The 144179-nt window shown below is 39.5% G+C and overlaps 6 protein-coding genes across 6 annotated transcripts; 3 read left to right on the plus strand and 3 right to left on the minus strand.

Annotated features, from left to right (window-relative positions):
* Positions 1 to 30895: 30895 nt before the first annotated feature.
* sema4ba (sema domain, immunoglobulin domain (Ig), transmembrane domain (TM) and short cytoplasmic domain, (semaphorin) 4Ba) lies at positions 30896 to 52288 on the plus strand. The gene is made up of 14 exons (XM_068603546.1): positions 30896 to 31134; positions 41507 to 41667; positions 41851 to 41913; positions 42577 to 42675; positions 43128 to 43239; positions 43725 to 43841; positions 44111 to 44268; positions 46780 to 46961; positions 47146 to 47296; positions 47614 to 47824; positions 47941 to 48056; positions 48460 to 48617; positions 48735 to 48826; positions 49013 to 52288. Exons 1-14 carry the CDS (start codon positions 31017 to 31019, stop codon positions 49783 to 49785), a joined length of 2511 nt encoding a protein of 836 aa, XP_068459647.1. The 5' UTR covers positions 30896 to 31016; the 3' UTR covers positions 49786 to 52288.
* A 558-nt stretch (positions 52289 to 52846) lies between these two features.
* On the plus strand, positions 52847 to 62404 carry rasef2 (RAS and EF-hand domain containing 2). The gene is made up of 17 exons (XM_068603490.1): positions 52847 to 53200; positions 55966 to 56118; positions 57763 to 57853; positions 58168 to 58263; positions 58838 to 58915; positions 58998 to 59113; positions 59205 to 59273; positions 59651 to 59732; positions 59871 to 59941; positions 60037 to 60226; positions 60321 to 60422; positions 61025 to 61169; positions 61255 to 61336; positions 61470 to 61584; positions 61692 to 61805; positions 61919 to 61995; positions 62069 to 62404. Exons 1-17 carry the CDS (start codon positions 52890 to 52892, stop codon positions 62169 to 62171), a joined length of 1995 nt encoding a protein of 664 aa, XP_068459591.1. The 5' UTR covers positions 52847 to 52889; the 3' UTR covers positions 62172 to 62404.
* A 398-nt stretch (positions 62405 to 62802) lies between these two features.
* On the minus strand, positions 62803 to 83468 carry fkbp16 (FKBP prolyl isomerase 16). The gene is given in 8 exon segments (XM_068603645.1): positions 62803 to 63117; positions 63198 to 63335; positions 63885 to 63962; positions 64196 to 64377; positions 65772 to 65986; positions 81330 to 81418; positions 82570 to 82739; positions 83009 to 83468. Coding segments are annotated over 8 exon segments (1419 nt in total). The 3' UTR covers positions 62803 to 63030.
* Positions 83469 to 85967: 2499 nt separating this feature from the next.
* Positions 85968 to 109851, plus strand: LOC137804191 (novel protein similar to elongation factor RNA polymerase II (ell)). Its single transcript, XM_068603276.1, has 12 exons — positions 85968 to 86105; positions 88975 to 89022; positions 99865 to 99992; positions 100492 to 100646; positions 103019 to 103260; positions 103894 to 104018; positions 105545 to 105659; positions 106406 to 106862; positions 107325 to 107388; positions 107816 to 107987; positions 108093 to 108137; positions 108464 to 109851. The coding sequence occupies exons 1-12, from the start codon at positions 85968 to 85970 to the stop codon at positions 108572 to 108574; spliced, it is 1800 nt and encodes a 599-aa protein (XP_068459377.1). The 3' UTR covers positions 108575 to 109851.
* A 2254-nt stretch (positions 109852 to 112105) lies between these two features.
* Positions 112106 to 118267, minus strand: pex11a (peroxisomal biogenesis factor 11 alpha). The gene is made up of 3 exons (XM_068603378.1): positions 117985 to 118267; positions 117735 to 117850; positions 112106 to 113780 (listed from the first exon to the last, which is right to left on the minus strand). The coding sequence occupies exons 1-3, from the start codon at positions 118038 to 118040 to the stop codon at positions 113212 to 113214; spliced, it is 741 nt and encodes a 246-aa protein (XP_068459479.1). The 5' UTR covers positions 118041 to 118267; the 3' UTR covers positions 112106 to 113211.
* Positions 118268 to 132223: 13956 nt separating this feature from the next.
* On the minus strand, positions 132224 to 141259 carry gnrhr4 (gonadotropin releasing hormone receptor 4). The gene is made up of 3 exons (XM_068602546.1): positions 140744 to 141259; positions 132969 to 133173; positions 132224 to 132871 (listed from the first exon to the last, which is right to left on the minus strand). Exons 1-3 carry the CDS (start codon positions 141257 to 141259, stop codon positions 132408 to 132410), a joined length of 1185 nt encoding a protein of 394 aa, XP_068458647.1. The 3' UTR covers positions 132224 to 132407.
* Between the last annotated feature and the right edge of the window lie 2920 nt (positions 141260 to 144179).

Below are 144179 nucleotides of genomic sequence, written 5' to 3' on the forward strand. Positions count from 1 at the left end.
CTTATTTAATTAAAATGGATCGCTGGGGGTTAATATTTATATGAAGAACTTAGACAGGTCAGTTAATAATTTAGTTGTATTATGAACTATTGTAAAAATCTATACAGATCTGATGTGGATATAATATTAAATGCATGAACCTGAGTATACGATAAGATGAGATACAACTTATTGCCATATTTAAGCATGCACAAATTTAAGTAACAGTACAAATTGTTATTACGCCCTCAGCTGATCAGCTAACTGCACTAGAGGTGCACTATAAAATGTCACTCTGCATGTCAGAGTACTTTCAGATGTTTATAATAAAACTCAGCTTTTAAGTCTTAGACGCACAGCGACTCATATTTCAGCATCATGGTCCACGTAAATGATTATTGTTACTGTTCAAATAGACAGTAAACATATAGGAGTCTTCCTGGGTGTTGATCAAAGGTGTGCCCTCTGTGATCTTCAACTTGAAATTGAGACGTCTGATTTGCTTTTTTATTAGATTTACACCCTGTTGTTAGAAGTGCAGCAGACAGGCGCTTGCAGCAAATAAACAGTCTTGCAATGTGCTTACAGTTCACCACTCCTGATATACCTGCTTTTTAAGTAGAGCGCTCAAAGTACATTTTATCAAATGGTTGGCTGAGACAGAGACGAACACAGAATAATGTGTAGTTTGTGACGGAGCCACTAACCGACAAGAGCAGTGAAGGGTAGGCTCTAAATGTGACTATTTAATTTTGAGGAATATTTAATCTCATCAGATGCCTTTAAATGTCATTGGCTCCTAGTTCAAATAAACATTACAATTGGTCAAGTGTGACGAGAGGCCTAATCAGATTCCAAAGAACAATGTGATATTAATTATATATTATTGTGTTTTCTAAATGCCAGGACAAATATAATAGATAGACTTTGGCTGTGTATTGAATATAGATAGTTTACATTAGTATAGAATAGTAGGATGGTTTACTGCTTGTTTATTTGTTTGGTATTTTTGACATTTGACATCTGTTTCAATACAAGCTGGTCCAATTAGGATATACTTTGAAGGAGCAGCATTCTAGTGAAAGATACTGGAACTTGTACTCCACTCAGTCACATGACTTTTGTTTAAATGTCTGCATCTTTTTCCACATCCATAGACCCCAGTGATCCGTTTGATGTTGCCGCTTCACCTTGCCGAGGGGGGCTTGAGCTTTCTTTAGATCAATCTAACAATGCCTATTGTAATACGCCTGCTTTGTCAACTCAGTGTGGTGACAAGAAGAGTGTTTCTTGGGGGTACGAGAGTGGGACGTGAATACGGAGGCGAACATAATCGTTGTGTTGCTGTGGTAACGTAGAACATGATACTGCAGTGAGAGTCGGTGTGCAAGGTGACTGGTTTGGCCACGCTGTAACAGAAGAGCCCAAAGTGGTTACCTGGAGCCTCTTAGATCAGCAGCAGATTGGACGGATCTCAAAATCATGTCACATCAGGGTTCTCCAGAACAGTGTCACAGCTGTTTGCAGTTCTGTTAATCCATATATGGGTAGCAGGAAATACTCCACATTGTACAGTCACTACCATTTACAAAACAAACCCTTTCTACTCATTGATGTGAATGATTTTAAAAGCACAGTTTCCATCTTTAAATGACCGTCACCCCAAGTTCAAGAGCCCTTTAAACGTGTGTCATTCCTTCTCTCAGCCCTCCATCCTCAGAAATAATACACCTGTTTTAACAGCTGACCAACGGAAACCATATAAGGAAATGATAAAACGGGTGACACCCATCATTAACTCCAGCCCTCTCGCTGGGTAAGAGAAGAATATTCATGTTTAAAGATTACTGTCTTCAGTTAGCCTTTCTCCAGCACATAGTCAAATGCCAAAGAGCTGCATGATGGGATTTTACGAATGTTCCACATTGCAAGAGCTTTATCTGAGCAGCCGTGCCAGAGCCCCCTGAAACACTGGAGGAGGGTGCCAGGGGCGGAGCTTTGTTATCTTTTACCCGTAAGCGCTATATGCCAGGGATTAAGATCACTATTCCAAGACAAAGTAATAAGATGCTGGTCTTCATCTATTTTACCGACAGCGGCATCTGCACAGAGTATTTATTTATAAACGAGGAGGTCAGAAATAAACTTCCGTTGAGTATGTAGTGGCTACTGTAAATGATCCCCTATGATGTAAAAGGCTTTCTAGTACGGCCAATTCCCACGAAGAATCCAACCTCCACTTGACCCACTTGTCCCTTTTGTAAAACTTTTGTACGCTGTGAAGCGTAGTGATGTGCACATGGATGTGGTCAGACTCGACTAGAAAGACAAGATGTTTACATTATAAAAAGCTTGTTTATTCACAAAGGCCACTGGAGTAGCTCATTATTTTTTTAAACAAATGGTTGAGATATCTTCTGTCATATACATATATGATTTGACATATAAGTCTTGTTTTTCTCTTTGGTTGACAGAAGCCAGAGTTGAATGATGTCTGAAATCCCCTGGTATGACAAATAACACGTATACCCAATGTTTTGAGTAATGCTATTTGTCTTAATTTGTATATTTCTTTTTTGGTCTTTACATAAAATGTTGATTATGAACCAACACATAATGTAAACCAAAAGTCTCAGTTGTTTTTTAAAATGATGTGGGCTCAGTTGTTTGTATGTCATTTCAAAACCATTTTAACCTAAACCATTATCTTTTTCTTTCCAAAACCTAAAGTAATTCTGCTGCCTGACACCGACATTGTTCCCACTTCCTTTCACCACATCACATGCCACCACTACGTCATGCGGTGTTCAGAGGTCGCAGTCATGTCACACATCTCTGTGGCATTGAGCAGTCTTGATGTTGCTACAAAATGGCACTTCTACATCCTTTGCGTGTGACACAGAGCTATATGAAGGTTTATCATGATGGTTGATTATCCCTGCTGCTGTTCAGCAGCTACAAAGGACAACAGCCAATCACCTTAGACCTTTGATTTTCAGAAGAAGTCTCGAGAGCTCGCGTCGGGGAGAAGGGAACGAGGATGCCGGAGCTAAGTGTGATCAATCAACACCATGTATTACAGTTGACCAACTCTTCCTGCATGTGTGAAATGTGCATAATTCATTGACACTCAACCCTTCAGGGAATATTTTTTTAATTGGATTATGAAAATAGATTGCTTCTGCGGGTCAGGTTATATAGATTTTAATATTTATAAGTTGTACACGAAATCATGATTTTATGTTTTTTTTTGTTATGTTTTTCTCATTCATTATGAAAATAGGAATTAGTGCTATGAGCAGTGTTAAAAAAAGTCTGTGAGATTAAAATTTCAATCAGCATTTACATTGCTAGTAGAAGCTAGATGGAATATACCAATCATAAATATATCCTAAATATATTAAATGTATCTGCCATGTGAGTATTACATATGTGCTTTTGTATTTGATACTCATGTGGTTTGTCTAAATGTAACATCCGGTTGTAAAAACTCATCTTCAACAATTTGTATTCGAAACAGGAGAAATGACTTTTTGTGTTCTTTCAGAGCACGATGGTCTCATGTCAAGGTCACTTCCATGTCTCTCAATAGGCTACTTTCATTGTATTTTTTTCTCCCTTTTTCCATGAAGAGCTTGAATCTATTTGAAACAGTGAGACAGAGCAGCTTTTTGGGAAAGTAGAATGATAGTCTGTGTGCTGCAGCAATAATATTTCAATGCTGTTGTCCCCTGCGGTCATAAAGGGTTCAGCCAATTTGTGTTAGCAAAGGTCAGATCCATCTGGAGTGGTGTTTACATTCTGGGGTACCCTCCTTCCTCAGGCGTCATCCAGTGAATAGTGTCACACACACTGGAAATCACACAGCCTTGTCCGAGTACAGTCTGCATTCCAGCCAACCTACAATACTTGGTATGTGAGGAATTTTGTACGCTCCATTTTACAATGAGAGAGACGAACAAAAGAGCAGTTGGATTGATTTTTCTGTTTCACTGACACCCTTATTATGGTCTTTGCTGCACATACAGGGCTCCTTTATTTTCTCCTGCTGTTTGGGTGTATTGTGACTGAGATGATATTGTTACTGTTTTTGTGAAGGTCACATCTGCAACTCGTAATGGTGGATCTCTGTGTAGAGTGGTATGATCTTTGAACGAGTAAAACAACACTTGTTTTACTATTTATATTCAATATTTATTTTTCCGGTCAAACACATCAAATGTACACATTTTCCTTTGCATGGGGAACATGATGTACATGCAGTACAGATTGAAGATGGCGGATGTGAGTTGTCCATGGACACAAGGGTCATGTTAGCTGGCCATCAGGCCTTAAATTAAAGGTCTCTGTGGTCTATCATTGCTGCCATTTACGGCAAAACAAGCTGTGACAACCATCGCTGTTCAAACTCAAGCTAACCCTTCACTTTGTTTTCTTGTTATATTTATACATATAGAGCATGTCAATGATAAATAAATACAGCGAAAATACTTTAAAGATGCTGATGTCACCATCTAAGTAGCTCCCAGAATTGTAGTATTTCCTCCTGATCTGTCAGCTTTAATCTGAGGTAAAAGAACATTCAGTTCTAAATGTAAACAATCAAAAGCCTTTATTTGAGTGACTTTATCGTTAAAGCATGACTAGTGTAAGTACCAGACCTGCACTTCAGAGTCTGTTTACCTGTCGTCGCTTTTAAACTGGACCTACAGTGGAACTGATACTTTGGAAGATGTACAGTACAATACAGATGAGTTACATTTTCTTCATCATTTAATGGGATGTTTGCTTGGACACATTAGTTGCTGGCTATAAACAACATATTTTCATCTTTGTGTAACTTGTATATCCAATTGTGTGTGTAAATTGTTTTGGTTGACACACTGTTTCAGAGAACGCAACTGTAGTCAATTTACACAATGCATTATAGTCTGTTTACTTCATCTATCACGTGCTGTGCCACTGAATACCCAATACATTGCAGATGGAATAATAATAATGATTAATCGTAATAGTGAAATCAACTAGTAGTTACATTTGGGTTTGAACCTTACAAAAATATGTATGCTTGGTAAATTTGTCTTTCTTATGTTTGCTGCGCCAGGTTGCATACATTGGTTCATCAGAGTCTGGCTGCAAACGGTGATGACAGGGATTGATGTGATTGGCTCAGAATCAAACATACAGTAAATGCACAATGTATAAAATCTCAAGGCTGCGGAGATATGAATCAATACTCCATTATTTGGCCCTCTGAGTGGCTCCTTTCAAAATCCACAGTGATTTGATTCAGTGTTGATTAGAGCAGAAACAATAAAGCGAAAAAGATTGACATGAAATTCAAATGGACAATCATCTTGATAGTTAATTAATTGTTCAAGTATTTTAAAGCTACTTGTGTTTCATTTTGTTTTGCTGCTTTTCTTGTTTTCTATTATAGAATGCTACTGAACTATTACAAAAGTAATTTGAAAGCTGGTAAATTCAAATATATTGACTAAATAATCTGCTAAATAACCAATAATGAAAATACTCATCAGTTGCAGCTCTACAGTTAATATCAAGATAATGTAGAATAATTTAAAAAATATATACATGTAATACAACAACATCGTAGTAGGGAAAGTCCAAAAACACACTTCACATAACAACTGGTTGTCGCTGGCAGAGCAAATTGAAGGTGCAGTTTAGTTCTGGGGGAACATAATTTGTAGGAGACAAGGTTGGGCAGAGAGAATATTGTATTATCTTTAGTTTAAATGTGTTTCAGCTTGGTTCACTAATGTGTGACCCTTTGACAACATGTACATACTTGTGGGTATATGTTTGTACTTGTTAGGAAGTATACAGATCTTGTAGTTTTAACTAACCATTGTTGTGAGTATTGTTGTCCATGGCGGTGGTCTGTGGTGCAATAGGTTGTTATACAGCTGAGGAACAACTGGGAAAAGGCGACCAATACATCCGTCCCATTATGGTTGGACTCCTAGATGTGCTCCGAGCATTGGCATATTCACTCAGCAGTTATGACAAGTTGTTGTGACCGCCAAGTTTAAATATAATCATTGTACTAACAACTTTACCCTATTCACTGACAACTACTGCATGAAATCTCAGATGACCTTTTGCAGAGGTTGAATGGCAGCATGCTTTTTGAGCACTGGGAAGCCAGCACTTGTCACGCAATCGAATTACCACAAAGAAAAGACATTGTGTGGGCTCTCATGCACGACACACACACACACACACACACACACACACACACACACACACACACACACACACACACACACACTCACACAAAAAAAACCTGTGCCCCAAAGGGATTAGGCACATTATAGTGCATCATATTATATCCATTCTGACAACAAACCCCAGTGATCATACACAATTAAGAGCAGTTGATCTAATTATTTCATAGGTCTGCCTCTAACCACTGAGGGCATTTTACAGTTACCAGATCATAAATATTAAATTTGGACTTGTGCATGCACTGAAAAGAGCTCAGCGGTGACAGAGAGAGTGCGGCTACAAGGAGCACCTCCCTTTTCTCCGTCCACTCGTCTCCCACCCTTCCACAGAGGCAGCCTATGATGTAATGTTCCTGCTGCTGATAGAGCAACCCCCTCTCTTGCTTTTTTTTTTATATTTCATTCCCCTCCCCTTCCGATTTGCTGCTGCTGCTGCTGCTCTTGCTGGTGGTGATAGTGGTTGTGGATGCGTGCGTGCGGTGCCGGTTCAGCTGCATCCCTGGGCATCTCTCGGGATCCCTGCAGAGCTTCTTTTCCTCTGTCACCACTCGACAGAAAGCCGCTCCTACAGAGCCCTGCAAGACCTTGTCCTCTGCTGATTAAAGGTAATCTTTCTGGGTCATGACAAAAGAAATGCATTGTAAAAAATAAAGCAAAATGGGAGGAGAGAGAGTGAATTAGGGAGTGATAGGCAGGAGGTTGACTGAGTGTCCAGTTTGCTGCTGAGTAAATTGGTCTGGTTTGCAGAAAGCTTCTTGTCGCCACGGTACTGGATGCCATGGCAATTGCTCCCTCTGTGTGTGTGCATGTACTGTAGTATGATGTTGGTTTCCATGGTAAAGATGAAACGGATCCCATGCCGGCTCAGAGGTAATTCAGCATGTGTCGTGGAAAGCTACAATTACCTTTTGGTGTGAAGTGGTTTCTCATCTCCTGTGCAGCTTTTATTAGAGATGACGGAAAGCTTTTTTTTGTTGCTAATCTTTTGAATTCTCACAGCACGGTTGTACTTTTTGGTAAAAAAAAAACAAAACATTTTTTACTTCCTCAGAACATATGTCTGACTTGTCTGCTCGACAAAAACTGGGCGTGTACGATGACATTCATGTGGCAAGATGAATGATGCGGTGTGTGTTATCTGCATGCAGATTTTTGAGTGCTACAGAAATTTAACCGAGATTGAGAGTGTGTTACGTAGATGCTTAGTCAAACACTTTTCCTTCTTCGTCATTGTCTTTTTTAAATGGGATGTGTAGTTCTAGCACAGGGCAACAGAGGGGTGGTTGTAAATATACAGTAAGTGATTTTTTTTCAGGAGTTATTTAACCTTAACTCTTGCACCATATGAGATGCTAACTTAATATTTCATGTCTCGTCTGCCCCACATGTAGATGGCCTTATAACTAATTTATCCTCAGGATTTTCCCTGTGTTTGAGTCATCACTCATTCCCACTTCCTTTTGTCTCATGCTATCCATTCATCTCATTAGCCCGTGTCCCTCATTACATTAGGAGTGTAACATTTCTCTTTTGTCGTAATCAGCTAGATGAACTACATCTCTAAATCACCATCTCATTAGCCCTTTGGGATCACGATATATTCTGGAGCGGATCCCAGCTTCAAGAGTAACCATGTGGTACTTTTAGGGTCATTTTATGATTTCCCCATAGGGAAGGGGTCATGTTTACTGTAAAGGTAATTGGTCTTTGAGAATCAGCAGACACATCATATTATCCCTGAGGTCATTACTCTTCTGCGTTTGCTGAAAATATGTCACGGCATGTGTAATTAATTGACAGTTAAAATGGAAAGCAAATATCCATTTGTAATGTTCACTGAAAGACAAGGTAACGTTACTAAAACCAGTGAACTGTTACTAAGTAGTGAAACTGCCAATTGGCTGTGATAGCGTTTGTCTTTAAGCTCTTATTGTCTCTGTAATCAATGATGTGAATGTGTTGTGGTTGTGTTAGGTAAAGTGTAAAAGTGGGGAATTTGTTCTTTGATCAGCTTTGTTCTCTTGAAGTCCTAGTGGCTCTACAACGTCCACTAGTAGTGAAGTCCATGTTGTATTATTTATCAATATATGTTGTTTGGGCTTGCAGTTAACGATTATTTTCTTTACATGTTTGTTATTTTTTTCTTTAGCACCTTAGATAACTAAAAGAATGCCCATTGCCATGTACCATTTGGAGAGGCCAAGGCGAATGTCATAAATGCCTCATTTTGACTGAACAAAATGTAAAAATATTTACTCCAATTTTACTTTACATAAAAGATTTTAAAAAGTTGAACATTTTCAAGTTTCAGAAGCTCAAACCAGAGTGTTTTTTTACATGCAAAATAATGATTATAAAAAATAGATGTTAATAGAATTAATGCCCACAAATTAGATGATTAACACCTGATTCTTGCAGCTTTAATACATTTAATTAAGAAATAGTTTTCTGTCCAATGAATACCACATTTCTTTTTATTTATTTTTTTACTGGTTTTAGTTTTAGAAACAACTTCTTGTGGTAAAAAAAACCCATTAAACTTAATGGAAGATCTAAAAAAAAAAAACAACGTTGCCATTTTGGAGACATTAGCCTATGACATGAGCTTTGAGAATGTCATATTGACTTTGTTTGACTGGCAAATCCAATTTTTTGCCAGTGGACCACAAAGAATTGCCTGATTAATTCCCCACTCTGTCGCACAGAGGATGACATGGTAGTTACTGTCTGTGGTGGGGTGTGTATGTGTGGGGAACGGGGACTTGAGGTAGGAAGCGCTGGAAAGTTGAGCTGCTGCCATGGACATGGAGGGCCTCCCGAGGAGCATCCGAGCTGTTCTTCTTGCACTGTCTGTTGAATTTCAAGCCGACCTACTTGCTTTGGAGCTGTGCCATTGGCTCTGGTTTGATACATTGTTAATCCAATAAATAGCTTTGGCAGTCAAAGCCAGTTCAAACATATTTCTTTTCAAAAAGATAAACACAGATTATAAAAAGTATTGAGGGGAAAAACTGCCACACCTGAAAGCACCAGAAAGAGAGCATGGTGTGATACGTCACATTTACAGTATGATGATGTTGTAGACATGTGACTGGAAATATTGGGAATTGCAGCAACAGTTGCAGACTCGTGAGTAATAGATAGCAAGGTGACATAGAGAAAATGAGCATGTATGCAACAGTGTAATGAAAGGACCAGGGGTGAGTCATGTAGATGGCTGGAAAGCTCTCTCACACACACATACACACACCCAGGGATTGTTCATTTGGCATCACCTCCCTGCCAGAGGGCACTCATCCCACAAACCCTCTCTGGCTGGAGAGCTACCATGTCAGAAGTGGTGGAGTAATGCCTTTGCTCATGTCATGCCGTGCCCTCACAACTTCTTTTTTGCCCCCAAACAAAGCAAAGGATGAAAAACCTCAACATCTCATATATCAACGCTAGGCTATTTGAGAAGGCCGTGATTGATCATATGCTTGGTGTGTTACACACCGTCCAACATGCTGAACCAGTCACATTCAATGTCTCAATGAGTCACTCACCTCAATTGTGGGTCACACTGCCACCTCAGCTGGTACTTTTCCAGACAGCTGGTTCACCTTTATTACAGATAAGACAAATTAGATATATATATATATCCTATTTACTTTCAACTTCTGGGTCAGTCATTGCAAACTTATGCTGTGCAACTAAACCTTTTTCAAACCCACAATAGTAGTTTTAACAAACATGTCAGGCTGAATGTTGGTTAGAAATTTGTATAAAATGTCACAAGAGACATTTGATGGCACATTTATGAAAAAAACAAACATTTTGGGCTTTAATCCAAAAAAGACGTGTGTGCTCGAGATGAACAAAGTGTGCCAAATAGTATACCAGTTATCAAAATCTAAAAGCACACCTTAAAAGGCTGTTTTGAAGCATTTCCCTCTATCGTCAGAAACATTAGTGTCGTGTTTTGCAGTGGCCTGGTTTTACATCAAGGCTAAGGCTGAGAAATCAGGCCAAAGGACAAATGTAAGTGGTGTGAGGACAAGTTGTGACTTTAGTAGCAGTTTTGCTTTATAACTCAGAGTTAGTTTGTTTACTGGGATGTTTCCATCACCCTGCTGTTACAATGAAACTACTGACAACCGTAAGAGGCACAGCAGTGTTTTTGCTAAAAGATGATTAGCTTTCACTTCTTGTTCACAGTAGTTTTACAGGTGAAAACATTCTAAAATATCAGTGTTGTTCCTACTAAAACATGTATACATGAAAAAAGATGAAAACACGTGGTTGTCACAAAGCCATAGGTAGCCTAACCGTGGAACTCAAATGTGCAATACCTTGATAATGTATAACTGCTAAGACAAAGAAAATGAAAAGGTAGGAAGTAAACAATATTTTTGTCATTGGCCACATTTCTCTGTTACATAAATCACAAAAATGACAATGTTTGAACATATTGAATGGTGCTGTGTTCAGGAACACACTACTGCTGTAAAACGAAGATCTGTCTTGATGACACAGCCAAACAGAACCCAGAAGTGATAACACGAAGCTTGGAGTTCGATGTCGGGGTTGCTCAGTTGTCTCCAGTGCTTGCTTCTGTCAGCCTTAGTGACTCTAAGTAGCCTAGTGCTGCTATCTGGTGTGTTTCCATTAAGCTAATATGTGGAACACGAGGGCTTATCGCAGAGCTGTAATTCCTAGACTGTTATTCATTTATATAGAATGACCTGTCAGCACTTCTGCCAGTTGCGTGTAAAACATCTTAAGGAGAATGATCAAACTTGTATTTTCATGTGGTCTAAATGTTTCTGCGTTCATCAGGGTGATGTCTGGGGTTCTTTTTTTATAGTTCATGGATCATCATATGATTTATAGATCACCAGACATACAACATTGTCATACATTTTACAGATTCTTTAGACTTTCAACCTTTTTTTCAACAGTATAAATGTCAGTTTACTCAAATGTCTTGTGTCTCTTCACATGAAATTTTCTAAAACTTAATTTTTAACCAGACATTTCTGCTGTTTTCTAATTGTAACTTGTGGGCTACACTCTGTGTAGAAGTCAGGGAGAATGGAGGCAATGAAAAGGGACATTTTGAGAACAGCAACATTAGCAAGATCAAAAGCAATGAGATGGACAGTGTGTCTGACTGGACTGAGCCATGTGTTCCTTTATATTCTTGGATTGTTTACAAAAGGTTGTCTGCATGGCGGGGGCAGGTGGTCAACAAGAGGCGTGTTACCAGTCCAATAGGGAAGGGGATATCCTACTGACAAACGCTGTAAATAAGACATCCACTAAGTGTCTTTTCTGTGGCAAAGTACGTCTCAGGTGACCACAAGGAATCTTGACTCTGCTCAGATACACAGAGCCGACGTTCAGAATCCCAACACCTCAAGCTTGGCATCGCGTCTCCCTCTTTAGCAGTTGCCTAAAGTGTATAATTAGCTTCTGCTATTTTAGAAACCGGCGTCCCCGTCTCAACACCCCGCTGTCTTATACCTCTCTCTACTTACCATGGAAATATTTTTGGAGACGGCATGTGAAGTTTTTTTGGTAACGCTTCACTTTTATTAGACCTTTTTTAACACTTTGATGTACATTCAATAGAACATCCTCAAGCATGCATGTCCGCTTTTTTCTCTGTGATGCCATTCACATGCATATTCAAGTTTTAATAACAAGTTTAAGATCGATAGAAGTAGAAAATAAATCCAAGCTTTTTGGTAAATAAAACATAAAGAGCAGTATGTGGTTCATGGGAGCTGAATGTCCCCTTTACCATTAATGAGACTGTTTCATCTCTTCTGTTTACTTTCAATGTCATGGCCTAAAAAAAATGTCTTGCCAATGTTGCAAGGGTTATTTTACAGCGAGTTTGTGGCCTATCTTTACACACAGGCTCTTATTTTCCACTCGGTTAGCCTTTCATGTAGCCTGTAGTACATTGGCTCTTTGTTGGATTTGTCATTGATAAAACACTAAAGCATTTGTTGTATTTTATGCCAGAAGGCTATTGCAACACTGGGGATATATGATTAACTTGAAAATTAATGGAATATTCCTAATGGACGAGTATATCTTCACTCCTAAAACTGAAGGCACAGAAAGTACCGAAAATAAAATCGTTCACAGATCCACCCTGACAGGCACGTAATGGATGTCTCATTTGATTCACCAGAAAGGGCCAATATAGTGATGGTTAAAGCCGTTAATATAAAGTAATGTAGCCAACAACGTGCAGTAGGTATTGCAGTAGGCTTTTTATTGTATAATGAACAATGAAATAATTAATGAATAAACATTGTGTAATTTAAACAGTGACATTTCTTATTTTAGGGTAGAAATGGGTACAAAAAGAAAGTATTTTTTTTTGTGTGTGTTATTCTGAGAGTTACAGTCCACGTCTGAGCATAGTTGTCTTGATCTTGGGTGACTGTATGTTAAATAAGTAAATGGTTGATGGCCTTTGATAGCAGATTTTTATGATACAATTACTTTAAACACATTCTCACTGATAATAAATGCACAGAAAGTGGTTAATTAACTGATTTTGGGCAGTCCGATTTTGTTTTTTCTGGTTGATTGAAGTTACTGGTAATTACAATCATTAAAGTCAATCTTTATATGGATGCAAGCAGCTGGCTGAGAGGCAAACATCTGCAGTCCATAGCAAAGGAAACAACTCATGAGAGTTTAAAAAAGAAAAAGAAAAGGCTATACGTTCAGTGTGAGTAGGACTTTGTCTCATTTAGTTTCTGCTCACCCCCTCGCCATGGTACGTTACCGGAATATTGTTTCTTATGCAACCTCAAAATGTTGCTTTTGCATCAGGTGGCAATGATTTCCCAAGACAGTCAGCAGTCTTGTGACTAGACATTCCCAAGATACATCTGAGAGTTTTGTTTATCCAACCAAGATTTTGTAATATATAAAAGTATTGCATTCTTTTCATATGTAGTATGTGTTTAATTTAGTCAATCATTGCAATACAATAAATATAGCCACAATATAATATACAAAACAGAAAGACTGAAAAAGTATTTTTAAAATGTTTTACATATATAAAGTACATGAATATTTCTATTCTAAAATCTTATCAATAAAATCAGATAATTATTTAGATATACAATCTTTTTGAAAACCAAAAATGAGTTGACCATTCTCATATTCATGTTAGCGTTGTTTCATAATACTTCTTTTATCCCTTTTTTTTTTTTTAGCTTTTTGTTAATCCCCCCCAAAAAAGGATTAAAAGACTCTTTCTCTGTATTGCTCCTTTTGCCATGAGCCTGCTGCAATACTGTGTACTGGCACCGTGTAACATATTCTCAAAAATGTAATAATAGTTCCACTACTTCTTAAAAAATATGAGTAACATTTTTAACTTGCACAATGCTGGTTAAAATTAAAAAAGAGTCACGTTCATCCTGTTGAAGAGTATGTCACTTCTCCACCATCCCTCCCTCTCCCTCTGACAGGGCGGTGGGAGGAGCTCCGCTGTGCGCGCGGCCAGAGGCAGGCTGTAGTACGAGCCCGTGTCAGTGAGCGTGTGGACCTGCGGACTCAGAGCTGTCACCCAGCAGAGCTTTAAACTCTGCTGTTTCTGTGGATTTTCTTCTGACACTTTCCAGAGGAGGAATCAGTCTGTCTGTCACCTGGAGGAAACCTTTTTTAGATCTGAAAGAAGTTTTTGTTTCTCGGCTGAGTGGGATAGAGTGTAAGTACTGCTGTTACAGTGACTCCCCCTGTGTTCATTAACTGTGTGGTGCCGTGGCTCCATGAATCATTGATGTGAGCGCGCTGCAGTTTTGGTTACTTATTGAAAACATGTCAGGATAACCTGTCATATTCCTGTTAGAGAACGATTTAAAAACCTTTTATCACAAAGTCTGCGTGGGGTTTGTTGTTAGTTTCTCTCTTTAAAGGGAAAAGTGGGTGAGAGCAGACACAAAACAGTCCTCCGCCGTCTCCAGTCGGTCTTTATCGCAAGGTGATAGCAGGGCGAAGGGGTCATTAAAAACCCAGTCTGAGCCCAAGCGTGTGCGTGCGTGCACGTGTGTGTGTGTGTGTGTGTGTGTGTGTGTGTGTGTGTGTGTGTGTACGTGTGTGTGTGTGTGTGCGCGCGCGCGCGTGTGTGTTGTGCATGTATTCGTGGGTGATAATAGATGCGTAGGAGCAACCCTTGCATTTAGAGATGTTGGTCTTGGACTTGTTCTCTTTGGAAACACAGCTATTCATCTGGGTGTGTTCGTATTTTAAGGCTTGCTGGCTGCAGTGTGAGGATCTCAGCTAATGCAGAGGAAAACAGAGGATGGTTCTGAGCCGTTAAGCTGAGGCACCACTCATGAGGAGTGAGCCTGTGACCGGCAGTGGGGCCTCTTTCCACAGATAGAAGTTAGTGAATGTGGCAGCCAGTGCACACACATGCTTTCCCAGCCTGGAAACTGTGTGTGAATCCAGAAGAGTATGGAAAAGCTGATGGGCGAGAACAAGAGCATAATTATCCACACAAAGTCTTAATTGTCTCGGTGCGTGTGGTTGTGATAGCTGAGAGCCAGCACGTTTAAATTGTTGAGGAGTTTTTTGTAGGGGTTCATGATGTGACGCTGGCAGCCACAAGACAGAGGCATCAGGTGTTGTTATGTGAAACTCAAATCTCTCACCCACGCGCTGCTGGCAGCACAATCGATTGCCAAATTGTTAGACGCGTGGGAGGTAGTTAATGGTTAGAAAAGCATAAATGGAAAAGTTTGTCAAAAGTCAATGAGGTCAATTTAAGATTATTTATTTTTTATTCGTCTCAATACTTTTGAGTCTGTTCTGCAAAGTGCCTTTTACCAGAAAAGCTCTCCAGCTCCATCACCGCTGTCATTATAGTTCGACAAAGCAACTGTGCTTAGGTTATAAGTGTTTGCTTTTATTGATAGTTATCAATCCTAGTCATATTTTTAAACATACAGTATCAAAAAGTTTGCATGGAATAATATTTTAATTTGTTTGGTATCTACATTTAAGAGGAAAACATTTACATTTTCCTCTTCCTAATCCACAAACTATAAGAATATGCAATTTATGTATATATTTTTAAAATGTATCTTAAATTTGTTTCACAGGCTGGCTCTTATAGGAATAAAAAAAAGTGCTTTACAAAAAAAAGTTGTATTATTGCACCTTTTTATTAATACATCAACTTTCCATCTCAACAAATGCTAAAACCCTTTTGCAGGATTTTTTAATGCACACAATGAAAATGTGTATAAAACAAGAAAATGAAAACACAACGTGAGACACAGATCCATAAATAATAAACAAACAAATAATAAATAGGTGACTTTATGAATTTTTGAGTGGTTGATATTTTTCCACAAGTAGGTGGAATATAATCAGCCGTGCTAACTCATTTGTGACAGAGGGAGTTTTTGTTTTAAGGCTGGGTATATGGAGATTTATCTGTCTGCTGTTGGAGAAAAGCCTGTCTGTGCTGACCTTGTCCTGCTGTTTTCTTTTGGTTTGATCCACAAAGAAAACAGCTGGCAGTTGCATTCTGGATACCAGCGGCCTTGACAATGAAGTGCCTGTATGATGCTGTCAGAAAAGCTTTGGCTCGTTGGTAAAGCATGGTGCCTGTAATATCAATACTTCAAATCCAGACTTTTTCAAAAAAATGTATCTCACAACATAGTGATAGTCCCTTGCAGAGAAATGCTGAGTATATCAGTGTTGCAGAGTTTAACGGGAACGCTGAAAAATTCCTTTGCAGCGTCAACACTTATCTGATGCAGTGATGTTCTGCATCAAGTCTGCTGAAATGAATACAAGCAAAAGGATAAACTGATGCTTCTGTGGTGTAAAGCTGCTCAAAGCAGTGAGCAACCTGTTGCAGATTACTAAATCTGTTCAGAGGAGAAAAGACAAAAAAGAAATAAATCAGACTGCATCTCATTGTTTTATCACAACGGAATCCCCAACGCTGGCCCCATATGCACATGTTTCCATTTTGTCAGCAAATATCCCAAGGGCATTTCCTCAGCATTAGGCTACTCTGATCCTTCTCCTTCATCTGTTCGGATTGACACGCTCCTTGTCATTGTGTCTATGAGAGGGATTTTCTTTTATGGGCTGTTTGGCCCTCCATGTGGTTTAGTGTCACAATTGTTAGTTTAGATTTCACGACAAAGACACAGCTTCAAACAATATCATTTTAACAGTATGCGTGTAATAACAGGCCAGAATGTATGTGACAAGCACTCTAATACTGTTATTTCTTTCAAGAAATTCAAGGCATGTTTTTAAACTTGAGCCAAAATATTGCACGCTTTCTTGCAAGACTAGAGCTATACTCACTGCGGTAACACAACATAGGCCACATAAAAACAGATAGTCCTAAAGCATAGTGTCGTGTTGTCCCGAATTACTCTGAAGAACAGATACAGATACTGTATACAGGGTTGTAGAAACCTGTAAACCAAATTATGTTGCCCTCAAATTAGTCTATCATATGAAAAAAAGAAAGCTCTTTAAAAAAAATGTTGCTTAAAGGATGAACATGTTACCTTAAAGCCATCTGTTTAATTGAAATTTCAGACACTGACCAAGTATTGTCTTGGAGCTTTTGACCATAAATGCTGATCTCCTTCAGCAGTTTGCCCATGCAGTTGTCATCTAATTGTAGATGTTAAATGTTTTAAAAATATCTAAGCCGTACAAGATATTTTATCCCACATTTGTCTAAAGATTGATTTTAGAAAGAGCTGCTGACAAAATGATCCCGCGAGTCAATTTAGTAGTTGTTCTGAACCTTTCAATGATATTGCATTATCTTCAGATCTTGTGATTTTATCTGACTTTGTGTCTCATTGTGCTGGCTAAAATGAGTGACAAAGGGTTAAGAGCTGAGGCAGAGGAGGAGTGGGTTGTGGAGTAGCAGGCCACTTGTAACCTAAAGGTTAAATACAGGCCTTCAGGGAGTCCTATTACTGTGTACTCACTGATGGGAACTCTGCAAACATGCATTCTGGAAGCACAGCGGGCTCCTCTGTTTATTCCCAGTCCAGCACTGTGCCACGATGTGGGAAATTACTGTGGAAATGGAATGAGGTCAGAACTCTGTATTTGCACCAGTGTCTCACAGTCCGTCAGACCAAAGTGCACTAAAACACGTCACATACGAGTGAAGCGCTCCCGGGTCTCGCAGCGTTCCTTATTTTAACTGTACACAAGCCTGTGCACAAGCTTTGGGAAACCATCCGCTTACATCTATGTCAGCGTTTTTTGTGTGTGAGCGTCGCAAAATGTGTCTTTTCAGGGTGTGTTTCCATCACCCTCTGCCTCACACCTGTTGATCTTGCATGTTATATGTTCAATAATGAAAGTCTATTTTGAGACTCGTAGCTATGCGTGCATCTGCACCCCTGACACTGTTCTTAATTAGGATGACTATGAAGTGCCACACACAGCTAATGTGCATCAGGTTGTTGTTGGCGGTCGTATATGTTTGTGTGCTTCCTGACATAAGTACGAGAACAGGCCTGATTAATGGGATCAGCCACCAAGCGAGCCTTGTTTAGCAGCCTGTCCCTCCCCCACCACTGGGATTTGATATCTCTGAGCATTCCAGGTTGTGCCCTTTACTCCGCTAATGCTGCTGCTGACCCTTTCAGAAATTCCGGCCATTACTCTCCGATCAGATGTCTAATTGCCTCACTGTAAACAACCGTACTTTATTTTTATATTAATGTACAGCATCTTTATTTACTGAGAACTGGGTTGCGGTGATATATTTGACACACATTATTGAAATACTGGGTTGCACTCTTCTGACTGACAGACAAACTTGTTCTTCTGTAACCTTGGACACAAATAGTGATGGGTGAGTCACGTGCTTCTCAGTCAGACATCCTTGCTGAAAGTTATGAAAGAAAAATATGCAAAGGAATACGACAGGTGGGAGGAGTGATGCGGGTATTTACTTATGTCATGCTCTGCTAAGATCCATAAATGATGCAGGGGGGGAGTGTGCACCTTGTATCCTTTAAGAACGCTCCTCCCTTTATGCCTTTAATGGTCTGGAAGTATGTAATGTAACTTGCTCTGCAGTGTTTTCTGCTTTTAGTCCTCCATCGTTGTTGTATCCCTGAGTTGGAACGCTAAACACTTCATCGCCTCAAAGGCTTTGACAGTTCTGACTTTTTCATGGCAAAGCAGGGAAAATCTGACTTTAGTTTCCGCCAGATGTTTAGTTTCTCTGTGACACTTAGGGGTAGGGATGAGGATTTTAAGTTATTTCCATATTCGACTACTCTCATTAAATTATTATAGAGGACAAAAAAGCTACCATGTGGAGATCATCGGAAGAGTCTGCAGAGCAATGGTCTTCAGCTCATATTTCTGAATGAAATGGCAAATGACGGTTACAGAGAGAGCTCCATGAGTCTATAGTATGGACTGTATGTAAGAAGTGGACGTTGTCAATGTGACGTCACACATTTGTTCGTCGACTGCCATTTTGAAGCCTCAAGTTGCATTTTGGCCTTTGCCATCTTGGCTTTTTGCAACCAGAAATGACAAAAGAGGGTGGAGATAAGTACAATGAAACCCTGAATAAGACATCTTTAAGCCAACCAAAAAGGTTTCAATCACTTCCACAGACTGATAACACACTGTGAAATGGTTAAAGTTGAAAACACAGACTCCAAGACAGCAATAGGCCATTGTATCGATTTGTCATCCGTAGGTAGCTACGCCCTAAAGCATATTCTGCTATATCATCTATTTTACCCCAAATTGGACCATAATTCAGAAAATGAACATCATGCTCTATTGAAGACTTGAAACGAAAGATTGAGACCATAAACTTTCCTGACATCATACTCGCAATTACTCTGTACGTTAAACAAGTAGTGACGTTCAAATCAAGTACTCAGTTACTCAGGCTCGTCCCTACCTAAGAGGTCATCATAATGTCAGTTTCCTTCACTTTTCATGTGTACAAATAAGTGTAACATCACAAATGTGGCGCGAAAGAGTGCACCTTGATCACTATTTGTTAGATATTGTTTTCTTTTTTAAATCTTGTGCAGATGGATCCTTGACACTGTAACATAATCTCTTCCCCTCAGCATTGAGTCCAATAGATGGAAATAAAGATAGAGGAAGGGGGTTAAATGTAACAGAGGCCACAGGACAGTAGCAGCAGACTAAAAGCTTCCTGTGGCAGCACAGAGTGTAAGCCAGACCTGGCAGACAGGCTGGCAGGGCAGATGTTTTAGGTGAGAGGCACAGTAGATAGCACCGTTTGAATAATTCATCAGATGGGATTGAAGATGTGATATATTAAGACACAGCACACAAGCCATCTTATGGCCTCTTTCAGCACTTTTTGTGCAGCGTGAGTGCAGGGCTCAGATCCCCGTGCATCTCTGCTTTCTTTCTGGCACTTATCCACCAGAGTCTGGGCAGTCAAGGAGACAGTTATAGATGTGCTGGCTCTTGGTCTAGAGAGACCTCCAGACATCTGGAGGGGATGAAGCTGTTCAGCATGCAGGTGCAGTTTGAGCTCACAGGAACTAACACTGTTGGTGCTTCCCTCCCCAATATGATTTCTTCTGCGGTTAATGGGTCTTACTGATTTAGGTGACAGCATGTATGCTATCTTGTCTCTACTTTGACAGGGAGTATGTGCTGTATTTGAAATAATGATTCAGTTTCCTAACTTGACAATACTACATAAACTTTAGTTTGTGAACTAAAAACATATTGACATTTGCAGTCGGATTAGAAAAGTGTTCTCAGTCTGTATTTGTCCTCTTCTTCTTATGTTTAGTTGTGATGCAAGCAAAACCAGTTTTATTTATTCTGTCCCCGCTCATGGGTCAAGCCACTGACCTTGCATCTTATAGTTTATAAATATTGTCATGAATCACTCGCCCCATAGTAACATCAGCAAGCAGTATGAACTTCAGTGCAGCCTTTCGGATTCGTGGGAATCAAGTTTGTTCGTGAAACATAAGAAAGTTAGAAATGTACCGACGTGACTCAAATGTTTTCTTTAAACACTCAATCTTAAACTTTCTTAGCGTCCTTGGAGTACTTTCCTTAGAGTCCTTACCTCTTATAGTTGCGATAGTAGGTGAAGATGTCTGAGGAGATGTGACACGCTCTCATATCAGAGTGAGGACGTCCAGCTTTCCATTAACAGATCATTTCACCTCATCATCTTTCCATGACATCAGCTCCAGCTACACGCATCCATGTGGCCCCGGGCGCTGTATGGACTTCTGGACGTGTATCTCAAACGCACATTAGTGTATGAACTTCAAAGTTCCTTTTTAAGTCATAAACCCTTTTCTATCGTCACAATTCTAAACTAACAGTTTGACACTAATTATGTCATGAACTGTGGTGTTAGTTAGTCTTAGTTGTTGTTTTTACTTTAAACTTTCGAGGATGAACTAATTCATACCATGTGCCCAGTGATGAACAAATCATGTGATATAATATATCTGCCTGTATACCTGCAGCCAAGCACACTGAACTCTGTAATCTGATAGGTTGCTAATCCCCTTATTATGCTTGTCTGGTTTAATAGAACAGTCAGTCAGCCATTAAATCATCTCGCCCCGGGATCAATGCGGGCCCCATAATTGTGCTGTGTGCTCGGGTGTGTACAGTCTGATTAAAAGGGAAAATAGAAAAGGGCACAGTCAAAAATGTGAACTACAAACATATGAAAATTAGATTTCAACTAAGCAATGCTGCCTTGACAAATTTGCTCTTGAGTGGCTGCATTAGCATCGTCTATGGGGTGAGAGTCTTGAGTGACAAGAGCTCGCCTCCCCCGTATAGTCGACCAGATACGTTGCCCTCATAGGTCAAAGCTGGTCGTCTTGGATGTTGGATGTCAATGATTGGAATTCAACCCAAATATCTGTGTTAAAGATTCGCAAGATGGCTTGGATGACTGGGATACCAAGGCCTAAGTGACTCCTGAGGACTTGAGGAGTGAGGAATGTGCAGCAAGCTATTGATCCTAACTAAGTGAGGTCACTGCATGTGGGGGGCAGCTGCCCAACTCCCAGACCCCACATAAAGAGGACAGACAACCCCCACAAAAATATTTTAATATGGTTTATTTGTCAAATAAAGAGGTCAGATGAAGAGGATTTGACTTGCGCTTGATAGCCACTTTTATTAAATACTGAGGATTGTAGCCAGAGATGAGTAGCAGATGAACCAGTACAACAACAGGCTTTAGAAAGCTAATTGTCTGCATTTGTTGTTCATCATTTGTTTAGTTTAGCTCGTGGACTAGATTTAGCGAGTATATCAAACAGCCAGTCTTTACATGATCCAGATTTCCCCCCCAATGTTTTTTAAAGAGAATTCATGCCATCTGAATCCATTGAAATGTGTCTTATATGTTTCTGAAAACAATGCGGCTATAAAGGAAGAATATGTTCAATAGCATGTTGACAGAATTTATAGAGGCAGAAAGGCACATCAACACAATCCAAACGTCTCCTCAAAGTTTTCAGGTGTCCAGCTTAATAAGTTTGTACAAGAACAGTATTACTAGCTTGTCTTTGACAGGGATGCACAATCCTACTTTTACAGTCCCGAAACTAAACTTTGGGCTTTGAGTATCGATCTGATGCAAGTGTTTAATTAACAATCCTATGGCTCAGTGTGTGGATTCCAGTGTGGGGTCCCTCTTGAATGTGTCATGCAATATCAGGTTTGACTTAAACATTACTATCCCCACTTTGTAAAACTAAACACATAAATGCATACTTATAAATATACCTATTTGTTCTTTATTGAACTATCAGATCGATAACCGATTAGAAACTAAAGTCGGTACCAGATTTTTTTCATCAGTTGGTCCCTGTTTTGTTTGTCTCACACATGAGGACGCACATTCATGCACACTCGCATGTTGTTGACGCAATGCGTAATCCAATGACGTTGCACTATTCCACTGATCCACCTAACTTTTAATGCCTAAAATTAGCCTTGCAAGGGATTTATCGGGAAGGAACTGCATCCTTCACATGTGTTAGAACTCAATGATACGCATTATGAGTTTGGATGAGTATCATTCATTTACATAACTGTACACCTCCGCAGTGAGACTTTGACAAACAGTAAGAAACCTTGGGCAGTAAGTCACCCACTGGGTCCGTCTTGAGGGTTACTATGTGCTTCGTAGACTCAAAAAACTCTTCAGTAGTATTTAAGATGGGTCTGTGGTTTGCGCTGTTGATTGGCATGTAGAGAAGCAGAACTTCTGAGCCTTTTATCGGTCTCACACAGTGATGGATGTGTGCAGCTCTTTGCCCAATGGCCTATAGCCTGAGCTGCCTAAGCCTCTAAGCTACTGGAATGCGTACAGCTTCTTGCTGTGGACTTCAAGGGAGAACAGCCACGCCACTTTGTTTATAGCCTTTCATGGATGCCACACCAGCCTAATCAATTTCAAAGAGGATAAATATTTCAATGCATTGTTGGTGATTGAATGGTCCATACATGTAGCACATAATCGTTTCGACAAGTCAACTGGAGAACTAGATTTCCACAGTATTTGGGGTATAAAATATTCTGATCACAAGGATCGCTCAGCATTTTTTAGAAATTGGCATTTGTATTCCTGTTTTCTTTTTTTTATGAAATATTTTGCATTTATTTATCTATCAAGTGGTTAATTTCTAGTGAATGTGTCAAACACTGTCCTGATGATTTAAAAGCTATAGATGTAGGTTTGCAAAATTTAAACTAAAATGCATGTCAATTTAAGCACAGCTCTGATTTTATAATTACTTCAGTTTTAAAAGTAATTATTACACTTTAACATAAAATTGTATTTAAACAACAACCTCTGCATAGCACAGCTGTGTATCATAGTTGTATCTAATGTGAATGAAGATAGTGAAGGTAAACAAGAACAAGCGGGATAAAGTACCTCAGGTTGATGCTGTGTTATCAGCACTTGCTCTGTCCGGGTCAATATTTCACTCCAGTAAATGCAGTCAGACATTTATGGCAAACAAGTGGAGACATTTAAAATGGGTGTAAGTGTTCCAACAGGCCTGACCTACTTACAGCAGCCAGAGCTGAAACAGCTCCTCACCTGTGTCTGGCAGATGCCAGGACACCTCATAAAAACACAGGCCCTCTATCTTAACCGGTGCACTGAACACTAGTGTACTGTATTTTTATCCAATTTTATTATGTATTTCTATTTCTCTCATAAAATATTTCCTTTTACTGCACTTGACTGCATCCGATGACACTTTCTTTGGCTGGTCCAAACTGCTACACAACTTTTTGCTATCAAGTGACTACTGTGTGTGATTCCTCCATTTAGTTGCAGCTAACGCTCACAGAAAGAGGACAACCCGTCTCGCCACTCTGAAAGCATTTGTTCCATGTGTGTCATGGGAAAAATGGTTACATACTGTAATTTCATTGCAAGACATTCATATGTATATCTCATCACTGCCAGTTATAAATATAGTATTTGTTTTCAGCAGACGATTCTGACATAGGAAAACTGGTAAGTTTACTCATTGCAGCTTGTTAAAGATGATTCAAATTTTCCAGCAGAAATTGAGATTCAGAGATTTAATCTGCATCAATTTGCAGGTGATGTCAGATTCATCAGCTTGTGGCGCAACATTGAAATAAAATTTGACATGTACTTGGATGGAGATTAGCAAAATACGTATTATACGACAGACGCGTCAATACCGATACTAATACTGGTTAGATCAGGTATCAGATGCTATCATTTTAATACATAACCATTCAGTACATATACATCTATATATTTATTTCTTACAGTTTGTTTTACAAACTTAGGAAAGCAATGTTTAAGTAAAATAATGATCACAAGCTCCACAGCGCGAAGCACCCTGGTTAATTATTAAACAGGAAGCAGTATGGGGACTGAAATAGTTGGATTGTTGTCCCTAACATATATTAATGCCTAAAGATGTTCAACGAGTCTTTGAGGAAGAACCTAAAGATGAAGTCACAACCTTAATTCATCAATTTTGTTACCAGTGAAATGTTGTTTTATTTATAATTTTTAACAACAAAAGTTTCAAGCTCTGGCATTGCTTGCCTTATGTTTACCATTTTACATGTAATATTTATTACAGTACAAATATCTATTGCAGTACAAACAATAGTATAAACAAGTGTGGTGTATATGCAAAAGTGACCCGTATGGTTCTTATTTTGCCAATCCAGCAAATGTCAGGATATATTATGTTGCCAAGTAAAGAACAAAGTATGTATACGGGAGAAGTGGATCAGTTGCAGATGCAGTTGTTGAATGTCAACTTCACTTCATATGTGTACTACACATATAGATGAAAAAAAAGAGAATTAATTTTGATCGTTTCAGTAATTCACTAATGGCTTTTAAAATGTCTTGCCAACTCAGTATTAGTGTCTTGAAGGAGTATCATATGATTAAACACTTGATACTCCTAAAGAGGTAGGTGCTCCCTTTTCTCAGCAAAGGGTGTGACAACAGTAAAACAGACCGTAGAAAAGAAATAGGCCATTTCAGCAAGATCAACAGGGCAGGCTGCTTCCTAAAAGTGGATCAGTTTACACTGGATTATTGAAAACTGAAAAGACTGCAGAGAGAGAGAGAAAAGTAAGATTGTCTGCCAGTTTTTCCTCAATCCCTCAGTGTTTACCATGTTCGGGGGTTTATTAATGACAACACATGAATAGTTTTAAGCCAGGTTTATGCCCTGTCAGATGTGTTTTGACAGGGAGATTTGCCTCGAGTGCCAGGAATATAAGGGCACAAAGCCAAGAGAGGAAAATGTCTCTCACACCGTAGCAAAGATCTCATTGAATCTAACATTTTCTATGTAGAAATTCGTAACTCTCAGGTGATTTCCATATTCATAGGCACATACAAGTACCAATAAATGCATGTTGAGTTTGATGAGGTGCCTCGAAATACAAATTATTACCGTTAGAAATGAAAAAGGTTTCTTTGGCCCTTTCAGTTGCTTTGCTGTCGTTCTTTTCCCCTTTTCAGTTTTAATGCACTTGTCTGTCTGTCGCAGATCCCCCGCTGCTCTTCTTTCGCCCACTTTGGCCTTGATAGTGATAGCAGGTCCGACGACAGGCCCTGCTCTGCCGCTACTTTACATTTCATCAGCAAGCTGCTTCTGCTGGCTCCACATCTGTTATGGAAATTTACAGAGAGGGGGAATGGAATGAAATAGAATATCATTTCAATTATTTTCACTTCTGAAACCGGGTTGATTTAAGCACTTGTAGAGGTTTCAAAGACAGAGGTGATGAAATATGCTCATCCACTTTCACAGCCATATATTACTCTAATCTATCAATACATTCTTAGTGCCTGATAGCTTCAAATTTGGGATGTTTTAAGAAGTCAGCGCTTGTGATGAAATTCACAACCTCTGACCGTGTGTCACAAACCCCAAAGGAGAAGCAAGCTTGATGAATTTAACTCCCCTGAACTGTTAAGTTCAAAATGTCCCCTATCTCTGTTCAATAGTTTAATAAGATTTTAATTAGGCAATTAAAAGTCTTTGGAATAGCATATGGTCATAATTACAGCTGTATGGTTCACTCAGGGATGAATGAGCCTTTAATTATTCTTAGCTGGGTCTGGGGATTGGGCCTAAAATGGGTAGAGCAGGAAAAAAAGAGCCATTTTTATTTTTCAGACTTCACAGTCCCTCAATCAGAAATACAGACTTCAGAATTTACAATAATGTTGGAACCGGGGTTGGGTTGCAACAGCTATCTGTGAATCCATAAGTTTGTGCGTAAAGTCCTTCCTCAATTGTTCAGAGCTATCAGGTTGCACCATTCAAACCTCAGAAACGTAACAACTTATTAAAGACTTGAGTAATGTGTAAATTGGTTGCGAGGGAACCTTAGAAGCATGCCTAATCTAAAGCAATCGACTACATATGGTTTTACAAGCACAAAGAAAGCTGTGTTTCAATATTCGTCATATTCCTGCAGTGTGGAGTAGTTAATTTGGTCATTTTTAATAATGCTATTGGCATACTTCTTAAAGTATTCAATGCTTTTGTTGAAATGTAATTTGAAATCTTACCAGTTTACATCATTACAAAACAATTTTATTAGATGTCAGTTCTTATGTGGCGACTATATTTTAGATGACTTTTGCTCTTTACAGATCATATTAGCAAACTAGAGTTTATTTTAACAGTAGTTTTAGTTGATTGAGCAATGTAAAAGTTACACCTGGAGGTTTCTGGTAAACAATTAGTAACATCTTCTCTCGAGTTTAGGAATGATTAAATTAGTTTCTGTAATGTGAGAATACCTTGAAATTTATGATTTATGATTTGTCACATTGTCACTTTGACCCGATGGTGTGGCAGAAGTGCTGTAATGTCTTACTCATAGACAGATATCTTGAGATCTGGATGACTAGTTTCAAAATAACCTGAGAGGCAGTGGGACTGGTGCAGATCTGTGTCAACGCTGGACTCCCACACCGTTCACCTGGTGAATCAGCCAGCCGGTCCATATGTGCGGGCGTGTTCCTCCATTAAAACCTCTCCTGACAGATAATGTCCTCCACATCGCACATCTGCTCCTTCACACATCCGAGAGCCCTTCAGCGGCCTGGAGGTGTCAAGGGGGAACGAGGGAAAGTGCTGATCACAGGCTGAAGGCCACATCTGGGAGCACGTGTCCTGGGTTGTCTGAGAGTTGTGACGTAGGCAGTGTGTGTGTGTGTGTGTGTGTGTGTGTGTGTGTGTGTGTGTGTGTGTGTGTGTGTGTGTGTCTGTACAGGTGGCTTCTTGGGATGACAGGCATGCCACGAGGTTGAATTTATCAGTCAACACTTTTCCAGTCAACAGGCTGTGTGTGGAATCCAGGGAGCCTTGACCCCTCGTACTCTACTCGGATGGTAGATGCTAATGTTGGTGCCACCTGTTTCAGCAGAATACGCAGTGCTGCTATTTATAAGATTTACAGAGTCTTATAAATAGTGCTGTCATTGGACAGTCTCTGCCATTCAGTGATATAGTGACATTGTTACTGGATACCAGGAGCTGTATTACAGGAAATGGCTGATAAAGGGTGCTCGGAAATACCCAGTTTGATTCAATATAAAACGTATTTCCTCTTTTTTGGCACACTGTACTGTGAAAAAATAAGAAACATGTCCAATAGTTTAATTTGGTTTAGGAAATGCTCTTGAGTTATTGAGATAGTTTGACATAGTGTATTTCACTTTTCATTGAACATACTTTCAGTATCATTTTGATGAAGATTGCATATTTACATTGGAGTTTTATTCTCATTTCGAACACATGGTTTATGATTTGGTTCTTTTGTTGCATGTGACACACTCCCTTTTCCCAGCAGAGCCTCTCAATGCTTCATTGAATGTTTTCTCTCCCTCTTCAGATAATAATTTGTACTTCATGGACGGTCAAAACTATTGCTTATATGGATGATGGGCTAGTGAGCTAATGTCCTGTCAGTCAGAAAGGAAAACGTTATTTTCCATCCAAAAGTTAAACATTCAGTTTGAAACTTTAGTTTCCACTTTTCAAAGTCATATTTTTTTTACCCCTACCAACACTTACTGTCTGGATATTATCCTCCAGGTGTGTAAAGCCCTGATTTGATTGAACACATGTGGATACATTATTCAATCGTTACCCTGTACTTCACACAATACAAGCTTTGTAAGCAGGGGTGTGTGCCTGATGAACTTTCTTAGGCCCAGGTTGTGCCTCTCCAGCACATGCAGGCTGCCAAAAGCCTCTGATTGATGGAGCTTGTTGGGGTTGGTCACAGCTTGACAGGGAAACTCTGTGAACCTTTCTCAGAATGTAAAAAACTCCACCCTTCATTGCATGTTTAGAAAAAAAGATGACATATCTGTTTTGATTTGAAGTAATTTATGTAATTGTATTACCCAAATGCAAAGTCACTATTGAGCATCTATCAAAGCTTTGAATTGATTTGAAATGACTAAAACCTATGCTTTTGATTAGAGCCTCAATGTTTTATTATCTGTGATAGAAGTTTGACATTGGTAATGATTATGTCAGGCTGCTCTGATGAGGCAGATTAGGTGCTGGAGGGGATATATAAAGAAACCATGGAACGGTTTAAGAGGAGATCATAGACAGAGAGATGGGAGAGTATCATCCATAGCCAGAGCACACTAGCACATCTGTGTCGAGAGTGAAAGGGATGATTCAGTTTATGCATCATGCAGGAGAGAGCAGTGAAGTGCAGAGTTGCATATAGATTTCTGTGCGGTCAGAGGGGCCCTTGTTCTCTCAGCCGAGCTCTCTCCACGTACCTCAGATGGATTCAGTTTGATGCATGCAGGCCTCGTTTTCTGACTGTCACACAAACCCAGAATTAATGTTAGCTTCACGAGTGGTGTCTCACTTTGAATTGTTCCACACAAAGAACGCTAATGATGCATAAGGCCACCCTCCCTGTCTATTACACGTTACGGTCCACTGACATTACGTCGGCTGGCAGGGGGCATTGTCCCAAAAAACCTCCAGACAGTGGCTGAATGTTTTAAAAGCAGAAGCTTATAACCTCGTCTGCTTTGGTCGTCATGGCCATTAAGACTCACATTCCCGCTGCTGTATGTTGACATTTTTCAATGTCCACACATACTTGATTATATTTTGTTTTTATAGCTTTTACAAATTTGGACTGTGCACTCATGGAAAAAAAAAACATGATGGCACTAAATGCAGCCTATTTCAAACAAGATAACTCAAAGGAACAAGACATAATTAGCTTCATTGAGTGTTATTCATCCTTTTGGAGATTAAATTAACAGAAGGGAGTATGTCTGCCTGTGTTTCTCAAATTCAAGTATAATGTGTGTCCCGACTGCTGTAGAAGTAGCTCTCTTTCTGTCTTGTTCTCTGGCCTCTATCATGGCCTTCCTGCTCCTTCAAATGTCATCTTTCCAGCTCAGATTTGGAGATGTCTGTTTTTGCAGGAAGCGTCAGACTGCTTATTGACTAAGAGTCAGGAACCCCGTGATAGAAACCAGGAATAGCTTCTCTCACTACCTTTCGCTATTGATTGCCATACCTCACATGAAACTGAATCTCCTGTTGGTTGCATTTAATGAGGAGCTCCCTCTGGCAGCTGTTATGGAGTGATTGCCACTGTAACAGGGATGTCTGTATTGAGTTCCCCTTCACGTCTCACTTCATTCATTTAATCAGCATTATTGGTATACTCGTTGTCTTGTGGCTTTGTTCTGATGTTTTCTTAAGAATTGGTGTAGAAGCTGTGGATACAGGAGTATGCCAGTGTCAATTTACATGGCAAAACAAACCTAAAAGTTAATCTGCACTGATCTATATTGATTTGAGGAAAACTGAACAGCAGGCCTATACAAATATTCAACTAATTTCCTTTGTCTTTTTTTCTATTTGCAACTGCAAGTATTCAGCACTAAAGCCCTGCAACACCTGTGGGTGTCAAAACATCTCACAGTATCAGTGGTTATTTTGTATTTTAACTAAGACTCCACTAAGGACAACTGTGAGACAGAAACTCCTTTTTTTCCTATGACATGAGCTGTATTAGGGTGTCACACCTCTTCATTGTCATTGAGCTCAAACAAAGATTTCAAAGAAATCTCTTCCCTTTCCTGCTCAGTGCATAATACAGCAGGCACATGCAGTTTAGATAAGGAGATATGGGAGTGTAAACTTGTTTTGAAGCCAACACTATCAAATAACCTCACGTGAGCGTTGTGCTCAAACACGTTCTGCAGCAAAGCCCATTCAGATAGTATTTTCTGTTAATGATCACGATACTATCTGTTGCTCAACTGAGCAGAGCACATAACCTCATCTTGCTTTGGAGAGGTTAAAGGTCATCTTGAGCACCACAGATGTAAAGAGTTTGATTTAGTTAGTCCTTTCACACTCCAACTGTCAAATGTAATGTGGCGTCATTGTTTTTTATTTGGTTAAGAGAAAGACTCCTAGTACACTGTTGCATGGAAAGATATGTTTTTAACATAGTGCCACTATTAGCCCTTCAGCTGCTATTGTACAGGATGGTGCTTACTCTGGTATAACACTAATCGTCGTTATCAATCTACTAATATTCTTTTGATTGATTAATTAATTGTTCATTGTACATTTTGCAAATATATCAGAGAGGCCATCCTCAAATGTTTGTTTTTGCGTGTTTGAATATAATTTACTATTGAATATAATCTATTGAAGAAAAGAAGCAAAATGAGAACATTTAATCAATTCTTAAAGTAGTGGCATATGAATTTTAAACAAATTAATAAATCTCTTTCCACATCAGTAAATAAACCAACACATTTGCTTCAACAAAGCACTCATTTATATGTTGTTTCTTAATTCTTCACAGATCTCAGCTGGGACCCGGCGGTGCCGCGTACGCATGGAGGCTGATCGGTGGAGACTTTCCATCTTGTTCTGAGGCTCAGATCTTCATTCCAAACCAGCATCTTCTTCTGCAGAGTGCCCACGACTTCACCACAGTGCATAGGCCTTCCATTCAAGGAGACTTGAGCTGCGGAGAGAGAGAGAGAGAGAGAGAGAGAGAGAGAGAGAGAGAGAGAGAGAGAGAGAGAGAGAGAGAGAGGAGAGGGGGGGTGAAGGGGAAAAAATAAACACAGCTTTAAAAAGACGCTCTTCATGAATTCCCCAAAAACCTGAAAGGCAAATACTGCAAGTTGACTGGCGGTCCTGAGGAGGCATGTGGACAATGAGTATGGCTTGGCTCTGTCTGTCGGCCTACACTGTCTTTCTTGTTGGTTGCTTTCATACAGCTGTCACGGAAAGCGATGTCACTCCACGCCTCACCTTCTCCTACAGTAAGTTGTATTAACTTCTTGACTTTAGCATTACCAAGACATTGCTTTAATGTACTACTGTATGGGGTGTGTTTTTCACTATTTAGTCTCAAGCTTTTTTGGCACCATATGTAGGCCTATACATCTCTTAATCTCATTCGGCTGTTATCAGTGAAGAAAAGATGATGTGAGCCTCAGGGATGCCCGGGGCTTCAGTTGGGGCTTTGTGAGAACATTTTGCGTGAACCGCAGCACTTTGTAAAGTTTCTTTCTCTTGGTCCATGTAGTGAAGCTTCTCCAAATCAAATTTGGGAATCTGGGAACTGGCAGCTGGCATCTGTTTTTTAAACCATGTACTATTTTGTAGTTCTAGTATATAACAAAATAAACCTTTTTTAATCTCACATCCTGCATACAGCACTAATTATGTAATTCCCAGTGGTGTCCCTGTTCATTAACTCTGTTCAATGAAATGAATCAATACACTTCATATGTGTCCATTGTAAGAGCTAAAAGGATTTAGATGGGTGAAATGGTGTTTGTCTACACCATAATGATTTCAAATCCATGTAAATCCGCACTGTGAACGGCAGCTCCATCAGGGTGCTCTGTTGAGTGCCGACAGGTCAGACATAATTACAAAATGAACAGGCCTATTGTGCTGCAACTTACCGAGGGCAGTCTGACATGGAGTCTGACACACACTGAGAGTTATTGCTCTTATATAATGTGCATTACCGTGCTTTTCTTGCAGGATGTCATTCCAACCAGACATCTTAGAAACATAACAAATATAATATTTCACCCTTAAAATATATTGTTAAATTAGTCTTTTGTGCTGGGTTTCTGATTGATTTGATTGGATGTGCTCTCTTGGTAGATGGTGCCATGGCCACCAGTGCCAAGTAGGAATTGTATCATCACTGATGTAATTATTCAAATGATGTACTCGGTCACTTGAGATGACAAGTTAGATTTTTACATAAAATGATGGATTATGAGCTGAATGCAGGCTTTCAATGAGTGAACTGTGTTTAGAGACTAACGTTCAGGCATCATGAGAGTCTTGCTGCCAGGTTTGTGTTGATAGATTTCTTACTAATCTATTATAGACATGGTTTACATTTCCTGTGCGGGGCTCATTTTGAGCCAGAAAGCTTTCAAAGAGGTTATCCATCTTGCCTGCCTGAGCCTGTGCTCTCCCTCATGTAGGACCTCTCTACCAACAGGTAATCTCTCTCACCTGCCACCCTCAACAAAGCCCACAGCTCTGGCCCTGGCGGAGCGTTTCACAACAGCACGCCATCAATCACTCACTGAAAAGAAGCTTCATGTTCACACTTCTCCTTGTTCTGACGGAAAGATTTGCTTTTCGGGTGTGCAGCTGTTGTTGAACACCACCATAAAACATGCAAAACCCAGATGCCAGAAGCCTAGAAGACTAGACTATATAGATGTGTTTATGGATTCAGTATGAAGCAAAGCAGGAAGAGACTCAGTTACTTTAAATTTACGAGCTGGCCCATGCAGTAAGACCGACAAAGGATATCTAAAAGACTGATCTCCAGTTTAAATTTTTAGCTTGGTGTTTAAAATACCAATTTTTAGGGTTTTCATTTGTGACATAAAACAAAGAAGAGGCTCCATTCTGCTGATGACAGTTAACTGGGCCTGGTGGTACAAGTTGTCGTGGTGTTTTAATGTCGGTTCTGCTACACTGACATTTTCCAGCCTCGTGCAGAAAGGCTTTGTCACATTGTGTTTACAGTATCAAAGCAGAACGCAGAGCTGCAGGCCCCGGGGACCTGAACTTTATACAGCAGAGACCGTCTGGTCTGGTCATGGTTTCTGGTCCTCTCTGTCCTATCTGGATGCCAGTTAGCTTGACAGTTTGCATGCCTTAACCTCAGTAGAGTAAGCGGACTGGAGTTGCTTGGCTGCTTGCTTCTCATCCTGTAACATTTTCGTATAGCGACTTCCCCGCCTCTTCTCTCTTGCTCCCTCTGTCCCCTGGTCCCCGCCTCTGCCTTAATGAAGAGGGTAATCTACCATGAATAATGAATGGGGATTTGTATGTGTTATGGTGTGAAGGCTTTTCTGGTTCTCATTATGTGCCTATCAGGACAGATCATGGGTTCAAGTAGAGCCTACATCTGCTTTTCTCTGTGCTTTTGTTCCAGGCTTTAATGCAGACCATGAATGGCTTAGTGGGTTGGAACACTATTTAAAGGCACACCTATAAGCTGTTTATGTTGCCTGCCTTTGCCTGTTGATCTGTTTAGCCTTCTGTTAGACATCATGCGTATGGGCAGTCATACTTTTATTGTATTTAGGGGCCATGCCCACAGCCACTCTGGGAGTAAAGCATTGTTAATTATTCAAAAGCTGTCTTGTCTAGACCAGTCGAATCCACCACTTTCAAGTAATTCAAAATGACAGCAGTGTCAAGTGAGATAACAGCTTTTCAATACTGTGGTGCCTCAGAGCTGAAAAGCAGCTGTTAATTGTATGAATGCTTAAACACTCTACTAGATCACTTAAAGAATTGTTTAAGTGGAAAGTCACATCAACTGTTGCAAGGATTATTTTGTGTTGTTTTGATCAACTGAATAATATTGTAGTTTAATGGAAAATAGACAACAAATAAATACTGACGCTGTGACAGTGGCCCTTGGCATTTCAATACCAACGCAGCAGGCTTTCAACTAACTCCAATGTAAAACCATCTGTGTCATTATTTGACCCTCAAAGTAATGGACATATTATTAGGATCAAGTCAAACAAACACAAGACTTTTACTCGGAATACTAGCGTTCTGGTCCCATTTGACCCAAAAAGTTATATTTGAAGTTGGCGTTATGTCAATGTCACATGATTTCACATACGTAGCTTATTTATTTCAAACCAACTCATTACATTTTTTTCTTCCTTTCGGCTCTCTTTTGGCTTTCCTTGGTGATTATCCTGTTAATATATTTAACCTGTGTCACAGTAATGTTTTGTGATTCATTTGTATTTAAACATATAACATTAAGTACAACATATAGTGTTTTTATGATGCTGTGATATTGAATACTCAGTAATGCACTGTTAGTGTGACTATCCAGTCTTCAAGCTCAGTGATGGTTTTCAATCCATCATAAAATGACAGATCATTGATCCTGATATTGCAGATGTTTATGACACCCACCCTGTCTAATCCACCAGGGAGCAGGATATAAATCAAACCCAGTAGACCCTGAGAAAGCACTCTTAGCATATGTTAATTTTCAAGGTGTTGCGAGGACACTGTGTTGCTGCTCCTACTGTAAATACACAGCATGGAGTCGGTCAAAGTGCTGCTGTACAGTTAGAAACATGTCATGACCACATGTACAGTCTCTTTGTTCCTGATGCTCAGCCTTGTTCAGAGTAGGGGGTCATGGAGAGTTCCTGATAAACCAGCAGCTGGTTTACATTATTGTGGTTAATCCAGGGTCAGCTTGTGTTGCTCCTTGACCAACATTTTTTCATGGGAAAATATATTCTTTAGAGCTGAAGTACAGGTTTAACAGATACAATTCACTCAATAAGTTGCACCTCAAAAGCATGTTATAGCTCATCACTGCTGTGTGAATATGAAACGTGCAGACTTTGTCTCTACACTTGAGAACTTTATAGGCATTTACAGTCTGTGCAGCATTTACAATATGACTTTCCAGCCTCTGTTTCCTGAAGCTGTGTTCAAAATTGCCACTAATCTCACCATCAGCATGGTGCAGCGGAGACAAAATCCTGCTAACAAGATGCGGTCCTAAAAGTTACCAATACAAACAGCAGGCTCACAGCTTGTCTAATGAATCTCCTGGTGAATTGACCCTCTTGGCCTGTTGTCTTAATGCCTTCCAGATGCTTCAGTCTACGTCCTTCAGCTTCCCAGGGATACTCTCCCACACAATTAACCATTCAGCAGCAGCTCTTAATAGCTAGTTTAAAATTACTTGGGGATAATTTAGTTAGCACTCTATAGTGGCCTGTTTTCTGTCTTGATGTCACCAGACAATGCAACAGTAGCGGAGTTCTGGCGGTGCTGACACTGACCCAGTGGAGCACTGTTTGCACTGCGGCTTCCTGTCGCAGCGGTCATTGCTTTCTTCTCGGCAAAGGGTCGTCTTCACTTCTTTAAATTGAAGAATTGGATTCACAATGAGCGTTCATCTGTTCTGTCTTTTGCTAATTCCTTGAACAAGTACAGCCGACACATGAAGACAAAGAAAAGAGATTTGGCCCTGGTGTCGGAATGCTAGTGCCAATTAATGAAATAAGCAATCTTCCTTTTATTTAACCCTAGAACACTAAGGTCGAGTGATTTTCACCTGTGCAATTGTGGTTACGTCATTTTTATTGTGATGCTTTTGTCTAAGTTGTGTGGGTCTTTGTGTGGCTTCATGCTGCTCAAAGACGTAAGCGAAGGTAGGCGTGTCTCTCCGCTCCAATCCCTGGTTTTTCAACAGGCACGTGTTATCACGTTAGTAATGGAGGGTAAAACAAAATTGGGTGGATATTATCATTGCATGTTCAATTTTCCTTGTATTGTTGTATTTTAATATATATATATTTTTTTTTTATCAGGCACATTATATCAGGTAAAATCTACCCAACATTAGTGGTGTTCTCGGGTTAAGGAAGAATCAAATCCAACTTCCAAAAGTCAAAAGCTAAATAATGACTGTTAGATAGTATTCCTTAATAGACTGTGGATATCTTAAAATGTATGCTGTTGTGTGACAATGTTTTACTTTTCATGCCTCTTTGCCAGCATCAGCCGTGGCCAGAGGCTTTGTGATTCACGTTGTCCGTCCATTCAGTCTATTCTCGTCAACGCCACATGTCAGGAATGTCTTCAAGATACATATCAAGGCGTCATCTCTATTTTCCCAAGTATATTGGTTTAATTAAGATAATTAAGAAATGCTTCATCTTGTTAAGGTTTATGCATCAGATTATGCATAAGTTTATGTTATTGCTTGCTAGCATTCTTCTTATATTCCTCTAGAGATGAGAATGTAGGTCATGTTCATGGTCAGAAGACTGTGAATGGAGCAGCTGACGTCCTTTAAAGATGATCCATCATGAGTTTATTGCTTACGCTTGATCTCAATATAGAGAGGCGGCCATTATTTAAGGGTTATGTACTTGTAAACTATGACAAACACAAATCTATATGAAATTATAAACTATCTAGAATGTCATTCCTCAAAGTCAGGAGCTGTTTCAGATGTTTTATGTTGACAATATTTGTTGTCAAGTTTTCTTATGAACAGATTTTTATCCAGTTGTACGGAGATTTGTTGCAGAGTAATTTGCTGCTCAAACACAGTATATTGACACTGTATTTTCTTGTCATCTTGCAGAATGTAAACAAGAACGGGTGCTTTAAATGAGGTATGCAGTCGTCTGATCTCCTGAACATACAGCTGGAGGAGCCGATAAAGGCAGCTCCCTCATAAGACAGGGCACTGATTGAATCCGTCTGTTATAGTTGCCCTACAATAGAAGGCACTTAGATCTCTGTCACCAAAGGACAAATTACTCCACAGTTCCCCTCTAGAGGGGATGTTCCAAGCTATTAATTATCCTTCTACTTTTTTTGGACACAGACCCATCAGGAAATCAGTTGTAAAAATGTAGAAGGATTCCTTTAAGCCCAATATAATTAATTCCCCTGATAGATTAGCATGCCAGTCTAGGCGAGTATTTAAATCCATTTAGCAGTGTCATTTGCAGAAATTACTTTTAATTACATAATAATGGCAATAATCTCACATTGCTTCCAGCTGCTAGAGGTTGAACTTCTGAGTGCGCTGTTCATGCATTTCAATAAAGGGTCAAAGAAGTGCTGGAAAGTCTAAACCACACAAAGCTGCTCTCTCTGGATCAGAGGTCTAGTAACGGTCATACAGTGAGGTGTAAAGTCCTCCATGCTCTGCCTGCTGGTTCCCTCTTTGTGAAGTGTGAACAGAAGGTCATGGACCTGCTTAACCTTTGACCTGTGTTTCCATCATCAATCAAACAAAGACCGCAAAGTTGAGAGGAGTTAAGTTGTCTGTACTTAAGTTACATTATTTGAGAAATGTGAAAATGTAGCTTTAGTTACTTTAAAGACAAGTTAATCCAAATTACAAAAATACAGAAAGACATATACTCAGGTTTTTAATAACAAATAATGACAAAATGATAATTAACAGGCTTTGGCTTTTAAATTGTTTGATGTTGATACTGATTAATACTTAATGGCTTTTTTTTCATTTTTATAAAGACCGAATCATAACATTTTGAATTGTGGGACCTTGGAAAAATAGAGTATAGGCAATAGATTATAAAACAAAACACAGCCCTGTAGATAATTGAAAACATCCTGACCGTGACTTCCCAAACAACAATGGAGTGGTGTTCTAAAAATGAAAAAAGTCACAACTCAAAAACTCCACAGTCATATGTTCCAGATACTAAGTACAATTCACAGACCACTTGGATTTCTTCTTTTGTGAAAAATAGTTCAGGTGAAACATGTTGACAGCACTGTCAGATTGTCCAATAAAAAGCCATTGTTCCCAAATCCTGTTGAGTTTTTTCATTGTAATTTTTAAACACACCAAAGAATAGAAATCACTCACCAGTCAATCAAAAGGTTGGTAAAAAAAAAAAAAAACCTCAATAAGATATTGAACTATCAACAGCACCATTGAGCCGCTGCATTGATTCCACAAATGTATTTTTGTGATTTGATGGTGGTGGTGGAGAGCACCATCTTAAAACCTCCATCCAAAATGATCATTTGGGTTGAGATCAGGTGACCGTGGTGTTGATAGCATAGGTTTGAAATCGTTTTCACACTCATCAAAGCATACAGTGACCCTTCTAGACCTGCATCAAACCATCTTACTGAACTTGATTGAGTCAGTAATTTAATAATCACTTGAAGACTTTCCACTTCCAAGACTACTCACTCAACTAATATGCTCTTTTTTTTTATCTCTTGGTCCTTCTCTATCTGTCTTTCTCTAAACAAAAAAATGTATGTCACTTCCTGGAACTTGTGTCAGATATAACATGGACCACTTATTCTCAAAGGAAATTTGTTTTTTTCTTAAATTTTTGTTGCCTGTCCATCTGTCTTTTTGTAATTTGTGTGAACTGACCCTTTTAAAATGTTTTTAAATGGTCCCTTTAATTGTAATAATAACTCCAGCAGATTTCAAAAGTAGTTCACAGAGCGTATATCCTGTCTGGTCACTGTGAAAAAAGGCTCATGTGGTTAGTTACTAACCAAGCTTTCTAAAAAGGTTCCCTTCCAAGACAAAAGGTAAGATGTGCATGAGGTCTAACAGAGTGAAGCTGAACTACGGCGTAGCGTTACTGTACATTGTACCTCTTTAGGCGTTGACATAAAGGTGCTGCTCTTTCTGTCACCCTCTCTCTGTGGCTGCAGCAGATAATAGCTGCTCTTCCTCTCGTAAGTGCTTTTCTCTAAACGTCCTGTCTGTTTCTCCTCTTTCTGATACACCACAACATTTCTGGGGCTGCGTTGTCATGAAATGGGCCCTCGGGAATAAACCTCAGACAGTCAAACAACAATGGAGGGGATTCTTTAAGAGACTGTGGCGCATGTGGAGGGGAGAGTAGGACAAGTTCAAGAAGGGAATGCTCATTAGCTTTTGATAGTGATATTGTTTTAGTGTCTGAACAGTGTTCGACCTCGAGCAGTTATTCTGTCTGGGGTTTGTGGTGTCGGGACTGTGTTGGTGCTCATGACTACCACTCATGTCCAGAAAATATAAAAATGTCCTAAAGCCCAAACCTTTCTATTTATTAGAATGTAAACAGAGCAAAGCAGCAAATCCTCACATTTCAGAAGCTAGTGGATGTTTGACATATTTGCTTGATAACAGACTACACAGATGAATAGATCATCTCTCTTAATGGTATGTTTCAAGTCAAGAGTTCAAATCCCAATCTGTTAAAAGTAAATATTGTTAAAGCTGAACATGACAAAGGTGAGACCACTGAAGGCCTCTCCCTTCATGACGATACGATTAGGCGGTAAAATATTCATGAGAGCAGCTTTGAAGATATTGCTGCAATTTGGTCCTGTCGTTTGAAGACGGACTTGTTGTTTCTCTAAGCACACTTTTTTTATAGAGAACATGGGCAAAGAGGATGCTAAAATATACCATTTATCAATTACCTCCCCCTCAGAGAAATACAGCATTGTAAACCAATAGGTCAGTACTGAAGATGATGAATGTTTTCCTAAAATTGTGAATGGAAAGCTTTGTGTAGTTGCCAACCCTCCTGGATCTCTTTAATGATACTCAATTAGGGGCTCTATTGTTTTTCTGAGTCTGCTGCGGTCGTTAAGTATGACAGTGGTGATCTGACTCCAGAGAATAATTGTGTAGATATCCACCTCTGTTGAAATCCCTCAAAGTTTTTATTTTGGTTCAGGTTTGGCCTTTGTCTTTTGCTCTTCATAAATCACTGTTAAACTTCTCAAGACTCAGTGGGGAGAGGGAAAAAGGGGAGGGGGATGAAGTGGCACCCCATCTGCCCTGTGATGATAGTGAAGGAGTGAGAATGTTCCAAATGGGAACATGTAGTGTACAGCCTCTTGTGGTTTTACTGACAGATTTAACTACAATATGGCTATCTGTTGCTGCGGCTACGGACTGCTTTTAACACAATGTTTTCCAGGGGGAGCGGAAGTCTCAACCTCCTGTACCTACCCTCTGAGGTGAGGTTATACCAGGTCACACGTACCGCAGGGTACAAACCACATGATGTGCCTATTATACAACTTAATGGCACCTTACCCTCTCTGGACTGGATGCGTTTTATGCCAGGAAGTGCCCTAATTGTAATTATTACCACCAGCATCTGTGGTTGTAATCCAGTTTGAATCTGCTAAGCCTGTGATTCTGGAAAGTGAAAACAATAGTGACTGTAGTAAACTGACTTTTGCTTATTATAACAATGCATTATCTTTTCTTTGCATAATTCATAATTTTCTTCTAAAAATATATTTTTTTTTTTGTTTTTAATTAGTTCTATTAATATTTAATGTAATTGGTGTACACAATCTACATTTATGTGAATTGTCTCTTTTGGTGATTAATCAAGTTCAATGAATTCCTCCAGTTTGAGGTTTTGGGAGGAGGATTTTGCAGGATTTTTATTCAGCCAAGGGGAGTTATATATCACAGAAAACAACATTCCTCTGCAAACATTAAATCACATCTTTGAGAAAAACATTTTTGAGGAACTTCTTCAATAGAATAAATGGAGCGCTTTGGTCTGTTATTTTTAAAAGTCCTGTATCAGAGCTTCGTACACTTCAAGTTTCCAACAGCTCCCTGCTTCTGTTTATGCTGGCATGCAATTAAGGCAAGTTGTTCAAGCTGGGCCAGCAGTGAAGCCTCCAGGCTGCGGCAAGTCTGAGATACACATGGGCCTTTAAAGCAGTGATTAGGAGGGTTGATGATTTAACCCCTGGCCTTAGTCGGGGGGTGTTAATGTTGTTGGAGCAAATCATTTACTTACTGTAGGCGAAATATGAGATATTGTCTTTCCTGATGAGGAGCTAACAGGATTTAGACGTTGCAGTTGCACACAGAAACACAGGCACGTTGATTTATATTCATCATACATCAGTTTTCTTTTTTTTTCTCTTGGTGTATTGAATATTGCATGAGGCCCAGACCTATAGCTGAGTTGCAGAGCTCATGGTGTAGGTATGTAGCCCTACAAAGTCAAAGTCTAGGAACATTATGAGTAGTGGAGAAGAGTGAAATATCCACTGATATTCAACTAAAAAAATATGTTTCTGGAGCATCCTAGGGGCATAGAGGTCTGGGATGCTGACCACGTAGTGGCAGATCCCCAAATTAAGTCTAACTGAGGCCTTCATTGCACGCCGTCCACCTCGCTCACCTCAATTCCTCTTGAATGTCTACTGTCTGATTAAGCGAGGAATGTCCAAAGAAATGCTTCAAATGTTTTCTCAATAAGTAGATGGTATGAAGACGATCCATGGATGTGTTTAGAATTTTATGAAATCTAAATTCTCGTCAACCTATTTCATCAACATTGAAACACAGAAAATGTTTTCTGGCTGTGCAGTTGTCATGGGAAACAAGGCAACTCTGTGAGGCTCGTCAGGGATGACACATTGGGCTAATGTGTCTAATTAAAACAGGATATCTAAATCTAATGTCTAATATCTGTGGTGTACATCACATTTTATGAACTCACTCAAACCATCAAAAATGACTTAATTTGCATATTCAAGTGTCTTTTAGTATGTTCTGTCCTCAGTAGCTTCTAATGGCTCATTTGAATGTCTGTTTCTGCCCAGATGCGAAGGAGAGGACAACCAGAGGTTTCTCAGTCAGTGGAGTCTTCAACTTCACCTCTCTCCTCCTCAGTAAAGAAGACAACACGCTGTACGTTGGTGCTCGGGAGATCCTCTTTGCTCTCAACCTTGCTGACATCAGTGCCGTCAAGCTACAAAGAAATGTAAGAGCCAAGCGTCTGTAGTCTTCTGTGCTCTATACAGTTTAATTTATCAATATGAAAGTAGTTGTAGGATCCCAGAGGTCCAAAGTGGATATGATTACGTCCCAGAAGTCCAATGTGAATACAACCCACCTCACTGTATTAAACCTCCAGTATGAGTCTCATCGTGTTGCTCTTCTGCAGCTCACATGGAAAACTCCAGGGACGAAGAGAGACGAGTGCAGTTTCAAAGGCAAAGACCTGCAGGCAAGTGAACTGTTTATGTAAAAGCTCAATTAGCTCAACTTGAATGGCACCAAACTGCATTTACACAACTGCAGGTTTACCTTACTCTTTAAGTTGACCATTCTTGCAAGGCGCTTTGAAACTGACTCAGGCCAAAAAACCTGGAAATTTCCTGGCAAGTTGTAACTTTCCATTCTGCAACAAAAGATTTTTCCTTTCAAAGAAACTTTTCCTATATTGCGTTCTTTCTTTTGTCATCTTACTCCTCTCCCACTTTCATATGCAAACATACCAGGACCATGTGGATTTCTGATTACATATCTGTTAGGCGGAAGCACATTATCAGGAGGAATGTTTTTAATAACATTGAAACCGACCTAAGAATTGCCAGATGAAAGAAATGGGACGAAAATCTGAGTAAAAAGTGGATTTTATTAATACAATTTAGAGTAAAAACACTCCAGTATGACACTTTTTGGTTTTTCTAAAATGCTCTGCTGGATGTGGTAAAGTCTGCAGATTCTTTGTGCTTCCTTTACATTCGTATCTTCACTTTCTAAGTCTGTGATTAGAGGCAGGGTTAGGGTCAGCTGTGTTTATCTTTATAATTACAGCCTAATTGTATATATCCTTTAAAGTATGTTAGCAGCTGTAAAGAATGTTGTTCTGTGTTTTCAAATGCAGACGGATTGCTTCAACTACATCAAGATTTTACTCCGTATGAACAGCACTCATCTGTATGTGTGTGGAACATATGCCTTCAGCCCCACTTGTTCTTACATAGTAAGTGTTTACATGAACCAGTCACACCTGCTGTGTGCAGCCTGTGCATGTGTTGAGGATCTTATAAACTGTCATTCCTTGTTTTTTAAAGAAGTTGGCCTAGTGCATGACTTTATATGTGGTGTTTGTTTATTACATCTAGAGGAAGAGCATCTAATATTGAGTGCATGCTGCTTCCTGCCTCTCATCTCACATAGCAGTCTGGCTGAGGCCCATCCACACCTAGACACACTATACTCTATAGACATTATTTTATTATGTCGACGGATCCCAATATGTAATGCATGAAAGCAGATTATATACAAATATGTTAAAGCCTTTTAAAACTATCTACACACATACAGGGATGATCTGTGCTTCAACTTTACCCGAAGACTGACTGACCACCTTTTCACTGTCACAGCAGGTTACAGCGATGTGTGACATGCAATGTGTGTTTTTGTGCTCTCCAGAACACTGCAGACTTCTCTCTTGTCAAGGATGAGAGCGGCGAGATTGTTACAGAAGATGGACGGAGCCGCTGCCCCTTTAACCCTGAATACAAGTCCACTGCTATCATGGCTGGTAGGTACCAGAACGGCTGTCAGTAAAATCAAGCTTTGTTTAAAGTCCCAGTGAAGCGGAAGTTAGTGCTTAGTGTACTGCAAAGTATTTCCCAGGGAAAAAAAGATCATGTGAGTGGTGTGCCGGTAAAAGAGGGATATAAATACAACCATAGTTCATGTGTTGTTTTAGATGAAGAAAATATTTAGAATTTACATATAAAATATGATTTTCTTTTTTTTTTTACTTTTCTTTGCATATATGCGTAAATATGTGTACACTATGTTATATGTGTTTTCTAAAAGGGCTAACAACGAGTTTTTCATTTAATCTTGGGGTTGAATGAAGAAGCCACTGTTGGATTCAGTGACGTAAAGAGATACAGGTGGTTGATATGGAGACGACTTGGGGCATAATCTCTGGATTTCATTACTGCATATGACGCAGAAGCCCATACCCTTGTGGAAAACATTGTGATTATGCTGGTCTTTTTCATTGTGTTGCAGATGGAGAGCTGTATGCTGGTACAGTCAGTAATTTCCAAGGAAATGAACCCATCATTTATAAGAGTCTAAGCCAAGGAACTGCTCTAAAAACAGAAAACTCACTCAACTGGCTCCAAGGTACAGTGCTTTGGCCGTAATGCAATGGTTTTCATTAAATCTTTATGTTTAGGAAAAAAATGATATGTATTATTAGGTATCATATTGTATATAAGATATATGGCCTTCCAGAACAATTTGATTCAGATATACTGTATGACAATGTCAAGACTCCCTGTTTCAATTAAATTTGTTATTTAGTGTCAAAAGGAATAAAGACATCTGTCCTTGGATGCCTGAATTTCATACACTGCAGGTTGAAAGTATTGTTCATGTCGTCTTTCTTTCAGACCCAGCCTTTGTTGGCTCTGCCTACATACAGGAGAGCCTGCCCAAGGGCAACCCAGTGGGCGATGACGATAAGATTTACTTCTTCTTCAGTGAAGCAGGAAAGGAGTTTGATTTCTTTGACAACACCATTGTGTCACGCATCGCTCGTGTGTGTAAGGTGAGTGATGGCTTGTTGGCACGCAGTCCATTTAAAGGGGCATTTTTCCCCTTAAGCAAAACATCCTGACACCCCCTGACAGCACAACAGGGGGATCTATCAGACCAGGGAGGGGGTTTGTTCGTGTATTTGTGCGTTTCATGTTTTCGTGTTCCTATACAGACATAAATGTAGTCTTCTTACAGATCTTACAGCCTAAATATGATCGTTATAGTCTTTCTGTTCAGGATCTGTATTACAGAAAAACATTCCTTTTGCATGTTTCCCTCTGTTTGATTATTTCTCTCCAGAAGCTCTCCTCCCTCAATTCTTATCGTGTTTCACCAAATATTTGTGTTCAAACAGGACTCAGATGTAGCAAGCTGTAGCACCAGATCCATGCGCAGAGCTGCATTATCACCTTCAGAAATACTTAAACCCAGGGCTTTTGAACTAAAACGCAGACCTCACACAGTATGTAATCTCTTTTCGGGTCTTGGCAGTTCTATAAACATTATTAATACCACAAATCAGTTCTCCAGATCAGACTGCTGCTTGTCCCTGCAAAAATAATCACGTTTACCACAGTCCAAGGAGAACGAAATCTACAAGCTGACGTTCTGACATTAATATCAGAGAAACGTTGGTATACGAGGACATTTGTTTGCGTTTCAAACTTGTCCTGGGACATTAACTAAAATGTCAATTATCAACGAAAAATAATTAATTATTTATTTTTGGATCAAAACTTTGTACATTTATATTTTCTTAACATTTTATAGAAAGCTTCAGTTTATGTCAGATTCTGCCTACGGGGTTATATTTTCTTCATCTTAATGCAATTATCCACTTAGTTTTTCCATGCGTCCAATTAAAAATAAACTCTTTTATAAATATTGATTCATGGTTCATGTAGATGATACATATGGTTAAAATATGGGTTAAATGTAAAGTACAGATTAACTAACAGGAAATTTGTGATTTTGTGCTCAACCAAAAAAAAGTAGAAAATAACAAAGCTTTAAAATGATGTGAAAGCTCTCAAGCTAGATGGTGTTTGTTCTTCTAAATACCAAATAGTAATTTCTGTTCAAATAAATTGTTCCTTCAAATCCGAGCCCCATCTCTCTAGACCCTTATTTGAATTATGTCCCTCTCAGTAGTATTTAGTGCAAAGGTTCCACTTCATAGAGGCTAACCATGGAATTATAAAACATGTTTTACTTGAAACAAACAAAATAAAGCATGTTCTCATTTGTTGTTTTTTCCAGAAAGAAGTCATTACTGCATGCCATGTTTATGCTTTCTGAACGGCCCTTTGAACAAGGGATGCTTTCACGAGGGATTAATGAATGGGATGCATTTGCTTCAATTATTCAGAAGTCAGTTTAAGCACAGAGTGGCATTAAATTATAAAACTAGGTTCAGCCAGGCGGAGCAGAGAATATACTGCATGTTGCTCATTATCTGCCTGGGTTACTGCAATAAGTACTTGCTTCAGAAGCTCAGTACTGGTCATGTGTCGTTTCCCCTCTGATCCAGCACTCCCATTTCCTCTGATTAATGTAATACTAAAGTGGACTCGATTGAAAGTTCATCTTTAAAGGGTTTTATGTGGTTTAGATCAATTAGTATTTCTCTTTTGTCCTCTGCACATTTTTAATACTGCTTCCAGCAGTCAACTTTCAACTTGTAAGATCTAAGATTGTGAGAAAACTGGAATAATTGTTGCCGTGGACTGAATGCAAACAGACAGTATAGTTGGTGCAGGACATCGACCTTCCTTCAAATGCCAGTTCTTAAAAGTAGGCTCCTGGTTTCTGTAGGCAAAGCATCAGTAGCTATCTTTGTGAGGCCCGCAACTCTGTTTTAGTCATTGTAAAACATTTTCACATTCAGGTTCAAAGATGTAATTGCTCTCCAATTTGAGCAGATATCCTGTTGTACACTCGGTGTTGTCAAATTAGTCAGCATGTCAAGGAGGTCCCGTGCTACACATCACTTTGAAAGCGAGTGCCAAAGGCGCTGAATCACAGCAGTATTGTCAGTGAAGAAGGATTGCCAGGAAGCAAAGCCTCTTTTTCTTTTTCATTGAAAAGCGTTAGCCCCCTCAAAGCCCTGAGTGATTTTTTATTATTATTATTATGTTTAATCCAAGCCAGTTGTGATGATGTGTATTGTTTTCCTGACCTAGAAGTCTGCTGCCTCTGGGTATATCAGAGTTACGGGCACAATCGCTTCAGCTCATTATGATTTTACAATTTGAGGTTAATTCAAACAGCTTTCCCTTTGGACATATTTGGACATTTCTATGTTATGGCATTTGAGGTATGCCACACACCATATGGTGCACATTATTATTTCATGCCTTTTACAAGCCTGTCACATCCCATCATATCACACTTAAATATCCAACGGTGTTTTTTTATGGAAGCATTGTCCATCTCCTCAGACAGGTGTCAATCTTATATTATTGCGCCCTCTACTGGCCACATGTTAAACAGCTCCAAACCTTCAATATTTGTGTTGCAGGGTGACATGGGAGGTGAGAGGGTTCTACAAAAGAAATGGACGACCTTCCTGAAGGCTCAACTCTTGTGCTCTCTGCCTGATGACGGCTTCCCCTTCAACATAATCCAAGACATGTTTGTGCTGACGCCCAGCCCCGAGGACTGGAAGAATACTGTGTTTTATGGAGTCTTCACGTCTCAGTGGTGAGGAATGACCGACTTTCCATACTTTGATTAATACATCACCAAACTAATGTAGTCATACCTTCAGATATGTTGTGCAAATATGGCACATGCAAGGAATTAAGATGCCTCTTTGTCTTAAAGACATCCAAATGTAATAAATGATCAATCAGTGTTGTTGAGATGCTTGTTTGTGTCTTCTAAGGTATAAGGGTGCTTCAGGAAGCTCTGCAGTGTGTTCCTTCACTATGGACCAGGTGGATAAGGCGTTTAATGGGCGGTACCGGGAGGTCAACAGAGAGACTCAACAGTGGTACACATACAATCATCCGGTCCCAGAGCCTCGGCCTGGTGTGGTGAGTAAACGCCTGCTGCCCTCTACTGGAGAACCTGGAGACAAATACATGACATGCAGTATGTCACGTCTGCTTAACGAGTTTCACACGTTCCTGTCTGCTCACAGGCCACGTCCTCGATTTTGACTGATGATCAAGGCTCAAACTGATATCTGTCGATCTCTTGTAGTGCCCCACCTCTCTACCTAAACATCAAATTACTGTCGTTTTAATTTCCTGGCAGGCTTATCACAGTTGAAAAATCTGAGTAAAAGAAACATTGAGATGCTGTGCAGCTACAGTATGTGTTTAAATTACTTCAAATGGTGCCTTCACAGTGTATCACAAATGCTGCCAGGGAACAGGGCATCTCCTCCTCGCTGCACATGCCGGACAAGGTGCTGAATTTTGTCAAAGACCACTTCCTGATGGACAGCGTGATCCGCAGCCAGCCTCTCCTGCTAAAACGAAATGTTCGCTACACGCAGATCGCTGTCCACCGAGTCCAGGCAGCAAAAAAAGTGTATAATGTGGTCTTCATTGGCACAGGTAAAAAAAAACCTTACCCACAGTCACACAAACTATTCTGTTGTTGGATTGTTTATCATTTGTCAATATTTACAAAGAGTTTACTCCAATCTCAAGATATACTGTGTCTTCCCTAGATGATGGGAGACTTCATAAAGCAATTAATGTCAACAACAAGATGCACATCATTGAGGAGATGGTTCTCTTCCGTGATTCCCAACCAGTGCAACACATTGAGCTGGACACTGAAAAGGTATAGTGGAGAGAGATATGAGTGAGAGAAAGCAAACTTGTGTAGCAGAGCGTCCCCATGGTGTGAACTAATAACATGCTCAGTAAATGCATTTATTGGCAGTTTGCAAATTCCATGAACCATGAAGAACGACAGCCTAAAGCAGACTTTGTGTTCAATGAGCTAATTACATGCAACGTTCTCTCAGGGAATCTGCAAACAGCTGGTGTTTTGACAGCTGCAATAGTGACACTTCTTAAATCCTAGCATGCCTTTGATACTTAGATTTGTCAATTTGGGTAAAGAAATTCCTATTAAGCTGGTGTTAAGAAAAGCTAAATGTGTGGTATTTAGATCAGGACAGATTCAATTATTTATTTGGGGCACGTTTTCCTGTCCCCTGCTTTCTCATCTTCCTCTACAGGGTCAGCTTTATGTTTCCTCTTTCTCTGAACTGGCGGAGGTCCCAGTTGCTAACTGCACTAATTATCAGAGTTGCGGGGAGTGCATCCTCTCTCGGGATCCTTACTGTGCTTGGAACGGGAGGCAGTGTGTGGATATCAGACAGGCTCCACCAAGCAGGTATGCATCCCTCAGCACAATAATCTACAAACCGTTTTACAGCTACAGCTTTTGAGACAAACATGTCTATCATGTGTACTTAAAAGATGGTTTCTGATTTAAATATATGTCTTACAGTGCCTTGCAGCAGGATATAGATGAAGCTGACACATCAGCTATTTGCAACAAGACAGTGCCAAGCCCACGGTTTGCTAAACCTACACCTACACGTAAGTTAAAGCCTCTTATAGTGAGATTTACAGAGCAGCTCGGTTTTTTCCATGCTTTGCCTGTCAATTTGACTCTTGATTTCAAATGTGGTCCTTTATTATTTGGAATTATACACGAGATAAAGTGCAGAGTTTGTTTCATGTCATTACTGACTGGATCTATGTCCCTGCTTTACCTTTCCACAGGAATGTCTTCATGCCAGGTGATCCTTATCCCAGCCAACACGTTCAAAGTACTCCCTTGCAAGCTGCGCTCTAATTTGGCTGAGAGAAGGTGGGAGTTCAGTGAGAGTGCGGGTCACTTCCATTATCCCAGCCCAGAGGGGGGATTAGTAGTGGTAGCTCAAGCTGACAGGCAGGAAACCTACGAGTGCTGGTCAGTGGAGGAAGGCTTCAGACAGCTGCTTGCTAACTACTGTGTGAGGGGCGAGGCCAAGCACGAGAGCACCACCCTGAGAGGCCGCTCACGTACGCCACAGGTCTCCCAGGAGGAGTTCATCATCCTGCCAGGAGAGGCCCGCTCACCGCAGATCAACACTAAGACCTACTGGAACGAGCTGATTGTGGTGTGTTCCCTCCTGGCGTTTTCCCTGGTGGTCTTCTCTCTATTTGTGGTCTACAGGAACCGCGGCGACATGAAGTCCATGCTGAAGGAGGGAGAGTGTCCCAACATGCAGCAGAAGAAGCCCAGAATAGTGGGGAAGCCGGCTGAGAACTTGCCGCTAAACGGCAACACGGTCACAGCGTCAGCGTCGGATCACAAGGGCTACCAGACCCTTAACGACAACTACATCTGCAGCACTCCCCCACACGAGTGCTCATCGCCCGACAACAGCAGGAGTTTCTCCGAATCAGAGAAGAGGCCTCTGAACTTGAAAGAGAGTCATGTCGAGATTTCTCCCACTTGCCCACGGCCAAGAGTCAGACTGGGCTCTGAGATTAAAGACTCTATAGTGTGAGGCCTGCTTTATGTTGCGTGGAGGGACTCATTTTAAACTGGGAGCACTTGCTGAGAGAGACAAAGCTCGATGAGAGAGAAAACTGAGGATCATTCGACTCTTCACGGAGAGACATTACATTACACAGATTTTGCACTTTTTGTTCTGTCCCTGTGGTCCATGTTCATTTCATTTTATTTTCCCCTCACTCCCTGTTATTCAAGTGCATTTGAAGCACACTGACGAAGTTCCAGTTTGCCTTCAGACTTATGATGCTTTCACTACGGCTCACAGGAATGTAAAAAGCGAAGGGGCGGTGTCACGACTAAGGTTCAGTGATTTAATTTCATAGCATTGCCACTCAGTCCGTCCGTATAATCTTCTGGTAATGCTTTGAAAGGCAGAGTGATATTCAAACATGTTCCCACTAACGACTTATAGTGTTTAATGTGTTATTTGCATTATCTGTCATCCGGTAGGAGCCTACCCTTCGCTGAGGCTATGCACTATGTACTGTACTGTAGCAAGGTAAACACTCACACCAGAATATACATGAGCAATGGCAGGGGAGAAAGAAAAAAGAAAAAAATAGTCCTCTCATAGATTTTTAGATAGCCAGTTCACAGAAGCATTCACAGAAGTATACTCAATTGTTAGGCTTGAATATAACACAGCATCAGAGAATGAATTAAGAGTAGAAGAGTTGCTCTAAGAGACTGGAAAGGTTGATACAAAATAAAACACAATTATTTATAAAGCAAACAAACAAGGAGTCGCCTCAGTGGAAACATTGTAGGAATATTTATAGTCATAAATGAAGACATGTTATAATATGTTTTTAAGTATTGGTATTACCCGTGGATACAAATATTCCTCTATGGAAGCCTGACTTTTAACAAGGTTTTCTTTCACCAAATGTGATAAAGGGAAAAATCTCATTCCAGGTATTATCACGCTGTTCTTCATGAGATAGGCAGTCTATGCAAAGCAAATAATGTGAAGTGGGGTGAACACCAACGCGACGTCACCTCGAAACTAAGTTAGCACAAAGGTGTTGGCGCTGTTAATTACTTTAGGATCGCCGACACTGCAAACACACACACACACACACACACACACACACACACACACACACTCATGCTGTCATTACACTAACTCTAGGTATGCAAGAGAGCTATTTTGGTGTATTTTAGTGCAGACTATTGCCCAAATTGTTCATATTCTTTAATTTTACAAATAACTATCACTATTCTCAAAGGGAAATAATACAAACTATTTAAATAATATACACCTATTCATAATCAGATTTAAATAACACATCTGTATAGCCTCAACTTTGATATACATATTAATTGAATGTTAATGAATGGAAGAACATGGCCTCTGCTTGCTTAAATGGTTTTAAAGGCAACCATAAAAGCAATAATTTTCATTCTCATCCAGTAATAAATATTATAATTGTGTATTTTAATGATCTTAATTCGTCATTGACCTTAATTTGTGAGTCAAATGTTTGAGTAACTTGAAAGCATTTTTCTACAATATCATTTAAGTCTTACTTGAGTTGAGCTCTAATATTTTAATGCGGCCAGCAAAATTAGAATTTCACAAAAATGCAGGAAGGCGTTCTGCTTGACTCAGAATGCATAAGATTTGCACATGATGTTGAAAAGCCTTAGTATATTGCAGGTTATGGATTTGATAACAAATCTGAAACGGATAATGCCTTCTGAAACAATAATCAAGAGATGTGCCTCTTGGATGATAAACTAACCAGGTAGTAGTGCTGTAGAGTCAACGCTACACTGTAGGTGTGACAGGACTGGCCATGCGCAGACACACGAGTGAAAACATTGAATATGTGTGACTAAATACTGTCAAGTTTGTACAGTTTGTGCTCATGAGGTTTTTTATTTTATTTTATTTTCGTCACAGTGGCTTTAACTTTAGTCAGGGACTAAATTTTATTCTAAAACTGTAGCACATGAATAACCACTGGCTGATTTAAAAAAAAAATGGAGTTATTGATAAGTATTATGTTACATTTATTGTAAATGGCACAGCAAAAATACTCAAAAACTGGTCAACTATAAGGATTTATGCTTAGACTGTTATTTAAACAAACAAATGGCAGCTTTTGGTGAAGTGGCTGTCGTCAGAACAATATAACATTGCAGAACAAATACAAAGTGGCAGTGACTTAGTATTATGTGCAGGTACTGAACATGCTTTTATTGAATACAAGCCTAAACTATTAATGCCACAGTGAAAGTATCGTCTGCTGTCTCTTAATGAACCACTGTAGTCTGGCCTTTTATTTGTGACCATACAAGTCGCGCAGACTCTTGTCAACATGTAAGTAAAAAATAGTTTTTTTTAATGTAAATTTTTTTGTAAATTCAGCTGCCAATGTAAAATATATTGTGAATTGTATTTTTTTGTATCATACATCACTACTGTTTGTTTTTTCTTTTTTGTATTGTATATAAAAAGCACTTTATTTTAATTTTTCAAATAAAGATCAAATCGATCATTTTTTTCTATTTGAATGTCCCATTATTATATGAAGTAAAACATTTCCCTATAATTCATGCAGATAAATCATCTGCATAAATGTTTTTAAAAAAAAATATTTTGAAGGTTTTAATGTTATGCTTCTGCTGATTTAATAAATTAGGGTGGAGTCAGAAACAGTGCAAACCCAAGGGAACAAAGAGGAGTGTCTCTGATAAAAAAAAAAAAAACTCATGCAACACACACCTTAAAGGTAAATAGAGACTGGCAATTGCGTCTCTGTTGTATGTGTGTGTGTCTGTGTGTTGTATTCCAGCTGCACACAACGATGACATCTAACTCCTGATGAAGCCAAATAATTCTAACGCAGGTTGCTGCTGCAGTAATCTGATATAACCCAGGTAGGAAGTGGCACATTGGATCCATTGATTCGGATACCCGCCTCCACTGACATTTGGACCAATGAGTGGCTGTAAAAGCACCTCTGAGAGACTTTAACGAAGACTTTTATTTTGTCTGGCACGCAGCCGAAGTCAGGTCGTGAGGGTAGCCCGGTTGAATTTTTAACTTGACATTTTATATGCTCTGTATGTGCTTTTATTTATTCAAATATGGACCCACCGAGTCTTCGGAGGCTATTTTCTGCCTGTGATGTGAACAAGTCCGGTAAAATAGAGTACGATGACTTCACCGTGGTGTGTCGGGAGCTCAACGTGTCGGAAACCGAGGTCAAAACTCTGTTCGACAAGTTCGACGCGGACGCGGACGGATGCATCGACTACAGCAGGTTCTCCTCCAGGTTTCAGGAGGTTTCGGAAACTCTGGACTTTGCGTCTTTCGGTGCCGGCTCGTCTCGGAACCATGGCGGCCCGTGGGACGAGTTCGAAGGCCGGATAGATGCTGAGTCCGTCCTCTCTGAAAGGTAAACCCACATCCGGCTGAGCCGTAATTGACCAGAAAAGCAGTAGCCGTCGGCTGTTGCTGCTTCTGGCGCGTTTTGCTGTCGGCTAAACGTCGGCTGCTGCTGATCTGGAACCTGTTCCTGGTCCTATTTCCTTATTTTTGTTAACCTGCGAAAACACGGATTTGTTTAAAAAATGGACCTTTCTGGTGACTCATAAACCCATGCACAAAAGAAACACGTCAATGTTTAATTTGATCTGGCTGTAAGGGCTCTGCCCTGCAGCAACGCACACAATAACGTTAGTCATACTATTTGTGTAACTTTAAATTAAGACCTATCGGTAAAGGCAACAGTAGCAAACACCTATTTAACAAATCTTCAATTGTCATCATGGGATTTCATTAACAATTGTTCAAGTTATGTGATATCATTTAGACAAACATTTAGGATGAGGAGAAACAACTACAGACAAAAAGACTGCCTCTTTTATCCATAATTAACTGTGGTTGACCAAACGGTTAAGATTTGGAGAATGAAACCATCCTGTCATCAACTAGAGTTAAGATGGATAGATGATGTTTCTATTAATCCTGTATGGAAGAGTATTAATATCAAAGATAGCAATGATGACAAAGAGCGTGAAGTGCAGATTTTGGGAGAGACAGATTTGTAAATAGTTCTGTAGTTGTTTTGGCAGAGCTTACTACATTAGAAATAATAGGCTGAGCTCGTTATTTTTGTCTTGTTGCTACCTGGCTATTCAGGTCATATGATATATTTTAACTGTTATCTCTGTAAAAAAAAATTATTCGGCTGTTGCTGAGCCAAATGATGTGACGCTACTCAGGATCCACGTGAGATTCAAACACACTGCCTTTTATGTTTTATATATAATGTTGTTCGTGTTTTAGGTATACGTTTGGAGATTTGTCTCCAATGTCTTAATCCTACATCTTGCTAAAGTAGGCCTGAGCACACTGCTTCTGTTTGTTTGAGCTCATTGTAGTCTTTTGCTTGGAGTAAATATTGCAGGCTCAACATTAGTGGGTAAAAATGTTACTTTTCCAAAGTCAGTTTACAAATTGTTTTATGTCTTGCTGTTCATCAAATAACATCCTGTACTTATCTTTTGCAACTGTCAACATTGATGAGATGGAAGCGAGGTGGCTCACTCCTTAACAACTTCCATTATCAGCTCTGGAAAAAAACAATGTGCATAATTGTAGTTGGGCAAGTGAATTGCTAGATTTACTAGCCCGACGTGGCATTTACTTGTCCTGGGCAATCAAACAATTCTTACTGTAGAACCATGGTAAGTCATATTAAACAAATGTCATACAAAATCCATAGTGTAGATAATATATAATCTATATGTGTAGTCGTAGAAAATACAATAAAAAGTAGTAACGTTGTGTGCTGTAAAAAGTATAGTGTGTCACAACAAAGTCATAGTATTCACCTTATTTATTAGGATATATGAAAGATAAAAAATAATAGTACAGCATGTTGTTAAAAAAAATTCAATAGATTTTTTTTGTAAAACACACAAACATGTCGTAGTATATTAAGTCTTAAAGAATAACATTGTACAACATAATAGTCATAGTAAAGTATGTTTTCTAAAAGTCAAAGTACATTGTGTTGTAAAAATTGCCATAAAAAAGTGATCTTCATGGTATTTTTGTACAGCCGTAAAAGTAAATGAAAGCAACATGGTACTAGATGTGCTGAGCTAAAATTAGGTTACTTTTCGAGCTTGGAAAACTATAACATTGACAATAACAAAAAGGAGGACTCTTAAGGTAAGTATAGCCCTCACCCCAAAAAACCACCTGCGTCTATTGTGAACAAAAGAATATCCGTGTTTTGTTCGTGTAATTTGGCCTTAAAACTCCACCTGACCTCAGTGTCAAATCAGAGTAGATGCCACATCTAACAACTAGCTCTGAAAGAACGACAATAAAGATTTAGTTTTGTGCACTGGAAACCTCAGCGGCGGAGACTTTCAAGCTAGCCAGGTATTTGTTGATTCAGTCTCTCCAGAGTGCACCTTTTTGAATTGACGGATCGGACAAGGTACTCCTCCAATTAGGGTCCCGGCCTCTTCAGACAGCAAAGAGATGATCTATGGCTCTGCAGGGGAAGCAATCCCTTACATATTCAACAACAACGGTTTTATAACAAATGAACTGCATCTTCTTTCAGACAGAAAAACCTACGGATTCCCCATTCTCATAGCTATCAGGAGACATACTGAGTTTGTGCGTAAGATTAACCAGAGACAGTTCAATGAGAAGTCTCAATATAACAGTGAAACGGTAACTGATGAAGAGTGAATAAGTTTTTCTTCCAACAAATGGCATTAAAAAAACGTTGTATGCCAGGTTCAACATTGTTTTTTTATTATAAAAATGTAATCTTATCCATAGAGATGTACACATATCCCTATACAAATAGTTTTACTAAATGGTTATCAATATCAATCAACAATCTGTACTTCGCATCTCCAACTTTCAACAGAGGCGTTGAGCCTTACGCCTTATTGTTGAGTGAAGATTGAAAGTGGACTTTGTTGTAGGATTGGTGGGAGAAGTTTATATTGATATTTGATCATGATGTCTCACTTTGAAACTTACACCTTTAACATCAACCATTCAGGCCCCGCGGGTGTTGAATATTTTATTCTAGACCTGATATGACCTGATTGATTTTTGGATATGATGCAGAGAAAATGCTACTGACCTGCTCATTGCTGGAAGTAACTATTTGTTCTCTTCCCACAGTCTCAGGGAGCAGCTGGCTGATCTTTACCAGGCCATTCACTCTTCCTCAAACACAAATCTGCTGCAGCAGTATGAGGAAATAATCCACTCTCTGATCAGCCAAAGCCAGGACAACAGACTCGAGTGTGAACAGCTGGAGACCAGTATAAAGCGGTGAGGGTAACTGCCAGTCTTTGGACTATGTAAGGTCACTACAGTTCAGGACATATGACCTGTAAAATAGAAATGGAATGATAATTAAATCAAGGCCCCCTTTTTGGTTTATTTCAAAATAATTAAATAATCATGAGAAACACGGTGAGCGGGGACGTTATCATTTTAAAGTAAATCTTTAAAATTAAACTTGTTGGACGGATAGTTTTTTGTTTTGTTGAATGTATTTAATAATCATAACTGTCCTCACTGCAATGTTTTTGACTATAGATCACTGGTGAACTGCTGCCATCTTCTGGCTTTAAACCAAAGAAACAGTGAACAAATCCTGTCACTTGATTCCCTCGAGTCGACTGCAGCTACAGGATTAACTGTTTGACTTAAAGCTGCACTCATTGATTTTGGCCCATTAACCTAGAAGACAGAAACACATAAAAACAAGCAGACTGGTACACAACTGACATTATTGCCTTATAGTTGACATGTTGGCAAACAATTTTCATGCCATGTTTCGGGGCACCAGACACGCATAAATACAATGTTTACTCTCCTTTTATTTCTTTGTTTTGGTCTCCACCAACTAGTGAGAACAATATGTCTTCAGCTACGTCTGGTGCAGGAAGCATTGAGTGGGTTTATCAGAGTTTCTTTTTTCTTTTTTCATGGAGATTAAGATCAGATCAAAATTAAAACAGGCATATTTACAAATTCTCTGTGACTATGAGCATACAAGTGGATTATTTAAGTCGATGTAAATATCCGCTTCAAGTCTAACTGCCATTGGGCCCTTCTGCTGTTGCTGTAAATCAATATGCCACCTGTCAGCTGGCAAATACTATGAACAAAATAATGTAGGAACAGTATTCAAGAATATTGTCCTCAGGATACGCCAAGTAGTAGTAGTAGTATTAGTAGTAGTAGTAGTAGTTGTCAGGAGAGAAAAGAATATATAATGACTGTAATCACAGTGGAACTAATATTCAAGATGAACAATGATTGCATGTATTATAGGTTTTATTATTTAAGTTTGAATAACTTCCCTTACAGTAAATCTAGGGAGTGACACCTCACATAGTACCTTTTAATCGACTATTGAATGTCATTCCTTGTCATGGGAATGTACCGTGTCTAAGCTGTTTTTTTTTAGACTTTCTGTGGTTCAGTAACGACACGTCGTGAGAACGGTCGTTCCTTTTTCAAGGAAGTAAAAGAACATTAATGTGCTTCTCTGCTTTTGTTCTTTTAGTTATTTTAAGACTGGATATACAGCTAGCTATTGTACCTATATTTCCACTATGTGGAAATTAATCTTTCAAATATTGGCATAAAACTTACACCAAACTAAATGGAGCGTGTTATTATCTTTTGAGAAATCTCACAGACATTGAGCACACCTGTGGAGCCTGTTCCTCCCTCGACTCTGGTTGGTTTATGTGTTGTGTGACGAGAGCAGAGAAGTGGTAACTGCAGCACGTTTTGAAGTCAAATCCGTCAGGTAGAATTGACAAATGGATAGCGGGAGAATGGGTTCTCCTTCTTATTCTTGCTGTATTCATCTCTTGGACTACTGTTGGAGAATCTGCTTTGCTTCAGCAGCAGTGAGACGGCCAGCTCACACTTGAACATACTTTTCTGTTCAAACAGAGCTGAGGAGATGAACAACAGTCAGCTGACAGAACTGGAGGACGATCTACAGCAGCAGCTTGTCAAAACTGAGGCGAGGGTGAGAGACGAGGTAGGTCTGTTGCGTGCATTGTAGTGGACGATTGCGCCTGTGATTTACTCTAATATTTAATAATAAACCAAATGAAGGGGCTGCTGTTAAAACATCTGCATTTTAAATAGTACACTGTTTAGAAAGGAAAAATATTGTTCAAAGTGAAAATTCTACTTCACTGGTTCTTGTGAGCTACCTGCATATGTGTGGTGCAGCACATAGCAGCAGGTTACATGCCTGCTCACAAAGAGCCTCTGTATCGGCAGATGAAAGCCCCTCTTCCAGGCCTGAGCCGGTCTCCACCTCTCACTACTTTGGTTTCATGTTTGTAGGAGTGTAAAAAAATGGAAGGAGTTATGGCGGCCATGCAGAGGAAGCACAAGAACGAGGTCACAGACCTACATGCGACTGTGGACAGACTGTTGAAGGTAGGTTTTTCCATACATGCATTTACTTTGTTCTTCCATGGTTAACCCGCTTGTATGAAGATGATTTTGTTGAAAGCCACTGTAGCTGAAAAGTGTTTTCCAAATGTTGTTCCCTTTCAAAGAGCAACTTTAAATACCTGGTATTTAATACCCAGTGAATATGAGAGAGGGAGTCAGACAGAGGAATTAGGAATGCTGGTTAGATGCGTTGGAGGTTTTAGGTTCAACACTTGAATCAAGTGCTCGTAAAAATGGAACACTGTTATCTGATACATAGTGGGAGATTGTGAAGACCAATAGTGAGCAGTTTAAAGAAAGACAAACGTCTTCAATCTTCTCTTTTACAGAAACACACAACTATTGAAAACCCATTTCCACAGAGAGTGTAAACACAATTACTTAAGCTATTGATTGTGCGTCGGTAGTCTTTTATTCATTACTTAGATGAAGCAAACCTTCCCATTGTATCTACATTGTAGAGTAAATAAAACCATGTAAACACAACTGAAGGTCAAAAAATTTTCATTAAAACACATTGGTTTAAAAATGCTTGTGTAAAATGTTTATTCTCAAGAGCCAAAACAACACGGACTTCAACCATCCAAAGGAGGAGGTGGGCAGACTGAACAGGCAGCTCAGGGAGCTCTCTCAGGTACTTCATCTATTAGCTGTCTCACCGAGTCACATGTACGTTGTGTAGAATAGTTCCAGTTATTCACTTAATCTCCTCACAGGAAAATGAGGACCTGCGGACTTCTCTGCTGCAATCCCAGACAGACATCTCCGTCCTGCACTCAGAGCTGGACAAGCTGAAGAATATGTACGCAGACCAGAAAGCTCAGTATAAAAGGTGAGGCAGTGTCTTTAAGCTCAGCTCAGCTCACAGGTCTGTTCATGCAAAATATAATCCGGCGGTGCATGTGGCCTGTATTTCTTTACAGAGAAACGGATGAATTGAAGAGGATGGTTATGGAATACCAGTCATATTCCAATCATATTCAGGTTCTCCAGTAAGTCTTTCACTTGATAAATCTGTCTAATGTGCACATTTAGGAAGTGATTTATTTATTTTTCTGAGATTTCTATTGCCACCGCGATACATTGGACGTGAATAAAACTAATTGTGGGGCACAATAAATACATTAACAGATACAAAAAAATCTAAAATAACATAATGTGTGAACCACTCTATTAACATACTTTGATTACCAGAATAACAGGATTTCGTGTGTTTACTGGACAATGCAGAGTGCATGAGGTGCATAGTAGAACAAGGAAGTTCTACTAAATTGGCTTGTGAATACTTTTTGTGTAAATGTTTTCTTGCTCTGCGTTTGTCAGCAAAAAAATGCGACTCAGTCTTGTATTTCCTTAAACACGTCATTAGGCAAACAAACAAAAAGCTGTATGACAGTAACGACGGCCTCCGATCTGCGTTGGCCAGTGAAGCGGTTGCAGCAAAAAGGAGGGTGAGTCCTTTTGTTTGCTGATGACATATTTCCTCATACCTACTGGCTCTACACCAAATAGAAACTTGCAGTAAATTCCTTTTACTAGTTCAAGTGTGAAAAAAGTTTCCTTCCTGACTTTCATAATCCGCTCAACAGCTGTCACCCCAAAATGAAATCCCAGCCCGAAGGATGAAGCCTCTCCGACAGAGCACACTGAACCATGGCAGGTATATAAAAATTGTACACACTTCTGTGAATCTAAGGATTGATCTGTCTTTGAATTAAATCGTCACAGCTAAAGCAAGTGTATCGGTGCTTGCAGTCCGGAGCGGGATCCCAGCAAAACAACCTACTCTCACGTGTCCAACTGGGCTGATAAGTACCTGGACAGTGGAGTCTCGCTGCCGATGGACACAGCTGACAGCGAGGGCAGTGACTACGACAGCGAGGACAGCAGGGACTCATTGGAGACGGTGCACCACAGTTACTCGTGTGTCCCGTCTGATGTGGAGGTCAGAACATGCATCGGGTGTAAATAGTGGGTCACGTTAAGGCCAATATGCTGTGGAGTTGTGATAACTTTCAACTTCACCGTCTCTGTGACAGATATCGGAAATGAAATCTGAAGCCGCGTTGTCGATGGCTCCCAGCAAGGCGAGCTCTATTGCATCATCTCTACGAAGACGTCTGTCTGCATTTTCCACGAAGGTACAATGGCTTTTTAATGCAAAGCAATTTGTAGCCCTAAAGAAGAATCAGAGGAAAGGTTTAAAAAAAAAAAAAAGTTGTGGAAAGGTTTTTTTTACTCCCTCCCATGTTAATCATCTCTCAACCTTTCAGATTTATATTGCGACTAGCAAGTTGGGAACCACTGATGTAGCAGCATTATCAGTTGAACATTACATACATAATATATAACATGATAATGTATTATTTTTACCCAAATTGTGTTTAGTTGCAATTAATTTGAAAAAATAACTCAACTCAGGGTCCACATACAAGGTTTTTCTCGAGGTTTCCATCACCTCTCAAAGTTTTAGTTAGCAGTGTGTTCAGTTGTCATGAAGTGAAGTATGGAGCCTATATCATGTGATAGCCGTATGACAGAAAGATGATGAGGGAAAGTTCCGGTCGAACAATAACCTGGACCTAATGAGTTCAGGCACTACTTAGTTTAAGAGTAATCATTCACCGTCAACTAAATTTTTACTTTGAAAAAAAAAAAAAATTCTTTTTAACAAACACCACAAACTATAAAATGTTCCACACAAAAATTGGTTTGTTTGTTATGTTTTGTTGCATTTTCTTAGCCTTTAGAAGCCGACATAGAAGAAACTGTGGAACCGGCTCCAATGTACCGTCTGGTTTTAGCCGGAGACGCAGGAGCTGGAAAGTCCAGCTTCCTGCTGAGACTGACACTCAATGAGTTCAGGGGAGACATTCAGACAACGCTCGGTAAGTGCCACAGAAAACACATCACATTTCATCAAACCATGACACATTCTTGAGTTCAGACGTTTAAATCAGCTTTTTGGATCAGGAGTGGATTTCCAAATAAAGAGGATGCTTGTGGATGGAGAGAAGACGAGCCTGCAGATATGGGACACAGCTGGGCAGGAGAGGTATTGCACCTACTCTGTGTTTATGCAGGAAGTAGCGACATGAAACACATGGCGTTACCAATTAAAACTCACGACATGTCCTTTTGATAATGATAAATCACTGTATATATATTTATTTATTTTTGGCCTGTAGGTTTCGTAGTATCGCCAGGTCTTATTTCCGTAAAGCTCACGGAGTCCTGCTTCTCTACGATGTCACTTCAGAAAGCAGCTTCCTTAACGTCAGAGCATGGGTGGATCAGATTCAGGTAACTGTGGAAATGCTGATTGATAAAGATTAAATGAATGACAAAAAAACAAATACTGCACCTAAAAGCAGTTACTTACTTTACAATGTCCTTTTGTCTTCATCCAGGATTCAACGGAGGATAAAATCCCCATGTGTGTTATTGGAAACAAGGTGGACCTGCGAGAGCAGCTTCCAGAAGGGAGCTGTGTGAGCAGTTTGCACGGAGAGAAGTTGGCCAAGGTGAGTTTAACCTTTCATTCCATCTGATAGAAAAGTGTTTAGACAGACGCCCAGCCTCCCAGGTGTCTAAATAAACTGACTTAAGTCGGGTATGTCGATGCTTTGCCCTGCAGGCATACGGTGCCTTGTTCTGCGAAACGAGTGCCAAGGAGGGAACCAACGTTGTGGAGACTGTGCTTCATCTAGCGAGGTAGGAGGCCAGAGAGAGTTAGTTATTCTCCACAAACCATGGCAACACTTAGACTTGTTTTCTATTCCCGCAGAGAAGTAAAGAAAAATGTCAAACTGAGACGGCAGTCAGATTCTCAGGTCAAACTGAGTCAATCCAACTCAAAGAAGTCTCTCAACGCCTGCTGTGGACTGTAGATGGTTGATGTCGGTAGATACGATGGAGCAATGAAGGACACAAGTGATTTCTATTTCGTGACAAAGACGTCATTTACTCGCATGTTTTAATCATTGGAATATTTAACTCAAGGCATTCATATATTTTCATAAATGTTAATTGTATGATCAAAATGAAAATTTCTGTTGTTGGAAAATTGCACATTTGCAAATATAAATGTACGTTATGTAATCATGCATACTTTTCTTAGGTTTTGTATTTATTCGGTAGTCATTTTATGAAGTAAATAAATAAGGATGTTTCAAATAAGACGAAAGGTTGGATTTTGTCACCCAGAAAAATAGTATTTTTAAATTAATGTATCTTTTATCCCATTTGAGACCAAACTTGGTTCTTAAAAAAAATCAAGTAAAATTATTTTTTTTAACATTTTTATTAAGCATCAGTGTAATTAATATCACATCGCAGTTTCAATGCCTTCAATTATGGGAGCGCTGATCAAATAGTTCTACAAATTGTAATGTGAAAGTGTAATTCGTTTACTAAATTTACTTTTTACAGTTTAGTTACATTCTTTACAAAAGTTCCAGGAATCTTTTTTAAAAATCCCTTTTCCAAATAAAACAGACATAACTGGAAACTCTCTGCTGGTATTTACTTGATGTTGTACTATCTTCATTTTCATAAATATTGTACACCTTTCGGGGAACCTTTTTCTTTTCTACAATAAATCCAACTTCCGGCTGCTGTGTTGCACACCTTCTGGTGTTTTCACAGTAGAAAACTTATTACAAATGAATTAAAGAGGACTTGAGACCAAACTCTGCACATGATAATGGGGAGGAGGAAGTGTTTTCAAAGTGCTTCTTGCAGAGGACTTCAGTTTCTTGCAGTCAGGATCATTGACGTCACCAAGCTGCTCAAGGCCACAACCAGCGCTCCGAGTATAAACTTCCAGGAAATTCCCTAAAACAGAAGAAAGCGGTCAGTCGAAATCCAGTGTGTTGGTTATCAGAATAAAACAACGGAGATATTTCTGTTCTTACAGATGATTTCTTCTTTGAAGGAATAAGAAAAGGTGCGATATTCTCTCCAAGCATCTGTGCTGGTTTAGCTTTCCAGTCCTGTATATCTTTGCCTCCTGATTGCCTTTTGACGAGTTTAGATAACTCGATATGGATCGCCTAAAAACAAAGACAACATCTTAACAATCTGTGGAAAAGCTGCTCTCTGTAAATCTTGTGAAGGAGACATGAATTACAGTTTTAAAAAATGTCCACCAGGTGTGAGTAGAGTTCTGAAATGCGATGCCTTGCAAAGTAGACCTCAACATCATTTGTTGTTATGCTTTTAAATTGCACTTTAAACAGTATCCCAAATGACTTTAAAAAGTATTTTGTAAATACTTCCATTGGATTCGTAATTAGTGGAAGATTGTCATAAAATAAAAGGAGCAATGCATGCATTCTTGTCCACGATTCATAGTTTTCTGCACTTTTGTTTTTTGCTCATTTCATTTTTTGTTCATTTCATTTGAAAATTTTAGAATTAAAAAGCTTCAGGCACCATTCTTTTGTGCTGATTGATACATCCGGTGTCTGTAGTCATAATGGCAAGCTGTTTTTTGAGTGATCTTTGCTTTGTGGGGGATGGGTGGATTTCACAGGTAGATTTGTAAGAAAGGTGGGGGTTGGGGGCGGGGGGGATTGACCAGCTCAACCACATAATCTCACTTTGGTAGCCGGCTCCAGTTTCAAGGCCCTTTTTAGCACCTCCATTGCCTCTGTGTATTCACCCATATCTGACTGGAGCTGGAGGAGAATAGAAAACCGGACAGCGTGAGTAGATCCGGTGGACCCATGAATCAAAACAGGCAGAGAACAGATGGCAATAATACAGCAGCTATTAAAAAAAATCTAATCCCATTATCAAACAAATCCCCCTTTCTTCCAGGAACTCCCTCTGTCATGTACGGCTTGATAAAGATCAAATGAGATGCAGACATGTTGTCCCTCAGTAACAACATGACAGCATGGGCTCTCACCTTTCCCACCCTGAAAAGGGACTTGACGTTGTTCGGCTCGAGGGTCAGAACGTCCCGGCTGGTGTGCAGCGCCTCGTCGTAGCGCTCCAGTTTGAGCTGAGCGGTGGCCAGGTTGTTCAAACACTTCACCCGGTAGTCCCGCACCTCCTCCTCCTCAGCTTTCACAACATGGTTGCCACCATCTGTGCAAAGACAGAGACACACAACCTCTGACTTCTGCTCTGCTGTGGACATTCTCATGTGAATCTCTTAATTGGTGACACAAAAACACCTCGACAGAGATTAGTTATCTAATCTTGGAAGGGATTTAATTCTGAAGTCTTACAGAATATGGAAAATATATAGAAACTCCCATTGGGTGTCATAAGTATAGTTAACGGTCTGTTATTTCATTCAGATGGCTATTGTATCACTGTCCCTGCGGTAACAACTGTATGGTTTCATCATTAGACCCGTGCATGTCCAGCTGAATATGGTAGTGACTCTAGTAATGAGGACTAGTTCCTACAAAATCATTTTTACACTTGGCGCTGAGTATTATGGGTGATAAATGTCAACCGCTCTGAGACTACACCCGTGTGGATGAACATGTATTCTTTAAAGCAGCATTCACTGATTTTTGGCCACTTAGTGGCAACTTGTTTTGCTCTTGCATAAATTTTATATTTTTCACTTTTAATGCATTATAAAATTATATTAAAGATATTATTCATTATATAGTCATTATGTTTTAAAAGCTGTTATGTTTTTTATAAATCAAGATATATATGGTTGCTTATAACTATTTCTATACAGTGCTGAGTAGATTGTGATGAAGTCTAATGTTTATGTGAGAGCCTGTTTAGTTGCCTTTTGATTACAGGTTAATCAATTAAAGCAATTTATAATTTCCACGTGTCATGAAATGTAATTGTAAAATAAGTCTGGGCCCAAAATGACCCAAAAAGAGTTAAGATGTTGATATTTCTGCTTTATTATTGTTGTCATTATTTTTCTGGTGATCTTCTCATCCAGTAATTACGTGATCTTGATGCCCTGATAAACTCCTCTCTTCAGTGCCACGATGAGTTCACTCTCTGGTCCGCTGTCATTGATGCATTATGAAGCGATCCATGTTTTTCTGCTCATTGTGCAGTCACATTTCTCTCTTGGGTCCTCCCTGCCTCGTCAATGATTAGAACGATTAAGGGGGAGAAAATAATATGAACGTTGATTAGCTGTGATTATGCAAAAGAATTAAGCAAAAACATTTATGGTGGCGCTGGGCTCGGATAGATGTGGCTCTGCATGGTGACGGTGTGATTAGTGTGTTGGCAGACTGCAGGAGATCACTAAACTGTTATGTCATTATGGGCTCAGATTGATGTAGAAATGTTGTGTTTAAGGTCTCTATCAGATCCTACGTTTGTATATTTCTAATGGATGTGTGTATTCATCTTTATCTGTTTTCTATTTCCATTTCCCCCTTTTTTTCTGTGAAGATAATGCTCATATCTATTACTACAACACATTGCTGCTGGTACAGACGACAGTATGGAAATATTTTCTATGAATAAATTCAGGTTTTGGCGATTACCGCTGTGTGTGGTTAGCACATCCAGAGCCATAGAATAGGCTCTGACAGCCATGCTGTATTCTTCCCTCTGGAAATGAAAGTTTCCTCGCTCTCGTTTCTGGTTGCCGATGCGGATGCAGTCTGCGATGGGCAGAGTCAAAGGATCCGGCTTATCTCTGACATCCAGCAGCTGGAGCTGGTAGAGTAAAGGAGCCCAAGCTGGAATATCAGGCTCCCTGCATGTCGACAAAGACAAAAACAACAACAACAACACCTAATCAATATCACACAGGGCCAAGAGTAAAACAGTTGAGATCTTCAAAGATTAAATCAATCAGGTAATCAATCTCATAGCTGACAGCTTCAAGAAAAGCTGAAACAAACTGGTCAGCATTGTTGACCAGCTTGTTTCATAGCTTTGGGGACTTGTTTTGGAGCTTTGGGGAAGTGGCGTGTAGCTTTTTAGCTTGTGCGTGAAATTTGATAATTGTGTTCATCACAGTACTGTGCTTAATGGTGCCATATAGCTACATCTGCTGTGGTTTTATTAAACACTAAGAAATCGGATTTACAAACTGTAAATACAGTTGTGTTATTTTTAGTTGCTCCCTGTATACATTACATTTCACTGTATCCAACAGCTCACTCACACCTTTAAATCAACACCTTTAAAAGACGTCTGAGTGACTCTGGCTCATTTAAAGCACACAAGAATTTGAAATCGGTATAAACCTGTGAGCCGGCGACGGCTTCAGCTTACTCGAGAGTCACTCAGAAGGAAAGTTAATTTGGTTTTCAATCATCTGGCTCCTGTGACCACATGGCACACAATGGTCCATTATCAGTTACTCTGTGAAGGCTCTAGTTCCAAGGGGGTGTGTGTGTGTGTGTGTGAGTGTGAGTGCGTGCGTGTGCGTGTGTGTGTGTGTGCACATGCACGCGTGAGATAGAGAATTAATTCAATAGGCGTGGGTATATTTTTGCTAATTTTCAAGTGGCCTACATTATTGATTGTAAAATGATTATGTTTTTAAATAGAAAAATACTGCATGTTTCATGTTTGAAAACTGAAAGCTGATTAGTTGTTTTTTCATTGTCATAAAACAAACAATCTGAATTATAAAACGCAAACTCCAATAATAAAGTCGATCCCGTCAGTTACATAAACTCAACCAGAATCCTGCAAAAGGAAGTTCGGCCCGCTGCAGACCCCGCCCAGTGACTGTTTGAGTGTGGCAGTACAGGGAGTTGTGTCAGGGCATGAATTATTGATACTGGTTGTGTCAATGAAACACTTTATGTCTGTCTAACAGAATTAGTTGTATCCCCAGTTACTGTGAGACTGTGGGATCAGATTACCCTTTCTCCTCTCCTCTCTGGAGACCTTGTCCACTGTCACAGGAGTGTGAAACCAGCGGCTGAGCCGAGGCCTCGGAAACCTGAGCTGGATCCCTGCGCTCAGGACCGGAGGAAATAGTGTTCAGAGACGCTCGCATTTAAGTCCATCAATAAGTAGACAGGTCTTTTAGAAGCCGGTAAGAACTATTTTCGACAGAAGCAGCGTTTAGTTCTGCCGACGTTTACCACTTCATGTTTAGGAGACGCGTTCGAGAGCAGCAGAAAAGAAGACCAGAAGAAGATCCATTTAGAACATACAGCCGACGTGGCTCGGGTCGCACAGGGTAATGTTAGTCTTTCGAAAAGGGGCCTCATGCTGCACATCTGCCGGTGAGCCTGCTCATGTCATGTGTTTTGCTGGCATACTAAGAATGTGACACCATCACCAAATGATCCACTGCACAGCATGTACAGCACATGCACATACTGTAGCTATGTGTTGTCCTTGCATGCTTTTCTCTCCCCTTATCGGAAAACATTACACCATATTATGAGGGCTGCGTGTTAAGTAACAGCGCATAACAATCAGACACAGTGGCCTGCCTACTGATAGTGCCTGGCTGCAGATTAAATGGACTTCTGAGACTTCACCTGTTGACCCATTTCTTTTTTAAGTTTCTGAATATTGCATACACAAGAAAGAGCTTTGAAACATGTTTATACTGAGCTTGATGTCTTAACCAGAGCAGATGCAATGGAATGAGAAACCTGGCTCTCTCGTATGTAAGTTCCTGGAAAAAGTTCCAATACAGTCTAAAATTGTGACAGTGTGTGCTTTGTAAATTGCAACTCAGCAGCAAAACCCTTCCTCATTATCATCATTAGATAATGACTTTTTTTTATTATTTAATGCAAAGGAAACACCCACTTCATTGCTCATGACTCACACAGATCGGGATAGATTAGATGAGAAGTGATGAGTCATTTCTTATAGATGCAGGCACAGCTGCTTCGGTGCTAACTGCTCAAACCTAATGTGTCACTTCAAAACTTCATCAATCCCAAATGATGTGTTATCCTGCAAGAGAAACACATCAGACACACACATATACACACACACACACACACACACACACACACACTGCCTGACAATTCTTCACATGCAGGACTCAACAGGTGACCTTTGCAGCATTATTTCATTAAGCTCGGTCGCTAATGCACATGCAGTGAGCAGGATAACACCACAGTATACAGAACAATGAAAAAAAAATGTGAATCACTGAGAGTTGAGCGTCCTTCACGAGCTTTAAACAAAATGGGTATGACTTGTCGAGCTGTCGAAAGCAATCTGAGAATGCGGTGCACTGACAGATCTATGAGGTTAACAGTGTCATGTGGGTCATTGGTGATTAGCAGGACTCCAGTGTGCTGCTGCGCGGAGCTCAGCCAATGAGCCCCCAGGGCCTTATTCGTGCAAACAGGAAGCAGAGGCTGGTCATTAGGGTGAGATACCTCCACAAGATCTCGGTGAAATCTACACCTGCAACTTAAATCCGGGTCCACGTTTTCCGTAACACTGAGCTGCAGAACCAGCCTCCTACCAGCCTCTCTGCTGCTCTGACAGAGACTCATTCACTCAAAACACAAAATTATGCGACGATGGCTTTATGCATCATCGGCGCTTACAACAAAATCACAATGTCAACATGTTGAAATGAATGATCAAATATATCACAGTAAGTTGTTGTTGTAGGTTGAAAGCACTGGGGGGATTTTTCCTCATTTTCCAACCAAATTACCTTGACAGTTGTCTTGTGACCCAAACCAGAGAAAAGCTTGAGGGCTGAATATACGAGACATTTGCTGTCTGTATCTGAGTCTTTGTTATTTCTGAAAGTCAACTTGTGGATCTCATTTACACTTGTGATCATTTTTGTGGATGTTTTTAGTCTATTGATCGGGCTATGGCACAGGAGGTCATGATTTTTTAATCCTGCCTATACAAACCTGCAATTTACTTCTTTGCTTCTTCAATTGTGAGAATTTGTCGTCATTGAGCACAAAACCGGACCTCTTTATACTGCTGGAAAAATGTGAGCGATGTCTGAAAACAGACAAACAGTATAATATAATAATTAATATGAATTAAGAAAAAAAAGATTATATATATATATATATACACCCTCAAACTAATCAGAGGTCAGAGGTATTTTCTTTCACATTTCACTGTGACCTACTCCCACAACTTTCAATAAACTACGGAGCTTAAACAATCTACATTCACGAGGCCCACCATGCTTATATTGTCTGACGTTTGTGTGACATGTTTTTATTTTTCGCATTATGGCTGACTGAACAGCTTCCATTAAAAGAGGGAACGTTTCCCTCATCTTCCCTTGTTTGTATAAAGGTGTTGATAAGGACAAGAAGCTTTTCCGTCCTGTGTCACGGGAAGATATGAATTCATTGCAGATGAATCTGATCCATGTGTTGTGGCTAAGCAAACTTCCTCATCAAGGTGTATGATGGTGCCGATGACTCACCCTGTTATCTGTCAAGCATGCCCCTCGCCGCTCTGAATGAAAGGAAAAACTCCCACAGAGGGAAAACTGTGGTCACTTTGACGTCACGCTTTCAATTGATGGAAAGGCCAGTGATGCGCCTCAAACTGGTTTCTATGGTTACAACCTCAGATAGTGCATTAATATACTGTGATACATTTGGTGTGCAGCTTGTATGATAATACTAAATCCAAGAGGATTTATGAGGTTGTTTATTTTTTTTACAGCAGCGAAAAACAGGTCTGCTTCTGACGTTCAGTGTTGTGTCTGTTTTGAGTCTTGCATGGCCACACAGGACCAATACAGTCGTGCAAAGGAGCTTAGCTTTAATCCAGGCATTGATGAGACGTCACAGCTGTTTTTTCTCGCTTGCTGCCATTCCAGTTAATTTGTAGCAAAACAGCCTCGTACAGTGGAATATCTAGAAACTAACAGTGTAAGACCTTTCAGCTGCCGCCTGCTGCATGTGCTCTGCTCTCATTTTTGTCTTTATTTCCTCCTCCGGCAATGAGCCAATGAAACTGTGCTCGCAGGGATCAAGGGCAGCTTCTGCCTACATCCTGGCTGCTGAGCTCCTCAAAAGTCCCCATGTAATCTACAGCAGGTTTCCTTAGCCTGTTAAAATGAATCCAATCTCAGCCCCGGCCTACCTGCGGAGTATATAGTGGCTGTTTAAATAGCAGGGATGTGCAGTTTCCAGTCCATTTCAGAGAGACTCGTTGGTCACACGACTTTAGTTAACCAGCTTTAACGTCCAGTAGTTATCTGCAATAGGCAGGGTAAAAGCCAGTACCAGTGTGTAAATAGAACTATTTGAAACATGAAGGTGTGAGCACAGAAACTATGTGCGAACACCATTAAAGGGACAAGCGTTTTGAATTGTATGTGGTACTGGTTCATCGTCAGTGTGGTACCTAATAGATGGCGTTTGTGGAAACAGACAGGAGTACCAGAACGGAAGCAAAGTAATGCATTGCTCTGGAAAAAATCAATATCACTTTAAGTGAACGCTCTATTTGAAACATTTTCTGACATGAAACTGAAGTCAAAGTGAAACTTATACTGGTTTTGTGGCTCTGAAGAGATAATAGATAAGTATCATTTTAGGTCCAGTGATAAGTTATTGCGGCTTACACAAGCATACATAGTGCTCTTCATTCAGAACAAAAGCAGCCCCGTGCTAAAACAAAACACAGTGCCGTGTTGGTGGGGGTGTCTTGCTCCAGGGATCAGTGAGATAAAGCAATATGATTCAGGAAGTCCAGTTTGAATACCAATAACATCATTAGGTACCAAAAGATTACAACGCAACACAGAGCAGCAGTTTGTCTTTTTTACGATAATTACGGGGCAAATAGTAGAGGATCTTTTCTTATGGTAAAACATTATCCACGAGGAAAACATGCTTGCATGTATTTGATTAAACAGATCAGATTTGAACTCAGATTTGGGCTCCACCAATGAATCAGAATAATCTCCGGTACGATGAATGATTGAAATGTTTATCCATCATATCAACCTTGTTTTTATCATTAATTCAAGTCTTGTCTCAAATCAAATTAAAACCTGAGAGCTAATTAATCAATTTAATTAGAAGGATATCAACTGTGCGCTCCACCTCAGTGCAGTGAATAAGTTAGTGATTGAATGATTGATGGTAGTTAAAAGTGTTTAAACAAAACAAAAGCTTTACCCTGACTCACAGGTGAGAAGGAAAAGTTTCAGTTTCTACCTTATGCAACGATCTGAAATTTCTCAGAGGTTTGGGCTCTGATCTGTAGCAGAATCAAGATGAATAATTCCTCAAAAAACAAAAGATCAAAGCTTTATGGTCTGCATTATGTTGGATGAAAGCAATCTGTCTTACATAGAAACACATCACCTGAGGTCATTATCTTGAATACCAGCCTCGCTGTTATCTGTGGAAGGTATCTTATCCTGGGATTGACTCTAACTCCATAATCAATGAATACGAACAAGCAGATGCCTCTGAGGTGTGCCCGGTGCGGTCAAGTGGCCGTTTCTCCTGCAGACGTGGGGAGGGAGGTTCAGTTTGAGTGGATTCTTAGCGAGGTAAATGTGAAGCTGTAGTGAACGGCCTTGACAGCTCGGATCTTTCTTTGCACAGACGTTATGTCTACTGATTACATAAACCGAATCTCCGCCAGTTTTAGGTTTTACTTGTGAACTTCAAAGCTTTAAGTTCCTACAAATTCTGAGCGAGGAGCCAAAAATCCTGCTCTTTGAAAGATGAAAGTCATTTCATACTATACTTCACATAAAATGTCTGTCAACTTCAGTCGACATATGAATCCCTGAACATTATGTTGTGCTTTCTGTTCAGATGAGCAATTTCATTAGCACTCAAATCACAAATGTATTTTTCCACATAAATTTGATTTTGGCATGAAACATGCATGCATTATCATCCTACAAGGTTGCTGTTTGCCTCCCTCTGATGTTACAGAGTCTTGAACATCAACGTTTGTGATCAGGAGCTGCTCATTGCTTTGTTTATGACATTTAGGTCGAGGAATAAATGTCATAACGAGATATCGATCAGAAATTAATTTCCCTTCTAAGACCAAGCTGTCACATATGCATGTGCCAAAACCAGATAACTCCCACCGAGAAAATGTCACTGTGTCTCAGATAGTGTTTTGCAAATTGAACACACAACAAATGGACAGCGCCTCCCTGACTGATGATTTAATGAGATGTAGCTTTAACGCAGCATTTGCTCCTGTACAGACACACCTGTCCTTTGTGTCTTTAATGTCGGACATATCTGAGGAGCAATTTACAAACACATACACTATGTGCACATGTTGACTTTCTGACGGTGTGTACATTGAAATAAAACACCATCATTATCATTCACTGTCACCCTTCTGTCATATCGCTGTCCATGAGAAATAGGACTGCCTCTGTGTGTCTTCGTTATCTAACCAATAAAGATCCAGCTTCCTTTCAGCAGCAGCCGGCTCTACCTCCTTGTGAAGCCTGTGAATCAATAGCAGCCCACTGAACTCCTGACTTATTAGTCAGGATGTCACGAAGGAGCAGCCGGCGTCTGCCGGTAGAGTAAAGCAAATGCAGCAGGGCCATTAGCACGATCCTTTAGTCTCTCTTTGTGATAGCTGAGCAGAGCAATGAAACCTGGAGCACCAGTCTTCTTAAAGAGCTACATTTCTTAAGAACAGGCTTGAGTTCACTTGTCCAGAGCCAGTAGCAATGGCATTGTCACTCTCATTATTGAGAGGTTTGAAATCAAAAGCAAGCAGTCAATTTGCAAGACATTTCTGTCTGTTTTTGCTCTTATTTTATTTACAAACCGATTTGTTTTCTTGTACAGATCATGCAGTCTTTTGCTAAACAGGAGCTTACATGTATTGTCCTTCCCTCCATCTGGACTGACAATATGAAACATAACCACAGTGCACCTAATCCCATTAGTGCTATCAAACAACTGGGATTGTTTCATATATAATGGAATATACTTAGTAAATCACTTCAGCTTAATTGCTGCACATCTCATTTTATTTTGCAGTAAGGACGTCAGTGGGAGTCTGCCAGCCATTAACTTTGAGAGGAATATTTTGAAAGCTCAGTGTGTGTGTGTGTGCGTGTGTGCGTGTGTGTGTGTGTGTGTGTGTGTGTGTGTGTGTGTGTGTGTGCGTGCATTTGTGTGTGTCTGCTAGACTGCTGCAGACGACTGATGACGGAGCAATGACGTCTCTGCGAGATGACTCACACGCCACGTCCCCAGTGACGGTACCTCTTCATCAGCCTAACAAAAACACAAACATATGCGCACACATGTGTGCTCACACACACACACACACACACACACACACACACACACACACACACACACAGCCACTTGCTACAGATCTCCTTCCTCTGGCTCGCAGGCAGCATCCGGCGCCTCACATCCTTCCACAGTAGCGGCATCACACTGCTCTACAGCCACATATGCTTATTTTCTCAGATACATAGTTGTCACTACTTCTGCCATATAACATGATACATTTAGCATCGGTGCAGACTTTTTTTTGCATGTGTTCACAGTGCATCACTGTCTTCCCACACTACTATCCCATCTGCTCCAATTCCATGAGAATGAAATATGAATTGGGTTCACGAGTTGCCCAGACAGTCTGCTAGCTCCTGTAACAGAAAGTTGCATTCTTTTGAAATGTGTATCCAAAATTAGAAAATCATAATAAGAAGTGACGTTTTGGAGCCACAAATGACAAGTGGGACTGGGTGGTCCTGAAAATCAAAGATTGCCAGACGCAGCTTCTGTTTTTGAGCAATGACGAGGGGGATCGAAAGCAGCTATGAATACAAAGCCATAGGTACATAAATAAAACAGGAGAGTCAAGGCCGGTCTATGCTTGAAACAAACTAACTCGTACAACATGTTGAAAGCAAAAGTGTCTGTGGCAGTTGTTGTCGTACAGAGAGAGGGGTGTGACGCAAGAGTACAAATTGGCCTCAAGGCACACTTTTGGGAAAGCGTTAGACCTGGTCATAAAACAAAATATTAAGCTTTGGGATGGTGCTAGAACAATATAATCATCCTGAGGGGGACACCAAATGTGTGCACAGAGAAACAAAGAGGTGGAGTGAAGTGGGAGATGGCTAACTAGTAAACATATATATATATATATATATATATATATATATATATATATATATATATATATATATATATATATATATATATATAAGGAAATGCATTTATAATACTTTAAAAATTGTCTCTGCAACCGTTTTAGGAAGGAAATGCATTCAACACTCGGCCTCAAGAACACATGCACTGAAAGTAAATGTAACTTTGTTTGTTTACAACGAAAATAAAGGAACTGGATACAGTAGTTGGCTTTGCAGGTGGGAAGCCAGCCAGATTCTTGTGATGAAGCTCACGTCTGGCAGGTGAAAAAGTGTCAGTGTACGGAGGACTGAGAAAATGTTTTGTTGTTTTCATTGCCATGTTAATCCCAACGGGGGATTACACTGACTGATGTCCTGCTTGCTCTCATCTGTTGCCTTATGTAGCGGTGTGTTTACATTTAACTGCGGTATATTGACACACATCATGTCTAAAGGACAAGGTCTGCAACGTAAAAAGGTAGTTTGATAAACAAAAGAGTGATAAAAATAAATGAATGAAACGTTTTAAAAAAGAAATGTAAAATTAAAATAACCACACATACAGAGTTTGAACCAGCGTGGTGGTTATGTAATGCAAAATCCACTTTACTCTACCAATAAAATGTTATATTCTCTAAAAATCAATAAAAGCGCGTTCAAGTTGAGGAGATTTACTGTCCCACTAAATACCCCCTGACCACAGAAAGCAGAAGTAGATATAACTGAGGGCAGTGCTATAATATGGCAGCGGCTGTGTCGATGAGAAAGATAAGCTAGCAGTAGGGGAAAAAGGTAAACATCCAGGGAGATAAGCTGAGGGACATGCACAGGTCAAACACCGGTCTAAGAGGCGAAATAATGTTGCGGTGGCAAAACGACCCACCATCTAGTTTTCCGAATTAAAAACAAAGATCAGATTTAATTCATACATTTCTGCAAGGCTTTAGATCAACACATCCAAAATGAATGTGGTAGTGGTTTTGGCAAACAGGAAAGCCATGAGAGCCTAAACCTGATTTGATCTGGAGCGAGTTACAGCTGTCGCTGCTTGTCGGCCTGCTCCTACAGCGTGAGGTCTGGGTGTGGTTTCTTGTCAGCCTGCTGTGTCGGGAAAGAGACACGCAGAGGCCAAAAGCTATACAAACTTGTTTAGGTCACATGACCATGCAACAAGCTCTTGCGTGAATCTGTGATTGACGACAAATAGTTACTCCGAAATAGTAAAGTTGCGTAAAGAGAGCAAACCGCAGTGTGGGGAAGAGAGTCATCGGTGTGTTTTCCACAGTTCTCAAAGGTCACATTTTTCATTTGACCCAGGTGGCGACGCAGAGTGACTCACACTACCACCAGCACAGAGGCGAGCGCCGCCTCACAGATTTTATGTGTGGACAACATGCTTACGTATCTGGAGACAGGGAAGGAAGGCAGTAGTGCATTCAAATGACAGACACCAGAACGATTCTGTGGCGAGTGAGTCACTGTACCTGTCTGCTGGCGAGTGATCCATGTAATGAAAAGCAGAACTGCCAGTTTTTACTGTATTGTGTTACATTGAGTGATAAGGGTGGAGAATGGTGTATAGGAAGAGGAAGAACACACAATAATGACAAATGGTCACCCAAACTTCTAGCAAGTAAATCACTTTGGCATTTATTACATGTTTCAATGGCAGCCACGCCTAGAAGTATCCTTAGTCATCACCCGACTTGATCCCATTGATCACATTTCCAGCTTAACACTGTCTCACAATGCCTCTTTGCGCTGTGAATCGCTCAGCCTGCGTGCCTTTCTGCCCTGACAAATGTCACTGTTGCCTTTTTCAACTGCATTCCCCGCAGGATACGGGTGTGCCTCTGAGAAGAGAGACTTCCACACTTGCCAACTTCTTCAACAGTGTCAACAAAGCTTCCCCTTGAGCACATTCACTGGAAAGCGTTCCACTAGTCAATGCATGCTATCTATTAGTTCACGGTAAATATTTAATTATTGTGTGTATAAAAAATTAACGCTTGCACACAAATCCCAACGTAACATGTTATATGTAACAATTAGTTGTAATGCAGGCTGACTGTATTTGCCCTGACAACATTCCAGTCTGGACGAAATCATCGTCAAATATAATGATTGGGGAAAACTATTAGCGTGCTGTCATGCTAATTTTAAAGAACCATACAATTGTACAAATATGTTGTACATTGTCTGCTTCCTGAAACAAAATGTTTGAGTTTGCTCCTCTGTTTGGTCATAATTAATGTATCTTAACAACCGTTGGATAGATCGCCATTAAAGTTTGTAAAGACATTCATGTTCCCCAGAGGATTAATCCTTCTGAGGGTATTTATCCCATGGCTTTTCCTCAGGCACCACAAATTACATTTCCTGTAGTTTTAACAAAAAAATGGCATCCCATCAGAATTAGCTGTACTTTGTGGTTAGTAGCAAATGTTAGACAAGGATGGTGAATATGGTGAACATCATACTCGGTACACAACTGTCAGCGTTAGCATGCTGACATCTTGCTTCTCTATGATACATTTCACATTGCCTGAATCCTGAAGGAATAGTTCAAATGTTTGAATTATGATTTGATGTTCTAGATTTTTGGATGCTATTTTTTACTGTTAATGTCAGGTCCAAATGCCTGTTTAAATCTAGAAAAGGTTTAGCAAATAATAATGGGACAATTTCCAGGATTTTATCAATCTAATTTTATTGCCAATAAACCAAACGACGAAATCAAGCACAAACATTTTAAACATCAGACCATATTTATGTGCACACTAAAATAGCCCACATGAAGATCACATGAAAAACTTTACATGGAACTTTACTGCCTACGAACAGATGATGAATATTATGCAATAACCGTCAATCAATTAACTGTTACAGTACTTTCCCATAAACTATAAAGCTTTGCGTAACTTGCTCCAACCTGCCACTGTTCTGCCAGATCAGTAAGCCCGAGTAATCAGGGCTGGAACAGCCATCAGGCCCACCTCGCCTGGGGTCAAAGAGAGGGAGATTCCTCTCTGTCTCCTCCCACACCAGGGCGTGTTTGTTCAGAACTGGCAATGATAGCCATCTGGTGTGTCTCCAATGTGTCTCTACTTTTCTATTAAATTGTGTTTGTTTAGTACGTGATTACTTGCATGTTGTGGTTCACTGAGACAATTCAGGAAGGAGACGGTGTCCTGAGAGTCAGTTTCCTGAATCTGTCGCATGGGTTTTTCTACAACCAAATATTGGACCCATTTGTCACAAGCCACATATCCTCAGATAATTCTAACAGTGTAATGGTATTTTCTAGACAGACAAATGAGGAGGAAATGTACTTTGTTTGAGACCTTTCTCGGTCTCAGTGACACAGTCACAAGATATTGCGACTTGCATTTCTGAACGCCATAGACGACTAATATTTGTAATACTAAATATGGTCTCTGTGTAAATAACTTCTGTTAGCAAAAGAAAATATAAATACTTCATACGAATGTAACCCAGTCTGCTTTCATCTACCCACACGACATTCACAACACCTCCAAACAGGGTGGCAGAGGGAGTTGGAGGCAAACACAGATCTGTTGGATCACACCATGGATGAACCAAGATAATGTATCTTTCCATATGTAATGCTACGCCGGAAAGTATTTTTGGCATCATGTGACGGACACGGAAATTGTAATTCCACGATTTGGTTAAGATAGAATTTGCCTGGAGCTCTTCCTGGGTGCTTGTTTCACAGTCACCGAGTAATTAATTATCTGTTTTACTCCATGTGGTATACACCAGGATTTAATGTATGTATATGTGACTCATAGACTATGGACTATCATTTCACAATACACATATGATGATGTCTTATTGTACAATAGTGACAGATTTATTTTTTTTACTCTGCTTTACATTTTATTTTGTTGGTCTTAGTTTCAATTTAGCAATACGCCATTTGTGGTTGATCAATAGTGGGCCTTGGATACACTTCATGTTTATTCATAGATATTACACAATCTCATTGTGACACATGAATGCAGCAGTAGAAGGATTAACTGGCTGACACTGTACATCTGGACTTGGATAAAACTATTAATTTAACTATGACACATCCCAGTGATCTAATCAACTTCAGTTCAACATATGCCACTGAGGTAGTTCTCATTTGTGCCAAGATTTAAAGTACACCAACACCTTCAGTGCCAGCAGTGGGATTTAAGCCTCTGTTTATGTTTGCTGACAGCCGGCCAAAGCGATCCCCACAGCACACCATTGCAGGTCTTTAAATGGGTTGTGTGGCCTTTCACATATGGCTGGAAACAAATTATTCACAATATGAAGTATCTGCCATTGACACTAAATGTTGATGACTTAGTGCAGAGCTGATGAGGCAGACTACTTTGAGCGTTTATGATAAGTATTCATGAGTGGGGCCCTGTCCAGAATTTAAAAGATGTTAGCCACCACTGCTCTCTAATATTGACATCCCTGCTGGGGGGAAGCAGCTTGTGCGTGCCTCAGTAGGGGAATAGCTATGACATGTGCTGCGGTTCCTCGAAAAGGCGAGTGTGATGTCTTCCGTCACCGCTCCACTTTACAAGGCTTTCATTTCACAGGAAACTCGTCAGAGATTCTTACTGTCGATTGAGTCCCGACAAGCTTTTCTGTTGTAATCAATCAGGTTAAAGCTCCAGACTTTTCCGGGGGCTTATCGTCTAGTCACATTTTTAAGGAGTTGCGGCTCAGCCCATCGCCCACACACCGAGCTACAGACCACTCCACTGTAGTGTGTTGAATCATACTGACCAGTTTTGCACACTGTTCTGATATATGACTGTGAAGTGCTCTTAGCTCCACTGTTCGCAACAGGCGACTGACAGTGTTCAATCAATGCCTATGCCAGAAAAAACAGAGAGGCTAATGAGATTTTCCCTCATTGTCTCTGATTTTACAGCACTGACATGCTGTGGCTGTCAAATCTACGCTGAAACATGATGTCTGTTTATGCTCGAGGTACATATATGTGTCTGCTTATTTGCTGAAATAATTGTTTCATAAGATATGTTTTAAATTAACTTCAAGAAGCAGGTCTGGCAGCATGCCATGATTGAAAAGGTATCTCGGTGACATTATGGGAAAAACAGGTTCTGTCCATGAGTTAGATGAAAAGATCCATAACTGTCTCATGTCTTTATGGTAAATGAACTTACAGCCAGCAGCCCGTCAACTTAGCTTAACACAAAGGACTGGAGACACAGAGAAAGAGCAAGAGAAACTTCATCCAAAGGTTACAAATTCTGCTATTAGCACCTCTGTTAAATCTATCGTAAATAGAGTAGAGTAAGTAAACACTGTTTTATGCTGAGAGCAAAGAAATAGGTCAGATAACGATATTAAAAAATAAAATAATATGTTGCATATGTTTAACAGCCCCCAACTTGTATTTGTATATATTTGTTTGTTTCATCTTGTTGAATATATTATATAGTATATTTAACAAGATGAAACAAACAGGACACAACATGTTAATTCGTAGATGTGCTTGGAGGCATTTCTTCCTGTTTCCACTCATTATGCTAAGCTAAGCTAGCATACAGACATGAACGTGGTATTGATTTTCTCATCTAGTTATCGTCAAGAAAGAAAATAAGTGTATCTCCCAAAAGATTTTCATTATAGGTTGACCTGTTTTTATCTTGGAGTTTAGTTGAGTTTGTAACATGGTGAATTATTATGATTTTTTTAAATTTTCTCAACACGCCATATCAAATTATCAACAAATGCATTTAATTTTAAGGACTGGTGAAAACAACATTCAAAGCCACTAGCAACCTCTGTAACTGAATCATGTTTAAGGAGTCGGCATGAAGCTCTGATTTTCTACCTTCTGGTACGACTAAATCTGACTCCACAGCACACAACCCTAATCAGCTGCATCAAAACAATCATTAACTAACCTCCCGTGGCCTCTGTCTTTTTCTCTGCCTCCTTCTCTAACACACAACAGAGGGCGAGAGTCTAGACAACACCTAAGAGACTCCTCGCTCTCACCTCGCACACCCCATGTCCCATCATCCCCTTAACAGGACCTCACACACAGCACACAAAGAGGACTGAAACACACAGGCACACTTTCACAACACAATGTTCAGCACATTTGCACATTATGTTGTCAACAATGTTCAAATGGACTGTTTTACTTTTAGCCTGTAAACATGGATTCAAATTATGAATTTATCTCTGAATCCTGCACCCTTTTAAGGCTTTTACAGCCTCATATTGGTGCATGTTTGTTTTTAGTCTTCTGTACTGCAACTCTTTTAATGGTACATCATGTCCTAAATACAGCTAAATGGACATTTTTATATAACTGCACGTCAGACAGCAGATTCGTTTCCCTAGCATTTTATATTTACAACGTGTTGTGCTGTCCTCGAATGAAGCACACATATCTCTAGGTTGGAACTATCTAATAATGTAAAATGTACTGTAATGGGTGTGGGCATACACATACACACTGGTATGAACATGATAAATCAGTGAACTAATTAAATCACATTCATTTGCATTTTTGAATATGTTAGTATACACAATCTCATCAAATCACAGTTGAACATTATTGTTCCCTTGTCACGTGTTCAGGTTATCTAAAGTAAACATTAAACTATCAACAATGGGTTTTCTTCAGTAACACCAATCTCCTCTGTGTTTATACTGGCTCTTTAATGGCGTAAAGGTCATAAACCTGAGCCATTGGCCGTAATATAAGTGGTGTCTTCCCATAGGTTGTGAGGTTACAAGCACGCCATTGATAGGCTGCATGTGAATGGTGTTTGGAGGTAGCCATCTGCTCTTGTTTATGGTTCATTAACCCCGCTACCCCTGGATAAGCAGGCTGCTCCCACAGCAACAGGTACAAGAAGCCAACTTGAATACAGAAGCATATAACTGACTAAGTCTGTTTTCTACTTCAACCTGCCCATAATTAATTCAACATTTCACTATTAAACAACAATAACTGGAAAATCCTTACCTTCCCAAAAGGCCATACGCATACAGTGAATCTGCCAGGAGTAATGAGATCTCACCCTTCTGCATGGACATGACACACTCCTCCAGGGCCTACAGGTGTCAAAACACAACATGCTTCTTTGAGGACTGACAGATCTTCTTACATAATTACATCAAACACATTTCAGCATAACTTTGTTATGTGCATTTCTATGTCCTAAGGACAGAAGTGTAGGTCAGTTGGTTTAGACTAGATACCTCAACAACTATTGAACCATCACAAAATGTGGTGCATATATTTGTGGTTTCCACAGGATCAATCCTCATGATGTTGGCGATCCTCTCACTTTTCAGCTATACAACCATGAGGTTGACCAAACTACCAACATTCCCAACAGCCTCAGCTGCACTTTCTGTACTAATTAGCTCATGTCAGCATGCTACCACGCTAAGTTAAGATGGTGAACATGCTAAACATTGCACCTGCTTACCATCAGCCTGTTAGCATTGTCATTGCAACGTTAGCATTTGGCTCAAAGCACTGTTGTACCCAGGCAACCTCCGGGTCTGAAAAGTGAAGTTAGTGCAGAAATGTCATTCTTTCTACTGACCATCAGGGGCAACTCCTATGGTTGCAAAAAAAACGAAGGAAGACCGTATAGAAGCCTATTAAAAAAATGACCCTACTTTCAAGTTTTCTCCAATACAACATATCCATTTGGTAAGTTATGGTTCTATGAGAGTAAAACAGATGATACAACAGGGTACGCTTCAGAGCAGCAGTCCACAAGCTAATGGATGACGTCATTCACAGCCAAGACGTCCTTTTCCGTGTACTGCTCGTTGTTAAAGTGTGATTAGCAACTTGAGTTGAGAGAGTTGAGACATGACCTGTACAACCGGATTGTTTCACATGTAGCCAGTTTAAAAGCTAATTATAGAACATAAAAAAATCGAACCATTAAACAATAGCCGATGAGTCCCAAGATCATACGCTCACTGCGTTCTGCCTCTTTTGCTTTCCAAACACATTATTAACCTGCATTCAACCAAAGGCTGCTCGAACCTGATTGGTCAATACTACTTTTGTCTTGTTCATGTTCATGTTCATGCTCTTCACAACATGGCTCTGTAAACCAGAATGCTTCAGATACCAAAATCTGTTAATAGAGATTTGTCTGCAGACTCTTATTTGGACAGTTTCTATTGGTCAACATTGAAGTGTGTTGTAAACACAATAAACTACAAACTGAGGGGTTTACCTGGTTTACATCTCCCTCTCCGATAACAAAGACAAGATTGCAGTCCTTCTCCACCACAGTGCGGTCCTCCAGGACACATTGCATCTTCACAGTAACGGCTTGGCCCCAGGTGGGGCTCAGGCAGCCCGGGGCCCCGAACTTCACCACCTTTTTTCTCAACAGCCGGTCCTCTGCGTGAGCAAAGAAGTGAAGGTCATGCAGGAGGAAGCAGGGTTAAGCTGTATGTTGGTGGTAAAAAACAACAGACCTCAGAAACAGCCACAAACATATCAAGCTTGAGTTCAGTCCCATTCGGGGCATTTTACTTCTTTTGTAGTTTTAATCCAAAATCAAATATAAAGATTAGATTCAATTAAACAAGAGGCATTAGTTACTGTGCAAGCTTACTTAAAACCAAATCTAAAGTATGTCTCTACCCAGTTCAATGATGCATCCTCACCTGTGATCTCCTGCCAATCTTCTGCCACAAACAGCTCCTCAAAGGTGGAGGAAGTCCACTCGGTCAACACATTTTCTGGAAAAAGACTCTCTGCTAAGCTGTCTCTCTCCAACACATCATCCTCTGTTGATGGCTCTTGAAATCTCACCATCTTCCAGCTGTTGGTTTTTTTCAGTTTCCTCCGTTCCTTGCATCCTGTGACTCCACTTTGCTCAGGATCAGAGGGGAGTTTTACCTCAGCGCTTTTACTCTCACCTGCACAGCTCTCCATTTCAGCCTGCTCTATCCCAATCAGCTCCTTGCCTTCCTCTGCAGGCCCATAGGGTAGCTCGGTGTGACTATCCCCGGCAGCTAGCTTGGAAACGGCCTCTCTTACCTCAGGCACTGCAGGGTGTTCATGCTCTTCACAACATGGCTCTGTCTCCATTTCACTGCAGAGAGCGATGGACACCACCTACATTAGCTTTCAAAAGAGATGATCCTCCTCGTCTGAGCCAATGCTCCACTTAGGTGAAGGTTAGTAGTTCTGTCACCTTTACTCTGTCAAAACAAAAAGAATATCTCCATGATGTAAAAATCTGTGTTGTATTTCATTAAATCCAACTCAGAAGGCATGCCTAAATCCTGCCTTAATCTACAGATTTTAAAATAAGCTTTATCTCGCCTGCAGCTTCGTAGTTTCTGCCGCTCTGTTGATCTCTTCTCACTTCTGCTTTTGTCCGTCTAAGTCTACATAGTCCTGTAATGTGGCGGTGACCAAAAATGATCAATGTAAAGAAACTGTGCAGCGCAACAAATCACTCCCAGCCGGCAGGTTTGTGCATTGGTAATCTGCAGGATTAGAAGAGAAAAACCTAATCTGCCAGAACGTCTGTAAGCTTCTTAATGACTTCACCGTCGTGCCCCACAATGCAGTTTCCATGAATGCAGTTGACCAATAAGATCTCAGGAAATATAAACTCGAACATAATTTGCTTTGAATCATGTTGTGAGAGTTTTATTTTCACTATTTAGGAAGTGCCACCACACTAACAACCTGCAGGCTGTAAAACTGGCACTAGATTATGGATTAAATACACGTTTATTTAAGGTGTAAAACTGCGGGAGGAAAAACATCTCATATTGTGTAAAGTTAATTGGGGTATGTTGAAAATTATTCTTGAAAACTGAAAACATTTCTTTGTTTTAAATCATGATGGTTGTCAAACTGATTGCTTTTGTCAGGTTTGTCAAGAAACTAAATTATGAAGTTATGTCATAAGTTAAATTATGAAGACGTTTGACCTATCCAGGAATAAATGACAGATTTAGAAAAAGGGAGATTTATGCTTGGAATTTCTAATGAGTTGTATCCCATATAGTTAAGCAAATACATTAATCTGAAATCTAAAGTCTTCTGGCCCCAAAGCCAGATGTGTTAACTAAAAACATTCATTTATTCACAGGGTGAAATGGGATTGTGACGTTGATTGAAGTGTCACAAGAATGTTATTAAGGCATTAGTAGGTATTATATATGTGTCATTTTAAGCATATTAATAACACAGAAAGTGTTACACAGTTGTTGAGCACCACTGCAAAATTATACCTCACTGCACATTTTACCAAAGGAAATTACAAAAATAACAAAACTTGACACATGCCAAGTATTTGTCTGTCATGTCACTGCAGAAGCAGTAGACTAATTGAGGCAGAAAACATCTCCCCTGCCATATTGTAAATGAACACTGCATTGCTGACTGTGAGGCTACTCTTTAATCCACAGCCACAGCATGTTGTCCATCAGGGATTAAATTAATCCCAAATCCATATTTGTCTTTCAATTTTCCTGACACAGAAAAATAATCCGCAAGTAAAGCGGATACTTTTACCATACTTTGGTACTTTCATTAAACTGTTTTTGACTTCTCCTCCCCTACAGAAAATGATTATACATTGTATGAATACTCATCTAAAACATTAAAAGGCTGCTTACACATAATAGTTCAAGCAAAAATGTCAAATATGAAGATTTGCTGTCTTTTAAAATAAATTAAAAACTCAAAATATTTAGGTTGTTTACTACTAATAAGAGAAAGAAAGACATATTGCATTGTTTCTTTTGACTCTAGGAAGTTGAGGAAGTTTTTTTTTACATCTTATAATCAATTAATGATCTCATCAATTAAAAAAGTAATCAAGAGATAAATCAATGATGAAAAAATTGCAGCCAAAATACATTTAGATGATTTAATAAGCACTTTTGATACTTAAAGTTGTCTTTTAAATACCCCGTAATGTTGTGTTACATATTATGGAGTACTTTAATTTAGTTGTTTAATTATTGGTATACTTTGAATCATCCACTACCTCCACCATTGACCTATTTTAATAATCCATAAAGTGTTTGATTGGTTTTGGTTTAATTTCATACATATACAAAGTTTCGTTGCACAAACAAAACAATGGAAATGTTGTTTTCCAAAGTAGCATCGATTTCTCTCTGATACATTTTCATGCAGGTGATTCAATACTTCCTCTCGTGTGTGCTGGGGAAACATATGGAGCGTATTCACCAAACGCTGCTCAGATTGCAACCTGGACGAGAAATAGATAAAAGACGAGATAAATACTCTGAATAAAGAAACGTTGGAGACAAATGACCAACGAGTGTGTCTCGGGAAGCGAAAGTAAAATAGTTTCGTTTACTTGTGTGCGGGCGTGTTTGTGTGACTGCGCGCGTGTGTGTGTGTGCGTGTTTGCGTGTAAGTGTACGCGCGTGTGTGTGTTTGTGTGTGAGCCGGTTTGTGCGTAAGAGAGAGAAAGCGCGCGCGCGCGTGTGTGTGTGTGTGTGTGTGTGTGTGTGTGTGTGTGTGTGTGTGTGTGTGTGTGTGTGTGTGTGTGTGTGTGAGCCCCGCCCACCGCCTGTCTCCTCCGTGACGTAGCAGGCGGTATGTCGCCAATAGTCTTCAGTTGTAGAAATGGCAGCGCTGAGACAGGAGCATCGGTATGGGCTCTCCTGTGGCCAAATCAACAAAAACACCCCAAATCAAAGTCTATATCACGTCAAACTCACTGACACTGCCATCCGGACCCTCGAGGGCTACCAGAACCTAAAGGTAGGCACAATGATCGTGTTGAACTTTGAGGCTTGCGTGTGCGTGTGCGTGTGTTTTCTCAGCTATATTTACATTTTCTTAAATCGCCTCCCAACTCGGTGAACTGTAAAATCCCAATTTTGGAAATGCAGTTTGTTCTTCCCTTTTGTCAGATTAAAAAGTGAAGTTTAAACAATCCGGCAGCTCAGATCACATCGACAAAAGCGTTGGTGACAGATACATGATGCTGGCTGTTATACAGTGGAGGACTAAGCTTTATTAATTATGACCATAACAGGCAAATTCAATGGGCTTTGATGAATGAAAGGATTTCATAAAATTCCCCTGTAAGCCCCGAGTAATATGTGTTGTGAGAAAGAAGAGGCTGAGGCTATTTTCAATTGTGCATGTCTACTTGTTTACCAAAGCGTAATCTCCCGAAAACCCCAAACGGTATTAAAGTTCCCATATGACAGATTTGCGATTATGCCCTGAGCTTTAGAAGCTCGCCGTTTTCTCTGCTTTTATAAACATACATACAATCTGAAACTCATTATTTAGAGTATGGGCGACTATTGTCAGTCATTTTATGTTTTAAAAAAAAAAGGCTGTTTTAAGCTCTGTTTTGCTCACGGGAATAAATTAATGAACAAGCTATCAAGCAAATTATTCGACTGCTCTGAATCAGGAGACTGTTTTATTGCTTTACGGTCCATTAGATTAGACCAAGATAATTTAGTCTCTCCAAATGGTCTTTCCCAGCGCAGTGCTCCGTAAGTCAGTGAAGTCCCACAGTTATTGTGACTGCAGTCAAACGTTCATTTGTTTTTAGTTTTTAGTTGTTGTTGTTTTTAAACAAATACGTGTTGCCACAAGGAAAATAAAGCCCTGGATTTGAGACTGCTGTGTAGTCAGCACTGGGCTCGGCGGCAGGGCTCGACAAGTTGTCGCTGTGCTCTTGTGTATTATTGTTTTTTGCCCTTTCCACGCCTGGAAGCCCGCCCAGCTCCGGAGCTCATTGGTCTGTGAAGAGAGTAAACTCCAGAGCTCACGCAGCCTGACAGCTTCCCCCAGGCCGAGGCAGGCAGGCAGGAGAGGTTACTGCACAACTTTTTCCAAGTGAAAGACCACCCCAGAAAATATTGTTATAGACTGCTGGACTCCCACTGAGATTTTGTCCTCAGGAACCTCTCAAGCTGAAAGAGTTTATGTGATTAGATGAGGTTTATTCATAAACTGTTCTTATACTTGAAATCAAACAGCCTTCATATCAAATTAACAGGCACGTACAATTTATCTGGCCATTATTTTTCTCATGTATTTGAACCATTTGTTTGGTCTATGAAATTAAAGACAATACAGAAAATGCCATAATCCTAATTATACTAAAGTCAAATATATTATATTGACTTTCATGTAAGACTTAGAAAACTAGCAAATGCTACTTATTGACAAATCAGAACAAGTGAAACGTTGCTCCTTTTGTGAGAAAAAAAAGGACTTTAACGATCATTTGATTGTCAATATAGTTGCAGAGACTTTCTGCTCATCGACTAATCGTTTCACAATTTCAGAAAGCTGAAATTATTCCCTTTTAAAGTTTTGTTTCGTCTCACAAACTGTCCATACGAATCAACACTGTTGCTGATTCATTTTCTCTTGATCCTGTGATTCCTTAACCTGTAGCACTATCTAATGAGACACTCTTGAGATACAGGGTTTGTCATTTCAAGTAATGGCATCCATCACTAACAACATCCATGTTGTCAGCTTGTAAACTATTCCTTTGGCGAGTGTTTATCGTTTCTATTTTGTAGAAAGGCATTTAAAAATGCCGATGATCCTTTGATAATAACTCATAGCTCTTTTGTAGATAAGATGTTAATATATTTACTGTTGCACTGTGTTTATAATAGCCTGGCAACCTCAAAACTAAATTCATATTAATACTAATTACTAATACATAATCTATAACTGATGTTATTAAAGCTATTGTGGCATTTGTATAAGGTGCCTTATTAGACAGTGGTACCAATTCATTGGTATATTGTTTTAGCGTTTCACCAAAAATATTAATGAATTGTTGTAATATTTAAAATGATCATGAAAATAAGCTTCCCACCTGGGATGAGCCCTATGGCTGTGTTGCTAATATTTATTATTCCATTCAATATTAAAGCTACGGGATGATGAAGAAAATCAGAACAATTCTCTTCAATAGAGAAGACATTTTCCCAAACCATTAATAATAAATCAAGAGCACTGTCAATCACGGGCACAGCTGTACTTCACAGATAAATGTCTCCGTCTATTAACTATGTATCATGTTGCCTCAAAGGCAGGTATATTTTATGATTTTAATATTTATTTATCAGTTGAGGGTAAAAGATTAATATGATGTTTGGAGCATAGCTACAGTTATAATCCACAGCACACAGGGCTTTTAAAAAAGTGCATCTGTTGTAGCTTTCATTTATTTAATCATTTAGGGGGTAAATCAGCTGAAACACAAACACGCTGAGTCAGTTTGACTGACACAAGCAAAGTTGTCTGTTGACTTTAGATTGATTAAACACACACAAACATTCTTCTGAATATCAGGGCTAGAAACTCCTGAACTGTAGACTTGATGATATAGAAATATGACATCAATTCATCAGGGCAAAGCCTAATGGGAAATGGCAAATATGGCAACGTTTTGGCATCTAATGATGAAAGTTTACCACGCCTTGTCTCATTAAAACCAGACTGCTGTTATCCAGACAAACCCACTGAGCAGAGCGAGAACAATGGCGATATATTTTTTACTCGTATGAGCTGTCCATAAGATTAAACATGATTCCTGAACCAGTGACCAGCTTCTTTTTCCCCTCTCTCTCTCTCTCCTCAGGCATCTCTATCAAGTCAGCCAGCGATTTGCTTCAAGGGGAGCCAGGGGGTAAGATGTTTTTCATGCTCTCCTTATTGCCAGAGAATTTGAATGCTCTAATTAGTTCTGATTTTCTGTAAAGCGGACCAGTGACAGTTCTTCTGCACATCTTATTGGTTTCTTAAGCGTTCGATAAGCGCTCGCATGCATCCACGAAGAGGGGGAAAATCCACCGACTGTCATTTCTGTTGGTGGATGTTGTTGCCTTGAAATGTTTTCTTTCTAAAAAGAAACATCCAGTGATCAAAGCAGAGGGTCGGGCTGTTTTAAATGCACCAGAAGTCCAAAGTCTGATGGAAAGATGTCACTAATTTTCTCACTTATACTTTGTTGTGTCGAATAGCCTTGGCTGCATGTGTACATCTGAGACAAAGTACATAATCTACAAAAAAAATACTTGGCAAGAGCGCATTCCTGTAAAGCGTCTGTAAAGAAGAAAGATTCCTGTGTCCGGCCAGATTATCCGGGCCACTATTACACCCTCCCTGGCCTGTTATGCTGCTACACATTTATCACAAAATGCCTGTCTAAAAGGAGTCATTCTAATCCCTGCAAGAGCCCATTGAATTGAAGAAAGTGACTTTGCGCTGTACAGAAATGCCGGCCCTGTGTGCTCACAAGGACCCTGGAAGCCCAAAGACAGGGTACGCTACACCCTCAGGCTGCTAGCCAGGTTACTGGGTCAGGCTTGCAACTGGGGAAGCTTTGTTCAGGGAGGGGGAGGAGGTACAGGGGGGTTGGCGAACCCCAGGGAGCCCCCATGTCTCCGTGCAGACATGAAATATTGGAAATGCGGGAATGATACATGAGCGTTAGAATTCTTAGCTTGGCAGGAAGCAAAATATGTCCAAAACACAAATAATGTAAACATGTAATGAAACATCTGTAGAAGGAGCAGCAGATTAACCTGTTTATGAGGGTCTTTCTGTGAAGAAATGTTAAGTGAGTGCAATTTAAGTGTTCTTTAATCACTGAATAGGATTTGGTGATTATATCTCGTTTGGCACATTACATATTCAAATTGCTTTGCGGAATTCGAGCACGAGCTCCCTCCCCCTTTGACAATAGTCCCCGAGCTGGACGATTGGGCATTAATGAGGTAGCTGCAACCATTGGTAGTGGGGGAGGCCAGATTAAGCCGTTAGTGGGGGGAGGTTGTTGGTGAACATGGCAGTCTGGCATAAAACAGACGGAGGAGATAACCAGTATGTGTGTCTCCAGGTTGGAGGTATACAGCTAGTTGACTTAGCTAGTTTTCATTTGTTGAAGCTCATCTCTTCCCCACAAGCAGCCTGAGCTTCAGGAGGTCATGTGTGGCGAATGAAGAGGTTTGTGTCAGTTGCCAGCTGTAGAGCTCCATCACAGAAGCCACGACTCAGCCTCTCTCTGATCTTTGTCCTCGCTCATGTGACATTTCCTGTAAAGGGGCACTTCCAGGGCCACAAAAACCAGAGGAATTTTTCAAATCACTGTCCTGGCATCACTCCAGGGCTCAGCGGTATCAGGGCCCAGGGCTCCTATCAAGAAATAGCACGCTGAGGTTTTTCGGCTGCTTTTCTCTCTGACCCTACGGCATTTAGCCCTACTATTGTAAGTTGTCTGCCAAGCTTGTAATCATGCGATGAAAGACACAGGCTCTCAGATGCCTCGAAAACTTGTTCAAGGCAACTGTGAAACAATATAAGAATTTTGTCTTTTGAATCGAGCTAACCTCCATTTTTTACTTGCCTGAATGAGGCATCAATAATAAATAATAATACTTAGAACTGAAAGACAGTTTTAGAGGAAAGTGAATTGAATGGGTTTGATCAATAACTAATGGCTGTAGCAGTGAAAGACAATTAAAAGAAAGCATAGTCTGTGATGCAACTATGAAGCAATTAGAAAAGTAGATAAATTGTGTAAAAGCTGTAAATTGAAAAGAAATTAGGTTTCTGGATAACTTTGAAATAGTCACCAGTGATTAAGGAATATAGTCAAACCGTGGCCAGGAATTTCACATCGCAGTGCTTATTTTCTTTCAGTGCTGTCGACGCTGCTGCTTGTTGGCATGACCTATATCTGTTTAGTAAGAAATCAAGCTTGTGTTCGTTGTTATTTATCAGAAACAAGCTGCAGGGTGCATATTGATCAGGAAATGTGTTCTATCCATTGCTACAGTGCTTTATAGACAGCTTTTTCTTGACATTTCCACTTTCTCATCACTGTATCTCACCTGTTACACTGCAACGTTGTGGCATTGTGTGGTCCTTATTTTGTACTACTGAACATAACGTTTATGAGTGCAGTGCTGTCGTAGTAAACATGGACATTACATTTGCATACTCTATGTTGGGCTGTGTCGGGTGTGAAATCAGTTTAATTTCCTCCTCAGTTCATAAATGTTGAATTGCAGTTGCCAGAGTAATTGTTTTTGTTTATGGCCTTGTCTGTATGTATGTGCACAGCTGTCACCTGAAGGCAGCGGTGTTGGGATGAGGGGAGTGTAGAGGTGCTTTAAAGACATTCTCATGATGACTGTGTGTGAAGGCTGAGCTTCCCCTGGGCTCCCTCCCGCCGGCCCTCTTGATTATTTTGCCATTTCACCCCATGTCTTGGCTAAATCCTTGGGAGACATCAGGGCCCCCTATCTCACACACGGCTGCTCCGACTCTACCCCCCGCCACCTCACCGCTTTGCTTCGCTTCCCGCTCGCACTGCAAATAAGCTATTGCAGTGTGCAAGTGTGCACACATCTTTTTTTTTTTCCTTCCCTGGAAGCTAATTAGAATAACAATAACAGGAATGTGGTTTGAGAGCCGTTCTCTCCCAGTGGCATAGCAGTAAGAGGGAGAGTTGTCCCACGTGTTTCTGAAAGGGCACACGCCGCTCTATTCATCCAGATGTGTTAAGCGAGGCAAAAGTCTCTGTGTTCTCCGCTCGTCTGAGGCCGAGTGTGTTTATGCAGAGCTATTTGGCCTTTGGATCTCTGGATCATACAGTATATTTTAGGAACAAGCCTCACGAGATCCTTTAGTTAAAGAGGAATTTTCTTTACTTAGCTTCCCTGTCATTATTGTGTTCTTTTGCTTCTAACAAGAGATTTTAAGTGACTGTAGCAAGGTTTTAGTTGAGCAGTATATCGTTGCATGAGTGCTGTCCAATATTTGAAAAAAATGGCACAAAATGTACATAAATATGTGATCAATATTTTTTTTTAAACATTAGAAACAGTGAAAAAAGTGTTCCTGTTGTAACTTGTGTTGCTTGTTTACATTCCAAGATAATCTGGAACCAATAAAAAACAAAAGAAGGAACCGTCAACCTGGGAAATTGTAAATAGCAGCGAGAATAAAATAAAATACGTACTGCTTTTTTTTTTTTTTAAAGTGACCGTTAGATTGGTTAAGTAACAGGCTCGTTATCCCACAAAGCCTTAAAAGATTCAATTTGAACAACCATAAAACATTACCATTGACATAAAATGGGAAAAGGAAATTGAGATGCTGTTTCACGAGGAAATATAACAGACGATGTTCTGTGTGCTCATTCGCCCCACAGGCTATTAGGGTATTGGCATCAGAACCAAAATCTGAGGAATGACTAAATATAATGCAAATTATGTAGTGTGTAATTGATGGCAGTGTGGTGCTCTCATTTACAAAAAATGTGGAGACCCTGCCGGATTTTGTGACATACATTTCACAGTCAGTTTTCTCGTTTGTCGTGTTCACAGAAAAGTACAAAGCTATATAATATTCACATAGGAAAATACCCAATTAATTTCAGCAAAATCATATACACAAGTCTAATTTTGCTATCAAAATAAATTCAAACCAGGAATCGCTAAGAGCTTTCAATATTTTGGATAGTTTTAGACAAGTAAGTTGCCATTTCAATGACTTCATCATGTAAAGCTGTTGATTTTTTACATCCAATAAGTCATCTAGTATTGTAAAAAGAAAACAACATTGAAAATTAGGAAGCGGTCTATACAGTGATGGAAGTCTGCGAAAGTCTGATCACAAACATGTTATTCTTAGAATAAAAAATGCAGCACAACAGGATATAAGCAATGGCAACATTGCAAGTAATCATGGGTAAAGTTTTTGTGTGCAGGAGAGAGGAAGCTTAACCCGAAGAGCTTGAAACTAACAGCAGAGCTCTTGTTAACCTAAAGACTGCTTTACCAGGCATATATAGTATTTTTATTTCTTATTTTTGTCTTGTGGTGAAAAATACAAACTGCACAAAAAGGAACGTCTTATTGTGATCTTTAAGGTTATAAGTTTACCCCATAAAGCTTGGTGCATCTTGATATCAACAGGGAACATTTCTAATGTATTCAACTTATTATATTTTTTATTAGCGATGGGAATATATTAAACTCAAAGCCAACCACCTGAAACATGAAAATTCTTTCCTTTTCTTACACCTGTATGTTGTATTTGAGCACAACGAGTGCACTATTCGACTTTCTTTTTGCAACCCAGTTTTGCACACCACATCTCGATACACATGTTGGATTTCCCCCTCTTTACTCCAAGTTTCCCTGCAAGTTTATCAGGTTTGGACATTATTTCCAAGACACATACTGTGAATTGTTAAAATATTACAGACAGCCTGCTTGTATGGAGAGAAAGGTCCAGTAATGGGAGTATAGCATAATGCTCAAGGGGTTAGTGGGACTGCTGCAGTGAAACAGGTTCATCAACAAGAGAAAAACACTACTGATTTAGTGCATTTGAGGTCTAATAACTAGCGTGTAACAGAAATGTCCTCTCTGGCAGCATCTAATGCAAATTAGGCAACGTTTAGATGGGGAGTCCATTTACAGAAAAACAGTCTGAGTGAATTCATTATTTTTGTGTGTGCAGTTTTTCTTTACATATTGTGAATAGAGGAAATAGTGGCCTCACATCAACATAGGCTTTCAAAACCTCCATCCCTAAAGAGCAAGGCACCTACAGTTAGGAGTGGTGGTGTATTGTGGGAGGGGGAGGGGAGACAGAGTGTGATTGTTGAGGTTGACAGATTAGCCCCAGCCTCTTGGAAAAAGACTGATTCTGCTTGGCATAACAGGCAGTACCTTGGGGGATGCTCGTCAGTTGCCCATCCCCATATCCCCACACTAACTCCCGTCAGTCCCCACCCCCCTTTCTTTGCTTTCCTGTCTCTACCAACCCCCCTCGATGAACAGATCCTCAAGCACAGGAACCACCACATCCATCCAAGGCTCACTGAAAGCATGCTTTAGACTGTAAGAGGAGATGTCATACATTTTGTTTTTAACAAATGAGTCACAGTGGAATTGTTGATCGTACTGTAGAAAGCTCTGGGGCAGTAAATTAGCACATATAATATGACCCCTATGTTTTCCTGAGACACTGCACTTGTCTGCATGTGACACTGTAACACAGTGTCACATGCTGACAGTTGGATGTTTTCTACTGTTAATGCCTGAACTTGTGAAGCCCATGAAATGATTCATAATCATAATGTTCCACCAACATATAAACCTTCATATAAATAAAGAGGAACGAATACACTTGTTCCAGCCAGGATCCATCCCCCTCTTCTCTGCTGAGTTGCTTGTCACATTCCTAAAGGAAGACTTTTTAGGGCCATCCCTCATGCATTGGTTCTACTGGGAGCCACCACCACCGCCACCCATCCACCCATCCCTCCCTCCATTAACACCCAAACCCCCAATCCCTCCCTTTACCCTCCAACAACACACAGCCACACGTCCCCGCTGTTCATGAATAATCCAGGCGGCCCGACAGGCCATTGCACTCAGCTTTGTGGGGGAAGAAGCTAGAACAAAAGACGGGCAGCTCACAGAGTAGCTATGGCTGAGTAGGCTCAGATGAGAAGACAATGGTAACTAGTGTCAGTACAGACAGGGGCAGGAGGCAAAGGCTTCAGAGTAAATCACATATCCAGGCGCCTGCTTCCATCTCAGTGTTGCCATGCCAAATACCAAAGCTGGGAACCTTGCCTTCTTGCTTTCGTCTGGAGTGCAAAGAAACGAAAGAGAGAGAGAAACTATCCTCTTGTCTTTCCCTGCAGATGTTTGGACTAGATCAAACACTAGATCTCTTTAGCGAAGCCTTTTCCTTCCTCGCCAGATAGCAGGGTTAAGAACTCTGTTTAACCCCATCAAAGATGAGCAGGTTAGACATCCGTGGGGAGTTTAGAGATGAAGTTTTACAAGCACATCACTGACGGTGTCCTTTGTCCTTGTTCATCTGCTGAGGCCCCTTCCACGACTTTCTGTTCCAGTCCAGTTCACACCTTACAACAGCCTGAAAGTATTTGACATCTCCAAACACACAGGGCCTGGAGTAGCAGATGTGGCTGGGCCGATGCCACAGAGGCAGTTATTGTATCAGCCCGTACGCCCCATGGGGGGCTACACTGACGAGGTGTTAAGGATTGCCGTTCTGGTGCCATTTGGTTGCTTTTACTGTAACTGTCCAACGGCTAAATTAGACTCACACAACGGGCGATGCTACTGCACACAGCTTCTCACTACTCTGTGTCTTTTTAAATGTTTTAACTGACACATGTTAATAGTACACTCTGATGACAATAACACCCCATTAAGCTTTTCTCAGATTAATTAATCATCAGATTAAAGGATTCACACAATCATAATTAGAATACTATGAGGCATAAGCAATTTAATGAATTCTTTCCCTGGTTCAGAGCTGGACAAATAACGCTGATTTAATAGTCATTTCCATAATAATTAAGAATTCCTACAGAAGGAATAGCATGTTCAAATTACACATCAGATTTGAGTAGAAATTAAAATATACATTCAAATAATTACAATGGCATATTTACAAAAAAATTAAAATAACTTTAATTCTTAGTCATTAGCAGGAGTCCACTTATTAATAATATGATTAGTCTTCTTTTGTGCCCCAGAGTATCAGAACAGTATCCCCCTCTACAGTATATGTGTGCCATACAAGTATTGATGTGGTAATTTAATACATTAATACACATTAATACACCTAAATATGTAATACAATTTTTCATCACAATGAAATGCATAAAGATTGGGTAATTTGTCTGTTACATACATGACTAACCAGTCCTTGAACTTAAAGCACTGGAAGTTTTTCTGTGAACTGTTATTATTAGTCTGAAGCTTATGTTTGGACGTATATGACTCGTATTTAAATTAAGGATTGTAAGTTCACTGTCTTTCTATTTTAGTGTGTTCATTGATGAGGGTACACAGTGATTCCAAAAAGTCTGACTGATAATAGTAAGAGTCTCTCTCTGTTAACATAGAGCCTAAACCATCACTTAGATATTTGACCTCTTCCTCTGCATGTGCACTGTGGGAGTGTGAGGCTTCCTCAGCCTAAAAAAAGACAAAACGCCAATACACGGGGACACACAGCCTCAGGGGATCAGAGCAGAGCTCCATATGGAGATGTCTATGACTCAGTGTCTCTAACTAAATCTACATTTACTACTTGATTGACAACAGTCAGGATTATAAACCTATGGGCACAAGGGGTGTCAATGAAAAGTCAGCGTTAATTTCATCAGGCTAAGTGGGATGATGATGATTGGCCGCTTTGCATGATGTGGCTGTGATGTTAAGTGTATTCTGTGGTTACTGTTCAACGCTGAAATCTCTAAATGTGTTGTTTGCACAACAAAAAAGTTGTTGAGTTGGTTCCTCTTGTTGTCATTGACTGATCAGGCAACCTGATCGTGAGTATGTTATTTCCTAAAGTGATACTGAATATCAAGTCAGCAGAGGGTCTCCATGAAAAACACACATACAGTGGGTTCAGACCAGTAAAGCAAAACAATATAACTTTTGAAAGAAGAAAAAATACATTATTCTGCTTCAAATGAAAACTTTAACAAAATGCACACTGGTGTTTTGCATTTTGGGCATTTCTGCACTGAGATGTCTACTTTGTTATTGGCCAACATTTACACCAATACCAAAATATCTGGACTCACTTTAAATGTGGCAATATACTGGTTTAGCTCTTGTGACAACTGTTAGCTTGTAACTGACAGTACCGATTTAGTTTTTTAATTTAATGATCCTTTTCTTCCTACGACTAAAACACTATTATTTATTGGCCGATGTTCAGTCAAAGTTTCCCAAAATTAGTTTAACAACAAATGTATCCATGTATGTTTACATTCAATCTTCTGCCAGAAGACAGGTAGTAATTTGAGACACTTTGTAAATAAACTACGACAATTAGTGAGTCTTAGGTGGTTGTTGGATTTTGTTTTCTGCATAGTGTAAATCGGCAGGCTATCCACTTCCCTGTTTCCAGTCTTTGTGCTAAAGTAAGCTAATTGAGGGCTGGCTGTAGCATTATATTTATTCTATATGAGATGAAAGTATTGATACATCTCAACAAGAGTTGAGTTTGAGTTTTCCAAAAACTATTCCTTGAAGTTTCAAGTTTAGAGTTGCATGTTTTGTTTTTGGCTGTAAACCTGATGATTGACAGACCGAGAGGCTCTTCTTTTGGAGTCAGAAACTGGGAACTAATGGGTTAAATGACATATGGTTATGTAGCTTGAGAAGGAAGCTGTGAATAAAACGGGGGCGACCTCTGAACAGTCTGACCTGAGTGACATTGATTAGAATTAGAATGTGAAGTGTGCACGGTGGCATGGACGGGGGTGACGGGCAAAACTAATGCATGACTGGAGGGGGCTCATACTGCTGCCATCGACTGAAAGAGGGGACGTGGTGGCACTATTGCAATGCTAAATGTGTAAATGCGCGCTCTCATCTCATCACAAGCTAGCTTTTGTTTAGCAGGACTCTCATTTCAAAACAAACACAATTGCAGTTTTTCTGCGTGTCCTTCTCTACGCCAATAACCCCATTTGAGTGACTTGTTGCTTCTAATGGTGACCAAAGCTCCTACTACTTTACTAAAGTAATAGGGCCTGAGGACATGGCTTGCCTCTTGTCTCTGCTCACATTGATGCTTTTTTGGCTGATCGTCCTTAATTAGCGTAAAACCCGAAGCAGACGACGCAGGACTCCGCTTTCCCACTTCATGAGAACGGTCAGACATATATAGGTCAGAATTAATGGTCAGCTGTGTGTCTCAAGTGTTCATGGCCTTGTGGGCTGCTTTGCGTTTTGTGTTGACATGGGTGGGCTTGTGCACATGAAGGAGAGCCCGAGGCGGATGGGGGTGGGGTGAATGGCATGCATTTGGGTTTTAGAAGAGGAGGAGGGGTGTCGAGGCGGGGAGATGTTCATTGGTTTCGTGCTGCAGAAAAAAAAAACTGCTTATGGCTTTGCTGCATGACTGGACATTTGTGACAGCTATAGTCCTGCCTGCCACATCTGCCAGGGGACACTGTGCTGTCGGCCAGCCAGTTTATAATCAATCACTTATGACTGATGACTGAACGAAAGAAGTCCTCTGACTGTGATGGTTTTTGAGACCTGCTGTTGAATAAGGTCCCGTTTGGTGTGAACTGTTGCAGCCGTCTCACATTAAGAAACACTCATCATGAGGCACATCCTCACGCTGGTAAAGAATGGGTGACAATCGTGGGGTTTCTGTTGGTTGTAGGACAGTACACTATCAACAAAAGTACTAAACTGCCTATTTTCCATCTGAAACACAGCTGCAGGGGGTCTAGAAGAGAGCTCCTGCCAAATTTGTTATAAAGGACATGTTACCTGTTGGTTAACGACTGTCTATGTTGAACTGTCCTTTTAGTGGAAGTGGGTTTTTTGGGTCATTTTATGTAAGAGGTTCCTGGCAGAGATAGACTTCACCCTGCTGGCGTGTTTGTTGCTAGGGAGCGGCGGACAGTCTGTGACAGAGGAGGTTAACGTCTGAGTGAAAAAGCTGCCTGTTATATTGTTATGTTTTGCCTTTCAGACAGCCAGAGCCCCCACCCCTCTCCCCCTCACCCCCCTCCCCCACCCCTCATGACTGGCTACAGGTCATTATCCTTGACCTGGGAGGTTCAATGTAGCCCCGGTGATTGGCTCAAGTGGAAGATTATTTAGGTCACATTTATTGAGTGAAAAATTTAAAAGAAAACCAAAAAACCGTGAGTCAAGTGAGCTCTAATCGGTTTCAGTAAAAGGAGCTGCTTCGCTGATTTACTTCATCCAGTGTTTTTCCGGTTACATCTGGGAAAAATAAAACTTATTACATAACACACCACTCAAATTAGCAATGCGAGCAGATACAGTACACTGAAGCTTGTGAGCGTGTGCTCACTCAGTCAAACCCAAAGACTGGGTCGTGACCAACAGGTGGGTAGCAGGAGACTTTATTAGGGTCGCCAAATCAATTAGCAGAATTTCTTCTATAGTCTTCTATTCATTCATTTAAATCTGCAGTACAAATTCTAGCCAGCCTGAATGTTTGCATTGTTTAGATAAGTGTGGCCTTCTACGCTCTATTTATTTTACTGATGAAAGGAAATAAAATGAATGAGAAAGACTGTAAACGCTGCCTGATTGTATTTATTGTGTCTCATTTATTAAGTATTTAACGTGTATACATTTCTAATAAAAGTTGAGATTTATCAAACGTATATTGTACAACATGGACCATATAGGATTATGCGCTAATGGCAGTAAAGATGGTCAGGAACGTTAATTTAAGCACAAATCCGCTTTTCGCACAATTTATAGATGATTATTCTGAATTGAGTCTTGATGGTTTTGTGATTTTTTTAAATGTGTGTTCCCAGGAAACAATAAATGTGGGAAATGCTGTGTGAGAGAACACTGTACAACTGTGAAAGCATAATGACCATAACTTGTTCTTTTCACTTCTTATTGTAAAGATATTTTACTCTTCTTTTTTTCTTTATTTGTCCTGACAGTACGTTAAGATCCCAGCGCCAAAACCTGAATCGCCTGATGGATTCAGAGTCTTTTCGTTCTACCTTTCCAGTGACAGCAAAGATAAGCCTCAGTCCAGCTTCGACTGCATTCACCAGTATGTCTCGGGGTAAGCAGCGCACACAACTCTTTCCACAGTCGACCACAAACGTAATTTGAAGTAAATTTGGTGTCAGAGTATGGCCGCAGGGCCTCCCCAAACAGAAACAGTGGCTTCTCTCTTCAGTGCATCAACAGACAGTTCCACTGTCGGGCTATATTAAAAAAAAGACTACAATAACACCAAAAAGCTTGTCACGTCGCAACTGACCACAAAGGTGTGAGCACTAATATTTGAGAACAGAGAGGCAGTGTCTGTGGCTGCAGTGTCAAAGGATTAGATTTGAGCCATTATAGATGATTTATAACACATGACGAGAATTTACAAGCAGGCACCAGTCACAGAACCTGTTATATGTGTGTCAAACAGCATCAGAAATTATTGAGTGACAGCAAGAATCTCCGATGCTCGTGTTTGACAAATGGCTTGTTAATTGCGCTGAGCCAGGGAATTTGCAAGCGTGGACTCTCTGAGGTTTTCTCTCTCTCCTCCTTTCTCTTTCCCACAGGGAGGGCAGGGATCAACTGGAGGGCCAGGGCAGCATTCAGGACAAGATCACAGTTTGTGCCACAGATGACTCTTACCAGACGACCCGGGAACGCATGTCTCAGGTGGAAAAGGACATCTGGAGCCGCTCAGCAATTGAAATAAAGCCGGGGCCAAGTAAGCTTTTGCTAACTCTCTACATTCTACTGTATCTTCCAGCATCCGTTTTACGAAGCAGCCTTCAAGCACATTGGGATCAAGGACAGATAACTGGAGAGTTTTCATGTTTCCAGAAAGCTTCTAAACCATTGCTTCTCAACATTTCATCCTACTGATAATTGCCATATGGTGTGGAAGTTATCACATAATTGATCAAAGCTCTGCTCTGCAATTATTCATGCGAGAGGGATGTCTCTGTCTTGTAATTTTCCTTTCATTTTGACCAGATTGCTCAGGCACTATGCCAGCTTGCCTGCCAGCACCATTAATGTGATTGAGTTTGCCAGAAGTATGCGCTAACAAGTCTCAGTCTGATGAAGTTTTGCCTAAAATGTAATTACACTGTCGGGAATTTAATTAATTTTCATTTGATGAAATACTTCAAAATATCATCTAAAGAGGAGGCCATGCTTAACCTGGAATAATCTGTGCCTAACAACCATATTTTACTTGACTTCATGTTTTTGATTCACTGCCATCGCCTTGTCGAAGTCATGGTTTTAGAGTCATTGCTATTTAACTTAACTATGGTGGCATTTTTTAAATGATCTGACCATTAGGCTTCATGACATTTAGAGGTTCTGTGCAGATTTGATTGCTTGTGTAGATCATATTTTATGCATGATAACATGCTGTGTAGACCAACGCCACAACATGATGTTTGGGGTAATTGCTGTCGGAGCCAGCTGTTGGGACCGGCGCCGACACATTACATGCCACGCTTAGCTGCTGAAATCGTCTGTCAGGAGCATTTACAAAATAAACTTAATCTGGCCCATGCATGCACTTAATGCAAATGTCAGAAAATACATTTGAGATGGTGGTTGTGCAGTTACAGTTCACTTGAACGTTTCTTTTCAAGCACATGACTCACCACAGAGAGAAATAAATGGGTGATGGATCACAGTATGTTTTGTACGCAGTATAGAGCACACAGTTGTTCTGTGGTGACTGACTTTTTGCTACAGCAATGCTATGCTTATCAGAAGAAAAAGTCCATACACTAAATCACAACTCCAGGTCGCAGAAAAATGTCCACAATTTAGATTCAGCTTAGATTTAAGTTGAGTTGCATCTGAGGAAAGGAGGCCCTGACAGCTGAAATGTATGCACAGTGGCTGAAAGACAAGATGGAAAAGTTTTTCAAAAAATACTTTTTGAAGTTATTTATTTCCTAATTTAACATTTCAAATATGTTTTCCATTTTATAGAACACTATTGCAAAAAAAGTTGCTATATTTATTATTTAGTTGCTCATAAATCTGTCCACTAAAGTGTGTCAGTTACCCGTAGTGAGACATCATTGTCATCAAGGGAAGTATCCTTTTACAGTGAATCCCTTGAGAGTCTTAAGACTTCTCAAGCTGCGTTCATGTATCACTATCAAACAATGGATGGAGGTGCAGATTGTTTGACTTGTGGCGGTACAGGTTGTTTCAGTGCACAAAGGATATTTGCATGAAATGTTCATGACCTGGTAAATGTTGAAACAAGCTCCTGCAAGTCTGTTACATTTTGCAAAGTAGATTCAAAGTGACTTTGTTTGAATCTTACAAGAAACATGGCATATTGCTAAAAATGTAATCTAAAATGGCTTTTAGAAAAAGAAAAGTTATAACAGTAAAACTGTACTGTTAAAACCTTGTATGAGACCTCGACCATGCTGTCCCTGTGAAAGTCTTCGACCTCCAAAGTATGGCTTAAGGTTGTAATGAGATTACGGTCTGCAGATATCTATAAGCACTGCCTGCACGGGTCCAACTGCATTCGTACTGCAACAGGAAGAAAGGGCCTCTCTGTGTTAGTTGCTTCAGTTTCCATACTCCTCTGTTTACTCAGCAGCAGGCTAACCTTACCGTCAACCCCGTTTCACAGTTTTCCAGTCGCAACAACACTACCTTAACACACCAACACAGAAAACTGCCTAATGTAGTATGTAACTTTTTCAAACTGGCATAAAAGTGTTGCACATACGGTATATGTTGCTTGTATGTAAAGAAGATGGCATGACAATAGAGAGATATAACAGATCAAATTATTAAAAGCTGGGTGTGATTTGTATAACTGGCCTGAAGACTGGATTAGAAATGATAGGTTGGCTATGCTATTACAGTCAATACAGTCAATAGTGTCAACGTATTTGAATCCTGTTATCAGACCAGTTACAATCTCTTTAGTCTTCACTAGTTGTGTGCATTGTAGCAACAATACAGCCATTCAAAACAGCTTTGAATTACTGCCGTGATAACTTTTTGATTAAAAAACCTGCCCATATCTACTACAAATCTCCTGGTGAAACTTTGCTATGTGTCCATTTGTTTTGATCTTAGGTAAGTGCGTGAAGGTCCAGAGGAAGCAGGGTCTGGTATCAGGCTCAGATAACAGCAACAAGCACTCCCCCAGCAATAAGAGGAGCATGGTTCCCAGCCCTGTTGCACTCCGGCCCTTGAGGGATCGCATCATTCATCTCCTGGCCTTAAAGCCCTACAGGAAACCTGAGCTGCTACTGTGGTTGGAGAGGGAGCGAGCCAGTCCAAAGGACAAGGCTGACCTGACCTCAGTACTGGATGAGGTGAGACATCTGGCACATTGTTATGTCAACACAGTCGACTAATGATGAAATATACTCAGACGTAAAGAAAAAAAAAATATTGACTGCTTTTAGCATAAATTGATATGAGGTCAAGGATTGAAACAATACATAAAAACATAATTTAGTCCCTGAATCTTACTAATGAACAGACCATAAGCTATAAAAAGTAGATGTCTGTAAGTTTATTTCAGGCACATTTCCTGTGTACACAATTTTGAAGTGTCCCACTGCAGTCGTCAAGTGCAGACTGTGCCGCCGCTGGTAGCAGTAATTAGGATTGTGCTTTAATTATCTTTGGAGGAAAAGATTGTGTTTTGCTGGTGAGGGGTGGTGTGTCTCCAGCTGGGCTCCGACTACTCTCAGAATTGAAAGGGGTTGATTTGTCTCGATTTGTATCAGCAGGATTAAGTTGTGTAAGGATAGGGTTAACCTGTTATCCGCAGAACAATAAAGACCCACTTAGTTGCAAACAGGTCTTTATTTAAATATACAGTGGAGTTACGGCAGGATAACACAGCGAGGTGTGTTTACAACATCAGCTGGCCTCTTTTCCTGTTGTACTATGTCCTCTTTCTGTTGATTTATTTAGATTGGGAACTGTCTGTTTTGTAGGTTGGTAAACTGAACCCTAAAGACCACAGCTACTCTCTAAAAGATGAGCTCTACAGACACGTCCAGAGAGAATGGCCTGGATATCTAGAGGAGGAGAAACAACTCATCCATAGACTGCTGCTCAGGTGCGTATTGAGTTAGCCACAATACACAAACATGTTTTTCATGATGCTTTATTGAGAGAGTTGGAATTACTTATTTTAAGCAATATTTCGACAGTTTTGGAAATCTATTCAGTTGGATGAGATGGTTGAGTTGTATGTATCCACTAAATACAAAGCTACGGCGAGTAGCCAATTAGTTTAGCTTAGCATATATATTGGAAACAGGAGGTAACAGCTCTCTGCCTGGGGATTCAGAACTTCTAAGCACATTATTTCTTGTTTTTGTAATCCATACTAACAGAAGTTTAGAGGTGCTGGTAAGGGATTTTGTTACCTTAGGACAGAGCCAAGTTAGCTGTTTCCAGTCTTTGTGCTAAGCTAATCACCTGCAAACCGTTGACCTAGATTTACCCTACACACATGAGAGTGGTATGCATCTTTTCATAATTTTCATCTTTGTCAAAATACGACTCAAAAGTTTTTTTTAGAGACCTGTTTGGGCAAAGGACTATGGTGTGGATGCATTTTGACAGTGCTGGCGTTAATACAGAGAAGGCCACTTAATTAATGTTGAGGTCTGCTGTGATCATGTTGAAAGGGGAACTTCTAAATCATTACTTCTCTGCACTGATGAATCTCCAAATGGACATATCAAAGCAGAGGCAAATATTCCCTGCACCACGTTGCCAAATGGCATTATCATGGAAGGTTCAGAGCAGCAAGGCGGAGCTTTTTAGGGTGAGCTTCCTCCCCTTGTACATTTCCTCTGCCTGCCAGTAAACATGTAGGCCATGTGCTTCATGAGCGTTTTGGAAAAAGTTCAAGTCTTGTTGGCTGATTTCACAACCCTCTCTGTGCAGCACCCCTGCTAAGTGCAAAAAGCTTACAACTGTAGTCATCAACTTGTTTGCCAAGTGTGATAAAACTGTGATACCCTGTAAATAGTGTAAACTCCAGATTTATTTGCTCGAGTTTATTCATTTGTAGGAGTAGATTCTTCTCTTTTAGACTCTCATACCTTCATTTCATTGACAGTAATGTTTAACTGTTCCTACCTCCACTCACGCTGACCATGAGTTAAAAGGTTGAATCCCTTTTGGGGTGTGACTTGTAGCATCTGTTTGAGGAAGGAGCTGTAGGAAGCAGATTAACAGAGAAGAGGGTTTGGTCCTACAGAGGTTAAATCTGCTGCTATTGTTCCGCTTACGGGACGTGTTTAGTCTGTGTGCTAGCCTCCTGCAGACTGCATCACCAGATACACAGAACAAAACAAACTACAGAGGCTAACTATGCAAAAAGCGTTGATACAATTTAAAGGATCATTCTTTTTAATGTCAAAAATGTTTTAGACTGTGGTAAAGCTGCCACCGCTGTTTTCTCTCTGGAATCTGTGTCATAATAAATGATAATTGCTCATCCACTTGCTCATAAATCTGCCAAAGCAAGCTTTATAACCTACTTGCAGCCTTTTTTCTGTTTAGCTTTACAGGCCATTAGCCTCGCAGTTACTGTCCAACTACAGTGCTGTGTTCTAAATCTTTCTACAGAAAACTTCAGCCACTCCACAGTAGCCAGTTGAAGAGTCCCCAGTCCAACCATTCATTCCTCAAAACTCCAGGGGACTCTCCTTCACATCTCAGTCCTGCCAAGAATCTCTCTGTGGTAATTATTCACCTTGAATTAATTATATTCTGCTGCTTCTTCGTCCTTGTATGACTGAGAATAGAGAGTGTGTTTCCTCTTTTGCAGCTGCAATACAGGAAAAAATGATAAACTGCTATTTCCTTGTCACGTTTTATTGAGCAGCTTCATACTAAACATAGCCCTCACTGTAATTAAATAAATAGTCAGACAATTTGGGAAATTTGCTTATTCACATTCTTCCCACGAATGAGATGAGAAGATTGATTCAACTCTTGTGTGTCTCATACAATAAATGAATAGCTGGAGCATGCAAAGCCAGTTTAGCATGTACAGTAATGTGAAGCACCATTTCTTGGTGGGGATCTGTTGTCAGCAAACAACGTGGACGCTATGAAGTTACCGGTCCGTCCGGCATATATTTTTCCGTAAAACAGTAGGCTAGCTATTTCAAGTATTTATGCTAAGGTAAACTAATCAGCTGTTATGGCGTCAATCTTCTCATCTAACTCTAAATATTTGTCATAACTACTCCTTTAAGTAACTATCTATTCATGCACATGATACAAGCATATTTGGCACATCTCATGTAACTTGTCCTCAAAATATGTTTCTTTTGCACTGTGTTGATTGTTGTCGTTTGTCTAATGTATGCATCACCCGCCAAGACAAATTCCTCTTATGTGTAATATACCTGGCAAATAGATGGTTCTGATTCTGAAAGTAAAAGCTAATCAGTCACGATGTTCTCCTTTTTCCCCCCGTAGAAACGACCATTGCCCTCGGATCCATCCAACTGTCAGACCCCCAAAAAACAAAGACCATTAGACCAGTGTTTGCCTCTGCATTCGCCGTCTCATGGAGAGTATGGCACCAATGGGGCTCGTAGCTCCTCTAGTCATGGAATCTCTAGAGTACAGATCAAACTGGAGTTCGACAAAACCAGCAATCATCTCCAGGGGAGTCCAAACGGTCTGTACTCGCCGCACAAACTCAGCGGGTCATCTACTATTCCCAAACTGGAGAGGATAGCGCCAGCTCCTACTGCACCAATCCCCACTCCCCCACACACTGACACGTCCATTTGCACTGACCAACAATTTACCAACGGCCAACATAAAAAGAAGAGGTCCAAAAAGCACAAAGACAAAGAACGAGAGCGCTTAAAACCAGACTGGATTGAGACAAGTCCAGACCTGAAACAGAACAGAGAAAACCTGAAAGGTAAAAGGCCATAAAACCATAAAACTGTCTGAAAGGTTTTGTCACATTTAATGTTACCTACTGTGCTGTCATGAGTCTGTTTTACATTATTTGGTTGGGCTGTAACATTATATTCTTGACTTAAGCAAAAATAAAACTTGCTGCTGCTGGAGGCCGGCAGGGAGCAATTCATGGGTTTAAATTTGAAAGATCAGTGATTGTTGTTAGGATTAGCAGCAGTCCTCACTCCCTGCTCGAGTCTGTTGATGATTTACTGTCAAACAGCTGGGTGACCTACGGTCGAGCGAGACAGCAGGCAGCATTGCCTCCTACTCTGAGGCAGCAGACGTCACTGCTTGCCTTGGATCACATCTCTTATCGAAAGAGTGATAAATGACAGCCTTGATATGATGGGCATTGGCAGATTGCTCTAACCATTTTCTTTTTTCAATGTGTGTGTTTTGTTTTTTTTCCTAACAACAGACCATGAGAGAGAGAAAACACCTGTCAATCAAACCTCAGCAGAAGAACTGCCCGACTATTTAATGTAAGATTTAAACACACTCCGCCCTGTGCTACAAATCCAAAAGGGAATTCATGATTCAGGAAGGAAATTTAAATAATTGTCACATCATGAGTGAGTCCTCTCAAGTTGTTGTTTATATAATCTGTCACTGAAAAGTTTCGGTTTAGGAGTCTAAACCGCTGTTGTAGAGAAAAGAAATCAACTTGTCCCAAAGGGATTAGGACCAGCTTCAAAACATTCACATAGAGTTAAGTAAAGTGCATGTCTAAACAAGCTGTCACAAAGCCACACTCAAGCTAACGCATGACCGTATGTCGTATGTTTGTACATCTGGTCAACACATCATGCTGGTAAATCAGTGACGTGTCAGGCCTCTGGCTCCACCGTTCTGCAGTGCCATCTAGTGGAAGAAGTTCAAAACAACTTTTTATGTTTTGTTTTTTTCCAGAAGATACAGTGCCATAACAGCACTGGAGCAGCGCCAAGAGTATAAAGATGACTTCTGCGCAGAGTATGATGAATACAGAGCTCTTCATGATCGGATTGGGGCTATCACAGAGATGTTTGTTCTGTTGGGCTCTAAGATCAACACACTCTCCCCGGGAACACAGGAGTACAAGGTGCTGTATGGACCTGAGCCTTAAACTGCTTTGTTTGTGATGAAACACCCAAAGAATAAATTGATCCAGATACATGGCATCCTAACACTGCTTATCTTTTTTCAGCTTATGGAGGTCCAAATCCTACAAAAGTACCGAAAGTATAAGAAAGTAAGAGTTGTTTAAATTTGAACTAATCACATGTAACACTGCACTAGACTGAACTATACTCTGGGCATCACGCAACATTTACCAATTAAAATAAAATATTATGAATTATCAACATTATGTTCACTATATCAATGCAATGTGCATTGTGGCTTGCCACATCATTTAGATTGTAGATTTTTGTTCTTTTATATTTTATTGTTTACTGTTTTTTTAGTATTTTAAAAACAACCCTTTCCCAAAAAGATGATAAATGATGTTTATAGAAAAATGCATGACGCTGACATGCGTTACCAAAAGCTCACTCATGCCCCTTCTTTTCTTTTCAGAAGTTTCCTGGTTATCGGGAAGAGAAGAAGCGATGCGAGTACCTCCATCAGAAACTATCGCATATCAAAGGCCTGATCACAGATTACGACCAAGCACAGGGCCTCTCCTAGTAACCGGTTTCTACCCGCAGCAGGGTGCAATACGACCGGACAAAAAGACTCCTAATGGACCCAAAGACTGTCCAGCTGGGTTCTGCAGTCGCTGAGACACTATTCACTTTACTTCTCCGTGTGTAAATGGAATCGTGGGGCAAGGTTCTTTTTCAAGAGTGGGCTGAGACCATTGACTCGTGATAAAGGATTGCCCTTTAACATTATGGTTTTAACTATGATTACCGCTGGATTCTGTTCTGCTGTAAAGTGAAAGCCAAATCCATTTTTGTAAAATGCAAAGCAGATGTGATCCTTCCTGCCTAATTGCATTTTTATTCTATCCTTTATCTTGTCTGAACTAAGAAAAAAAATGTTGATTTATATTCAAAAAAATATTAAAGTATTAAATTGATGGTACAATCAATCTTAGGGGAAACAAATGCTACTAAAGTCTTTATATTTAACATACAGAGGAATCTGTTTATTTGCTGTTTGCTGACAGAAAGTCGACATCGTCAATCACATGAATGATTCATTTGGCACAGAAATAAGATCACATTATGACAATAACAAGGCCACTCCATTAACAATGTATTTTTCGTCAGACCACATGCTTATAAAATGTCTTTGGCCATAAAATATCACAAACTGAAGTTTAAAGCATTATATGCAAAGTACTTCACCATGTAGCTTTCTGCCAGCATCCCGTGTCATTTCTAAGGAATGTTGGAATGCCACAAAACCACTCCTCCCAGTACCTGAATGCTGGTTTCAAGATGGCGCCTGTGCACATTTAGTGTTAAATCCACTCACATGTAGCCTACCACAAACTGCCTTTTCATTACCGAGTCTCTCAAGTGTTCTGGTTCCAGGTTTTGCAAGTCTCATGCGTTATTTACACTCTCGATAAATGACGACAAGCTCTATGAAACGTGACCTTCTACGCTCCATGCAGTTTAAAAAGCTTGTTAATCACACATTGATTTACTATAGTTTTGCTTTGGTCTAAGTATTGAGCTAAATTGCAATAGAGATGCCTTTCAAAGGTTGGCCAGTGTAATTTTTCGCCCCACGTGTGCAGCGTGCAGAGGATGGCACTGTGAGCCGGGGTCACTCAGTTCAAACCACTCTGATTCCCTTTGGTGCGAGGACCAGGCGGACCTATAGAGGCTGCTAGCAGGTCTCTCAGATTCATTTGAGACTTTCTGGAATAATTTGTCCTGAGACAGGTACATCTAACTAACCACCAACTGTACTTTTATTTCACCTTATAATTAGTCGAAGCCTGAAGTAGAAAAGAGAGATTTTAATGTTCTCTGTTCTCTCTCTGACATTTGCATCAATGTAGCTGCATTTACAATTGTTGTCTTAATGATGGCTTAAAATGAGAAAATGAAGCTAATATTTGCCTTAACACACATGTCAGACATTTCCAAGATTTCGCAGACCTTTTCTGTAAATGTCTTTAAGTTTGAAGGAATTTCAGTTACTGGATAGTTGTTACTGGATAGTTGTTGTTTTGTCTGTGTTTTTTTTCCATCTGTATGTCTTAATCATTTTCTATTTCTGTCAGATAATCATGAACTGTTAAGGAATATAATTCAATGTCCAATCCTATCAAGCACCACTATCAAAAGAATCATTGCAGAAATATCGACAGAATAATGTGCTCAGCAACGAAAACACTCAGCGGGCTTATTGTCAAATATTGGCAGATCTTTTGCAAGATGTTTATTTTTTATTTTTTTATTTACATTTTATGGATTACTTCTGGTATGTTTGAAGGATTTGAGACTCGCTACAGTTGCTGTGTCTTGGCACATATGAACAATTCAAGGAAAGAAATATTTATAAGCACTGACTATTGAAAATATTAGAATTGTGAGCCCAGATTTTTTAGCTTCAAATATCATCAAAGCTAATAATGCTGGATTCTTAAAGCTCCAGTACACCTACAAAAATCCTTTCTTTATTTTGGCCACTTAAACCTCTTCTCAGTACCAGAGGTCACATTATTTTGCAAATCTTTTGTCAATATGTGTTTTGATGAGCTCAGCAAATGTGGAGAGGTCTGATCAGTCATAGTGACTGAAAAGAACAGAGTTTGTTCTGGTACTGGATCTGGAAATCCATGTGGCATAGTTGAAATTATGTTAAAAAGACAAGAGCACAATGCCTGCTAAGATATAAAAAAAATATTTATTTTTGTTTCACAAAATTTTGCATTTAAAAGTGAAAGGTACTGAAACTGTTTTGATGATGGTGGGATGGAAACATCCACATACCAACATGAAGATGATGAGACCTTAAAAGTACTGACAGTTTACTGAACTAATTCAAGTTAAGGGCTTCCCATATTCCCAAAAGTAGTATTGTACAACACGCGTAATCAAACAAAATGCATCATGGGAAAAATATCTGTCTAATCAGTGTGTATAAAGACAGTGGTACCGTTCATGTTGACGCAATGTTGTTGGGGAACCAGACCCGTGGGGTTCGGGGGCTCCAAAGGGCTAACTGATGTTTTCTTTATTTTTTACTGTTGCAGGAGCGAACTACTGATGGTGCCTTTTTCATTCAAAGTGCAGACATTCTGCACGTAACTATCATTTGTATTCTGGAAACAAATTAACTTGGGCCAGCAGTATTTACCCATCTGTAGTTTCACACTGTTGCCAACGTTCAAAGTGCTTTGTTCATCGTTTTTAGATTAAGTTGATATCAGATGCCTTTAAAATGTCTCGAGTGTATTGGCACTGACATTTCCCCAGAAATGAAAATTCTGCATTTTAGAAATGCAATGTTTTCCAGGACATCAATTAAACTGCATCTAATGTAAGCTATTTGCATACTAGAATATTTGTAAAAATGACGTGGATTTTGTTTGCATTATTATTTCCAGCCCAGTAAACTATTTTCACAAATGTAATACTGGTGCATTCAACTGATTTGTTGATACTGGAAAAACAGTGTCGCCATGGAAATGTCAAATCAAATATGTTGCCTATTATTAATCACTGCAATTCATCTACCTTGGAGAACAAATGTGTTTATTTATTGCTTTGTATGCGTTTGTCTTTTTATGGGATTTATCTTTTCATAGTTCATTCTTTTCAGCAAAACTTAAAGTATGGTGAAAGGGAAATGGAATATATTTTTGCAATTTTTGATGGTGGATGCTTTGTCACAATGTCATCCTCTTGAGAAAAGCTTTCAGAAACAAAGTGTATTGTTGTCTCAGTCGAATTGAAAAATAAAGCTCTTTTGAATTCAAAGTGTCATGTTTCCACCAGAGGGCAGTGCTACTCTGTCTAAACTGTACCACAACGGCTTTCTATTGATCAGTCAAAGATTAACAAAGTTAAAGATGATTAACGTCATTGAAATACAATGACGTTAATCATTGTTTTTTAAAAAAAGACACACAATTTACTATGTCTGATATTTGTTTGTGTTTGATTAACATTTTAATCAACGGTGAAGGTGAAAACATCAAGTCATATAAACTGAATTAAAAACAAGTTTTCAAAATTCAAATGTCCTTGTTTTGTTTGTGACACAAAGAAAAACATAACAAATAAACCCGCGTTGATATATGTCTATGTATAGAAAATATATCAAGAATGTATTTGTAATCACATTATAAAGGGTGTTTTAGCTCATTAAAATATAAACACACATGTAAAGTCCAGGCCATGCTTGGATGGCAGAAGGAAGAAAAAAAACAGGTGAGATGAAAGGCCTTTTCCACACACACCATTTTAAGTTGTCACAGTAGGAAAAGCACATGTAAAATTAAAAATGATAAAAAATAAATAAATAAAGACATGGCATTTTTGATTTCAGGGTCATGGTATAATATTCTTATTCTTATGCTTATTATTATTATTATTATTATTATGTATGCTGACGCAGTCACACTGATAGAACAGAGCCATTGATTGTTTTATTAGTAACATGTGCCGTTTCCCTACAATGACAAGTCAAAAGGTCTGCTGCTGTACCTAAAAAATCTCTAAACTGCTTTTCCCCTGTGGAAAACCTTTTTGTCTGAGAAGCAGCTTCATCACTTGAATCATTGAGGTAAAACAGCATCTTATCACACAATAGAGCGCAGTGACAGACACGGTTCAGATTATTTCACTTTAAGAGATGTACAAAGGCAAATACAAAAGAAGGCTTGCATCAGTAAGGAGCCCTTATCTTATAAAGTAGTTACACAACTGCTGCTGGTGTTAAAAGTGCTGTTGGAAAAGACAGGATTGCACACACGTTTAGCCTTGGCTCGAATAAATTACAAAACATTAACAAGGCTTCTCTGTAATCTTGATGTTGTCCCTTTTAAAACAGTATTTTAAAATGTAACTGGCCAATTCAATGATAAATCATTTTGTGTCAACAGTATTATGTAATTAGTTCAATCATTTAAAAAATGTGTTACAAAACAATCAAATCCAGTTACCCCTTCAGTCTAAAACAAACGCTATTCTAAAATGAATGTTACAAAATGTTACCTAATCTCATTATTCAACAGGTTGAGTTGGGTCCATCACGTCAGCTCAGTTAACAAATGTCACTAAATTATTTTTAAAACCTGTCACAATACAACTTTTTATCTGAAGTTAGTCAGTAAGGTTTCATTTCCCGTCTTGTTGTCATGGTTTAAGTGTTAACTTGGGCTGCATGAGGGTCACAATCCCAATCAGTGAGGACAGCAAACCACAAAATCCCACCACTCCTGCATTGGACTGATATATACCCAGCCTGTCCAGGGGAATGAAGAGGTCACAAGTATTTTTCAACATGTCCAAGGCAACAGCAGGCTGTGATTTGAAGCTTTCAAACAGCAGAAAGACAAACGCATCCAGCTGAGGAACGACAGCTTCAGCTACTTCAGGACTCTCATTGAGATGCTCCTCCATTTTCTGTCTAAAGTTTTTATCTCGTGCCCTCTGTGCCATTAACTTGAGGACTAAATAAACATCTCTGGTCAGAGTCATAACTAGTGAGAGGAAGTAGCAGCGAGAGGAATTAAGGCTCCAGCGGTCTTTGTCGACATCACGGATAAGACCGACACTTCTGGCCCAAAGTACATTGTCACAGATAAAGTAGAGGGCGCGGTTGATGTTGGCCGCAGTGAGGCACAGGCACAGCACTCGGTCAGAGAGCCGCATGGTTCGCTTAGAAGCCTCAATGGAATTTACTGCGTTTCCCAGCCTGAACACTGACAAAGGAGGAAGAAAAAAGTGATATTAGAGCAGTAATCAATTCAATATGAAATGTCAGGTCAACATTTCATTGTATCAGAGCACTAAGGAGACCAGTAAACCGACCTATAAACCAAACTACAGTGTCTTTCATCTTGTTACATTTTTCCCTTTGGAGGAAAGAGCATAGTTTTGGAGACTATTCTCTGTGGACTCTGTAACAGCTACTGGTGGCACCCTGCTTGTGAGACACGTGTGAAGAAGACGTGTGGAATACACCTGTACAAAACGGGGTCAGTTTGGGGTATTACCGAACCATGCAACTAAGACTAGATGGGTCGCGACTGCACCTGATGAAGGTTGCATCTAAACCAGGCGGCAACCTCTGGTCCAATGTGGAAGAACCTTGAACTTGCATTCCCTCTACTGGCCATAAGGAGGAAGCTCCTCTTGTCCCAAAAATATTCAGATTATACAGAAGTCCATGAGAAAAAAAACACTAGTTTCAAATCTCTTCAACACAGCACAGTGTTCATTTAATAAATAATGGTTCCCTTTAAAGTAAAGTAGACCATAAAGTAGGGATGCTTTCGGGCGTGGCTACCTTGGGATTGAAAGGTTAAAAACAGCGACAGTCGCACTCTTACTGCCTATTTTAGTAATTAGATGATGGGGAAGCAACCCTCTGAATATCATCATTCAGGGTAGACACTAGATCTCTTTAAACCAGCTCTATGTCCAACCATTCATCTATTCAGGTGTCTGTGTGGTTGCTAGAGAGAAGTGTGTTTTGACATACCTATGTACCTGTAGATAGCTGAAGAAACCTGCCTGGGGAATATAATATAGTCCTCTAACTGTTCAAGAAATATAGCACCCTTCCTGGAAAAGGTCTTTCACACACTTGATCCCTATCTGATGCTATATTTGAACAGATGGATCAGTGAGGGATGGATTAAAATGTAATACGGAAGGTAGAAAGAGCTTGTTTAAGTTGGAAATGAATTCTAAACTGAGATCATATCTTTAGAGAATCATGAATATTTGAGTAATTCATCCAATAACATTTACTTTAAGGTAGTAGGGCACAAATAAATAGAGAAATAAAACTGGATTACTTGAATGCTGCTCCATAAAAGCGAAAACTGGAGATTCATCATTCGATGGTTTAGAGACTGAAGAATAGCAGCAACCTGTGGATGTCTGCTGCCCAATAATAATACAAACAATGTCTTAAAGTTAAATGGCTATAGACGTTTATCAGTAACAAACAGAAGAAACTGGCGCACCTTTCTATCCGTCTTTCACATTTTTAAACATTTCTTCTCTTCATATGGTGTATTCTTATTTCAGATAAAAGTAGGATTTAGTAAAAAATGACTGATTGCTTGAAACATAAATAAAAATCTGGATGCGATAAGTCATTTTTAAAATAAAATTCAGTCTACCAACTAATGACAATGGGAAAAGAGTTGAGCATCTCTAAATGTCTTGGTTGGCCTTTGAAATCAAAACACAGTTTGAAAGTTACGATCCAACAAAGTTATATAAAGTCACTATCCTTGTACTTGTAAGTGACCCAAACACAGTCGTGCTGAAAGCCATCTTTACAACAGAAAACAGGAAGTTAGGGAACGCCATGTGCTGTGCAGAGAGAAGAGATAATTAAGTGGTGCGCAAACTGAGTCTGGCCTGGTTTACTTTGACCCTGGGGCAAGGTCTTTCTTGCCTGAACCTGCTCGAAGGCATTGCCCCTCATTTCTATGTGGAGCTTGTCTCCAAATTATTTTTATATTAATAACCAGTGTTGGCAAAGAGATAAATTATTTATGGAATGAGTCTCACACATACAAATTAAACAATGAGTATTTAATGATAAATGTGATGAGAGGACTACCTTTCAATCTCATCACACGGACACAACAAGAACATCTGTACAAAGAACAAGCTGTATCAAAATGTTCAATGCCTCACTGCAACAGTCTGTTTGGCCCATATTTACAAGTGAATCGCAATACAAATGTTATCATTGTGTCAAAGTTCAAAAAGTTTCAGTTTGGGTTGTAAAGTAAAACGCATCTATGAGGTGTCAAGGCCATTTTATGGTAATCAATAACAGCCACAGCTGGAAGTCTGTGTGTCAGTCACCCATACAAGGTTCATCTCAGCTCAGAGAGGGAAACCCTACGGCTTTCAGCAGAGCCAAAAAACAGACATTTAGCTGGTCTAAGCCCATGACTGAGGTGTATAGATGCCAAAGAAAACGCCAAACTGCCAAAGACTACTTTACTTGTAAAACGTTCAGTGCAATTTGTATGGCACTTTTACAGAGCACGGTCAAATGGGAGCCTGACACACTTTTTGAACATCCTCAGTTATGTGTTGTGTACAGTTTGTTCATGTGGAACATATATTCGTTGCAAGGAAGGAGCAGAGACAGAAGTACAACGTGATAGACAATTTGCACATCCAAGACTGCTTCACGATCTCTCAAAGAACCACCTCTTAAATACACATCATGACCCACTGACAGAAACCCTCAAGACGTCTTCCGCAACGATCGGGAACCTTTCCCCTCGTCATCCCATTGAGTGGTTTGCAAAAAATGGTCATACGATAACAAATTAACTGCACGTTCTTTCAGACAGAAACCTACAGATTCCACATTCTCATAGCTATCAGGAGACATGCTGAGTTTGTGCGTAAGATTAAACAGAAACAGTTCAATGAGAAGTCTGATTAAAAGTGAGTATGTTTTTCGTCCAACAGAAGCCAACTAAATACTATTGATGCTGATTTGAGGGTGGGATAATGTATGCAGGTTTTCATAGCAGAAAAAGAGTAGAGGTGCTATTACAAGACCATATGAATATTTAAGGACTACTGCTTAGGCTGATATCTAACTAATTAAACTAAATAGAAGACAAGATGTGTAGAACCTGAAGTGTTTCCTGCCACTAAACAATTTCCTGAGGTAAACCCTGGTATACCAGTAAAAGGTTTGAAGGTTAGCAACAAAAGTCTTGCATTTTGCTAATTGGTTACATTTCACCACACTATTATTTATATCTTTTGTAGTTTACATTACAGTCATAGACAAGTCTATGTCTAGAACAAGCTAATTCATATTCTTCCCTTTCCTATTGAATTTAAGAAACTATATTTCCTAGAACAATGGCAGCCGTTCCAAAAGTGTTGTGAAATAGATGAGGTGATTGAATTATTTATTTATGAAAGTTAGAGAAAGTCAAACAACTTAAGCCGTTATTTGCTGTGACTCTGCACCCATCTTGTGGGCAGCTCATCTTGACCTTGTTGATCAAAAATCTTTGTATTTATAAAGAAGCCAGCAACAACATTGGGTTTTGAGCACAAAGAAAGACGGTGGATTTCAGATTATTATGCAGCAGCCCACAGTGTTATTATATATTCAATGACAGAAGGATGGAATAATGAAAAGGAGACAATCGCATTTATCAAGCCAAAAATTCTTGGCTAAATCAATTTTCTCACATGTGAGAACTTGTAGTTTTACAAGACAATATTTGTAGAAGGTATTTGAGACATTACGGTGGACCAAAGGCCATTTTTATAGTTTAGACCAAGTGATTCATCAACACATCATGGGATCAATTAAAAATTAAAGTGATTCATGTTTACATCTTCACATTGGGAAGTTACAACGATATTGTTGGTTTTAATGGAAAATGGAGAACAGCAATGTTACTTTGAACAGAGTGTTGACTCTGCTGCAGATATTACGCGGAACTGGGTGGGACTGGATGTGACATAATCCGCTTAACCTATATGGTTGGACTTGAACAAGTGGAACCACAATAACCTTTTAAAGTACAGTATAATCTGATACATCTTAATTATTGTATTTCATGTTCAGGTCCAAGGAATCACCAAACTCAACTTGCACTACCGAGAACATCCTCCCCTTCATATCCAGCTACAGATATACTCACGCTTTCGTCCAGCGCTCATGTTGGTTTCCAGACTTTTAAGTTTCTTCACAAGGTCCTTTCTCTCCGAGTTGTTTCGTAGTAAATATGCTGACAGTGCACACGCATACTGAGTTGCCCTGAAATAAAGAAAGAAGACAAAGAGTATAAGAAGAAGTAAAAAAAGTTGACGTTTATCTAAGACAGCTTTTCTGACACTAAAATGCAAAGTGGACAGTTGACGAGATGGTCACAAACACCCGAGACGACTCACCGGAATATACGGTCCCTTCCTTGGCTTTGGCTCGTGAATTTGACAAACGCGTCCATGGTCAATTCAAACAAGAACAGCTTGTTCTCGTTAGCTGACACAGAGTGGCTCTCTCGTTCAGAGACGCACCCACAGACACTTACACGTCAATGTATCGCTACTGTGGGTACAAAGTCAGCAACTTCTATTCACTTTGAATGTTGGCAATGGTGGTTTATCTGACGTTGCCAATTAAACTGAAACATATCATCGGAGTGTTGAAACTTCTTGCACGTTCACACTTAGCTAATTTCCCCCCGGGGTCGCTTCGGGCGATCAGCAACAGCATTTGTTTCACTACGGACAAGTTAGCAAACGGACCAAAAGCCGAGCGTGTTTTTGTCTCGGACCAGCGCTTTACTATTAGTTTACTTAATATGGAAACTCTATGTTTTACTAGATAATAATCGCAGGTAAAAAACAAAAGGGTTACAAACACATAAAGTAAGAGGAAATACATTAAAATAAGTATGAACAAATGTTGTAAAGACAGACAGACTACATGCACGTCGGTGGTTTAAACGACAGGGGGCAATGTGGCAGTTGTTGACAGTAGGTCAGATGCCATAAACAAAGGGAAAAAGCCTCATTGCCCAACGTTTTAATTAAACGTTATCAGGTCCGATGTCCTCCTACAGAATAAAGGAGAACATGCATGCACTGAAAGATTTTATAATTTAAAATAATGGATCGAAAATTGACTATGTCATTGATAGTTACAAAATAAATATCTTAATATTGTTTTGAATCATTCTTAAAAAGATACAATGTAACTTAATTTACTTTTAAAAAATGACAGCATAAGTTTCAGACAGTGATGGATTTTCACTATTATTTATTGCTGCATGTTAATGAATATGTAGCAGAGAAGAAGCATAACATTTTTATATTTTTATAACAGTTACAAGCACTTTTTTATGGTGAAATTATCATTTGTTAAGCCTTATCAAATAACATTTTGCTATTTCACATTTTGCATAACTTGAATGATAACTTATTATTTCAAATTTACCGATTGATTAGTTAAATGATGTTATAAATAGCTCTTATCACAAATATAATACTATCTGATTGCTTGAAGGAAGAAGTAATGAACTCTTATCCTTTTTGTAGTCACACTATTGCATGTGATTGGAGCATTTGTTATATTGAATAAGTAGCCTGATTGGAGGACATGTGAAAGGTTCTGTGAATTTCTTTTATAAAGCTTGGTGAGGTGTTAATGACTTGAGAAATATGTCAAATAGTGCTGACGTTTGTATCCATGGTCAAAGGTTTGTCCACAGTGTGTCAACTGCTAAATAATCGGTCTAAAATTACACATATTCATTCCGGTATTATGGATGTGTTTAAAAGTCAGGCTCAAATGTAATTATTCCAAATCTCGGGGGGCTCTTTGTAGATAAGGTCATTGCAATATCAGCTTGACTCATTTCCATTCCGTAAAGCCCTATTAAGTGGTCTGAGCTCGAACCAGTGACCTTGAAATTATGTTTTATGCCTGGCCCCTTTTAAAGAATGTTTTCTTATATGGAGTATATCTTCAATTATAATTTGTAATTTTACAGACAAATGTATAATCTATTTCAAGAAAACTCCAGAGTATGGCATTGGATGACATTTCAATGATGCCTGTCAATCAACACATTTGCCTAGTTTCCACAATCAAAACAACTGAAACCAGATGCAGTTGGCAGCTCGCTGTTACATTACAGTATGTAAAGTAATGCGTGCAGTTTTTCAGTAGATGAAAGTACAAGATGAGATGACTTTCCAAGTGTTTCTATTGGTTCAGTATTTCAACTGAAGAGGAATATTCATTTAGCAACAAGACTTTACAGAAAATAAATGAGCAAGTGGTTTTAAAAGTGTTCTAAAAAACATGGCATTCCCCCAAAATCATCTTATTAGATGCATAGTGTTACTTGGTAAAAAATCAAATCAAATAACAAATATTGAATCATACCAAAATAATGAATGAAGCATTCACTTATAATGATCAACTGAAAAAAAGTGATTTTCTTCGAAAGACAAATTTGTCAAGGTAAATGTTGTTATCTATGTATCACTTTGCAGGCTAATAATTGTTAATTCGATTCATTGTCGTTATGTACCTTGTCTAGAAACGATGATCTTGAAAACATCCTAACAGCCAATCCATATTTAATGTAGTGCTCTCCAAGTTACCTTCATTACAGAATGAGAAAGCTTTTTCAAGATGGCCTCGTCAGGGAGAAGATGTAATCAGCAAGACACTGAACCCCTAGTTGCTGCTCCTAAATTTCTATGGATGGGTTAAATGTAGAGACCAAATTTCATGTATGTATGTAAAAAGTATGTAATATGACAAATGTAATGGACGATTTTCTTAGTTGATCTGCTAAGGAGGAATTGAATCTCTGAATCAAAATTGTCTTTTGTCCGTTTATTCTTACAAGAAGGAAAGGTATGCCACAGCCACCCAAAGCAGTCTGCAACACAGAATTCAATGAACCAACAGTCACAGCCCTCTTTTATACATGATGAGTCACACCCTCAGACCACGTGAAACAAAGACGAACTAACTACTGGCCCATCTTCAACCCTTTGTCTCTTGGTCCTTGAGATCAAAGAAGTCACAATCTCCTTTAGACTGGGAAATCAACACCCCCATCAGTTCACAAACTCTCCGATCTGTTTACAACCCCTCTCATATAAATACACAAGGAAAACAGTCCTTTGATCCACTTTCCCCCCAAGCCCATTTGTTCAGACCATCTCTGAGGAACATTTAAATCAGTTTAGACTCTATCTTCACATAACATTGCAATACTATATTGTCCCATTACACAAAATAAAGTGTATTCTCATTATATCATTCTCATCTTTCCCAAAGCAGTTGAGGATAATATTTCATTGCAAGTTACAGAATTTAGAAAGGGCGTTTTTTTCTTGTCTGATTATAAAGGACGTTTTTTGGGGACTAGGACGTTATAAAAGGGTTTAAAATATAGATTTATGAACAAAAGTAATTGAATTTGTAACTAGTGCTAATCATAACATTTGAGTTCAGACTGTCTAAGTCTTGCTATGGCACCAAATCTTTGTCTACCGTTTAGTGTGGCTTCTTACATGAAATGATAGAATTTCTCATCATAGTTCAATGTACCTTGTTTCCTCAAAACCATTAGATGTAGTCATGTGTTTCACACTTTCTTTGCTAAAAATCATCAACTCTGGCCTATTTTACTTCCTGCATTACCAATCTGTTTCCAATAACAAGAGGAACTTCCCCTTCCTCTGCCTGAGTCTTCACCCCCTTAAATTCAATTCAATTTAGTTTATTGTATTGCCCAAAATCATAAATACAAATTTGTCTCGGCTTTACAATCTGTACACATAACAACCTTGTCCCAGGACCTCACATCACATCAGGAAAAACTCCCCTGAACAAAGATAGCAAAAACCCTTTCACAAAAAAAAGCGGAAGAAATCTGAGAGAGAGCAACAGAGGAGGATCTCAAGCAATAGATGTCATGTGTACAGAACTACAGCACATTCAATGAATATGAAATAAATTATTCATATAATGAGTTGTAGGAATGGACCACGATCCAGATAACCACGATCCATGTCAGCATAGTGAGATAGAGAGGGGCATCAGCGGGGCTGCTATGGCAGGAGGCAGGAGCAGCTCCAGACAGCCACGATCCATGGAAACTTGAAGCTAGGAAGCACAGAGGCTCCTGGGAAAAAGTAGAGTTAGTAATGTGCATTGAAGAGTCACAAATTCATCTAGTAGAAGAGAGAGAGAGAAGAGAAGAGAAGAAAAGGAGAGAGGAGCACACTGTATCCTAAAGTGTCTCCCAGCAGTCTCGGCCTATAGCAGCATATCTAGAGGCTGGACCTGGGCAGACTTGAGCCCGCCCTAACTATAAGCGCTATCAAAGAGGAAAGTCTAAAGTCTCCTTTTAAATGCGGCGACCGTGTCTGCCACTCAGACTGAAAGTGGAAGCCGCTTCCACAGAAGAGGAGCTTGATAACTGAAGGCTCTAGCCCCGATCCTACTTTTTAAGACTCTGGGAACCACAAGTAACTCTGTACTCAATGAGCGCAACTCTCTAGTGGGGTAGTATTGTACTATAAACTCCTTAAGATATGATGGTGCATGACCTGTTAAGGCTTTGAAGGTAAGCAGCAGGATTTTAAATGTGATTCTTGATCTTACAGGAAGCCAGTGGAGCGCAGCCAACACAAGAGTAATGTGATCTCTCTTCCTCGTCCTCGTTAGTACACAAGCTGCAGCATTCTGGATCAACTGGAGAGACCCAAGAGACTTACCAGAGCAGCCAGATAATAAAGAGTTACAGTAATCCAGTCTTGAAGTGACCAATGCGTAGATCAACATTCCTGCATCACTTAGTTTGAGACAAGATGTTTCTGATTTTTTTAATATTCCGTAGGTACAAAAAAGGCAGTCCTTAAGATTTGTTTTACGTGTGAGTTAAAGGACAAGTCCTGATCAAAGATAACTCTGAGATTCGTTACAATGGTGCTAGATGCCATAGCAATGCCATCCAGAGAAACTGTATCATCAGATAATTGATTTCTGAGGTGTTCTGGTCCAAGTAGAACAACTTCAGTCTTGTCCGAGTTCAACAGCAGGAAGTTGCAGGTCACCCAGGTTTTCATGTCTTTAACCCCCACCCCCTCCCCACCTCCTCTTCTTGCAGTTCAGTGACCAGACCAAAGAGCTCTCTGCAAGAATCAAATCAACCTCCGACCTATACTGCAATTTTTCCTCCCATTAATTTGCCTTGATGTCAATCTCCACCAGTTTGGGCTTAATCATCACAGCTACGTCGCCCACTTGACCACTTTCCTGACCTGCTGTCAGTAATCTGTTTTTATTTTGACTGTGTAGTGATTGAAGATTTTACCATTCATGTTAAGGACGCAGGCACTGAAGGACTGTGGTGTTCTTGATAACTATGGACATACTCAGTGTGTGAAAAAGCCCACACACAAAATGGGGCACACTTTGGTGGTAATTATCTCCAAGGGTCTGAACATTTCTAAGCTTGTGGGGGTCTGGTTTTCTTTGAAAACCCATCTGCACAGAAATGTTCAAACAGAGGTAATCACAAATTGGTACACCAACATGTGCTCACTCTTTCTCTTCCACACCTTCCCTCTCTTGGGTTTCAGATAATTAGCTTGTATAATCAAACTTACAAATGTTACTGATGGTACTTCACCCAATAAGGTGAAGGCTGTCTCTGGTAGGAAAATATCTCCATGGAGAAATGCCACACTGCTATTACAGGTTTTTTTTCAGGCGCTACTAAGCGTTTGTCCAAACAGTGGTCACATTTTCAAAACTCTAAACACAATTAGCACAGCATTGGTCTTGTGTGACCATACCATTCACACATTTTTATGTTGTTTTCAAACAATATGCTGTCAGTGAACACATTTCCACAATGCTTACATTTTTCTTAACGGACAACCTCCCTACAAAATTATGGATTGTTTTTGTATTATTTACGAATGTTAACACACAACATCCCACAATGGCAAAAACAATATTCCAAACTTTAGACACAGTCTAAAAACCTCTTCTGCAATGATATCAGATATAAATCAAAATCTCAGCTGATAATAAACAAACAATTCAATAATAATAATAAGTATTCTATTTCACATGGATTGTTTCTAATCTCACTTGACATGTCAATAAAGCCATACAGTAATGCATGTGTTGAATTTTGTGTCCCTCTAAAGAATGCAACGTCTTCCTCCCTCTTGGGGGAAAGGAAAGCGTCATACTAGTGATCAAATAATGCAACAAAACTGCATGAAATTCAAAGTAGAATTGTGGAGAACCATGAGATATTTGACAATATCAATAGCATCAGCCTCACAACCATTACACGGACATTGTCCAAACACAGAGTGTGGATGAAGCAGCTCGACACTGTTCGCTTTGAGAGGAACAGGAAGAGAGTCAAGGAGCTACAACGACAATATGTCCAGGTACAGTGTTTATTCAATTCAATGTCAAGTTCAAGCCATGGATGCTGGCTGCAGGGACATCACAGTTGATGATTGCCAAGGGTGGATCTGACATTCCAAGCGGTTTCATCCCAGGTGCATCGCCTTGGATCATATCAGATGCAATGTTGATGGAAACATGTGGCCTAACCCTGAAGATCGCAGAAATTAGATACAGGAATTTTGTGCTATTTTTAGTTCCACCCCACTCCCACCCTGTTATCTGGGCTTTTTACGGTTGTTTTTTTGTTCAGAATGCTCTTGTGTGTTTCATGGGTATTTTGTTCACTTTAAGCAATACTGTAAAACTGTTTCTGTTCTATCTTGCTGTAAACAGGATTTATACTGTACCTCCTGTAGTAAACAGTAAAGGGAAAAACAATGATTTGCGTTTTACTGGAATGCTGTTAAATGTGAACATTACATGTGGACATACAGTTTCCAACCAATAAATTTAGTGTAAAAACTGGATTGCATGTTTGCTTGTTAGCGATGGAAAAAAAACTGTAATAGAAAAAGCTCAGATTATGGAAAATAAGTGACTATAATTATGCAGATGACAGACATTTGGATAATTATATCTTTATAGCTTCCTGTCTGTATAGTAATTGACTTCAACATACTACTGCTGGTTTATAAAGCACTGAATGGTTTTGGGCCAAAATTAAATTCCGATCTTCTGCTACATTATGAATCACCCAGTCCTTTCAGGGTCACTGACACATCTACTTTTTGTCTCCAGAATCAAAACTAAACATTGAAAATCAGTGTTCACTTCTATTCACCATATCGCTGGAACAAACTCTCAGAAAACAGTAAGTTAGCTACAACTCTTACTTTTTTTAAATCAAGACTTTTCTGTTTGCTGCTTTATTAGATGATTCAGCCCGCCTGAAGGTTTACATGAGTTGTGGTTATACCTGGACCATGTTCCTGTACAACACCTACTGCTATTATTATTATTATTATTGTTATTAGAATCAGAACCATGTATTTGCGGGTATGTTTCACATATGAGGAAATTGTCTTGGCGGGTGGTACATTGCAGTTATTTATTGCCATACCATTACTGCTTACTTAACTTTTTCATCATGCTTTTATGATATAAATGATTTATGTCATATGCCATGGGTGTGTTGTAACTCTATTATGTTGTTTATTCTGCACTCATGACATTTGTTGTACTTATGTCGATCTGGGGAGAGGTATCCTCCTCTATTGCTCTCCCTAAGATCTCTTCCCTTTTTCTCCCTGTTAAAGTTTTTTGGGGGGTGAGTTTCTGCTGAGCCATTGGGAGGATGTCATATGTGTACAGATTGTAAAGCCCTCTGAGGCAAATTTTTTGAATTTGTGATTTTTGGCTTTTGCACTTTCTCTGTTAATGTTTTATGTAAAGTTCTTTGTTGCTGAAATGCATTATATAAATAAACTTGCCTTGCCTTTAGGTCATATTTAGAGAGTTGTGTTGATTGCACTCTCTATCTTTAAAATATTGTTTCAAATATGTAGCAGCTGGTGTCGACAATATTACATTATGACTCAAAGACATTGGCATATGTTTACATGTAAGTTCAAGTTTATTTTTAGAATTTAATCAATGTGCAAGAACAAAGGAAAGAATAGATATTGACAAATGTGAAAACAAATCAATAGACCAGACTATTTCAACAACAAAACAAGAACACACACACACACTCACACACACACACACACACACACACACACACACACACACACACACACACACACACACACACACACACACACACACAAACCACAATGCATTTAAAGGCAAGTCATGCAGACTGAAGGGCCAAAGGTTAAAACAAAGTGAAAACATTTTTTAAAAAAGGTTCAGTGACGAGAGCAGATCTGATATGGTGTGGGAGGCTGATCCATAAAATGGGTGCAACCTCAAACACTTAATTTCCCTCAAGCTGCTGCCTCAACCCTGAAATGGCGAAGAGGTCTTTTTCAAGTACCTGAGGCATCGAGTGTGAGTGCAGTAGTTCAGAAATGTAAGAAGGAGCTAGCACATTTGAAGCCTTCTACACAAGTATCAGAAATTTAGCAAATTATTTTATGAAGGAGAGCACGAACAGGGCTGATACACTCTGTAATCGGCCGGAAGCCTAGCAGCTTCCAATGTTTTATTCTTTAATATTTTGGGACTGATAGAGAGAGATGGATTTGTCAGTTGCTCCACTTCCTTTCTGAATGGTGCTTATCGGAGTCACTTTCATTGCTGATGCTGTGCATGCACTAATATCCCTACGTAGGTGTTGTCAGTGGTGTTGTCCTCCTCCTTATACATGCTGTGTGAGCTTAAGTGATGTAGAGTTTAACAACACATTTCACATGCATTGTTTTTTTCAAGAAGCTAAAGCCACAGATCCAGACAAAAGACATTTTTCATGAATAATGATATTGATGTCACTACACCTGGAATACTGAGATACAGTCCAGAGCAGTATCGTCAATCATATTCACTGAAAAATGCCCATATTCCACACAATATTCTATTTTTAATATAATCTTATTTAAATTTCTATATTAACATTTACATTGTACATACTCTATGCCACAGGTTGTCCGTAGGGCCGGCTCGGGTATGGCAGCGCAAAAGAGAGCTGAAAACAGGCACAATCAGACGGTATAAACAAAAGTGAAGGTTTATTTTCCATCCCACCGGCAACTCAGTTAATTTCCATGAATCCAAAATCCAAAAAGTCCATTAAAAAATATAAAGTGTCCCAGAGGAGAAAGTGGTTATTTAAACTGGGAGATGTAGTGTCGACCCCGGCGGCCATTTTATAGTGTTGGCAGTGATCATGAGTTGGAATGTAGCGCCCCTTCACTACCTGTCCCCTTGTGATGCCACAATTTATCCTTTTATTTGAAATATTTCAATATGTCTGCACGTAGGGTTGCACGGTGGAGCAGTAGCACGGTCACCTCACACAGAGCGAGAGGAACCAGGCTTCAATCCCCGATCCCGGGTGGTCTTTCTGTGTGGAGTTCGCACGTTCTCTCAGTGACAGAATGGGTTCCTTACGGGTTCTCCGGCTTCCCACTTTCCAAAGTCAAGCAGCTTAGGTTGATTGGAGACTGTGAATTGCTCGTAGGCGTGAATGTGAGTGTGAGTGGTTGTCTGTCTCTGTAAGAGCCCTGAGATGGACTGGCCACCTGTCCAGGATGAGCCCTGCCTTCGTCCTGAGACAGCTGGGATCGGCTCCAGTGCCCATACACGATAAGTGGATTGAATAATGAAATTTCTTAATGTTTTAAAAGTGACGCAATAGTTTACAATTTTCACAGCTACACATACATGAATTTTATTAAGGGAATACTTTTGATAATAATTATAATGATAATAATATTTTTTTTTACATTGAGCAAAATTGATGCATATGCAACACACGTGCTTAACATAAAAACAGATAATAATAATAATCATCATCATAATAATAATGATAATAGAATTTAAAACAAGAATAACAACAATTAATGACCAACAAAGGTGGCCTCTGCACTTTAGTTCTTATCATGTTGGCTCTATTAAAGTTATCAATAGTATCGCCTCATGAATGTGACAGAAACAGGTTGAGAAAAATGTTGGATTTTTCAGTGAGATAAAACAGAACTCCTCAGTAAAACTAACATGGACCATATTTTCGCATAGTGCTCGTTAAAAATCCTTGAATTAAAAAATAATAACATGCATACATATTGAAAATGAGGCCAGTGGTGTCTGAGATATCACCTTTGACACAAAGATGAAAAAGTCAACGTAGTACTACTCAGCTTTGATCGATTAGTGTAGAAAAAGGGAAGTGAGGTCGTAAGAAAACAGTTTAAATATTTGTTAACTATGACTATATATATATTGTTAACTATGATTTTTTTTTTGCATCAGGAAACACAACAACTTTTTGATTTTGGGGGACACAAAAGTTTAAACTTTGAAAAAAAATCTCGATATGTTTGATGAAAATGTGTCGAACAGCCTCCAGAGAAGACTGAAATAAATGTGAGAAAAATAAATGGAACACAGCAGCATCGCATCAAACATCCTCATACTCATATAATCGAACATCTGCGAAGCAAGGACATGGGATCACATGTTTCACTCTGTGCATTGATGAGTGTGGGCGACATACATAGTGGCTTGTGCTTTTCTTGACGCTGTTCTTGTGCACACAAGAGATCTCAGTCAAAAGCTATAATGAATAGATTCCAACGGCTCGATAATATGACGTAGGCAGATGACGTCAACCCTGGATTTCATTTTAACATGCTGCTCAGGATCTCTTACAGCAATTTATTGTATTAGTGAATGTGCATCTGGTTTGACTTTACAATTTGATTTTTGTATTTAGTGATTTTATTGTTCTGTTTTATCTTCATCTAGTTTCATAGCTTTATATTCCGTTTATTGAAATTACCTGAATACAAAACGGGTTATACTTTGAAGAGTGAAATATTGCCTGCTAAAGGAGTACAGTATAGTTCAGAAGAAGTAGTATTAAACTCAAATATAACTTCATATGATACATAACTTTATTAAAAAAGAAGACATGCTGTATAATACAACAATAAGTTGTAGACAGTTGACCCCCCCTTTAGCACCATTATATTTATCCATAGAGAGAGAGAATTTGAGGTCAGAAGAAAATGAGATAAAAAATTGTGAACAGTAGCTGACATCTTGCAATATGTAAGGATTCCAAATGCAGCTGAAGTTACAAATCTTCACTTTCTTTCTTGCCTTAAAGCTTTTCACAAACATCAAAAGTTAAAAACGTGTTTCTTGTCTGGTAATAACATAAGTATGCTGCATTTTGAGGGACTTAAGAATGCAATAAATGTATCATTGGATTATATAACACTATTGAAAATAATAGAAATACAGTAAATGGGAAATAATAATGGGATAATAACATTCAAATGACTTCCACTAAATCTGGCAACACCAGATGGGTTTTCAACAATTTGTCTTCAACACAGCAGGTCTTTTTTACTTTAGCGGTGAAGCTCTGAGATTACTATAATCACACGTTTTGGATGCTGCATGCTCCACATGGTGAAGGCCTCTGTTTATGCTGCGCAGAGCAACTTATTTCTGCTCTGTTATGATTTTTGAGTTTCTTGATACGCCAAACAAAGATAAACTTTTTTTTTTCAAGAATTTCATTTTAATAATATCAGTTCTGTTGTGACTGTCTGTATGTCTGCCTTATTGAGGACAGTGAACAGTAAGATTTTGCCGTGAACCTGAACCCTTCTGATAGTTATGTCTTATTGCCGGACCAGCCAGTCACTTTCTTAAGCAACAGCCTCGTGAATGGCGAGAAATCTCCTGCTAGGTTTTAGTTTCAAGTGTCAATACACAATAAGACGTCCTTGATGGTAAATCTGCAGCGATAAATGACCTCATCATTCGCTGTAGCATTGAATATGTGCTCCTGGTTGCTAAGAAATACTTCACTGATGCGCTGTCATCCACATCCTGTCAGATTTCACAGGTTCAGCAACTGTACTCTGCTCACTGCTGAGAATGAAAGCGTTAGACTGAGACATTTAATTTGAGAGGTGATTCGTTACATTAGTTATTCATGAAATTCACTATGATACACTCTGTGTAGTTGATAAGACAAATTAAGTTATATTCTTAAAAAAAATGTCTGCAGAGTCAGTCTGCCAGTAAACGTGTGTCATCATCCACTTTTTGATCAGATGAAGAAAAGATAATTGATTTTTTTTTAGTCGTTGGCGCTGGGACTCGAGGGAATGTCTGCAGCAACAAGATGAAGCCCCTTGTGGAGTCCAGACACTGATGCTGAAGCTGGTGAAGCTGATAAATTTGGTGGAGCTGGTGAAGCTGGTGAAGCTTGTGAAGCTGTTGAAGCTGGTGAAGCTGATTAATCTGACGATACTGCAAAGACTGAGCAGAGATGGCATGGTGGAAGAGTGCGTAACAGCAACATGAACGTACCGACGGTAGGGATGAATCATATTTAAAAGAAACAGCAGCAGGATGATCGGCTACTATGTCATTGTATTGTTGTGCTATTGGAGACCAGCTGACACAAACAGCTGGTATCCTGATTGACTGCCCTGAGCCATGACAGCAAGGAAATTATGAATGAGCATTAGAAGTGAATGAAAGATGTATAAGACATAAACTGTATGCTTAGGCATGCAAGTGTAGTCATCTACATGAGTATATATCCTGACAGAATTACCACAAGAGCTTTATAATTAAAAGCAAAGAGAGTTCAAGGATTTTGGGAGTGTAGAATGTGGAACATAGTAAGTGGTTCACATCTGTTGTCTTGAAATGTTGATTTTCACATCTGCAAGCAATTTCTAGGTGATTTACATTATTATGTGCCACAATGAAGTGGCCCTAGAGATAAACTGATGAATGACAAAAACATGAAATGTCTTGATTAAAACAATCTTCGCTACACTTTCATCTTACAAATTAATAAAGCCGATGATAGTTGCAAGAAAAGTTGAATCCAACTTAATACCCAATTAAACAAAGACAGACAGTGGATTGATACAGAATCATCTTAGTGTGTTTCATTTCTATGTACTAGAAATGCCTTTTCAATGCTTTTCAAAGATTTTTGGATAGTCAGAGAATAAAATTGGCTGATGCGAGGACTACTCTTGACTTTGATTGCTGGTGTTGCAGGTGAATTATTGACGTGTAACCAGTGATTCTCAAAACAAATAATTAAAAAAAGCTAAGACAAGAAATAGTTGTTTTCACTGGCTTAGATGGTCGCAGAGTGCTGAAAGGTACGTGATAATACTGCAATTCTTAAAAGTAAAGTTTTCTGTAGTCACATTCTGTGTAAACATGTTGGTTGTACTGTAAAATGAGCCAGCAAGAATTTGTCAAAGGGAAAATGCATAATACTGCCAGAAAGACATTTTTGAAAGGTTAATTCATGATCTTGTAAACAGCAGTTGTGAAGCCTCACTATAAAGTCCATTTAGCAGTTTGATCATACCACATTATCTTTATGTGTTTGTGTGCAATTTTCAAATGTTCTCTGATTAAACCATTTCCAGCTGATGACAGGAGCTTAGCAGGAAGCCGTCAATGTTTCACCCGATGCCTTGAAAAAGGCATACTTTTTATTCCCCAAATAAACACTTTGCAAATATACATAACACAGCTTCAATACTTCAATAACTTGCAGGAAATAAACAATATTATACAAACAGACCAATGCTATTGATCTCTCTTTTTTTGCACATCACAAATCAACTGAATAGTTTACAATATCAATGAATTTTAAAGCATTTTTTGAATCAACATTTTAGTCACAGAAAGCAACACAATGTACAATATAATACCCGACTAACAATAACACTAATATAACAAATGGCACTCCAGTGTGAATTTGTACAACACAGTACATACATGATTGATCAATTTTTTCACTTTCACATTAGCAACGTGCTGCTAAGGTACATTTAATACATAGGACTGTATATGATAACATTTAGTTAAAAGGCCATCACGGTCAATAACAATCATGTTTGTAATGAAACAAAATCACAGCCTTTTATATTGCACGGACAGCATTGCACAATGATAAGTCATGATAAGCAGAGGACCTTGTTTACACAAAAGACTCCAACAAGTAATACAAATGTAAAAATAACAACAACAAAAAGGTTTTTACCACCGTTTATGATCAACTAATAATCCTTAATAAATCAAATGAACGCATTGTTGTTCATGAGGCTGTTTGTGTGGTTTGTGAAAATGTCTTGAAATCCACCCTGTATAAGTCGTGTTTGTTTGAGGTGCAACAGCGTGTGTATGTTTGTGCGTGCATGCGTGCGTGTGTGTGTGTGTGTGTGTGTGTGTGTGTTCGTGCGTGTGTAAATCCATTTTTTTTTTCAAACCGTCTGTTGTGGTGCTCGAACAAATGGATTCAAGTTAAGTAAACTTGTGGTAACTCCAAGCAGATTTGAACATTCCCACACAAGTTTTAAGTTTCCTCACAATTAAAAAGTATGCGAGACATTCTGTGTGAGGTACAGCATCACCCTCAGCCAATCTTGATGATTATTGTGAACGCTGCATGCATCACTCTGCAGCGTTTTGTCAAAATCTAATCAGTGGCGTCCAAGACGCGTGAGTAACTAATCAGGGCAGAGCTATAACACTCCATCGATTTCATCAGAGAAACACAAATGAAAAGATTTGTCTGGCAAATGAACAATGAGTTTTTTTCATCATTGAACTATAGTTATCACCTGTCAAAGCGCTGATCAACACATTTTAGAGAGCGAAAAATATTTTTTTATTGAAATTGTTTAAACCATTACATCTTGCTCACTGGGAGGATTGGCCTTGAGCCACTTTTTGTGCTGTTGCTTTCGTTCCCGTCCTCTATGTCTGTATTGTTGCCACTTGACGCAATCTGCTTATGATTTGAAAGGTGAGTCATGTGCACAAGGCAGGTGTTGTTTTCTAATTCAGGCCGTACATTGGATGTCTGGCAGCATCTCTTAAGACCCTTGTGAAGATGAACAGTGAACAGACCATAAGTGATGGGGTCCAAGCAGGCGTTGAAGAGACCAAAGATAAACAGCATATGTGTCAGTGAATGAGAGACCGTTTCCTCCATTTTTTCAGGAAATAACCAATACCACAGGCCGAGCAGGTAGTACGGGGTCCAGCAGACGATGAATGACGTCACAATGACAATACTCATCTTAAGAGTCCTCATCCGAGCTTTTGGGATGTTGTTGTGGGAGCGGCGGAGGTGAACATCTCTTGACAGCACTGGAAGAGGAGAAAATAACATATTTGTCACGCACAACTCATTGAGTCAAAGCAAACATATTTTGACTGCAGATTTTGATGAAACTGTGAGACGTACAGTTACCCCGGGCCATGCGGCTGGATATCTCGATGAGAATTCGTGTGTAGCAGACGATCATGATAAACAGAGGCAGGAGGAAGAGACACACAAAGGTGAACATGTTGTAGAGCGTCTCCTGCCAGCGCTGGATGAAACTGCCATGAGTGGTGCACTGGGTGAAGTTCTCCGGGACTGTGATGGTCACATTGTGAAATATAATCATCTGCATTAAAGACAAGAAGAGTGTTTTGCTAGTTATAACTCTAAATAGGTCGTAAGGACAGAATGAATGGTCGGAGGAGATAAGAGGCTTGAAAAACACAACTGCCAACAACCTCCATAAGCTTCATCAAAATAAAATAATTAAAATTAATATGTATCGTATACAGCTGCACAGTCATGGTGATGGTATCAGCCTGTGTCTGTAAAGGACGGACATACCTTCACACACAACATTTATATCTGATTATGTGCTGCCTCACTTCTAATCAGTCATCTCCAATATGGACACATTTAATTGTTTCTTGTGGTTATTTCTATCAGCATGTTCCTCGATGCCCTGTGGTTATCATAAACCCATAATCAGTATAATACAGTCGCAAACATCAGGTGGGGTTTTATTTTAAAGTGTTAATTAAATAATATTTTAACATTAGAGGGCGTTGGAAATGACATCATCAATACTCATGATGTTTCAAAATGGAAAGCACAGAATGTCAAATTTGACTGTGCTATGAGGAAGCTTGTGGGTGGAGCGGGTGGTCAGGGTTGGTGGTTTGATCCCTGGATCCTATGTCTATATGTCAAAGCATCCTTAAGTAAGACAGTAAACCCTAAATGCTATCGACAGCCTGGTCAGCACTTTGCATACTTGCTCCACCATCATTCATTTGTTCATTTGGGTGAATGTAATATGAATGCAGATCATTTACCCCTAACTCTGTAGCTGATTCAGAGTTAAATATAAAACTAGTCCTTTTTAAAAATTGAAGTGGAATAGAGTGTCAGGTGAGTCATAGAGTGTCATAGTGATTTGGATTATAAATGTGTCCATTACAGCTTAATATGTCCATGACATTTTAAAAATGATGGTTGTGTAATAGACTTATGAAGGTGCTAAGAGCAGTAAAACGATCAACACTTAACATATTTCATTGGAAACAAAAAAAAAAAAGCCTTTAGCTGGGTGCATCTGAGACAAAAAAAAGAATAACTCCATATCTTTTTAGAAAGATGTTCCCTCAAGACATCTTGGCTGCTGAAACACTATATTTACTGTGGCGTACGCACACCTCAATCCTCTGTTAAAGGACAGGCCTGTAATTGCAATTCTTGTGGATAATTGAAGCAACCCCAGAGGAAAAAACGCTTACATTCATTTGATGGCCAATTGTGTTTTTATAACAACATTGTTAAAAACACAACAGAACATTGTTTTGCCTCCAATGTTCATTACATGAGTTTCTGTGTTTCTCTGTTCAGGAAAACACAAAACGTCAAACAAAATAATTTAATCTGTGAACACAAAAACAACATCTTGAGCAGAATATTTTTTATATGTTTAAAAATGTATACTATTTGTGGCAGTGTCTAATTGTCAGAACAATTTTGTGACTTTATTTCATACAAATATATATGATCACATTTAAACGAAGAGCAGACTCCACTGAGATACAAATCTCCTTGCAGCCTCTCAGCTGAGAAAATCGAAAATATCATATTGCTTCTGGCTATTTATTTTCATCAAGACATTTAGGGCAGTTTGTTTGACACCCTCAAAAATCAAATTGAAGATGGATGCACTCAAAAAGATGAGCTGCACAACAGCTGAGCCACTGCCACGCAGGAACAGTACATGTGCCAAATATTAGTCTACTTTTGAACGACCACAATATACTTAGTTTTTTAGAATTTGGCTTGTTTTGTGAGGAAGTCAGACAGTATGCTTTCCAGTTCATTAACATTATTTCTTTCTTTCAAAATAAAATAAAATACATTCATCTGTTTCTTAATGATAACAGAAATGCCTCTGTCTCAGTAGTTGTTGTTGAAACCTGTGAGTAACCTGCTGGATGATGTCTTTCACGTCTTCGATCCCACTGTCTCTTACTGTCAATCAGTAAAATCATCATCATCGCGTTTGGCCAAGCTACGCTCCAACTCACATACCCTGAGTTGTCATTCTAGTGAAGAAGAACAATACCAAATACGTCATGCTGAATGTTTCTACCCAAGAGACGAAGAAATGCTTCATAAATATTGAAAAAAAAACACTGATGTGCTTTAGTTGTCGGAACAGTTACTGAGTGCTCTACTGCAAACTAATACAGATACAAGCATTAGCTCACTGCAATGCCATATTAAGCCTTTCTCGAAAATACTTCTTTTGAATCAGAGTGACTCATAGACCTTACTAAATATCGAAGTCACTCACTCCTGGCACCTTACATCTTCCAGAGGTTTATTGCCCCCTGTAATCAGATGACAGGCAGCTGACGATTACCGAATTATTTACAGCACATCCCTTTCCACAATGTGACACATACGTCAAAAGTGACGAGGATATAATTAAGAAAAAAGCTCTCGTTAGCGAGATTGAAGTGACTGCCACATTCATTTGAACCCAAAAGAAGCATTTCAGATTTCAACAAAATTAAGTTTGACAAATTATGAGATTGAATGCATACAACCAGAGTTGTAGAGCATTGTAAAAACACTTATAAACGCAATGGGCTGGAAGTTGTCATACAATACACTTCATATCATACTGCCAAAACACAAATGTAAACTCGCCAAGTTGTCTGGTCGCGTAGCCGCGGCTGAGTAGCAGCGTGGTACAGCAGTGTGTGCACACCAGTTGTCAACTGTGAGTCCAACACACTGTCCGAAAATACACTACTACACTATACGAAACACACGATTCAAAAAAATAAAAGTGTGCAAACTGTTTCTCCCACTAAATCTCTAGCTGCTGAGGAGCATCTGGGGGTGAAGGATAAGAGTCGGTTCGGAGTGGTGAGTGAGTAGCAAACAGACAGTCAATGCCTGAATAAAACAGGCATTAAAATGTGTTTGGAAAAAGTGTAAGTTAGAGCAACCTCGAGAGGTCCTTGAGCAATACTGGCCAACAAAAACAATATGCAGTTTGCTGCAGCCGAATGCTAAATCAGTGGACAAACATATAGTGCACCCTTACTTATGGACTCAAACTCACACAGTCACACACACACAGCTGAACACATAACCTCACCTCAAGCTTACGTGTGCTGGAGATAACGCATTTAATCTTTACCCACAAAATCCTTGAACAAACTTCTCCACAATCTAAAAAATAACTAAGCATTTTCTCTCCTGATATAAAAACATTTCACAATATTAACATTGAAGTGTGTGCAACAACAGAACCGGATCTCGTTCAGTTTTCTCATTTGTTTCAAGCTGCCTCTCCGAGGTAGAATGTCTTGGACATAATATTCGAAGCTTGAGGGTCTTCGTGGTGTCATATCACAGGGGGGTGTTCCTGAAGAAGCACCGTTTCATCCAAGCTCCTACTGACAATTGAGACTCATAATGGAGGTGGCTTATAAATAAAGCTTCCAATTGATTTTATTACTTTTTTTCTAAAAACTCAACCGTCTGCTGAAGGAGAAAGCCACCTGTATAACAATCTTGGATTGTTGTAATCATGTACAAATAGTTATGCATCATCATTTGGGGAATTACAGCGTTATAAATTTGTAATTAGAGAATTAATCCTGTGACATTTACGGTTGCGACAATAGCCGATATGCGACAAAATGAGAGTCAGTATATCTAATATTCTGACTGCAGCAGTTGCAGTGTTACATCTGCTGGTAATACAGATGATTAAATATCAGCTGGGCAACCCTAAGATCGATTGCAGACATCTGGATGACTTTTTTTTTGCCGTGAGATATTGGCTGTGTTGCGTGTGAGCGTGTGAAAAGATGAAAAAGCGTGTGTCACACGGAGAAACCGTGAGAGTTAGTAGCTGTGAGTGTTATCTGTGTCAACTTCCTGTTTGTCATCACAGTTCTGTCCAGAATTAATGATTAATGATTGGGGATGGTTGCTACCTGTTGAAGATGAGGTATGGACCGGAAAATCCAGTTTGAAGACATTGCGCAGTGTTTATACTGTTTATACTACACACGCATTAATGTTCTCTCAGTCTAAATCGTGTAAAGGGATGAAGTAACAAATTGATCAGCTGCTTTTCTGGATAATGATGCACTCTGCTGCAAAACTGAGCCTGAATCAACTTATTTTGCTGATGTATTTTTAGTTTTAATTTTTGGTGCTGCGCTCAGCCCAGAGTCATGATGTCTATGTAATATTTGCTTGTGTTCGCTGTAACCAAAAGCAACAAAGCATTTCAAGTTCCTTAACTTTGAAGAAGGCATTAACATATGTTCTGGACACTTTGGGACGCTGTAAACACAACACATGACGAGGTTGATCAGGTGAACTTGTCATCAAGCAGTTGCTTATTACACATCCAAAATAGAAGCACTACCATTTATTTGGAGTCTTGTGTGAGGATTGTAAATCAAAAAAAAGCCTCTCTTTCAGCACTGGTCAAAACCAACTCCTAAGAAAAGTCTTTGGTTCTTTGGCTGCTTAAAGCTCAACTAAGTTCACTGTGTCTTTCTGCTGTTTGGTGTTGGCGTGTTTAGTGCACACCAAAGGCGGCCGTCAGGGCCTTCTACTGTCTGTGCACGCGCCCCGTGTGAACTCTCCGTAAACGCACATTACTCACAGCGTCTCCTTTCTTTTTTTTTCTTGTTAATAAAACAACACTAATAATGGCCACTTTAAACATCTTAAGTATAGTTAATGTGCCATAACCCCAATGTTCCATTGATCTCAAGCATACTGTAGTTGCCAAATGAAGATTTTGTAGAAAACATGTATTTTAAAATGTTGTCATTGCCCATAAAAAGGGGTCTGTTTTTTCTTTTAAAGCAGCACATTCTGAACACCATCATGGAGCAAATAATTAGCAGTAGAGAAGTCCAGCTTTCAAATGGTACAGTCTTTTTTTTCACTTAAATTACTAGAGCTACGATACCTATTATTGCTGTAATTCAGCTGATTAAGTTGATGAATCGTGAATTACTGAGGTTCTTGTTGTCGTCCTTTTGCCAATAACATAGAAGTTGTGAGTAGAAGTCTTCTTTGTGTGTCCATCAAAAGCTGTGAGTTTCCTTTTGTTCTGATTGATGTCTGATGATAGCCTTTGGGCACACATTTCAGATTTCGAGGACATGTTCCCATTTAGATTTTCAAAGGCTCAAAAATAAACAGCGAAAAAGGTTTTTGAAATAACTCTTTGCCCTCAGAAAAACCTTTGCAAAAGCTTCTAAGCAGGGAGGGATTTCTCAGAGCTCTTTGGTTCTTGGAAGTTTCTCGCCATGAGAGAGGGCAGGTTCACGAAGAGCGCCATGTCATGAAATAGTGGCACTTATGAGAATACTCTGTAGACAATCAGTCAATCACAGCGTGAGGCTTGAAACTACTGTGGCAACTATTGGCACAATAAATCTGTCGTACAGTCAGTGAAGTTGATTTTTGCCACTGCTGATTACATTGATTATCACGGTGCACAATTTGAGGGAAAGAAATTACAGTTATATAACTTGTGGAAAGATAGGACACCTTATATGTGCAGAGAAAAAAAACGTCACTGAGAAAAGGCTTTAGAGGCAGAGCAGCAGGAGCATCAAAGACTGAACTGTGTATTCCTTCCTGAATCTATAAGAAAGGGACACCTGTGCCAATTGACGTTCTCTTGTCACCCATCTTCTAGGCATTTCTTTTGTACATTTTCAGGAGCTAAACCCAGACTGTGTCAGATGAAGCTTAAAAAAGTCTCAATAAGGCCATATGAAATGTAGGTTAGCTGTGGTGTCATGAAATCTGCAACAATACGTGTTACTGTTCAACAGTAATACTGATGCCAAACATGTGTTCGTGATGGAATTTTGATATGATTAGATGTAGTTATTGTGTCTACAGCACAAAAGGAATTGATGCCTTCAATGTATGATCTGAATTGGTAATTAAAACAAATAAGAAAAATGAGGTTTAAACAAATCTGTTGATTTGTCAGTTTGTTCTATCTTAGTTTTGCATTAAAACATGAAAAGAGGCCTGGGAGTCTTCAAAAATGCCTCAGCCTACATTTGCATTTCAAAAAAAGAGTGCAGGAATGAAATGAATATGAATTAGAAGAACAACATTCACAAATCTATCAATGAAATAAATATGTTTCAAGGGCAGTTTCTCCTTATTTTCTATTCATGAATGTGATGCCAACTGATTTGACATGAAGACTGGATTCAGAAAGTGTAATCCCACTATCCCACTAGGCTTGTTAGTGCTTTACTGTGTACAATGCTCTCAGTTGTATAATAATAATAATAATAATAATAATAATAATAATAATAATAATAATAATAATAATAATAGTGATTTAACAAATTACTTTGTGTGCATCAGAATGTACAGTAAGTACATAACACCATAATGCCCCTCACTAATACATAGTAATGTTATACAGGTATAAACATATGCACATATGTGCATATGTTTACTTGTGTATACACCCATAGTGTATGTACATATACACACATATATTTATACACACATGTACACAGTACACATACACATACTGTATACATATATTTATATATATATATATATATATATATATATATATATATATATATATATATATATATATATATATATATATATGTGTGTGTGTGTGTGTGTATGTATGTATATGAATATATATGTATACTTAAAAAACACAAAATGTAATTTATCTCTTCTAGAATTTTAAAAGAAAAGAAAAAAAGAGAACATGATCTCTGTGTCCTTAATGTTGCTGCGGCCCTGTCCCAAAATAATCACAAATTATAATCACTGAGTGCATGTGAGAGGTTGAGTTGCCAGATCTTCACTTCATTTGCTCCAGTGTGTTCCAGTCACACGCGGTTGAGGAAATAAAAGGTGATGTCCCACCTGAGGAGGTATTGATAAGAATTCATGATACTTGAAACCCTCCTGAGAGCCTGTCAGGACAATAATCCCTTCAAAGCATAATGATCCCTTCAAAGCGTGCCACACCATAATATATCCAACTGTATTCAAGCAAGCTGTTGCTTCATTTGTGTTCAGCACCAATTCAAGGACTGTTGAATTGGAATGTGTGATACGTTGTTCAACAGAAAGTGACCAGTATATGTGCTGGACAAAATCATATCCAGATTCATCTTAAGTATTGTGAAGCATTCCACGCCTTAACAATAAAACGTAATTGAATGAGCACATGTAGAACCAAAGTGCATCTGTTTTTCTGTACAAAGTATGATTATTTTAATAGATTAAAATGTAGAGCATTTACTGCAGATACATATTTATAAATACGTAAACTATATTACCTTTTTTTGTTGTTGCCCTGATTACCTCAATGGTGTTTCATCATGTGTCCTGCAGACCTAACTTATCCTTCATGTCTCTTTTTAGCTCAAATAAAAAACATAAACAAGATGGATTCACAGAGGAAAGCACACAGTCAGTGTTCTGTGTGTGTTTTTAAAGAAGGTTTCCTTCAGCTTCAAGTAGGACGGGAGAGGTGTACAACCAGCAGACATGGCAAGGATCCTCATGAGTGCAATATAATTGTATAGGGAGAGAGTGCGTGTGCGTGTGTAGAGGGAAGTATTGGATGAGTGGCAGAGCAAACTGAAAGTGTGTTCTCCTACCTGAGGGAGTGAGAGGATTACACTCATCGTCCAAGCCACAGTCAACATGATCTTGCTTTTCCTTTTGGCCTCACTGATGCCCAGAGGATTGAGAATGGCAGACTGCCTATCCAAGCTAATGACCACAGTTACAAACGCGCAGGAGTACATCGCCACCAGTTTCATGAACATCAGCAGCCTGCAGGCGACATCTCCCGCCTGCCACTGCACCGTGATGTTCCACACCGCGTCCACGGGCATCACGATGAAAGTCACCAGCAGGTCCGCCACGGTCAGGTTCATGATGAGGATCCTGACGTGCGACTTGCGCTTGCCGCCGTTGCCGGCAGCATACAGCACGACCAAGTTGCACACAGCTGAAACCGCGCACAGGCTGAAGGTGATAATGACTCTGACTTTCGCCGCGGTGGAGAAAGTGGGCAACTGGAGCGCGTCTCCATCTGCGCTCCTGTTGCAGACTGAGGCGGCTCCCTGGCAGCTGCCATTCACTGTCTGATCCGTCAGCTGGTGGAACATAGTAGACTGGGGGAAGGCACAAATAAAAGGCTTCTCCTAGGCGCTGCCTGTCTTCTCCATCTGTACCCCGCACTGGAACTTCAACAGTGTAACTGAGAAAAGAGAGCATGTATTGGTCCATTTAGCTGGAACCTGGTTTATATGCTGCAAGGTGCAGGGGCTGTTCGTTAGAGGCACCGGTAATATGGCTATATATTGTTTAAACAGTTATGTAGGAAAGTCGCATGCAGCTTTACGCACAGCAAAAGGCCACCATGTTATTTAGCTTTTATTGAGAATCATGCAAAGTAATTACACAAACAGTAACAGTCGTGGTGCCAATCATAAATGAATACAGAATAGGAGTTATCAGAAAAATACATAACTAAAGACCTCAGTAGAGGAAAAAAAGACACCATAACTTAAGCGCTATTTGGTGAAACTCCTCTTTTTTATTTTCTCACGGTTCCACATCCATCGCTCCTCTAATTAAAGGTAAGCATGGTCTACTTGCCTCGTTATTGTCCCGAAGAGGGAGACCAAGAGAAGAGAGGAATTCTGAATTCAGACAATTTTTTGAGTCAGATAAAAAAAAAATAGCGTACCTGCAATTAGGAGGAGTGGAGCTGAGAAGGAGTGCTGAGGGGATCTCACTGTGATACTGCAGTCACTGCAGCTGTTGCTTCAAGCTTTCACTCTTCCGCTCTGACGCACATTTTGGCACCAGGGAACAAATGAGGAAAGTGTAAGGACTGCGAGTGAACCATTTGTAGCTCAATGATTAGTTTATTGATAATTGACAAATCATTAATAGTTATAATTATTTAAAAAAGTTCCCTCATAATTACTGACGAATGATTAGTGGATAATTATCATTGTGTTAGAAAACTGATTGGGAGATCTTACAATAATTAATCATTATGCAATTATTAGTTTATGACTATCAATCATATTGACCACTCTTAATGTGTGATGAACTCTGAGTTGCATGAAACTATCAACTCATTAATTAATCAAACAGTTACTGTTGTCATGCCCTTCAAGTATACTAGTAATAGCAATACTTCGTTATCTTTAGAATTAGTTTCTTTGAAAGGGATCAGATTAGAAACACTCTTAATAAGTAATACATCATATTCAGTCCACATATATTTAATATTCACATCACATGGCTTAGTGGTACCAGGTCTGTCCTTTATTCAGGATTGGTGGATTGATCTCTGGCTACGCTCGTCCATATCAGACACATTCTTTCAGTATGTCTTGGTACACATGATATTCAGGTGTACAACACTCAGAAAGAACAACAAACATCAAATGGTGGTCACTCTGAGAAAAAAGAGAAAACAAAAGAGAGGAAATAAGGATAGTAATAATGAAAATAGTGGATAAACAAATACAAATAATAATTCAAATAAAATAATTAATTTCAAATGGATGAAGAACCAATAATAGTCCACTCCCGAGTGTAGTATATGTGCTATGCTTTTTTTTTTTAAAGAGGATTGTGTATTGTGTGTGTGTGTGTGTGTGTGTGTGTGTGTGTGTGTGTGTGTGTGTGTGTGTGTGTGTGTGTGTGTGTGAAAAAGCACAGAGCTGAGTGATTGGGGATAGATGTCCTCATTGGATATGAGCTGGCTACTCCGTGGCTCTGCATTAAATTTGTATTGAATAGGAAATTAATGATTGGATAATTTTATTGATGTGTGTGTATGTGTGTGCGTGCGTGTGTGTGTGTGTGTGTGTGTGTGTGTGTGTGTGTGTGTGTGTGTGTGTGTGTGTGTGTATGGATAGAGTAGCGAGAGCAGTTCTACCAGAGGGCTAAGCAACATATAATCACCTATTGTAATAATATTGCTGCAACACGACTACATCGTTTACTAAATATAGGCTTCTGGAGCCTTAATGAATATTTTCTCCATTTGATAAATGTTCCCTACTTTTTGGTTTTTATATGTCGTATGTTGAGGGATCCGGTTTCAACCATCTGATGGTTATACCCTTCAATGCTATAAATAATATGTTGAGGACATATTCTTTTTGGCCCTCCCATTCAGGCTTTCAGGTATCAATCCCAATCATGCTACTGTTGGATCTTGTTGGATGTCTTGTTGGAATATATCTTTGAGGGCATCAAAGGCTTCCCTCAAGTATGTATTTAACTTAGGGCATAGCCAGAATGTGTGTGTAATTGGCAGCGCTTTCGCAATTCCGCCAACACAAGTGGAAGTGTGCTCGGCCCATCTCGGCTACTATTTCTGGAGTTGTAAAGAATCTGGTGATTACTTTCCATTTAAATTCCCTCCAGGTGTTTGAGTTTGTAGCTCGGTGCGCCTCTGTGCATCCTCCCAGGTATTCTGTGGTATGGTCATGTTCATTTCAGCTTCCCATCTCTGCTTTATCTGTTGGGAATTATATAAATTCATAGATAGAAATATGTTATGTAGTTTACCCCATCTATATTTCTATTAAAAACCTTATAGAGTCGTACGTTTCACGAGCTTCCCCCACTCTTTGTGAGTTGTTAGAAAAGTTCTCAGTTGTAGGTGTTTGAAAAAAAATCTGTTTTGGGGAGATCAAAATCTTTTTTCAGCTGCTCGAATGTCTCGAGGTTGTCCTCATTAAATAGCTGGTGCATGTGAACTAGTCCCATGTCCGACCACTTTCTAAAGCTTGTGTCGAGATCGTTAATTGTGAAGGTCATAGATCCAATGCTTGTTAATAATGACATACATTTCGGAAGCCCAAGCTGTCTGTATTTTGTTCCAGATTTTAAGAGTAATCTTTGTCTAATCTGTCACTTTTTTATTGGTTTATCTAAAAAAGGCAATATTGGGAAGCGCTTGGGCATACATTTTTCTCAATATTAAGCAAGCGAGTGTATGTGCTATTCTGAATCCACACTATCAGAGGTTTCATTTGTGCAGCCCAGAAGTAATAT

This window comes from Clinocottus analis, unplaced genomic scaffold (genome assembly GCF_023055335.1).
Source record: "Clinocottus analis isolate CAN_PGR_092001 unplaced genomic scaffold, fCliAna1.0.p SCAF_6, whole genome shotgun sequence".
Classification (NCBI taxonomy): domain Eukaryota; kingdom Metazoa; phylum Chordata; class Actinopteri; order Perciformes; family Cottidae; genus Clinocottus; species Clinocottus analis.

What these genes read in the sequence shown, in the direction of transcription:
- LOC137804191 (XM_068603276.1), top strand. Translation starts at nt 85,968, where the DNA reads ATGGCAGCGCTGAGACAGGAGCATCGGTATGGGCTCTCCTGTGGCCAA. An exon ending in CTGCCAAGAATCTCTCTGTG is followed by an intron (nt 105,660 to 106,405) that starts GTAATTATTCAC and finishes TTCCCCCCGTAG; the next exon opens with AAACGACCATTGCCCTCGGA. An exon ending in GAACAGAGAAAACCTGAAAG is followed by an intron (nt 106,863 to 107,324) that starts GTAAAAGGCCAT and finishes TCCTAACAACAG; the next exon opens with ACCATGAGAGAGAGAAAACA.
- rasef2 (XM_068603490.1), top strand. Translation starts at nt 52,890, where the DNA reads ATGGACCCACCGAGTCTTCGGAGGCTATTTTCTGCCTGTGATGTGAAC. An exon ending in AGCACACTGAACCATGGCAG is followed by an intron (nt 59,942 to 60,036) that starts GTATATAAAAAT and finishes CGGTGCTTGCAG; the next exon opens with TCCGGAGCGGGATCCCAGCA. An exon ending in ACTGTGCTTCATCTAGCGAG is followed by an intron (nt 61,996 to 62,068) that starts GTAGGAGGCCAG and finishes CTATTCCCGCAG; the next exon opens with AGAAGTAAAGAAAAATGTCA.
- sema4ba (XM_068603546.1), top strand. Translation starts at nt 31,017, where the DNA reads ATGTGGACAATGAGTATGGCTTGGCTCTGTCTGTCGGCCTACACTGTC. An exon ending in GGAGTCTTCACGTCTCAGTG is followed by an intron (nt 46,962 to 47,145) that starts GTGAGGAATGAC and finishes GTGTCTTCTAAG; the next exon opens with GTATAAGGGTGCTTCAGGAA. An exon ending in CAGAGCCTCGGCCTGGTGTG is followed by an intron (nt 47,297 to 47,613) that starts GTGAGTAAACGC and finishes GTGCCTTCACAG; the next exon opens with TGTATCACAAATGCTGCCAG.
- gnrhr4 (XM_068602546.1), bottom strand. Translation starts at nt 141,259, where the DNA reads ATGTTCCACCAGCTGACGGATCAGACAGTGAATGGCAGCTGCCAGGGA. An exon ending in TAATCCTCTCACTCCCTCAG is followed by an intron (nt 133,174 to 140,743) that starts GTAGGAGAACAC and finishes TCTTTAATGCAG; the next exon opens with ATGATTATATTTCACAATGT. An exon ending in CCGCATGGCCCGGGGTAACT is followed by an intron (nt 132,872 to 132,968) that starts GTACGTCTCACA and finishes CTCCTCTTCCAG; the next exon opens with TGCTGTCAAGAGATGTTCAC.
- pex11a (XM_068603378.1), bottom strand. Translation starts at nt 118,040, where the DNA reads ATGGACGCGTTTGTCAAATTCACGAGCCAAAGCCAAGGAAGGGACCGT. An exon ending in GGAAGGGACCGTATATTCCG is followed by an intron (nt 117,851 to 117,984) that starts GTGAGTCGTCTC and finishes TCTTTATTTCAG; the next exon opens with GGCAACTCAGTATGCGTGTG. An exon ending in CATGAGCGCTGGACGAAAGC is followed by an intron (nt 113,781 to 117,734) that starts GTGAGTATATCT and finishes CTCCTTTGTCAG; the next exon opens with TGTTCAGGCTGGGAAACGCA.